At 35.3% G+C, this 144,179-nt stretch overlaps 3 protein-coding genes across 4 annotated transcripts in view; 1 reads left to right on the top strand and 2 right to left on the bottom strand.

The window, feature by feature from the left end:
- LOC145259763 (xaa-Pro dipeptidase-like) overlaps positions 1–10,260 on the top strand; it is a 64,777-nt gene extending 54,517 nt beyond the window's left edge. For both annotated transcript variants that reach the window (XM_080117501.1, XM_080117500.1), the window contains 3 exons: positions 1,998–2,105; positions 4,864–4,947; positions 9,401–10,260. In XM_080117501.1, the coding sequence (XP_079973627.1) occupies positions 1,998–2,105; positions 4,864–4,947; positions 9,401–9,556 (348 nt within the window). In that variant the 3' untranslated portion in view covers positions 9,557–10,260. The remainder of the gene's footprint in view (positions 1–1,997; positions 2,106–4,863; positions 4,948–9,400) is intronic.
- Positions 10,261–16,546: 6,286 nt separating this feature from the next.
- LOC145259762 (protein O-glucosyltransferase 2-like) lies at positions 16,547–91,667 on the bottom strand. The gene is made up of 9 exons (XM_080117499.1): positions 91,302–91,667; positions 49,479–49,684; positions 41,422–41,636; positions 37,345–37,595; positions 26,692–26,929; positions 24,520–24,729; positions 22,151–22,240; positions 20,643–20,750; positions 16,547–16,611 (listed from the first exon to the last, which is right to left on the bottom strand). Exons 1-9 carry the CDS (start codon positions 91,499–91,501, stop codon positions 16,585–16,587), a joined length of 1,545 nt encoding a protein of 514 aa, XP_079973625.1. The 5' UTR covers positions 91,502–91,667; the 3' UTR covers positions 16,547–16,584.
- A 16,399-nt stretch (positions 91,668–108,066) lies between these two features.
- LOC145259766 (isoamyl acetate-hydrolyzing esterase 1 homolog) overlaps positions 108,067–144,179 on the bottom strand; it is an 83,994-nt gene continuing 47,881 nt past the window's right edge. The window contains exons 3-7 of the mRNA XM_080117506.1: positions 134,958–135,013; positions 125,471–125,690; positions 118,646–118,733; positions 113,897–114,015; positions 108,067–110,240 (exon numbers count right to left, since the gene is read on the bottom strand). Coding sequence (XP_079973632.1) covers positions 110,073–110,240; positions 113,897–114,015; positions 118,646–118,733; positions 125,471–125,690; positions 134,958–135,013 — 651 coding nt within the window. The 3' untranslated portion in view covers positions 108,067–110,072. The remainder of the gene's footprint in view (positions 110,241–113,896; positions 114,016–118,645; positions 118,734–125,470; positions 125,691–134,957; positions 135,014–144,179) is intronic.

The following is a 144,179-nucleotide window of genomic DNA, read 5'->3' on the forward strand; positions in this document are numbered from 1 at the left end:
TTAAACCAGTCGAAAATGTTCCAAATAATAATTGCTTTAAAAAATGGTCAAAGGTTTTTTTTTTTAATCATAAGATAAATCATAAATTTTTTAATCATAAGATAAATCATAAATTTTTTAATCACAAGATCAAACATGAAGAGATTAAAAAATATAAAAATAACAAATAAAAAATAAATAAAAATACAAAAATATAAAAATTCAATGTGTTAAAATATTTTATTTTTGTATGGAAATTGCTCCGGACAAGGCATGAAACCACTTGATGTAAGGAGCTAAAGAATACCATTTCAAGGTCAATAACTAGTCAAACGACATTCACAAAACGTTTAACCCAAGAAGAACAATGGTCATCGTGAGTGAGAAATCAATGCTAAGCTGCTGTCGTGATAATGCAAAATCATTTACAATTGTTTTTGAAAGAAACAGAAAGTTCTGGAAATCTAGGGAGACTTGCTGTCACTCAGATTCCATTGGTTATTGTTATCGAACAATCACAGATAATTACTGGTGTGAGAAATTAAATGCCTTTTTTCTATAATATTTATAAACATAATTTATAAAATTCGAGGGAAGATCGACTTTTATAAAAAGAAAAAAATTAGGAAGACGTCCACAAATGTAATTATTGTGGGGACTCGCCCATGCACAAGAGACGAACTAAATAAACTTAGAGGTACAGATCTTAGAATAGTCCGTGTACTTTGTAGTACGCCATCTTGACGGTACGTGCTACGATTGTTGCTTTTTTATATATTCTGTTTCATTTCAATATAATTTAACTTTCTAACTCATATCCATATCCGTGCCACAACAGAAATCATGTTAGTATAAGCTAAAAACCTGTAAAAATTTTGCAATTATCAACTTTTTGACTTTTTGATGTTTACAAAATAAAAATTAAAAGATGCTTACAAAATGTAGAATTTAAAATTAATACAGTTAAAAGAAAAAATAATTCCCCATAATAATAATAATAATAATACTGATAATACTACTACTACTAATAATAATAATAAACTAATTCAAATATTTACATGAAAAATAAATATTTATTTATCTTATAAATATTTATTGTAAAATAATAAAAAGCACATGCCATAAATTTTGGTTTCTTAAATGTCAAATTTTAATAATAAATAGACTGTTAAAAAAATATAAGTATCTCTTACTTTACCATCAAAAAATTCTCTCTTTTAATTGTATGTGTTCAAATGGAAAATTATTCGCTGTCTTTAAGAAAAGAAAATAGTCACTTTAGGAAGACTTTTGTAATTTCCCTCTGCAATTCGAAACAATAAAAGGTGGTATCTTCAGACTTTATTATGTGACTTTAGTGCAAAGGCCATCTTTATATAGGTCATGGCCCAACCCTCTTAAAACATTAAATATGTTCCTAAATCTCTACATTATCCTCTGTGCCCAATATTTATGTGACCCTCACGTCTAAGTGATCTATAGTGACAGAAACCCTCCTCAAAACTTCAAATACATGTATTTCATTGTAATAAATTTCAAACCTTATCTATAAGACACTAATTCAAAAAGTTTTCCAACACTTCAACGTCTTCTGAATATGTTAGAGGGTGTGACAGGAGAACGGAGATAATAAAAACAAAGTGATATGGTGTTATGAGCATTGTTAAAAAATATGCAGTAAGGATCCTCATTCAATCTCGGGCAGCGTCGGGTAATCCTGATAGTAATATGTAAACAAATTTTGACCCAGCGTGGGTCACAGATGGTGTAGTAACCGAGTGTGTTTTTAGTAAGTCGACTAAACTAAACCGACTTTTATTGAAAATTCTTTCTCACATTGTCATTATTTTTTATATGCTAACTCGTGTCCATGGTGTTTCCCACAAACTGCATTGACATAGCCTTCAAACACAACTCTTTTTCATAATGATGCAAGCAAGCTACAATATTCTTCTCAGACTTGACTATTTAAAATATTTTGTACCTGTCACTGTTTATTAAAATATTTTGTCTTTCAGGGAGGTGTTCGATCAAGTGAAGCTGGTCTCCGTTCACTTCGTACAAATCGTACGCTAATGGCTGGAATGGTTCTCACCATTGAACCTGGAATCTATTTCAATGAAAAGGTAAAAACAAACATTTTTTAATTCTGTATGAACATTAATTGACGCTTTTGCATAATTCATCACTGGTCTGAGGGTGATAACTCCATTTTACTAAGAGATCATTTTTTTCATACGAGAATTTGGAATCCTAAAACCCAACACAAAAAAATTTAACATTACAAAAATATTAATAACAAAAAAGAAGCTGACATTTAGGCTTGATGAAAAATGTCATGGAAAAGTCATTTCTGATTAATTACGAAAATACCCTGGAAAAGTAAGTTCTTATTAATTAACTAATACAATTATTAATCAGAAGTAACTTTTCCAGGATATTTTTGTAACTAATCAAAAGTGACTTTTCCAGGAAATTTTTTAAATTAATCAGAAGTGAGTTTTTCTGGGGATTTTTGTAATTAATCAAAAGTGACTTTTTCAAAGCATTTATCGTCATACCCAAATATCAACTTCTTTTTTGTTATTAATGTTTTCGTAATGTTAAATGTTTTGTGTTGGTTTTAGCGCCGCAAATTCTTGTATGAGAAAAATGAATGGATCTCTTAGTAAAATGGAGTTTGAGGAATTATCCAAAAGCATCCATTTTTATTTCCTTCATGTGAAGAATCTCTTTTTTTTGTCAATTAATTTGCTGTTGTCTGAAGAATTTATTTTAGATTTTTCGGACGATTATTCTCAGATTGGTTTTGACCTTGGTACTTGTGCAGTTTAAGAGCTGCAATTTTTTATGAAGGATTTTAAAGTTCTATTTTTCATTGTATCTTTTGTTTATTAAACTGTAAGGTGAAAGTACAGAATAGTTAAAAAAAACAAAAAAACAGACCCTCCTCTTCGTGTTAAAAAGGGTTTCTAAATAATAACTTTACACAATCTATATTCTGCAGAAGTTCCAATGTTTCAGTCGGTGTAATCTCTGAGCTTGTTCAGGTGTATCTTCGCATGCCTCTTAGTTCACAATATATTGTAGTCTACATTGCACTGTAGAGAATCAACTGTTGATTTTATAAAATTATATTTTATATACAACTAGCGGGGGGGGGGGGGGTACCCAGCTTTGCCCGGGTGTTTGGCGGTGTGTGGTTTTGGGTAAATCAAAACACCCAGGTTTTTGTGTTGGAGTGTGGTGGGGGTTAAAATAAAAAAAAAAGTTTTGGTAGGTAAGTATGAGGATTGAACCCGAACCCTTGAGGCAAAGTTGGAAATTAAAGTGTGAAAAAAAAACGTGCGACATTAACCACTGGGCCATCATGAAATACTGACGGAAACATGTTTGAATTTATTTAATTATTTAGAATTGGCAGGTGCACATTTTAATGACTTAATGAGGTCAACTTTGACTGCGAGGTAGTATTTTATTTACTGCGGGAACGCTTTTTTATTTTTATTTTCCCAAGATGTTTGGGGGCGGGGACCAACTCTCCATAACGAGGGGATTGTCCAAATTGAATAGCAATTGTCTGGTATAAGGAAAATTTCCACATTGATCAAATCTGATTGCTTTCGGACATTTCCGTCGATCACGACTGGAAAAAAATACCACCAGAATTAGTGTCGCTTTTATTATACAAAAAAGCCTAATCCACATGCGGTAAGCGAAAAATATTGAATATTTATCTTTTCAAAGTCGAGCAAATTAAATAGACAGGCGACCTCCGTTAACTCGTAGATATTATGATTTATATGTGATATAAAAAGTTTTAAGTTGTGAGCCAACTAACCGCTTCTCGGAAAAAAGCCTTTCCTGGACATACACAAAAAGTGAACATACATACACACATTTTCGCTTTTATATATATAGATGGCTTGAATGACTTGAATAAAAGTTTAAAATGCAAAAGTCAAGTATCATGGTTCAATTGTGTTCTAAAACAAAAACATTCATTTCGAACGTGCCCCTGTCATATCAAAGAACCTACCATTGATTGTATATGTCGGGCCTTTTGGCTTGTGTGGTAATAAAACTTATGAAATGCACTTGTGAGGTTAGGCTGTGTAAGGTGTTAACTTTGGTCAAAATTGTCTGTCCCTTCTTTCATTATTTTGATTATCACTACAAAGACATTCTGATACAAAACCTATCTAAGAACACTGCCAGGAACATAAAATACGTTTGTATGAAACTTCATAAAAATCGACTCAGCTGTTTTCTAGTCCATAGGGAACGAACTCACGCTCACACACATAAAGTAGAGATAGAGGTTCTTAGTGCAATCGTTACTACAGGTGATAACAATTATCAACAATCAAAAGAATAACATAAACATTTATCTTTTCTTATAAAGAATATCTCTTGTTACGTACAGAAAACATTTTTTAATTAATTCACTCATTTAAAGAAAATATTTTGGTGCTTATTTATAATTGTGGTAATAATGGAACCGGGCATATGCTGGAATAAACAAGAATGAGAATTGAATAACAAAACTCTGGAATCACCAAAAAGAAAAAACGAAAAAGTGACCCAGATTCTGACCTCTGACGTAAACTCTAAATGTCAATGCTAGACAAAGGAACAATCGATTTGGAGTTATAGAATCCTTATAAAAACAAATGGTTTTAGCAAAAGGTCAGGCAGTCAGGAAGAGAAAGAGATGCAAGTAAGACGTACACTACAAATAAGTTTGTCGCCACCACTCCCCAATCTTTCCCTACTTTAGCCACACATCCAATTGTCAAATAATACTGTTTTATCAAATGTTATACTTTTTGTTTTTATATATATATATATATATATATATATATTTTTTTTTTTTTTTTCCAGCTCCTTGACGAAGCTCTAGCTGATCCAGAACGATCACACTTTTTCGTCCCTGAAGTTATCGACCAATATCGTGGTTCAGGCGGTGTAAGTAATTATTTCAGTACTTGTACAGTTTAATCAAGACATTAAAGAATGAAAATATCGAAAACACACGCAAAATGGCTGCGGATTCCCCTCTTGACGTGTTGAATTTTGGTTGGTTCAGCAGATCACCAGACCCCAACCCGTGACCTTAGTATAAGAGCACATACTCGGATCGGAAGAGACAGATTGAAGCTATATTAATTTATTTTTATTTCGGACTATTATTCTCATCTTTATTAGTTGTTGTTTTTCATCTTTTATTGGTATGTTTTCTTCACAACGTTTCGGCCAACTATTCCTCTGGCCTTCGTCAGGTGGTAACCGCGATGGATAGGAACTTCGAATCTCCTAACTGCATTCTCAGCCATCACTGCCATCTGTAGTTGTTGTCGTCTCACCACATTTTGGCCAACTATGGATGGCAGTGATGGCAGTTAGGAGATTCAAAGTTCCTATCCGCCGCGGTTACCACCTGACGAAGATGAGAATAATAGTCTGAAATAAAAATAAATTAATATATATAATGCTCATCTCAAAAATGAATTCCAATTAAGGAATAATATATATAGATTGAAGCCAATTCTCGAGAAAGACATCCGCTCACAGAACGCCCGAAACCCCCGTCCATTTATCCAGACCGCCATCCAGTGGACGAAGAATAAGATTTGTGAGACTTAAAATGTTTCACAAATCAAAAATAAGGCAGGCAAAGCCAGGGCTGTAGCCCTTGATACATTTTATTAATGAAGGCCTTTGACAAAATCTGGCACGAATGGCTGTTAAAGAAAATTAAATCATACGGTATAACTGGATGTATACTAAATATAATTAAATCCTTCTTAGACAATACATTTCACTTAGGTGTGTTCTTCTGTCCTATCCAAAAATGTTTGTCCTCAAATTTATTTTCTTTTTCAAAGCATTGGTAATATGAAGAGATGTCATAAAAAAACTACTTTTATTATTTTAAATAAAAGAAAACGTTTTAATTATTCATAAAAAATAAGACATGCACAAAGATACCTTTTTATTTTATTTTATTTTATTGAGCAATATTATGTCAAAGAAATTTCAAAGTTATTTCTAATATTTAAGAAAAATATTAATATTTCTGTACAATTTCTATTCCGTTATTAAACTGTTTGAGATTTAAATTTCAATATTTCGTGATGTTTCATAGATTTTATTGCATAACTGATTTTTTATTGGTAAATCTTTTACTTTATTCAAAAATCTTTTGTTTCAACCAATATAATTAAATAAATAATCAGCATGATTGCATGCAATATAGACAATGGTTTATCAGGACCAAAAGCTACTTAAGGATAGTTTGTCAGGTGGATGGTGAGACACCATCTTGAGGCTTAGTAATGATGAATTGAAGATTAGACTTGAAAATGACCATGTTGTAGTCAGCTATATTGCCAATCTGTCTGCTGTTAGCATAAGAAGCTTTACATTACTGCAGATATGATCAGCTCAGTGCTTTGGAGGCCTCCACAAGAAATATTTCTCTTCATTGAATTATCGTTCCAAAAATCTAAATATTTTCTGCCATGAGATTGATTAAAACAAAAAAATCAAGTACAAGTGGAGGGGTGAATGAAACAAAAATTAAGTGTGGTATTCTACGTGATTGGCACTGAATATAGTCCAAGTTCATAAGGATCATATGCATTCTTATTTGTTGCTCCGTTGATAATTCCACGTCCATGCTGTGTTTGAAGATCTGTGGGACTTTGGTGTGGATTTAGCTATATCAGGAATTTAGATAGGAGTTGAGTTCTGTTGGCAACCCAAAAACAAGAAAACCAACACTCTTCTTGATCTTCATCAATGACATTCTTAGAAAATCACATGACATCCTTAGAAAACTCACCGGTACGATAACAATTAAAAAAAGTAAAAGTTATTGTAGCATAACAGGGGATTCATAACGGAGATACACATAATGGAGAACGAGGCGTCATATATGGTACAATTACTTGAGGAATTCACATTTATAATAGGATGAAGTTATAATAGGAGGCTGAGAGAGATGTGAAGAGATGTGTAATGGGGGAGAGATACATTCAATCAATCACCTTCGTCCTAATGATAGAAACCATTAAGTCTTGTCCTTGAGTGACCTTTGAACCTTGATAAAGAGTGACCACTTAAAAAAAATTATATGTTGTGGTAATGTATTCTTTTTTCATTTAAGTTGATTTCAATTACGGTGATGCATATCTTGCTCCATATACTAATGTAATGTTTTTAGATGAGGAGAAAGCGTGACGTTATAGAATGACAGAAGGCACACATTACCTTGCGGTTGAAATGATGACGAATTCAAACGCTTACAAACAATATGATGACATTTATTTCCAGACTAGCCTGGGTGCCTGGCGTTGTCTGGATTTTTGGAGGTGTGTGTTGAAAAAAAAAAAAAAAGTGGTAGTAAGCAGGCAGGCTCAAACCCGTACCGCGAAGGAAGAAAATATCATGACGTCTTTGCTGTTGCGCCCATCGCCAAACCGGAAGTGACGTAGGTTTAAATTAAGCCTAGACAATTGAAAAGAAAGGATGACTTTCGAAAATATCGACCCCTCCCTCCCTGTAGAAAAGTGTCTAGTTGGGGGTGAAGTAATGAATTTTTTTAGCTAATTTTTCGATATTTGTCATCCAAAGGGTCGAGCTTTAAAAGGATACCAATCCTATGAAAATCCGTCGCCTCTGTTGAAAGTTTTTGCGAGACATACAAACATACATTTAAACAGACAGGTGAGATTTATATTATAGACTAGCAGGGGGTACCCAGCGATGCCCGGGTGTTTTTCGGGGGGGGGGGGGTAATGAAAACCTAAGAATAAGCGAAGTAAAAAAAAAACCAGAAAAACGAACGTTAAAAAACCCTGCTTATGTATTTTTTTAAACTTTTGATCACTAAGTTCGATTCCATCATTCTTCTTTAATAAATATTTTCGATCCTAATTACTTAATTTTTCTAAATACTGGGAGCTGTCCCCTTCAATATATAACATTTGTTTTTTTGTTTTTTTGTTGTTGTTGGGGAGAAAAGACACATTGAGGAATCTGATTGGTGGAAAGTTATGGTTTGAAACTTTTCTTGTCTCTGAGAAGAGGTTGAATTTGAAAAAAAATTCTTTAGTCTTTTTAACTTCTGTGTCTTTGATTTGTTGCTAACTCAGTCATTTTCTCAGTCTGTCCATCTGTTTAAGCCAATTAACAGTTCTCTGCCAAATTCTCCAAGTGTTAGCTCTTTTATTGGGAACTTTCACTTGTGTTAAGGTTTGTGATTCGCTTACGAATCACAATTTGCTTTGCATTTTTCTGCCTGTTTTTATTGGTCAGCCAATGAAAAACCTTGTTTTTACCAAAAGGGCGGGCCTTAAAGATAGGCCCCTAATATGGAGCTGGGTCTTAAGAGTTTGCATGCTTTAGCATCAGTTTACGGGTAATTACATTTATCAAATATTGAATGTATGTATATGTTTTTGCAATCGCCTGATAATGACCTTTCCAAATCTTCAACATAAAATTGTTGTCATAAAATTATTTTTTTGGAAAAAATCATCATGGAAATTTAATCGTTGACACTTGTCAAAATCAATTCTGATTTTCATCCATTTCTGATTTTCATCCAAGAAATACAAACAATTCAATTTTGAGTTCTTTATTTTCAGCTGTCATCGTTAACTCGAGAAGACATTTTAACGTGACCTTTTAATCAATCGAGTTGAAGCTGTAGCATTCACTGTCATCCCAGTGTAAAAGATGTTTTAAATTAAATTCATAATGAAAAGAATATTTTGAATGCCAATTTCTGAAATCATTTGAATTGGATTTATTTTCTAATCTAATTAAACTCAATCAATTAATTAGAAATCTTTAAATGTTCCAGACAATTCCTCATTGTGCCACATTAACCCTGATTAACTATTAAAAATGTTTCTTATTTAGAATTCAACCTAATTAAAAAAATATATAACTATGGAAAAATCTTTATGATGTAACAAAAATGTCATATTCCAAAAATCACGTAAATTGATCAGGTAGTTTATAGTTATAAAGAAAATCGTTTTTAAACAATTTATAATGAAAAGTATTACAAGGCTGATCTCGCAAGTTTGAATTATTGTGAACTTATCTGCCCTTGTTTTTTGTTTTTTTTAAGACAATGATGTGTGACAGTCCCTTTTTACTTACTGATAAAATATGATTTTCTTAGTTAAATATGAAAGTACATGATCAATTTACATGATTTTTAGAATATGACTCGTTCCTCGTTCTTTGATTGGTACATACATTAAAGATTTTTTTTAATTAGGTTGAATACTAAATAACAACCAAATATTTTTTTGTTGCATATTTAATGCAACATCAAAAAATAAAACTGCATTCAAAGAATTTAGGAACAAAAACATTTTCACTTTTTTTTTTTTTAATTCAGGTGAGAATAGAAGACGACATTATCGTAACTGCGACTGGAGCCGAACTGATGACAGACGTGCCTCGAACGGTGGAAGAAATTGAGTCTTTCTTCACACAACGACCGCAGCCACAAATGCCTCTCCCAGATAAAATCTCGGAGATGTTTGCAAAATAATTCAACTGAAAAATTTTTCTTTTTTTTTTTTTTCGTTGGAATAAATAATTTTGCTCAGTATCTATGTACTTATTTGCACACACGTTTTTTATCCAAAAAGAATGAATGTTATAAAAATATATATATATCCACATTCTGTCTGAAGCAATATCAGTTTTGCTGGATATCTCTTGTGTATTTCTAACTTTTAGCTGGACACACAGACAATTGCCCTTTATATAATAGATTAGATGTTACATTTGATGAAAAGAAAAAAATATATACCCCTAACTTTAACTGAATATGAATATAGAACGAAATTTCTCTATAAAATTATCAAATTCGATTTTCCAAGTCAGACCTAAACAGCATTTAAGTTGATTAATCAAACTTTGATTCTGATAAGCCAATTTTTATTGGTTATTGTTATACCATGTTATTGTCAATGTAATATTTTTGCGATTTATTTTTAGAATATTACTTTGTCTAGCCTAAACAATATATTAGAAAACATTTAAAGAGTTATCTCCCTTATAATTAAATTTTATTTCTTTGCCCAATTTTAAAATTTTTGCAGGGAAACAAAATTAAAAACTAAAATGATATCACTGCATCCCAGAGGCAAGGCTGGCTAGGTATAGCTGTGTAAGTTTTACATGTGAAAATAAAATACATAAAATATTAATTCGAAAAGAACAAATAAAGTTCATATTTTCTCAACTGTTTTTGTTTGTTTACCTTTTTATTTTAAAAACAATTTTTTAAATATTTTTTCTCCCTTTTATTCACCGGCAAACAAGACACAGGGATTATCGTTTTATACATTTTGACCCTTTATGACCTGAATTATGATGTAGACGATTAAAAGATATTTATTGTCAATTTTAGTTAGCCCTAATCATAATCCTTTAAACTATGACAACAGCATATTCTTTTCGTTGTCATGACTCTTAGAGTATATGTTAGACACAGTTAATCACCTGAGAACCACATCACTCTATATAAAAGCATATAAGATATCAACGGATACACACTCGAGAATCAAAACAATGAAAAAAATATGCTGTTGTCTTAGTCATAATTATGATTACTATGATTGTCCTTAAACTGGAAAAATTATGAAGTTCAATAGTTAAACTACCACTGAGAATTTTGGAATTTCATAAACTTACGTTGATTATAATCCATAGTGCTTGAAAAAAGTGTTTATGACAACAAACAAAATCCTCCACTCTCTGAGACAGATGGCAGCATACTGAATGTAAGCAACGGACAGTTGCAATCTGGAGGTATCTGGCATCTACCCAGATACTGAACTAATACGTACAAGGCGTGTTTGAATTAATTCTTACTTTACTTATGCCTTTATATTCATTTATTTATGATTGAACGAATAAGTTCAACCAAGTCATAAAGGGTTAAGGAGTATCCTAAGTACTCTATCTTGTTCAATGGTGTCGTTACATTTAAACACTCAGAACCAACACGTGTTTGAGACAGTCGCAAGGAAACAAATAAAAGGAAGAAATTCCTGTCGGCTTTTTTTTCAGTTGGTGAGAGTTTCTGCAGAGGTGTGTCTCTTGTCAACTAGATTATGGAGGTAGATAGATAATTTAAAACAATTTTTTAAAAATTATATTTATTCGCCATAAAAAAATAAATGAGATTATTAAAATTGTAAGTGGCCTTTGTTTTTTTATTTTGTTTTTTTTTTTTTTTGCCATTTACAATAAACAAGATGTTGCCAGGTTCATTTCCCCACAAGTTTAAAAAAAAAACAAAACAAAAAAACCCAACTTATCAACCAAAGTGAATTTCAAAAACTCCCAGACAAATACCATTATTGCCCTTCATACAGACGGTCCAACAGCCCTCAACATACAATAAAGATCATCATCATATTTGGTTTAATATCCATTTTACCTACTAGCATGTGTTGAACAACTTTTAAAATTGACTTCCAAACTTACCTATCTCTGGCCAGGTCTAATAAAGACCTTCTTTCTCTCAAATCCATTCTTATCATTTCCTCACGTTTTTCTTAGCCTTTCCCAACCAACTGACCCTGCTACCTCAACTGTTCTACATCTAACCCAAGCATTCTCATCTAATCATTTCAACATGAACATACAAAGTCTTCTGTTCTGCACACATCTTCCTGTATTGTAACGATTGAATCTTCCTCAGAACTCATCAGTCCCTGCACTACTGTTTATTTGTTATTTATAGTTTTTTCCTACAAAATCGATGCTATCTTAAATTAAAGATGTTTTGTTGAAAAATCTGGTATGTATAAAACAAACCAAAGGGAGGTAATTAAAATGTCTGCTAAGAGAGCGTATTTTCAAATATATTTAACTTAATTTACTTTAAAAATCTCTCAAATATCGAATATTTCCAATCACACTTCTCAATTATACCATTTAAATGACCAGTAGCATAGAACAGCATGATCAATACACAAAACTGGGTGCATTGGTGATCTTTTAAAAAACATTTCAGATGAAAAAATTATGTACTTACTTGTCATGTCAAAATCAGTCTAAATTCCATAAATTATGAAAAATGATCCATTAGAAAAATAATTACAAGTAAAAATAGAATTTATTAAATTATAACATTTTATTGGATATTTTAATGTGGAAGAATTGTGCGACCAATTCAGTATGACAAACTGACTTATCTCCCTTGAATTAAATTGACATGAATTAAGGGTCCACCATTTTAAAACACATAAATGTTAGGATTTAATTGAGGATGACGTGATCACTTTTTTTTTTTTTTCTTGAATTTTTGGAAGTTATACTAATTTCAACATGACACATAAGTACGTAATAATGTTTTCACCCGAAATGTGTTGGCTTGAAAAGATCACCAATCAACACAACCATCCAAAAATGCTTAGCACTTGATGGTCTGGATATCTATGTGCAGATTTATGTGCTCAATATGTGAAAACAAAGCATTTTCAAAACACCAATTTACACGCATGATCTAATGACACAGAATCATGGATTACGTATAAGTGAACAGAATGAAGGTATTAAGATTATTCGGATTATTTTTTTGGTACTTGTACAGTTTAGTGAAGACATTAAAAAATGAAAATATCGAAAAAAGTTTAAATTGTATGTATCCGTTATAGAACGAAGTTCTCCGGAAAAAAATTTCACTTAATTTCATCAAGTAGTCTTTTTTTACAGCGAAAAAACATGTTTTTATGATAGCGCGTTGAAGGCGGCCATCTTGGATTTAAAAAAAAAATTTTGCTTGAATTTTAGAAATACCAAAGGGAGATAACTCCAGTTAAAGCGCTGACACCCCTTCCCATCTTTAATACAAGCTTTTCTTCCTAAAAATCGAACATTTTGCTCGGTATCATACCAAATTGTTTTTTCGCTGTAAAAAAAAAAAAAAAATAAATAAATAAAAAAAAAAAAAAAAACTACTTGATGAAATTAAGTGATATTTTTTTTCGGAGAACTTCGCTCCATAACGAATACATACAATTTAAACTTTTTTTTCGATATTTTCATTTTTTAATGTCTTGACTAAACTGTACAAGTACCATTTTTTTTTTATTGTATTTTCACTTGTTGAATGCTGATGTAAGCCTAACCCTCTTCTTTAAGTACATCTTGCCAAACTGTGTAATCTGCATGGAATTTTGAGCGGTGTAGTGGTTAACCCTTTATGACCTGGTTGAACTTATTCTCTCAGTCGTAAATAAATGAATATAATGGCATAAATAAAGTAGGAATTGATTTAAACATGCCTTGTACATAGATGTCAGATACCTCCAGATTGCAACTACCAATTGCTTACATTCAGTATGCCGCCATCTATCTCAGTAAAGGATTTCGTTTGTTGTCATAAACCCACTTTTTCAAGCACTATAAATAATAATCAAGGTAAGTTTATTAAATGCAAAAATTTTCAGTGGTAGTTTAACTATTGAACTTCATAATGAAATATGGTTATTGTGAAAAAGTCTTAAAATCATAGCATCATTACCTTTTAAACTAACTAAAATTAACAATAAAATAGTTTGTAACCATCTACATAATTAAGGTCATAAAATTAACAATAAATATTTTTTAATCATCTACATCATAATTCAGGTCATAAAATTAACAATAAATATTTTTTTTAATTGTCTACATCATAAATCAGATTATAAAATTAACAATAAATATGTTTTTAATCATCTACATCATAATTCAGGTCATAAAGGGTTAAAGTACTTGTAAAGTTACACTCTTCTGAAGGTTTAAATCTTCAGTGTGTGGCAACATTAAAAATATAATTGCAAATTTCTTAGAACTTCTACACAGCCTTGCCTGACGGAACGAGAGCATGCTACCCTTGTAGATTAAATAAAGAGTTCTGTTCCAAGTTGTGTGGAGATTCTTGAGTTTGACAGAAAAAATCCAGAGTGCAACAAGATACATCTGAAGAAGGTTGGAAGTTACATCAACCAAAACATTGTGAAAATAATACTTTGGGTGAGAATAGAAGTCTGAAAAATGCAAATAATATGAATAATGAAACCGTATCTCAAAAATTCAAAAACAATTTTTTTTCAGTTTGAGCTGAAATAAGACATATTGCGGACAATATTTTCAAGAAATGGCATACAAAAACATTGGTATTCAATTCAATGCTTGTGAAATCAATGATGAAAGACTATATTCATGATTAAAAAACATTGGCTGTACCATATATAAAACACTTCCATACCATCCACAATCAAATGGAATAGCAGAATGATCCAAAATTAAAACTTTTCTACCAAAAACAATACTACCTTCAAATGGATTTGTAAACATTGGTATTCACTTCAAATGCTTGTGAAGTCTATGAGGAAAGACTGTTCATGATTAAAACTATTGGCCATACCATATATAAAACACCTCCATACCATCCACAAACAAATGGAATAGCAGAATAATCTAAAAATTGAAACTTTTCTACCAAGACTATTATTGAGTTACAGAACCCCTGTATCGGTTGTAGTGATTGTCTGCATTAATAGACAGATCAGATCCCCATTAAAGAATATGAACCTGAAAGTGTAAATTTTATAATACAAAAGGAATGCAGCATTAATACGTAAAAAAGTGTTTGGTAATTTGGTTGCCCATGTAGATCAATTAAGATCAAACTAAATATATGAAGAGGAAACCCAAAGTGAAGATTTTGATACCAAAAATGGGTGAATCAGAAGAACAGGTGACTTGAAGTCCGCAGCAAATAATGGCAGATAAATTTATTCTATTTTTCTAAAAAATAAAGAACTTATTAAATATTTCATAAAGTAATATATTTTTTTTAATTCTAAAAACGAATTAAAAACATTTCATGCAAAAAGTAATAAAGATAATGCAATTTTTTCATGTGACATAAGTATGTGGTTCTTCTTTTGCATGGAAGTCAGGCTTGTTGCATCATATGAAAACACATACGGGAGACAAAAATAAAGAACTCATTAAATATTTCATAAAGTAATATATTTTTTTTTAATTCTAAAAACGAATTAAAAACAATGAAACGATAACATTTTATGCAAAAAATAATTAAATATAATGCAATTTTTTTATGTGACATAAGTATGTGGTTCTTCTTTTGCATTGAAGTCATATTTGTTGCATCATATGAAAAGACATACGGGAGACAAACCACATTCTTGTGAAGTATGTGGTTCTTCTTTTGCACGGAAATCAACTTTGTTGAATCATTAAAAGACATACAGGATACAAACATTCTTGTAAAGTATGTGGTTCTTTTGCACAGAGGTCAAATTTGTTTGTTGTGGACTTTGAGTCACCTGTTCTTCTGCATTACCAAAAACAGGATTATGCAAATGAGTACAGAGCATGTCGGAGAAATTGTTAACCAAATAAAATTCTTCTGAACTGTTGAGTTACGAAGCACTGCATTATGAATATCAAAATGTCAGATCAAGATTCCACCTAGCAGAGAATAGTAAAGCACCAAAAGAAAGGGAATCGAAAAGAAGAAGCCATAGATTCACGCGTGAAACCCAAAAGATTCTGGGAAAATGAAATGGAATTGGTCAACCTCATAAGAAATTATTCATACGCAGACTTTAGGACTACAAGTAAAGCTAATCTGCTGCAATAGGATAACTTGCCGTAAAAATAATACAAAATATTCTTATATAAAAATTTTGAAACATTGAGATAATTGTTTGGCAATCATGCACTATAGTTAACAGCCGGGAAATCAAAAACCAACAAAATACACAAATAACTTTTACTAAATGCAAGAAAATTTCATTTTCTACTAACTTGTATAATTTTAAAGTGAAGAAACTGTTTATAAGATTTATTATGTCTAAATTTGTTATTGTCACTTTGACTTAGCCACACACAAGTAAATTGCAAATAATGGCAGTCAATTTTGTTTGGAAATGGTCGCTAATTTTAGGCTTAAAAGAAAATAAAAAATAAATAGGATTACATTACCATAACCCAAAGTTTGGAGAGAAGAAGTTCTAGCTGGACTTATGGTTAGTTTCTATTTTTTTAAAACAATTTTCAAGGAATGAAATACTAATGACTACATTAGATTTTTAGTGTCTTCATGTATCGTCAAAATTTTATATTGAAATAAAATTTTAGTTTCAAACAGTTTCAGAATTTAAAAACTATGCAGGTTGATAAACAATTGAATTTTCTTGCATTATTTATTGTATATTTTGTTTGTTTCCAATTTCTCTGATGTTAATTATACTGCATGATTGCAAATTGTTTCAACTTATTTGGAGAGGGAGGGCCCTATTTCACCTTTCATGTACGAGAATTTATTTCGTAACCTTTTTTTACTTTTACTCTTTTTTGTTTTTGTTGTTTTGTTTTTCAAACAACATGGCAAGTTTATCCAATTTGATTTTCACATTATGAGATCTTTTTTTTTGGGGGGGGGGGGATAAATTTTCAGCTTCCCTCGAATCTTTGTAAGTAAACCTTCTTTATTAAATTGATGCAGTTTGTTGTTGTTGTTTTGTTTTTTTTCTTTGATTCCCATCATAATTCCGTCCGAATGCTATTTGACTGAAAAAAAAAAAAAAAAAGAAAAAAACATTAATAACAATTGTATCTTTTTAACACACACACAATTAAAAATTAAGATCAGCAAAATAGATACACACAACATAATAGAAATTCAAATAGATTTCACATTAAATGTTGTCTCCATCATAGATTCAAAGCATCACTCATTTCCTTTCAGAAATTAAAAAAAATCACTGGTTTGCTAAAAATTAAAAAAAATAATCTAAATAATAAATCAACAAGTAGATAAAGAGAGAATAAAAAATAAACAAATAAATATATAAATGAAAATGTCTATATTAACAGCGATGATATTAAACAAACCCTTTCTGCTTTACAATTTATTAATGTGTTGCCATGACAATGCATGTATTACCATTGAGTAGCATATTACAATTATATATCATTTTTTTTAAAATAGGTATTGATAAACAAATATATATATCTATAAAAGTGAAAATGTCTGTCTGTCTGTCTGTGTACACTTCCCTACCAAATAACTCTGTCAATTTTTGGTCTACAGATTCGAGATTTGACATAAGGGTATGGAAATTTGGGAAAATCTTTTTACTCCAATTTCGGCCAGAAATTTGGCTGTTAAGAGGTCAAAGTTCAACGATTTGACCTTTGAAAACTCTACCAAACTCCTGCGCCAATCTTGGGTCTAAGCACTTGAAATTTTAGATATAGGTTACTTGGACCTGGATCTAACTTTATAATTTAATTTGAGCTCAAACAATAAATGTTTAAAGTTTTAAAAAAATTGACCTCTGTGGTCTCTACAAAATTACTTGGCCAATTTTGGGTTTAAACATTTGAAATTTTACATAAATGGTATTCAGACATGCAGAAAGCTTTTTAATCAGTTTTTGAGTGAAAATTTGGCTGGCAAGACGTGAAAGTTTACAGAGTTGACCTTTGCAGAATCTACCAAACTCCTCCGCCAACTTTTGGTCTAAACACTTGCAATTTTAGATGTAGGTTACTTGGACATGGGCCAAACATTGTAATTCAATTTAAGCCCAAAACAATAAATGTTGAGGGGGTCAAAATTGGGGTCAAAGTTAAAAAAAAATTTGACGTCTGCAGTCTCTACAAACTTTTCTCTATAGTAGTTAAGGAAGCATATTATATAGAAAGGCATTACCGTAAATAATCACACTTTTTAAAATATACACATGCACATAAAGTTATGAACAGTACATAGGGCCCGAGCAGTTGGGCGGAACTGCTAGTATATAATAAAAAAAAAATATTAAAAAATAAGATCAGCATATTTAATTGACACACACAGCCTAATACAAAATATTTAATAGGTTTAACATTATCAATTTACAGCATCACTTCCGGTAAGAATTGAAATAATAATCGATATCACCTTCGCAAAAAAAAAAAAAATTAAAAAAAAAATTAAAAAAAAAAAAAAGATTAAATTAAACAATAAATAAATAAAAAATGAAAATGCCTATAATAATATAAATATAGAAACCCATGCATAAAACCTTTCCTACTTTACAGTTCTGGCAAAAATTAACTTTGACCATGACTAATGTTTGTGCAAAATTTCAAAAAAATTCAAGAAGTGATTATTGAAAAAAAGTGTGAACAAATGAACGGACGAACGATTTGGGGGCAATTTTACCCCTATAATGGTCTCCTTTAATCAGAGTTGTCCCGGAAGTCCGATCTGGCGAAAATTTACTTTCACCATGACTAATGTTTGCGCAAAATTTCAAAAAAATCCAGGGTGTGGTTATTAAGAAAAGTGCGAACAGATACACGGACAAATGGGAGTCAATTACTAGGTCCAATTCCTCCTTTGTCGGGGGAACGATAAAACTAATCTTTTTTGGCGAAAGGAATTGTGTTTGGAAATTATGACAATGCAGTTTTATGTGGGAACACCGTCGACACAAGCCAATGAAGTAAAAGAACTAATAATGCAGAATTCCGCGATTCATGATAAAAGATAGAAAACAAAAGCTAAAAACCGCCATTCATCTACAGTCGAATACAGCCGAACAATCTAGCACAAAACAGAGCATCAAATATCTTTTCACATTCGTAAATAATTATGAGACATTTAAGAAACTGACAATTCTTTTATTACAATTTAATTTAACTACAAAAAAAACTTTCTGAACCACCAATTGCCACGACAAATGCAGATAAAACCCTACCTGACAGCATATCCTTCGAACTCTTCACCTCAACATTCACAACTAACATGAGATTTGGAATAAATACATTGTTCTTGGTGCTTATGCACTTATGTTACCGCACTATTTTTTTAAATAGCATTTTCAAGTTAAATTCAAGTTTTACAAGTACAAAATAATTACAAAACACCCTTCCCCTCCCCATGTTAAGAATGGCTTTCTAAATAATTTTCTAGCAAATTGATCCCCCATTTTGGAAGCAGCAACTTTTTTTAGGCCAAATTTCGCGAATTTAACCCTTTTTTTTTTAGCAGTTTGGCTTTTGCTTAAAAAAGGCTACATTCTTGAAATTTAGTTGAAAAAAAAAAAAAAAAAAAAATCGATACTTCCAAAATGGAAGATCGATTTATTAGAACGTTGTGTTGAAAACGGAGCATCCTTTAAAAATGCTAAATATTGAATTAAATTTCAGCACGGTAACATAAGTGCATAAGTTCCTTGTTTGTTTGGGGTTTATTTTCCAAGTATTTTTTTGGGTCTTTTTTTTTTTTTAAATTGGAAGAGAAGGTTTTAAAGATTTATTATTGGAACATTGAGGACATTGCCAAGGCTTCTGTAAAAAAGGTGGGCTTCCCATATCATGCTAGAAAATCGCTTGTGCCAGAGAGTATCCTATATCTTTACAAAGCCATAATTCACCCATGCATCGTTGCGACATTGGGGCTGGTGCATCTATCACTAGTCTCGCAATCTTAGACAGGGTGCAACAAAAAAAAAAAAAAAAAGAAAAAAAAAGAAAGTCTCAAATCTACTAACAAGTCCTGCACTATTGATGACGCTCCAACCTCTGCTTCATTGCCGCAATGTCACATTCCTAATTCTGTTTTACAAGTACTTTAATGAAATGTGCTCTGATGAACTCATAGCGCTTGTGCCCCCTCAACATATATACTCCCAACCAGTGAGAAAGGAGTTGTATTTGAAAGCAATGACAAAGCAGTTTTGTGAACATCATAGACACGAACCAATGAAGTAAAAAAAATTAAAAGGAATTTCAATAATTTTCAAAAGAGATTCGCCAACCTGATAGGTTCTGAACTGTCATCAAACCTTCAACCTTTATCCCATTGATGAAATTTTGCATCCCTCTGCCTGTTCTACAAGTATTTTAATGGTGAATGCTCCGACAACATACAAGCCCTTGTAACCCTTCGACGTAAATACCCCTGACAAACCTGACAAGTAGCAAAATCCCATCCCTTCACAGTAGAGATCCCCAGATGTAAGAAAGCCTCCTACTCTAATAGTTTCTTTCCCAGAACTGCTAGACTTTGGAACTCCCTTCCAGGTTCCTGCTTCTCCAATTGTACTGACATGCAGAAGTTCAAGTGTAATGTGAACGGACATCTCGCTGCTCAACTCCCTACATAGTATTACCTGTAACTTATGTTCCTGATAGTAGCCCCCTACATTAAAGTGGCAATGTGCCTTGTTTGGGGTGAAAATGGAATTAAAAAAAAATAATATGTTTATTTACCAACATAATGTATTGCACAAGATAGTAGGTGGTGTGAAGTTCCGAATTTTTTTTTTAGATAAATCTCTTCATCAAGGTAAAAAAAAAGGATTGTGCACAACTATTCAGATGAGGCATTCATATTTACATCGATAGCCGGAAGTAGGAGCTAGATATAAATTACGCAGCCAGGCTGGTTCCCATATTTGTTAAATTAATTTTTTTTTTTAAACAGTTTTTTTTTTTTTATTTATTTTGCGAACAAATGTTATTTGCATCCCGACATTGAATAAAAAAGAATGTACAAAAGCAATTCAAATAAATGAACAGTTTAAAATGTTTGAAGAATTTTGTACCTTTTTTTTTCTTTGACATGAACAAACGGAATCGTGGTCGGACGGTTGGTCAACATGTGCAAATGACGAATCGACGATTGGTTTGGAGAGAATAATTTTAGAGAATTTCTGAAAGTAGATTAAATAAAAACTTGAAAAACGATCATAAAAAAATTGCTTTTATAAAGAATTTGGTCTATTGTTGTAAATTGTTGCGGTACTCAAAAGTATAATGACACTGATATATAAAAATACAATAACATGGTGTAGAAATGTGAGGACACACAGGAATCAATAGAATGGTTTCCTCTGGCCCAATTGCCAGTCAATTACAGTGCAACAAATTTCAAGTTAAACAAAAAATACATTCCATATAAGATCATAAATTTCTTCAATCTAGAAGGATTTCTCTTCTTTCACTGACTGATAACAAAAAAGACGAAGTGTAGTATCAGAACAGATACTACACTTTGTAGTTGATGATGTTTATATAAAAGTCCCCCTCGTAGGCAGATCGTTAGAGTCATTTTCAATCAAGTTGATGGTCATGGGCGCAATGCAATCTCACCGCATTAAAGAGCGGTGATACTATAACGTGGCTATTATGCTTGAATTGTGTTCATTACGGTTCAAAACCTCTCTCAGACCTCCACACCATTTAACACCATCAAAAAAGAACAAACAACAAAAATAAATACAACTCAGCATTTCTTTCTTTTTTAACACAAGTCGTTTATTACAGTTTTTTTCTCCCCATCTTCACATCAGCTTATACAGTCTCTCACTGCCACTGCGGGGTTGCATGTCCATCTCACCTGGCTAACATTTTTCCTTCTGTTTCTGTACATACCAACTGTAGACAGCCATTTCTTGTCTTTGACTTTACATGCCCATCTTTTTAAACTGCACTTTTGTTTCTCTCTACCATGCGGTGTCCTTTTTTCTTTTTCTTGTCATGCTAGCTTGGGCACACTTCCTAATTTGCATATGTGCCTTTTTTGGCTTCTGCTGCTAATATCCTTGCAAGCCAGTTGTCTTACAGCTCCTGCTGATATTTTCCCACGCGCTCATATGTGCTCTGTCACAATGGAACAGAAGTCTTTCGATAAGTATATAAGGTTCATTTTCTTGGGTTGAGCACTGTAGCAAGTGATATCGCTGACTACTATGTGCAATAATGCAACCTCATTGTAAATAACCAAACAATTGACGAACAATCCATAAGGAATCCAGTTATGATGTGTTCAGTTTTTATGTACTGGTCTTCTCACGGAGGGGGGGGGGCAGTAGAGTTAGACACAAACTCCGTTTTTAATATGGAGAAAATAAAAAGAATGAATAATAAGCGACCGTGCATACATATGTACAAAGACTGTGTTGTTGATTATTTCTTGATCATACACTGGGGTGAAATGTTTGTTTATCCATTGTTTAATGTTTGGCTTTAAGTTAAAAATTTTACATTCACAGTTGTGTGTGCAATTGTGCGTTAGTTTGCTTGTAAGAACAAAAAAAAAACTGAAACTCACCTGAAATAAAACGGCATGATAGCAGAGTATATCTGTCGGCATCAAATTGTTTCGAACAAATTCTTGTCCATTTTCGGCAATTTGTCTAGACTGAAATGAATGGAAGCACATTGAAAAGATTTCTATTTTTTGATTAAAACTTAAAGAAAAGAAAAAAAAAAACTGACAAAAACATTTGTGTCAAATTTGCACTATGGCAGACAAACACATCATCAGCAGCAGCAGCTTTGCCGTTTAACAGTGTCGACAAACATGACTCTACAATGTGAGCGGCTATCCATAATCATTTTCTTTGTCATCATCATCATCATCATTATCACCACCACCACCACCATAATCATCATCATCACCATAATCATCATCATCATCATCAGCAGCAGCAGCAGCGGCGGTGGCCCTGTCATTTAACAGTGTTGGTGACCACAACTCTCCAAGGCGGGCGACTATCCATAGCCCAAAACAGGTCAACTTTTGACAATAATCCTGTTCAATCGATCAAGTTGGCCATCAAAGTGTGTCTTGGTCAACCTTTGCTTTTTCAATCCTGGTATTCTAGCAGTCAATAGCAGATGTTCTATGCCTCTTTGACGGTAAATATGTCATAAGAACATCATTTGTCTTTTCATGATAGTTTCCATCAGCAATCCTTTAGTGCATCCAGATCTACCATGTATTTTGGCATATAAGACGACCCTTAAAGTTAAAAAATCATCCTTAAAAAGCAATATTTCATAAGATACTGGTTGTTGCAATCTCTAGCTAATGATAAACAAACATGGTTTCATGATTAAGCAGCCATCTTATGCAACCGATATATAGATTTATTAAAATTTGCTCCAATTTTGTACCTCGTCTTATCTGACGGTCACCTTATACGGTAGTTCATATTTCCTCGTTAGAAATGTGATTTTTCCAAATGACCCTCAACATTTGTCTCACAAACCAAATTTTTGTGCTATTAATGCGTTTCTGAATTTTTTGGGCAGACAAACGCAATAAACTAAAATGCTGTTGGGAAAAGGGGTTATTTTACATGACAGTACTGTACTTAACCAAACATTAATAAGAAATGGCTGTGTTCTATATAAGAGGTTGTTGAAAACAATATACAAACAAACCCTAGAAGCCCCTTTCACCAACAAACTCATCAGGAGTTAATCATTGGTTATAAAAAGATGCAAAAACCGAATTGTCATGCAAGACTGAGACTGACTCCAAAACATAAAAGATATCTAATTGAAAATCCAGTTGGTGCCCATGCCTATAAAATGGATTGTTTCAGATTAATACACTGGGCTGACCCTCAAAATCATTTAAAGATTTTGGAATCAGTCTCAATTCTTTCACACAAGCCATCGCTTTGCCAACAGAAAGAATTTGTTCAATCATTAATGTAACATATTTTATGATATTCTATATATATTTAACACGAATTCCCATTCAACTTTTCTTCCTTTTCTCTTTTTTTTACTCGTATATCTCTAAGTATTTGCTCTTGCGTGACAATTTAATTTGTTTTATGCATCTTTTGAAATCCAACGATTAACTCCTGATGAGTTTGTTGGTGAAAGGGGCCCCTAGGGTTTGTTTGTATATTATTTTCAAAGCGCTGTATAGTTTTTGTACCGTTAAAAAATTATTTTTTAAAAGAAAGTTATAAGAGGTCTCAAAATCCAATTTACTGGCCTTGTTTGCATATGAAGAAAAGGTCTTTAGATGTATATCATCAAACTCAGAAATTTATTTTTTCGAACTCAGGGGAACTGCATGGATTTCTGAATTGAATCCCTTATTTAATCCACGAGGGTAGCTTGGTCTCATTCCATCAGATGTCTTAAATATTTTTAGTATCGCCTACTAATCAGTCTCAAGAGACAATGGATACCCCCTGCAAGGGTAGCTCCAAGTGTAATTGTGAGGCAAGAATTGTGCAATCCCAAACCACACCTCTCCTAAATTGGTACTGCTTGAGTCCATTGGCAAGGAGAAGTCTAAGACGATTGGAAACAATGCTGAGATAAGCGGAGAGTACATGTAGCACCTGAGAAACTCATTTTAGAACTGACCAGGCTCAACGTTGCTTAATTTCGGTGATCTAACGGAAACTGGTGTCTCGATGTGAATTATGCCATATTATATATATATATATATATTTTCTGATAATCTTATCTCTTATTTATAATTAGTTCCCTCAACACTAAAGATGAGAATAGTAGTCCGAATAATACAAATGATACAAATTATTAATCCTCATCTCAAAAATTCAGAAATATAGATGCTCTGTTGTTAAATATTAGCAATCATCGAGCTTTTACATTATAAAAGTTGATCTGTAAAAAAATAAACTATATGCAAAAATATATATTTACCTCAAAATCGTGTTCTCGCGCCCATTTGACCTGCTTCAAAAGGTCACTGAGGTCACGCTTGAATGGAATGTAATGCACATACGGACGAAGTTCTTTGTAGAAATGTTCGTAATAATGAGAATCTTGTTTCAGAACCAAACTTGAACCCGCAAGAAGATACGGAAAACGGTAAGCTGCCACAGTGCCATCGACGTTTAACTGATATTTATGCTGAAAGAGAAAACATTTGCATAAACATACAGGGTGTAACAATAAAATTGTTGCCGTAGAAAAGACAACTTGATTCCATTTCCATTTGATGAAAACCAGTTTTCATTTTTTTTTTTTTTCAGACCATCTACTAGTTGGCCAGTTGTGTACAAATCCCAAGAGCGATAGGAGCCTTCAATCATGTCTGAATATGACACAATGTTCAACGAGCGAGATTGGAGATGCGCCGCTGTATAACTCATGCTCTCTACTGATCCAAGTTATGACAACAGGACCATTGCCAGCACCTTCAAAATGCAAATCCGGATGGTTCAACGCTGGAAGACACAGCTCAATGCATTGTACGACCAACGGTTATGATCTTTAGTGTCATTTCAAGTGAGGGCCACATCATGCCACTTCACATCTTTGAAGTCCGCTTGAAAGTCAACACCAAGATGTGCTGAAGATGTGACCCACACTAAAGCTATGGCTTTGTACCCTTCTCTCACTGGACCCCCCCCCCCCTTCTCCCCCGACCTGAACCCGCTGGAGTACTTCGTTTGGTCATATGTTGAGAACATCGCCAACATAACCTCCTATAACACCAAAGCCACCCTGATCGCTGCCATCTGCCAAGTATTCGCCGAGCTCCCATTGGCGATTGTGGAAAAGGCATTTTCCCAGTTCCGGACCCATATCGAGGCGGTGATCGAGGCTGAAGGTGGTTACATTGAGTCAGCTCTACTACATAATCAAGTTACCTGAATTGATTTTTTCAATAAAAGTTTTAAAATAAAGCTGTAGTGTTTCTTTAGGGCAACAATTTTTATTGTTCCACCCAGTATATATATATATATATATATATATATATATATATATATATATATATATATATTACAGAGGATTAGGACAACATTGATACTGTAATCTCACAAAAAAGAACACTACATAATCATTCTTCTTTTCTATCCTTAAAAATACTTGGAGTTTCCCCAATTAATTTTTCCCCAATTATTTTTCCCCAATTAAATTTTGCCCAATTAATTTAATTTTAATGCATCTAAAACCAAGCTACTCTCTTTACATCATCAACATTCTAATCCACATTTGTCATCAATTGAAATGAATGGCTCTCGTCTTCAGGAGGCCTCAAGTTTTGACAAGCTTCTGGGCTTGACCATTACTCCTGATCTTAAATGGAACACATATATCAAATCTGTTGCCAAGGCCGCTGGAAAAATGGTGGGATATTTCTATCGATCCAGTAGATATCTCACTGCTGATGCTATTCTCTATCTATATAAGAGCCAGGTACGTCCAAGGATGGAATACTGTTGCCACATCTGGGCAGGAGCTGCCAGAAAGGACTTGTCCTGCCTTGATAGAGTTCAAAATAGACTTCGTAGCCTCGTAGGAGATGTCCTTTTCTCCTCCTTGCAACCTCTATCTCACAGAAGAGATGTTGCGAGTTTGTCTCTGATGTATCGTTATTTTCATGGAAAGTGTTCAACTGAGCTTCAATCTATGGTCCCCCCTCACCAAACTTTCACAAGAAACACTCGTCTAGCTGTAAACACTATCAATAATTTCCCCCACTCTTTATATGTGCCTAAACCTAAACGTAGATTCCATGAACAAAGCTTCTTTCTTAGAACTGCACGCCTGTGGAATTGTCTTCCGTTTTCCTGCTTTCCGGCTGACTACAATATTGTTGTGTTCAAGTCTAAAGTAAATAAGTTCTTGATGAGCCGTTCCATATAAGTTATTAAATTTACCATATTTTCATTACTAATGATTACTATATTGACCAATTTCTACTGTACACTCTTTAACCCTTATCCTTGAGTGGCCTCTGGGCCTTGATAATGTGGTGATACCTTTGTAAAAAAAAAAAAAAAAAAAATTAATTTTCCCCCAATTAATTTTCCCCAATTAATTTTTGCTAACCTTGACAAAATGACGTAAAAATGTAGAACATACCTTAAAGAAGTCAAAGAATGAAATGTGTTTAACAAGTTTGCCGTATTTCTTTTCATCTTTCGGAAAGAAGAACATGCTTGTTAATGCAGCGTCGATAATCTTGGGGTGTTTCTTCCCCATGACGACAAGATCGAGTCTTTCTTGGCGACTATCGCGTCCTCTCCAAAACGCCAGGTTTGTTTTATTTTCCCAAGCAGGTCCGTTGTTGCCTTGAATCGACAAGATATCCAAACTCACCCTGATATAACATGAATAAGAAAATTTAATTAAATGTTATTGTTTGATTTTTTTACGGAAATCACTCCAGGCAAGGCATGAAGCTACTTGATGTAAAAGAAAAGAAACACAACAAATATATTACTGTAACAGAGCGCGTATGAGCAACTGTGAAAATAGCAGCAGCAGCCAAAGGATAGCTGGCTAATGAAGATATCAGCAGCAGCAGCAGCCATTTGAGTATTATGCAAATTAGCAAGTGTGCGCAGGCTTGCATGACAATAAAAAATTTAAATAAGACAGCACGTAGTGGGATTGACGCAAAATGTATGCTGGGAAAGATGGATGCATAAAGTTAGAGGTGAGAAATAGCTACGGCTGGTGTATGGTCGAGGAAAGAGGTAAAGTGCACATCGGGAAAGATGGACAGGAGAAAGAAAAACAAAAAAAAAAAAGGACACCATATGGTCGGGGGAAGAAAAAGTGGGGTTTGTATTACTGTACACATAGATTCGAAAAAGTTGTCAAAAAACAAATATATAACAAATAAATGTTATCAAAGGCAAGATAAGTTACTTTTCTACCAAACTGGATATATTTTTCGTGTTTTTATTCAATGTAACATGTTTATTCAGCTCGAAAAGCATACAGTATTTACCGATGTATTGGAACATTCAGGATGGCGTCTGATTCTTTCTTTAACACGGTAAGTTCAGGAAAATGTGTTATAAATAAAAAACCGAATAAAATACTGTTAAAAACTCGCTCAATATATGTTACCGTGACATAGGTTGACATATATTCGGCGGGTTTTTAATAGTATTTTGTATAGTTTATTATTTATAACACCTTTTCCCAAACTTACAGTGTTAAAGAGGGTGTGAGACGCCATCTTGAATTTTCAAATACATTGGCAAACACTGTATGTTTTTCGAGCTGAATAAATATGTTACATTGAATAAAAACACAAAAAATATATCCAGTTTGGCAGAAAAGTAACTTATCTTGCCTTTGATAACATTTATTTGTTATATATTTGTTTTTTGACAACTTTTTCGAATCTATGTGTACAGTAATACAAACCCAAAAAGTGCAATTGAAAAAAATTGGATGTGTAAAGTTGAAGAGAAGAAATGGTCAGCATGTAATGGAGTAGAAAGAAAAATGCGTACCAGGAGAGATGGACATGTGGTCCTGCAGTGGCAGCGAAAGATTTTTTAAGCTGGCGTCGAGAGGGGGAGAAAGAAAAATGGCAATAAATGACTAAATGATTTAACAATTAATCATAATAATCATTCTGACCCTTGATATTGCCCGCTACAACATAAAACAACACAGATACTACACTGTGATCATAGCCAAATGTAATTTTGCAAGAACAAACAAAAAAAATAAATACGAAATCTGACTCGGTTTTTCTTTCTTTTTTTAACACAAAAAGAAAGAAAAACTGAGTCAGATTTTGTATTTGTGTTATAGAGCATAGTGTCATCAGCAAATATACCCATCTCCAATACAATTTTATCAGGCAGGTCATTTATGAATATTAGGAATAATAAAGGTCCAAGGATTGACCCCTGAGGTACTCCCGCATTTATATCATATTGTTTAGATGTACAACCATTGAGGACAACCTGGATTCTTCTCTTACATAAGGATTTAATTACGTTATGTATTCTCCCAGTAATACCATATGATCTGATTTTTCTGAGAAGACCATCGTGCCATACTCTGTCAAAAGCCTTAGATATATCTAGGGCTATCGCTCTACCCTCACTTGCTTTGTCTAGTGAATGGTACATACGCTCAGAGATTACAGTTAGGATATTTGCTGTGGAACGGGCTTGCCTAAATCCATATTGTTGGTTGGTTAGAAGTTTAGCAACTGTAAGGTGATGAATGAGTGGACTCAAATATTTTGGCGAAAAGCGATAATTTAATGGAACAGTTCTTTCACCAGAGTTCTTGAAAACTGGTAACACAGAAGCAGTTTTCCAGCAGTCAGGAAAGCAAAATTTTTTAAGGCATTTGTTGCAAAGTTTGGAAAAAACTAGAGCAACCTTGGCGGAATATTATTTTTAATAGTGCAGCCAGGATGAGATTGGGTCCACATGGCTTCGAGGTGTCTAGGTTTTTTATGATACCATGCAGCTCAGAAGGGGTGATTTTCAGATTATCTAGTGTGGTGTCTATCCGCAAAGGAAAGTCAGGGAGGGAGTGGTTTGCCAGGTTCAATGTGGAGTTTGAGGCAAACCGACTGTGAAGCATGTTTGCCTTCTCAGTTGCCGTGCAAACAACCTGCTCTCTGGTTAACTCGTCCTTCAATCCCTCTAAACATTGCATTCAAACTGCAAACAAAGCAAGGAATATCCTATTTCTCATTTGATATTCTTCCAAAAGCAGTAATAAATACACCAACAGTGCAAGAATTCAAGTTGAAATCGCACAGATGTAATAAAAAAGGAGAGGTGCTACTGTATTTTTTTTGTGTGCAAATTTCTACCACCAATAGCAATGGAATCAAGCTTGATTTATATTTTATTTTGCTAAATAATTTGTACTATATCAATTGAATAAGCAAATCACAAAGACGCAGGTATAGGAGTACAATCCTTGTTCCAATAATTGATCAATGAGGCATGCAAAAAAAAAAAAAAACCCACAACCAAAAATTAGATCTCACTTTCGATCACAGGTTAAAATTACCATATGTGCTCGAAATCACTTTTAATGCTCAAAGTAAAAATCACTCGTTTGGATACGATGACAAAGTATTTAAAGATCAGGGTTTTTAAAAAGTTAGGCAAAAACAACAGAAAAGTCCGATATTGCGTTCAGTTTTGTTTCCCTTAGAGGTTAGAGAGTGCAACTTTTCTTAACTCACAGTAAGTCACACGTATATGTGCACACACACACACACACACGTCATCTCTAATTCTTATATACTGCCACATGCAGCTGCACACTCTAGTCCAGGTTTTCCCAAACTTCAGGACACCTGAACAAGGCAAAGTTTTTTCACGGAGCACTAACAAGATAATTTCTAAAATAAATATTAAAAACATTAATTTCAATTTTTAACTATACTTGTTTGTTAGTTGTTTATATTCGTGATTTTATTTTCAATTTTCTTACCATTTTGTTTCTGCTGAGGATGGGGCATCCTTCCAGATGCTAGACATTAACCCACTATCTCAGACATTCCAGCCGAGAGATCTTTATAAGGTTCTAAGCATTCTTTTAAGCATAATTGTCTGTTTCCTTTTTGTATTTAGTCCACCTGGTATATTCGCTAGATAGTTGACAATCTCAACGACATGCCAGAAGTGATGGAAGTTGTTTGGTTCTCTTCCGCTGCAAGAAATTAGACACCAGGGTCAGAAAGTGTGATTGGGAAGTCAGCGCCCCAAAGTAGAGGCACTATGACCTATAAAAAGTGCCTGGGCAGCCTGTCGGCATTCCCTGGTGAGGGCACCTCAGAGGATTAACAATAAACTAACCCCTTCCCAAAGAGAGAGGGCAAAGCCTGGGAGGGTGGACCTCCTAGAATTGCACAGAACTAAACTCCCACCACAAAATCAACAGGGGCTGAATCATTACAGGAATGGTCTAATCTCTGTTCATTTTGGGGTCCACGATAAAAATGTGTAAACGTGCTCCTATTTGCAGATGTGAAATTAGTAACTCATAGAAGCAAAATTGACAATCTCAAGTTTAACCTTTAAAATGCCTGGAAATAGTTTATTAAATGAGAATGTCGATAAATGCAGTGGTACCTCCTTTCGACTGGGCTCTTACTTTTGGTGATCACACTACTCTGTTCAAGGAGGTGAACGAGACAAAAAATCTTGAATGGTTGACTTGTCATTCAAGCCATTTAAACATTGCATTGAGGTTGTTAAAAAAGCAATGAATATCATATTTCTCATTCAATATACTTTCTGCAAACTCACTCCTGAAATATTTCAACAGTTCAACAACTCAAGTTGAATTTGCACAGGGGTGCAAATAAAAAAAAGAAGGTGCAACTGTATCCTCTGTTGTGTGCATTTCTACCACCAATCCCTACATAACAACTGAAGCAAAGCTTGATTTATATTTTACTACTAGCTGGCAGCCCGGCATTGCCCGGTCGTACAATACGCTTAAACATGATATTTTAATTTATGCAGATTGCATATGTATTGTTATAGAATCAATCCTCTATTGAATATTACATATTAATACGATAGCGTGTATGTTCTTTTGTGTGTCATGTTTACATCCGGGTCATTTAATTGTTATGTTCTTCTATTTCTTGTCATAAATAATTTTACCAAGAATTCTTCATAAGTTTTGGTTTCGGTTTCGACTATAGCTGATGGCATTTAAATCATCTATTTTCAATCAAATTTTAAATGTTCAATCAAAAAAAAAAAGCAAAAATCACAAGAATAGATCTGCTGTCAAATATTTCAGCAAAACAAAGCAAAAATGACAAAAATAAAAAATGTTCAATCAAAAAAAAAAAGCAAAAATCACAAGAATAGATCTGCTGTCAAATATTTCAGCAAAACAAAGCAAAAATGACAAAAATAAAAAATGTTCAATCAAAAAAAAAAAGCAAAAATCACAAGAATAGATCCGCTGTCAAATATTTCAGCAAAACAAAGCAAAAATGACAAAAATAAAAAATTTTCAATCAAAAAAAAAAAAAGCAAAAATCACAAGAATAGATCTGCTGTCAAATATTTCAGCAAAACAAAGCAAAAATGACAAAAATAAAAAATGTTCAATCAAAAAAAAAAAGCAAAAATCACAAGAATAGATCTGCTGTCAAATATTTCAGCAAAACAAAGCAAAAATGACAAAAATAAAAAATGTTCAATCAAAAAAAAAAAGCAAAAATCACAAGAATAGATCCGCTGTCAAATATTTCAGCAAAACAAAGCAAAAATGACAAAAATAAAAAATGTTCAATCAAAAAAAAAAAGCAAAAATCACAAGAATAGATCTGCTGTCAAATATTTCAGCAAAACAAAGCAAAAATGACAAAAATAAAAAATGTTCAATCAAAAAAAAAAAGCAAAAATCACAAGAATAGATCTGCTGTCAAATATTTCAGCAAAACAAAGCAAAAATGACAAAAATAAAAAATGTTCAATCAAAAAAAAAAAGCAAAAATCACAAGAATAGATCCGCTGTCAAATATTTCAGCAAAACAAAGCAAAAATGACAAAAATAAAAAATGTTCAATCAAAAAAAAAAAGCAAAAATCACAAGAATAGATCTGCTGTCAAATATTTCAGCAAAACAAAGCAAAAATGACAAAAATAAAAAATGTTCAATCAAAAAAAAAAAAGCAAAAATCACAAGAATAGATCCGCTGTCAAATATTTCAGCAAAACAAAGCAAAAATGACAAAAATAAAAAATGTTCAATCAAAAAAAAAAAGCAAAAATCACAAGAATAGATCCGCTGTCAAATATTTCAGCAAAACAAAGCAAAAATGACAAAAATAAAAAATGTTCAATCAAAAAAAAAAAGCAAAAATCACAAGAATAGATCTGCTGTCAAATATTTCAGCAAAACAAAGCAAAAATGACAAAAATAAAAAATGTTCAATCAAAAAAAAAAAAAGCAAAAATCACAAGAATAGATCCGCTGTCAAATATTTCAGCAAAACAAAGCAAAAATGACAAAAATAAAAAATGTTCAATCAAAAAAAAAAGCAAAAATCACAAGAATAGATCCGCTGTCAAATATTTCAGCAAAACAAAGCAAAAATGACAAAAATAAAAAATGTTCAATCAAAAAAAAAAAGCAAAAATCACAAGAATAGATCTGCTGTCAAATATTTCAGCAAAACAAAGCAAAAATGACAAAAATAAAAAATGTTCAATCAAAAAAAAAAAGCAAAAATCACAAGAATAGATCCGCTGTCAAATATTTCAGCAAAACAAAGCCAAAATGACAAAAATAAAAAATGTTCAATCAAAAAAAAAAAGCAAAAATCACAAGAATAGATCTGCTGTCAAATATTTCAGCAAAACAAAGCAAAAATGACAAAAATAAAAAATGTTCAATCAAAAAAAAAAAAGCAAAAATCACAATAATAGATCTGCTGTCAAATATTTCAGCAAAACAAAGCAAAAATGACAAAAATAAAAAATGTTCAATCAAAAAAAAAAAAGCAAAAATCACAATAATAGATCTGCTGTCAAATATTTCAGCAAAACAAAGCAAAAATGACAAAAATAAAAAATGTTCAATCAAAAAAAAAAAAAGCAAAAATCACAAGAATAGATCTGCTGTCAAATATTTCAGCAAAACAAAGCAAAAATGACAAAAATAAAAAATGTTTAATCAAAAAAAAAAAGCAAAAATCACAAGAATAGATCTGCTGTCAAATATTTCAGCAAAACAAAGCAAAAATGACAAAAATAAAAAATGATCAATCAAAAAAAAAAAGCAAAAATCACAAGAATAGATCTGCTGTCAAATATTTCAGCAAAACAAAGCAAAAATGACAAAAATAAAAAATGTTCAATCAAAAAAAAAAAGCAAAAATCACAAGAATAGATCTGCTGTCAAATATTTCAGCAAAACAAAGCAAAAATGACAAAAATAAAAAATGTTCAATCAAAAAAAAAAAAGCAAAAATCACAATAATAGATCTGCTGTCAAATATTTCAGCAAAACAAAGCAAAAATGACAAAAATAAAAAATGTTCAATCAAAAAAAAAAAAGCAAAAATCACAATAATAGATCTGCTGTCAAATATTTCAGCAAAACAAAGCAAAAATGACAAAAATAAAAAATGTTCAATCAAAAAAAAAAAAAGCAAAAATCACAAGAATAGATCTGCTGTCAAATATTTCAGCAAAACAAAGCAAAAATGACAAAAATAAAAAATGTTCAATCAAAAAAAAAAAAGCAAAAATCACAAGAATAGATCTGCTGTCAAATATTTCAGCAAAACAAAGCAAAAATGACAAAAATAAAAAATGTTCAATCAAAAAAAAAAAGCAAAAATCACAAGAATAGATCTGCTGTCAAATATTTCAGCAAAACAAAGCAAAAATGACAAAAATAAAAAATGTTCAATCAAAAAAAAAAAAGCAAAAATCACAAGAATAGATCTGCTGCCAAATATTTCAGCAAAACAAAGCAAAAATGACAAAAATAAAAAATGTTCAATCAAAAAAAAAAAGCAAAAATCACAAGAATAGATCTGCTGTCAAATATTTCAGCAAAACAAAGCAAAAATGACAAAAATAAAAAATGTTCAATCAAAAAAAAAAAAGCAAAAATCACAAGAATAGATCTGCTGTCAAATATTTCAGCAAAACAAAGCAAAAATGACAAAAATCAAAAATGTTCAATAAAAAAAAAAAAGCAAAAATCACAAGAATAGATCTGCTGTCAAATATTTCAGCAAAACAAAGCAAAAATGACAAAAATAAAAAATGTTCAATAAAAAAAAAAAAGCAAAAATCACAAGAATAGATCTGCTGTCAAATATTTCAGCAAAACAAAGCAAAAATGACAAAAATAAAAAATGTTCAATCAAAAAAAAAAAGCAAAAATCACAAGAATAGATCTGCTGTCAAATATTTCAGCAAAACAAAGCAAAAATGACAAAAATAAAAAATGTTCAATCAAAAAAAAAAAGCAAAAATCACAAGAATAGATCTGCTGTCAAATATTTCAGCAAAACAAAGCAAAAATGACAAAAATAAAAAATGTTCAATCAAAAAAAAAAAAGCAAAAATCACAAGAATAGATCTGCTGTCAAATATTTCAGCAAAACAAAGCAAAAATGACAAAAATAAAAAATGTTCAATCAAAAAAAAAAAAGCAAAAATCACAAGAATAGATCTGCTGTCAAATATTTCAGCAAAACAAAGCAAAAATGACAAAAATAAAAAATGTTCAATCAAAAAAAAAAAAGCAAAAATCACAAGAATAGATCTGCTGTCAAATATTTCAGCAAAACAAAGCAAAAATGACAAAAATAAAAAATGTTTAATCAAAAAAAAAAAGCAAAAATCACAAGAATAGATCCGCTGTCAAATATTTCAGCAAAACAAAGCAAAAATGACAAAAATAAAAAATGTTCAATCAAAAAAAAAAAGCAAAAATCACAAGAATAGATCCGCTGTCAAATATTTCAGCAAAACAAAGCAAAAATGACAAAAATAAAAAATGTTCAATCAAAAAAAAAAAGCAAAAATCACAAGAATAGATCCGCTGTCAAATATTTCAGCAAAACAAAGCAAAAATGACAAAAATAAAAAATGTTCAATCAAAAAAAAAAAGCAAAAATCACAAGAATAGATCTGCTGTCAAATATTTCAGCAAAACAAAGCAAAAATGACAAAAATAAAAAATGTTCAATCAAAAAAAAAAAGCAAAAATCACAAGAATAGATCTGCTGTCAAATATTTCAGCAAAACAAAGCAAAAATGACAAAAATAAAAAATGTTCAATAAAAAAAAAAAAGCAAAAATCACAAGAATAGATCCGCTGTCAAATATTTCAGCAAAACAAAGCAAAAATGACAAAAATAAAAAATGTTCAGTCAAAAAAAAAAAAGCAAAAATCACAAGAATAGATCCGCTGTCAAATATTTCAGCAAAACAAAGCAAAAATGACAAAAATAAAAAATGTTCAATCAAAAAAAAAAAGCAAAAATCACAAGAATAGATCCGCTGTCAAATATTTCAGCAAAACAAAGCAAAAATGACAAAAATAAAAAATGTTCAATCAAAAAAAAAAAGCAAAAATCACAAGAATAGATCCGCTGTCAAATATTTCAGCAAAACAAAGCAAAAATGACAAAAATAAAAAATGTTCAATCAAAAAAAAAAAGCAAAAATCACAAGAATAGATCCGCTGTCAAATATTTCAGCAAAACAAAGCAAAAATGACAAAAATAAAAAATGTTCAATCAAAAAAAAAAAGCAAAAATCACAAGAATAGATCTGCTGTCAAATATTTCAGCAAAACAAAGCAAAAATGACAAAAATAAAAAATGTTCAATCAAAAAAAAAAAAGCAAAAATCACAAGAATAGATCCGCTGTCAAATATTTCAGCAAAACAAAGCAAAAATGACAAAAATAAAAAATGTTCAATCAAAAAAAAAAAAGCAAAAATCACAAGAATAGATCCGCTGTCAAATATTTCAGCAAAACAAAGCAAAAATGACAAAAATAAAAAATGTTCAATCAAAAAAAAAAAGCAAAAATCACAAGAATAGATCTGCTGTCAAATATTTCAGCAAAACAAAGCAAAAATGACAAAAATAAAAAATGTTCAATCAAAAAAAAAAAAGCAAAAATCACAAGAATAGATCCGCTGTCAAATATTTCAGCAAAACAAAGCAAAAATGACAAAAATAAAAAATGTTCAATCAAAAAAAAAAGCAAAAATCACAAGAATAGATTCGTTGTCAAATATTTCAGCAAAACAAAGCAAAAATGACAAAAATAAAAAATGTTCAATCAAAAAAAAAAAGCAAAAATCACAAGAATAGATCCATTGTCAAATATTTCAGCAAAACAAAGCAAAAATGACAAAAATAAAAAATGTTCAATCAAAAAAAAAAAAGCAAAAATCACAAGAATAGATCTGCTGTCAAATATTTCAGCAAAACAAAGCAAAAATGACAAAAATAAAAAATGTTCAATCAAAAAAAAAAAGCAAAAATCACAAGAATAGATCCGCTGTCAAATATTTCAGCAAAACAAAGCAAAAATGACAAAAATAAAAAAATGTTCAATCAAAAAAAAAAAGCAAAAATCACAAGAATAGATCCGCTGTCAAATATTTCAGCAAAACAAAGCAAAAATGACAAAAATAAAAAATGTTCAATCAAAAAAAAAAAAGCAAAAATCACAAGAATAGATCCATTGTCAAATATTTCAGCAAAACAAAGCAAAAATGACAAAAATAAAAAATGTTCAATCAAAAAAAAAAAGCAAAAATCACAAGAATAGATCCGCTGTCAAATATTTCAGCAAAACAAAGCAAAAATGACAAAAATAAAAAATGTTCAATCAAAAAAAAAAAGCAAAAATCACAAGAATAGATCCGCTGTCAAATATTTCAGCAAAACAAAGCAAAAATGACAAAAATAAAAAATGTTCAATCAAAAAAAAAAAAGCAAAAATCACAAGAATAGATCCGCTGTCAAATATTTCAGCAAAACAAAGCAAAAATGACAAAAATAAAAAATGTTCAATCAAAAAAAAAAAAGCAAAAATCACAAGAATAGATCCATTGTCAAATATCTAAGCAAAACTGACAAAAATGAAAAAATGCTAAATCAAACATGACAAAAATTAAAAATATTTAATCAAAACAAAGCAAAAATCACAAGAATAGATCCATTGTCAAATACGTCGGTAAAACAAATAAAAAATGACACGTATAAAAGAAAACACTTAAATTACCTTGCCATCATTTCAAATGTAGATTCTGTGATGTCATAGGTAGGCATTACAATATCACAAGTTTCGTCTGAGCCACACCAGGAAAACATTGGAAATGGATTTTGATTAACTGAGCGTTTCTCCAATGGCCAATCTCCGAGGTTAATGAAAAATTCCACATCTGGAAGGACGACTTTTCTCGCCAGAGACAACAGAGGTGCGTCAGAAAACATTTTGAATCCGATATGTTCGCCATAACATTTTCGAAAAACCTGCAATTGAAAAAAAAAAAATTTTTAAATTAAAATATTTGTGTAAATATATTTTTGAGTAAAAAGTTTTTCTTAATACTTAATTTTAATTGGTTACTGAAATGGAAAGCATATACGAGTACTCTTCTGTTGTGAGAGGGATGAGAAATGATGAGACATATATGTTCTCAAGTATATCTATTCTTGTGTATGTAGTTTTTTTATTTTTTTTTTTATTACACTTTCACCCCAAACAAGGCAAATTGCCACTTTGGTGTAGGGGGCTACTATCAGGGGCAACAACTACTGGGGTACTATGTAGGGATTGGAGCAGCAAGATGTCGGTTCACGTTACACTTGAACTTCTGTACGTCAGTACTGTTGGGGAAGCAGGGACCTGGAATGGAATTCCAGAGTCTAGCGGTTCTGGGGAAGAAACTATTGGAGTAAAAAGTTCTTTTACATCTAGGGATCTCTACAGTGTGGGGGTGGGATTTAGCAGCCTGTTGGGTTTGTCGAGGGTGCTCACGTCGTGGGGGCACAAGTGATTGCAGTTCGTCAGAGCATTCACCACTAAAATACTTGTAGAAAAGGCAGAGGGATGCAACATTTCGTCGATGGGACAGAGGCTGAAACTTAGATGCCAGTTCAAGGCCTATCAGGTTTGCGACTCTTTTTTTAACCTTGTCAAGGAGCGAGAGACTAGTAGCAGATGCACCAGCCCAGATGTGACAGCAATACTCCATACATGGGCGAATGGTGGCCTTATATAATTTGAACATGGCTGTGACCAGCTGTCTTCTGTGTGTGCACATGTATGTCTACAGTCGTGTGCGTGTGTGTGTGTGTGTATGTGACAGATAAGATCTCAAGACATGCAACTTTTTCCTTTATTGTTTGGAGAAGTCTTTATTTGGATTCCATCATTGACAGGGCCGCCTCACATCGCTGAATCGATTTTGATTTTTTCTTTTCTTTTTCTCATCTTGAATCAAGATTCTCTTGTTACTCTAGACTGTCAAATTCGAACTGTGGACTCTAAACTATGAATTGTCTCTAAAACATATGTACGTTCCCTATTAATTTAAAGGTATGTATGTGGGGCTAACCTCCGTTAAGTGTCTTGTACTCAAAATACACTCATTAATCTGTTTGTGACCCCTTGCTGTATGCAGGTGTATGCAATGTCAATAGAAGTCAATAGGTTTGATCTACATCACGGGAAACCTTTTTTTTTGTTTTTTTACTCCTTTTCACTCAACTTGACACAAACAAGTTGTGTTCAACTCAGTACCGCATTAACCGCGTTATTAACACACATCATAAAGACCAAGAGCCACTCGAGGATAAGGGTTAATGAGGTCGAAATAATTGTCCGTAGAGATGAGTAACACTATACAAGTACTGACATTGCCAAATGTATGAACTGAGTACCTTACAAAAGGTCAAAGATCTGTGAGTCCAGCTTTCTTAATGGTACCAAAAGACAGCATCAGGACTGAGTTTAAATCTGAGTTTTAAACCCATAGCTGGAGGATGAACAGACTGATTCACATCTTTCTCCAAAGAAATTATTGAAAGTGATGCAATAGCCCGAATAAAAGTCGAACGACTAGCTAAACTCTGTATCAGATTATTTTTTCTTGTTTTTTTGTTTTCTCATCTTGAACCAAGATTCTCTTGTTCCTCTAGACTGTAGGCTGTCGAATTCGAACCGTGGACTCTAAACCGTGGAGTGTCTCTTACATGTACGTCCCCTATTGATTTGAAGGCAATATATATATACTAAAATATATATATATACTAACAGGTTGCCCACTCATAAGATATGTTTAAATATGATATTTTAACTCATGTAGATTATGTATTTATTATTATAGAGCTAATTCTCAATTGATTATTATATTGTACCTAATATGTAGTAGTGATATCAAAAGTAAAAAAATATGAATTGGGTGCCATCAGCTAGAACTGAAACCAAAACATACAACTCTCTCACCTCATTCCGTAGCCTCTGAGCCATGCACATGTGTTGTGTAATGGTTAATGGTACCACTTTACAGCAGATATGTTGTAATTGTGTGCCAGCAAGGCATACAGTGATATGTACCCGTGACGAAGGGTTCATCATTATGTGTGGATACGTGTCACTAAATGTCTACGGTGGTTCTTCATTATCTGAACCATAAGTTGTGTTGATGCGGTCAATTTATGTTCCAATGCTATGATCGTCTAAATGTTAATATGCAGGTGTGTGTGTGTGTGTGTGTGTGTGTCATATATGCATTTTGGACATACCTTAACTTCATGCGTCGTTGATCTTATCCACCTGGAATTCATCTTGTTCTCGGAGGGGAGGCTGGAACCTGCTTGAACGAATATTCATTCACTTGCAAGAATGCTTGTTGGTTTTATATAGTTTTTATTCACTTTATATATATATATATATATATATATATATATATAAACTATATTTTATATAGATTTTATTTCCAGGTGTTGATCGCAAAAGAATGGAAAGTGAATATCTTTGCTTCAGTGATTAATTCTAGGTCTCTATTCTAAGTCACGTCAGCTTCCTCCCCGGTGAAGAGGGGGACGATCTGTTAAACCGTCCGCCCTGCTCAATGTCTAAATTCCAACTCCAATTATTCTTCTCAGCTAACTAGAACCACGTAACATACATGCAGTTCTGTCAGCTGACCAAATACTTCTGGTAAACTTGTCTATGATATAATTTTATTATATTTTGACAGTTTTTATCAACATTCTTCATATTCATCTCTTGTTTATCGTGCCAGATAGATAGATAGATAAATTGAGATGGATATTTTTTACTCCTTAGCAACAATTTTTGCTGGCTAAAAACCAAATCAGAAGTGTGCTACGTCCAAATAGCCGCTACATAAAATTTCAACTGTAAACCAAATATTCAGAGAGGAGTTTGGTAGAGACTTTTTGCACACACATTGAACAAAACACACACACACACACACACATGTATATATTAGTGATAGAACGATTCTAATATTTTTCCCGATTTCCATACAATTACCGATTCTGTACTAAATTCCCGATTCTTATACATTTACCGATTCCGATTCTTTATAAATCTCTAAATATTTTACTATAAAATTGTTATTTTGTCCCGATTACTGTCAAAACACATCTTAAATGTGCTTATATTTTCTCAAACATAAAAACACCCTTGTGAGGGGATGATCAAGAGATTTTAGTCTTATTGGAAGTTTAAATCAATAAATATTTATTTTTTTATTATTACTACAAGCAGTAGAAGATGTTTTTTCAACCAAAATCAAATAAAAAAGATAATTAATGGAATCGATTTTGGCATCGAAAAATAGGCTCAAAATTTTCCAATTCCGATACGGATTTCGATACCCCAAAAAGCTCCAATTTTTCCGTTTCCTGATTCCGATTAATCATCCCAACACTAATATATTTCCATGTGCTGGAACATTTTCATCTTAAATTCTATGCAATTACGCAGAATGTAGAAACTATACATAAATAGAATCCAGCGTAATAGTGAAATTAAACCAATCATCTAATAAGGGACTATAAAAAATGAACAAGTAATTAATTAAAATTTGTTTTTCAAAGGAATATGCAAATTAGTTAATCTTCATGTAATCGCTGGCATATCCATGACTGAGTATATTGAAAAAAGTTTGTTTTAATAATTTTTAAATAGAAAAAGTAGGCTTTTAATATCAATGTCAGAGCGAAAAAAAAAAGTTCCAACTTTATAGGTATATATATTTCGATTGTTGCTCATTCTGGAATGCCTCAAACATAATTGATGTCAAAATAAGACATAACTTACCTTGTTATTAACAATCTTGTAATGGCAAATGCTGTGTCTTCCATAATCACTGAACCTTTTTACAGCCTCTGAAGCATATTGACTCATGTTAAAGCCGTCCTTCCATGGCTTAAGATCAGCCTCAATTTGTTTATAAGAAGATGGACAACCCATGGTCTTCAACCATTTTGAAAAACTCAGAGCAGGACAATTGCACTTATCGTTGTAGACATAACCTACACAAAAAAAAAAAAAAAAAAAAAAGAAAATCTTATTTTTGCAACATTTTCGTTCAATTTGGCCATTTGTCTCAACAAAGTCTCATCCTTGTCAAGTTGGGATTTTCTTGTGGAGTATTGTTGCACCAACCCGTAGTCTCCCCCTCTTGGACAGGTTGCAAAAAATGAATTCTAATTAAATGTCAGAAAAACTTCAATCCTCATGAGAGTATTGCATTCTTGTGCTTGTTTGCAAGAATTTCTAACCTAGAAATAGGTTCTGCATTGTCTGCTAATCTTCATCCTCAGCTGCATCGCCATAGTGTTGCGTCCTTTTGATTTACATTTTTATAATTTAAATGGAATGAGCTCCAATGAACTTACTGCGTTGCACTTGTATCTTTTAAACGGAAATACCAGCGATCTCGCCCAACAAGCAGCAAAATCATACACCTTCACTTTGGAATTGCCTTCCTGCTCCCCCGATCATATAAACACGCAGGAATTTAAATGCGATGCGAACAAACATCTCGCTTCCCAACTCCCCAACTTGGTTCCATCCATAGCCTTGAGCCCCTCAGGGTCATAAGCCATCTACAACTTTGTAGATGCTTTTGTAGCGGAGAGTTCTTTTTTGGGGGCAAGGGTGCTGGCTCCACGCCCAACCTTCCCAGAAGTTACATACAGCGCCTAGCCTTCCCAAATGGTCACCCATCTGGTACTGGCCAGGCTCAATGTTGCTTAACTTCAGTGATCTGGTGAGAACCGGTGTGTCAACGTGATTATGCCGTACCCCCACTTTGGTTACTCCCTTATAAATCTAGTCCCTATCACAGTAGCTGTTCTATCTAGCACAGAATAGCTTCTCTAGCATTTATTTTGCTTTGCAGGTTGTTTTTTCTTAGAGTGGGGATCATTTAGATCCATCACAGGTTGAGGCTTCTGTGTGCATCCCCAGCCTCTTTTAGCTGTTTTCTTCATCTAACGAAATCTTTAAATATCTCAACATTTTTTCAGCATCATCGGTGCAATTATTGCCTTTCTTCTCTCTAAAAAAAGTGCAATTAAATAATGCTAGTATCGGTTTGACAAGAAAGTTCTTGTAGTTTTTAATTTTTAAATTCAGATGAACAGATTTCAATTCAAACAAAAATTTATTGATCGAAATAAGCATCATCAGAATCAACACACTTTTGCCAACACAAAACAAGTGTATTTATGCCAGTCACGTGAAAATCTTGTGTTCTGGTGGTGATGAAGTCGCTGAAGGCGTTTTTTATATTATTAGGTTTTTTAAGCATTTCTCATGTTGAAATGTTTGAAAAAGTGATAGTCAGTAGGTGAGAGGTTTGGAGAGTATGGCGGATGAGGCAGAGTTTTGTAGTCCAATTCATTCAACTTCTACAGGGTCGGTTTAGCAACATGCAGTCAGACATTGTCCTGGAGGGGAATTAGGCCTTTTCTATTGACTAATGCTGGGTGTTGTCAAATTTTATTTTACTGCATTTTCACCTCAAACAAGGCATGGTGCTGCTTTGGTGTAGAGGGCTACTATCTGGCAAATAATTGCAGGGATATTATAACGGAAGTTGAGCAGCAAGATGTCTGTTTACATTACACTTTAACTTCTGCATGTCAGTACAGTCAAAGAAGCAGGAACCCAGAAAGGAATTTCAAAGTCTATCAGTTCTGAGGAAGAAACTATAATAGTAGAAGGCTTTTTGGCACCTGGGGATCAGTACTGTGTAGGGGTGGGATTTTGCTGCTTGTTGGGTTTGTCGGGGTTATCTAAGTCAAGGGGGTACAAGGGCTTGTAGTTCGTTGGAGCATATACCATTAAATTACTTGTAAAACAGGCAGAGGGATGCAACATTATGTCGGTGGAAGAGGGGCTGAAGCTAAGCTGACAGCTCGGGACCTATTAGTTTAGTCACTCTCTTCTGAACCCTGTCCAGGAGTGCGAGACTAGTAGCTTGATGTATCTATTTCAGCTCATGTTCCCTGTGAACGTTAAGCCGAAGAGTTTAAACGAAGTATTTTCAGGTAATGTATCAGTAGCCATAGCTATTGGTGGTTGAGAAGGTTTCTTGCAATTATTAAAGGAAATGAGCTTAGTCTTAGTAGCATTGAATGCTACCATCCATTTTGGTCTCCATTCCACAACAGACTGGAGGTCTTCTAGGTTTTCCGCCATTGCCTTAGATATGTATTCGTTTGTTTTTCCCTTGTGCCTGCCATAGAGCGTGGTGTCCTCCACAGGTTTCTGATGCATGCCATCAATTTCTGGATAGTATTTTTTTCGGCGTAATGGTTTCGCCTGCATTCAAAAAGCTGTAATAGATGAGACCAGTCGCAGATCACAAAACAGTCAGCATGACCTTCTTTTGGTGCAACTTTGGCTTTTGGAGGTGTCGTGGAGTTTTGTCAGCATCTAACCACTGAGCTGAGTATCGCCGTTGTTGTAAAGGACACACTTTTCATCGCAAGTCACAACCTGGCCGTGAAATAGGTTGCGCTTGTTGTGTAAATAAAGGGAAGATGATGCCTCATAAAAGTGTTTCGTTTGGTTGTCATTCAATTTGTGGAGCGTCCATTTATCAAGTTTTTTTTATCTTTCTAATCTCCAATTTCTGGTCCCCCCTTGCCAATCTTTCACGAAAAACACCCGTCTAGCTGAATCCACTGTGAAAAATTTCCCCCACTCTATATCTGTGCCTAAATCAAAACGCGGATTCCATGAACAAAGCTTCTTTCTTAGAACTGCACGCCTGTGGAACTCTGTTCCGTCTGCCTGCTTTCCACCGGACTACAACTTGGATGTCTTCAAGTCCAATGTTAACAAATTCCTAATGAACGCCCCCTTAAGTAAACACTTCATCAAATCTCCACACTAACGTAATGTACTTGCAATAACCCTTATCCTTGAGTGGCTTCTGGGCCTTGATAAGTGATGATCACTGTGTAAAAAAAAAAAAAAAAATCTCATGTGGTTGGAAATCGTCATATACAATAAGTCTAATTCAGAAGCAAGTTCTCAAACAGTTGTGTGTTGATTGGCTTCGATTAAGGCTCTTACTCAATCATTGTCAGCATCCGATCTCCGACCACTACGCTCATCATCTTCAAGACTCTTGTCACCGCCATGAAATGTCTTAAACCGCCATTGTGCTGTGCGTTCAGTAGTGGTTTCTGGGCCATAAGCTTCGTTGATATCACAAGCTGTTTTAGCACCTTCTTGGCCTAACTTCAATTGAAATGAGAAAATTGTGTGAATTTGCTTTTTTCCATCTTGTATTCAATGTTCTGAAAAGAAGACATAATTGCTTTAAAACGATTGTAATTTAAACAATAGATGGAGTGAAAAACACTCTTTAAAATGATATATAAAGTAAAGGTGTTATAACGAAAACTTATTTGAAAATACATCATTTGAAATCAAAATTTAACATTCCACAAAAACCTTCTAGTCAACCTAACATATTCAAAGAATGACTAATTATTGTTTGATATAGCTTTTCGGCCTAACTTTAACTGAAATGAGAAAATTGTGTGAATTTGCTTTTTCCCCATCTTGTATTCAACGTTCTGAAAAGAAGACATAATTATTTTAAAACGATTGTAATTTAAACGATGAGATAGAGCGGAAAAACGCCCTTTAAAATGGTATATAAAGTAAAGGTATTATAATGAAAATTTATTGTAAAATACATCATTTGAAATCAAAATTAAAAATATCACAAGGACTTTCTTCTCAACCTAATATTATTTTTTATCATTTCTTTCATCTAAACAAACTTTGTTTACCTTTTCATCACACATGAAACTTCCATCTAATGTTGACTGGTACATAATTTGTATTTCTTTTCTAGCAATATTCTTATGCTCTGTAAGTTTATTAAGTTTACCAATCTCTCTAAGTTTTTAGAAAACTCCTCGTCTCTGCCTTGTCTTCATTTTGTATTTATGCATTTCTAAAACAATATTTTTATTCCTTTTCGGTCTTGCTTTTGTCGATGACTAATAAATCTGTGTCCAAAACTTATCATATTTCACAATCTGGGTTGTTGATAAGAGTTTATGTTAACTGTTGAAGGTTTGCATACATTTTGACGAAATACATACATCCTAGGACAGTATAGTAGCCTTTTACTCTTCTTTGGTGCAAAGAAAAGTTTAAAAAAAATTAATTAACCTTAATTGCTTTCATTTTTGAGAAAATGAAGGTTTCTTTTCTGTTTTTTTTTTTTTTTTAAATTTTTTTTACACAGTGATCACCACTTATCAAGGCCCGGAAGTCACTCAGGGATAAGGGTTATTGCAAGTACATTACGTTAGTGTGGAAATTTGATGAAGTGTTTACTTAAGGGGGCGGTTCATTAGGAATTTGTTAACATTGGACTTGAACACATCAGAGTTGTAGTCCGGTGGGAAGCAGGCAGACGGAACAGAGTTCCACAGGCGTGCAGTTCTAAGAAAGAAGCTTTGTTCATGGAATCCGTGTTTTGATTTAGGCACAGATATAGAGTGGGGGAAATTTTTCACAGTGGATTCAGCTAGACGGGTGTTTTTCGTGAAAGATTGGCGAGGGGGGACCAGAGATTGAAGTTCAGACGAGCACCTGCCATGGAAATAATGATAAAACAAGGATGGGATCGCAACGTCTCTTCTGTGGGAGAGAGGTTGCAGGGTAGAGAAAAGAAAACATTAATAAATAAACAGTCAAAAGAGAAAGACCTCTCTCCATCATATCAGCTTAGCGGATTCCTGTTACTGTGACATCATTGCCATTACGTGTAGCTGTTGTGACTTATATTTAGAAAATTCTATTACTCAATTTTAAATTTGTCAACATTATCCAATAAGCGCAATTGGAAAGATAATCCTGAAAAAAGTTCATCCTCATCTCAAAAATTCAGAAACATTTTTTTTATATATATTAGATATTGTGTATCTGTAGAGAAAATCATAACTTACTTGGTTAGCATGTGTGTGTGTTTCAAAGGGCTGGTTGTGTAAAAAAATAGAAAGGTTAAAATGGTGACACCCAGTTTTTATGGTTGACAGTCACATAAGTGACGCCGTTTCTTTGCAAATGAAACAGGTGAATAAAAATAGACGTGAAGTGAACAGGGAAATGTTTGGGAAGAAGGTGTGTGCTATGTATGTAGTCATGTGCAAGTCAACTTGAAAGAGTGTCGAGTTTTGGAGCTGGAAATTTTGACAGCAATGTGTCCAAGAAATAGTTAATTTAACCATAATATCAAATCAGCATGGACCCAAATTAATATGAAAATGGAAATGACTTGGTGCTTTTTTAATTTCATAAACGCATCACACATTTTTGAATTCTAATGACGCACTGGAACAAAATAATGACATTCTTTATAACATTCACCAATAAATTTTCAAGATACACTCAAAGAAGGTCAGAGATTATATCGGCTGAAATATTGCGATTATGAGAGTTTGGAGAAAACAACTGAAAAGACGGGTAATCTCTATCTTTACTATTATGTAAAAAGGAACTTTGTCTGTGAGATTGTTTCCTATGGACTCTTAAACGGCTGGGTCAATTTATATGAAATTTCACACAAAGGTACCTGTGTCTGGCAGTGTTCTTAGATAAGTTTTGTATTAGAATGTCTTCAATAAGTATCGATAATTGAAATAATGTGATGAAAAAAGGAACAGGCGATTTTGACCAAAGTTAGCACCTTAGACAGCCTAACATCATAAGTGGATTTGAGAAGCTTTATTACCACACAAGCCGAAAGGCCTGAAATATAAAATCAACAGTAGGTTTTTTTGATATGACAGGGGTGCGTCTGAAATAAATGTTTCTGTTTAAAGCACAATTGCACTATGATACTTGACTTTTTTGTTTTAAACTTAAATTCACGCCATTATCACTGCACAAGCAGTAACGCCAGGCATATAATATCAACAGTAGGTTCTTTGATATGACAGAGGCGTGCTCGAAATGAATGTTTCTTTTTAGAGCCTAATTGAAGCATGATACTTTTGCATTTTAAACTTTAATGCAAGTCATTATATATAAAAAATAATTTTATAAAATCAACAGTAGGTTCTCTACAGTGCAATCTAGACTACAATGTATTGCGAACTTAATCACTACGAGAAGCATGTGAACCTTTCCCCAGGTGCATCGTGATGGGTGCTTAATTAGAGCAATCAATCGATTTGACTGAAAAATGGGCTATTTTATCGATTTCAATAACACTAAAAATATGGGAGTGTGAAACATTCATTGATTATCATTCAACGTTGGGTCACCCTACACAAGCAGTAATGTCAGATATATAAAATCAACAGTAGGTTCTTTGATATGACAAGGGTGCATTCGAAATGTTTCTGTTTAAAGTCCAAATGATACTTTTGCATTTTAAACTTTAATGCAAGCCATTATATATAAAAAATATTTTTATAAAATCAACAGTAGGTTCTCTACAGTGCAATGTAGACTACAATGTAAACTTAGTTACTGCGAGAGGCATGTAAACCTTCTTCCAGGTGCATCGTGATGAGTGCCCAATTAGAGCAAGCAATCAATCGATTTGATAACACTAAAAATATGGGCGTGTGAAACATTTGTTGATCATCATTCTAGTGTGATAATAATTAAGCCATGCCCTTAAAAGTAATATATTTACCTTTTTTTGACCTTACAACTTACTGGACGATCATGGTGAATAAATCTCCTAAGATCTTGTTGAATTGTTTAATCAAATAACTAATGTAGGAATCGTGTCAGATCAATTATTGAAATTGCTCGGCAGGATAGCAATACACCTGCATGACACCGATTTGAAGACAAGATATGATTTGGACTTGACTCGAGTATTAATCGTTAAATTATTTTTGGTAGTATGAGGTGCCCTCAATAAGTTTCCAGACTTTTTCATACGGGCACTTTTATTGATAGTACACACATGAAACTCTAGTCCCTTTTGAAGTAATCTCCTCCAGCTGCAATGCACTTGCTGTACCGTTCCAACAACTTCTGGAAGGTTCCATGGAAGTCCTCTTGTGTCAGTGTATGTCAACCTCTTTCATCTCCTTAATTGTCTCATAACAACAGCCTCTAAGGTTTTCCTTGTGCTGAGGGAATAACCAAAAGTCACAGGGAGCAAGGTGTGGACTAAAGGGAGGGTGAGGAACTATCTTGATGCCCATCTTGGTCAAATAATCTGTGACAAGGATGGGAGTTGTGGACTGCATCCTTGGGACAAACTTTGTACAAATCTTCCGCATCTTCAGTTCCTCACAAATAATTGTGTACAGTTCCCACACTGACATCAAACTGTGCACTTACTGTTTCTACAGATATACAACGGTCCTTATCCATGGAATTCTTTATTTGGCCAATCAACTCTGGTGTTCTGACATCCTTACTTCTCCCACACCTCACATCATCCCTCACAGACTCCCTACCTTCCTTAAATCTCTTATGCCACTCAAAAACTGATGCTAAATTCATGCAAGATGGTCCAAAAGCAATTTGAAGCATTCCATACGTTTCTGTGGCAATTTTTCATATTTAAAACAAAATTCTATTGCATATCGTTCTTCTAAAGTGTCCTCACATCCAGATTGCATTTTTGAAATTCACCAGCTGTGACAATTTGGCTTTAGTAGTGTGTATTTCAGTTCCTGCTGTAGCTGTTCATTTGAAACCGAAATCATAAAAATTGGTCAGTCATCTCATAAGATGTATAGCAATAACGTACTGAAGTTTCAAGAGTCTACGACTATTTTAAATGACTGTATGAAAAAGTCTGGAAACTTATTGAAGGCACCTCATATTTCGATTAATGCTACGTCTTCATACGATGAGCTTACCTTGGAGAGTATATGGAGAGGATCCAACGTTTTTGTTCTTGTAGGTCACAGTGATTATCAGATCTTTGTATGATCGATGTAAGCGGTACCTAACTATGTACGAACCGTCCTGTCGATCCAAAATATCGATGCTGTAAAGAACATGATCTCCTTTCACTGTTGACAGGATGACTCGGAACGGCTTTGCTCCAGCTGACGTGGTAAAACTTGAAAAAAAAAAAAAGAAAAACTTTTATCATCTCAAAAAAAAAAAAAAAAAAAAAAAAACATGGAGAAGTTAATGAAGCATATATACGCAGTGTGATAATGCATGGAACTGAAACTTAGCCGATGAGGGTTGAGGATATGTGTTGCATGAAGATTATATGAGAATAAATAAAACAATGGATGTGTTAATGTGACTCTTAAAGATGGGACGGTGCTTATTTAGAATTACACCTGTTTAAAAACAAAAAAATACAGGAAAATCTTTATGATGTACGAATTCGTCACAGAATGAAGATGTCATATTCCAAAAATCATGTAAATTGATTAAGTAGTTTTATTTTTAACTAAGATAAAAGTTTATTATTTTTAGTCCATTAAATACTAAATATATTCATAGTGAAGCTGATTTTGATCTCAATAGTACGAAGTGAGTTATCTTTGCCTTATTTATACATCATGACCGATCAAAAAACCCTACATCCTTTTTCTTAATAAATATTTATTTTCTTAGTTAAAAAAAAAGCAACTTGATTAATTTATGTGATTTTTGGAATATGACATCTTCTGTAACAGTATTTTCATGCACTCGGACAGCATCAAATTACCTTACTTACAGGCTAAGGGTTAGGTGTGGTTGGGAGTGTTGACACTTGGCCAAAGTTGGGGTAAAGAAGAAATTCCCCTTCTATGTAGTTGACGAGCTGTGTAATGAGATGATACTGGGGGGAGACTGGCTACAGGCAAATGGAGTGGAGTTGAGCTTTGACTCAGCTACACTGACGGTAGGGGGAGTAGAAATTCCCTGTGATAGCCGAAAAGGATGTGAAACTTCACCCAAGAATGGCCATGTTCGGTGGGGGGGGGGCAAAATTGATAGCATGAACGAACCGGGGGAGCGGGAGATTTTTCCAGATTGACCCTGTGGAGAAATACACTAATAATGAAGAGGGAGTGACTCTAAGTAAATCGGTGGTCGGAGTCGATCTCTGATGGTGATGGTCAACACATCGGGTAAGATGATACTAATAAAGAAATGGGAAGAGTAAGCCCCTGGCAGACAGTTAAGACTGGTTGATCAGGTCCGAATAAAGGAGAACCGAGTTGGGCAGGACCCAACCGCGAAGTCGGAATGAATGAATGGGGAGAAGATGAAATTCCCCTTCAGAGCAATTAAGAGATGAACAGACAGCTTGAGAGGAAAAAGAATTTCCCCCAGGGCTATGGTTGAGAATAGTGACACATCTGGCATCAATTGTGATGGATGGCTCTCGTCTGGGTGAGGCCCCGTGTTTTGACAAGCTTCTGGGTTTGACCTTTACTCCTGATCTGAAATGGAACACGTACATCAAGTCTGTTGCCAAGGTCGCTGGAAAGATGGTGGGATCCTTCTACCGCTCCAGAAGATATCTCACTACTGATGCAATTCTCTATCTGTATAAAAGCCAAGTACATCCAAGAATGGAATACTGTTGCCACATAGGAGCTGCTAAAAACAGCCTATCCTGCCTTGACAGAGTACAAAATAGACTTCGTGGCTTAGTGGGGGATGCCCTTTTCTCTACCCTGCAACCTCTCTCCCACAGAAGAGACGTTGCAAGCCTATCCTTGTTTTATCGTTATTTCCATTGCAGGTGCTCGTCTGAACTCCAATCTCTGACCCCCCCTCGCCAATCTTTCACGAAAAACACCCGTCTAGTTGAATCCACTGTGAAAAATTTACCCCACTCTTTATCTGTGCCGAAATCAAAACGCGGATTCCATGAACAAAGCTTCTTTCTTAGAACTGCACGCCTGTGGAACTATGTTCCGTCTGCCTGCTTCCCACCGGACTACAACTTGGATGTGTTCAAGTCCAACGTTAACAAATTCCTAATGAACCGCCCCCTGAAGTAAACACTTCATCAAATCTCCACACTAACGTAATGCACTTGCAATAACCTTTATCCCTGAGTGGCTTCCGGGCCTTGATAAATGGTGATCACTGTGTAAAAAAAAAAAAAAATCCCTCAATCGAAGACTAGTAAAGACAAGTAAAATAGAGATTAGTGTTCAAGTGATGTCCCCGAAGTGGACTGTGGTGCACTTGCTGGCTCCTTTGCGTACACGAATGGACCCCATGTGTGTATGCTGCTGGAGGATTGTAACACGGACTGTCCTCTTGGATGTTGCTAGAAAATCTTTACTATTATATAAAAGTCACTTTGTGTGTGTGTGTACGTGTGTGTGTTTGTGTGAGAGAGAGAGAAGGAGTTCTTCATATGCAAATTTATATGTCTGGCAGTGTTCTTAGATATGTTTTGTACAGAAATTCATTGATAAGTATTGAAAATCGAAAAATCCGATCTTAAAAATAGCTTTTCTCTCTTATAGATAAAAAAAGAAGAATTTTTTTACAGGGGAATATTCTATGTTACACCGGCCAAGGGAAATAATAATTAAATCTCAACAAATCATTTCTCCTTTAAACAACAGATTTATTATAATCTGGAGATACAGCTTAATGATAGAGCAATTGACTACAGATCGAATGATACCTTGTTCAAGTCCAGGTGTACCTCACCATTTTATTTTAATTTTTTCATATTAATGAGTTCAATTTATGATAAAAGATGTTTCATTAAAAATCGCAGCAAATCATGTCTTCGTTTGCATATTTTAAAAGTAAACATTAATCAGCAGTGACTTTCCAGGGCATTCATCATCAAGGCTAAATATCAGCTGACGTGATATTGTAAAGAAACACAGACGGAATTTGATGAACGACATTATCATTATTTTTTTTTTCCTGTAATATTTAAAAAACATTTTTTTATGTTTTTATTTTTTTTTTGCAAATTATCCCACCAAACAAATTACTCCTCATAATATATAATAATCAATAGATAATTTATTAGATAAAAAAAAAAAATTTAATTTAACTTTACCAATCTTTTCTGATTATCTCCCTTTGCTTCTTCCAATCTCCCTTTTATCGATCATGTCTATGTCACTTAGTACAAAACGATTTAAATTATTAACCCATTACTGAAGGATCTTTTTTTCAATTTGGAATTTTACCTTTTTTTTTTTTTTTTTTGGCAAATACTTTGCATTGATAGCCATGGCTAATGATACACTATCTGAAAGCTCTTCGTTCGAACTACTCGACCTAACGTTCACAAACAATATGAACTGGAACAAATATATGGAAAACATTGCCAAGACTGCTGCAAAAGAGATGGGTTCATTCTACTGTACTAGAAAATTACTTAAACTGAGTGCATCCTGTACCTCTACAAAGCCGTCATTCACCCATGCAGGGAGTACTGTTGCCACGTCTGGGCTGGTGCATCTGGCACTCATCTCTCACTCCTACACAAAATTAAAAGAGTCGCCAACCCCATAGACTCCGAACTATCAACCGAACTCCAACCTCTGTCACATCGTCGCATCCGTGTGCCTGTTTTACAAGTATTTTAATGCAGCATTTGTGCACCCTCAACATACTCTTGAATAACCTGACAAACAGCAAAATCTCGCTCCTTCACTGTTGAGATCCATAGATGCTGAAACGCCTTCTACTCTAATAGTTTCTTCCTTCAGACAGCTAGACTTTGGAATTCCCTGCCGGGGCCCTGCTTCCCTAACTGTGCTGACATGCAGAGGTTCAGATGTAATGCAAACAGACATTTCGCTGCTCAACTCCCTATATAGTTTCCCTGCAAATTCGATCCCAAAAAGTAGCTCCCTACATCAAAGTAACTATGTTTCGATTGAGAAATTAAAAAAAAAAAATTTGAAAGAATTCTTAAAAAAGAAAAAAAAGACAAAAAAAAATGTGGCATAATGGATAAAAAGTGCAAAATAATTATCACTTCGACATGACAGTCTTTTGGAGGTTGAAGGTTCAGTCCTAGCCTCAGTTTAACGTTCACAGGAAACATGAGCTGGAACAGATACATCGAGGGCATTGCTGTAGTTGCTGCAAGGAAGGTGGGCTCTCTCTAATGTGCTAGAAATTTACTTATGTCTGAAAGTATCCTGTACCTTTACAAAATCCCACCCCTACAGATTAGAGATCCCCAGATGCCAGAAAGCCTTCTACTCTAATAGTTTCTTCCTCAGAACTGCTGGACTTTGGAATTCCCTTTTGGGTTCTTGCTTCCCCAACTGCACTGACATGCAGAAGTCCAAGCATAATGTAAACAGACATCTTGCTGCTCAACTCCCTACATAGTATCCATGCAATTCTGTACCAGATAATAGCCCCTACATCAAAATGGCACCGTGCCTTGTTTGCGGTGAAAATGTTAAAAAAAAAAGAAAGAAATTACTTAAGACTTCTACCTGGGCATGGCTGAGGGAATGAGAGCAAGTACTCCATGGATTAAATAAAGTGTTCCGTTTAAAATTCTGTGCAGCTGAAGAAGATTGGATGTTACACCAGCCGAAACATTGTCAGAATAATATTCAAGAGGAGTACAGTAGCTTGAATAATCGAAATTATCAATCTTCATCTAAAAAATTCAGAAACAAAGCTTAGATCTGATGACCTCAGAGGATTTTTTTCTCGGCATTCGACTCATCTTCTTCAAATAAATAAACTACCAAAGAACTTTGCATTCCTTTTATGAAATAGTGCCTCCTTTGAGGAATACTGTTTTTTTCTTAGCTTTTTTTTTTATTACAAGAGTAACTGCTTATCAAGGCCTGAAGATCACTCGAGGATAAGGATTAATGAGTATAAGGTGGTCACTGAGGTAAGAGCTTAGTGATTGTTGATGGCGGAAGTTGGGTAGAATTTGATATTTAAGGGGGCAAGACATCAAAATCTTGTTCACATTTGTCTCGAAGATGACCATGTTGTAGTCAGCCGAAAAGCATGCCAGCAGAATCAAGTTCCATGGGTAGGCAGTTCTAAGAAAGAAACTTTGTTCATGGAATTTACTTGTTTCACCACGTTTCGACCAACTCATCCTCTGGCCTTCTTCACCTGAAAAAGCATGAAATGCACAGATTTGATGCAAGTCTTCCATTTCAGGTCAGGGGTGAAGGCAAGTCCCAGAAGCTTATCAAAGCAGGATGCTTCTAGGAGACAGGAGCCATTCATATCAATTGGGGGCAAGCAGGGAGCAGAGCATTGGTGGTGAAAAGATCGAAGCTTGGTTATGGTTGCATTAAAATCAACCACTTTTTGTCCTATATATGTTCGATGTCAGAAGAGAGAGACTAAGAGAGATCTTGGTCATTGGTGGTCTTTGAGATGTTACCATAGTGTCGTCTGCATATATGTCGATGAATGAACTCGGAATGTGATTTGGTAGATCATTTCGTTTTAATCAGAAATAACTTTTTAGCCGCAAATGAAATTTTTTAGTTGGCGGACCTGAATGATAACCCCCCCTCACACACACACACATAATTTTAACCGGTATTCTCTAGTTGGTATTTTTGTACAACCTAACCCAGCATCATATAAACACCGCCAACCTCCCCATGTTAAGAACGGCTTTCAGAATAAACACCCGAGCTTGAAAACTATACTACATACTAAAACATACTGTAAAAATTATGGGGTATAGGGTGATTCTTTTTTAGGTCCACCTTTTAGTTTCTTACATCAAGTGGTTTCATGCCATGTCTGAAGCAATTTCCATTTTTTTTAAAAATTCAAAATTTGAATATAAGACCGAGGAGTTTGAATCTTGGATTCTCAAGTAGGGTGCTATCAACAATGGTAGTTGGTAAGTTTTCTGATAATCGTTAAAGGATAGAAACTTTGTCTTAGTAGCCTTGAATGTTATTTCCCCAATCCACTGTTATGTAAGGATCGAAAATAATGAATGGAATGAACTAAGTTTGACGACTCATGGAAACAGTTTATGACAAGTATTTATTTTATACTAGCGGGGGGGGGCTGTAAAATACGCTTAAATATGATATTTTAATTTGTCCAAATTTCGTATATATTATTATAGAGTCGTGATTTCAAAAGTAAAAAAAAAAAAAAAATATTTGGGTGCCATCAGCTAGAATTGAAACCGAAAGCAAAATTGTAGCATTCAAAGCTGGTGATGTTACCACTCTGCCAACGTGACGTGCATATGAGCTGATTAAAAATAAACTAAGATGCATGTACAAAATGTATAACGATTTTTTTTTTCAATTTTGACCCCTTAAAAACTATTTTAACTAGTTAAAGACTCCTAAAAGAACAGTCCATAAAAAATCCAATCAGCTAATGAACCACCAGCTAATGCTGCATGTAAGAGAAATGTCATTATTAGACCATGGTGCGTGAGTATGTATATATATATATATATATATATATATATATATATATATATATATATATATATATATGCATGCAACAGTGGGCGGTGCTTGGTCGTAAAATACACTTAAATATGGTATTTTATTTGTTCAAATTTCATATATATTATTATAGTCGTGATTTCAAAAGTAAAAAAAAGTATTTGTGTAATCAGCTGGAATTGAAACCGAAAGCAAAACTTTAGCATTCAAAGCTGGTGACGTTACCACTGTACCAATGTGACATGCAAATGAACTAATTAAAAATAAACTAAGCTAAATGTACAAAATGTATACAGTAGAACCCCTAGGATACGTTTTTTTCAGGTTACGATGTGGAATATGATGTTTTTCCAACCCCTAGTTACGTTATGTACCCTGCCTTATAGTGTTATTTGATTATATACAGGACTATATTTTGTTATTATTTTTTAATATTTACTGTATAATGGCCCCGCCATATGGCGATTTCACCTTACGATCCCAACCCTGGAACGGATTAGTGTTGTATCCTGGAGTGCTGCTGTAACGATTTTTTTCAATTTTGACCCATTTTTGATCCCTTAAAAACTATTTTAATCAGCTAAAGATCCATAAAAGAACGGTCGATAAAAATTCCAATCATTTGAGGTCTGCAACTTTTAGTTTCGGTGAAGATAGAGTTTGAAAATATGGAGACAGACAGACAGACATAGTGAGTTTTATAAATTAGATTAATTTTGAAGACAACTATCTTGTAGCAATGTGTGTCACAGACGAGAAGCCCTTGCGAGAAAACTTTGTTCATGGACCCTGGGAACATTAAGAAAAGGAACTTTTTTTTATTATTTGCTGTAGTAAGAAGGGGAGTTCTTGCTGTGAATGCCTTAGAAGAGGTCATTTTCTAAGGATTCAGCCATAGCCTTTTGTATGCGTGCATTCATTTTGCCCACATTAATATTTTTCAGTGTTAAATTGAATACTGGCTTTAACATCATTAACATGGGGGTTTATTTCAGTATTTTGTTATTTCTTTTTTTATTTCATCATCCATATTTTCTGACTTTGTTGTTTTGCAACTTCTAGCGTGGAAAATAATTTAAACGCAACATTAAAAAATATTCACTGAAAATCTAATTAAGAGTTAATGGCTATGGAATGCATGGAAAACTCATTTCTTTTCACACAAAAAAATAAGCCAACCCTCACATATGCTGGACGTCACTCAAACCCATGAGTGTCACCAACAAAAAAAACAAAAAAAAACAAACAAAAACAGCAAAAAAACAAAAAAAAACCCACATAGACAGCATAGGATTTGCTTTGTTTTTATTTTTGATATTTTATGGCATATCAACCCTTTTTATGTTATTTAGTGTTAAATCTTTCTATTATTCTCTTTATTATTAAATGCTATTATTAATGTTCAAATGTTTTTGTGGGTTTCATTTGTTGTTATCCTTATGAAACGTCTTTGTAGTTGTTTCTCTTCCCATCTTATCCATTTTTTATTCTCCATCTTCTTCATTTTTACAGTGTTTATTGCTGCGGTAATTAACCTTTCTGCATTTTGTATTATGTATTTTTCTTATTTTCTTTTTGTATTTTTTTTTTTTTTTTTTTTTTGCATTTTTCTAATTTTTTTTGTATTTTTCCTTTTTTTTTGTATTTTTCTAATATTTTTGTATTTTTCCTTTTTTTTTGTATTTTTCTAATATTTTTGTATTGTTTTTTGCATTTTTCTAATTTTTTTGTATTTTTCTAATTTTTTTGTATTTTTCTAATTTTTTTGTATTTTTCTAATTTTCTTTTTGTATTTTTTTCTTTCGTATTTTTCTTATTTTCTTTTTATATTTTTTAATTTTTGTATTTTTATAATTTTTTGTATTTTTCTTTTTTTTGTATCATTCACAGTCTTAAATACTGAATGGAAAAAAAAAAGAAATTAAATGAAGAAAAATATTTGGTCAACATCCTGCTTTCCCACGACTAACTTCAACTGTAATTTCAACCATCTGCTCTCTGAAAACCATCTCGTGCTTCCAACTCGTCCTTTTCATAACAGTTTCTGTCCTATGCAAATTAATGTCATATATCTATTACTGAGCCTTCTACAAATGAAGATCTTTTCTTTCTCTTTCCTTCCCTCATTCCATCACCCGACAGGAAAGAGAGAGGAGCACTTATTTGTGTAAGTCACTTTCTTTATTAGTTTCACCACGTAATTAATTTCCATAATGTTGTTATTCAATTCTGTTACATATACAAACTAATCTTTTTCTTCCATCTTTTTTTTTCATGTAGAGTCGATCAGTATCATCCTTTGGTTATAATGTATTGTGCATGGTTATAAGTGTTGTGGTTGCAAGGTTGAACAATAATTAGTAAGGAAATACAATGAAGACGCAAACAACAAGATAACGCAATAATAAGTGTATTAAAGAAAAGGTATATTTACAATATGTACAAATGACAGTGTCGGGTCAGAGAGTCTTGGTGGGAGGACATGTACGCTCTTCGGCGTCACTTCTGGTGGCATTTGAGTAAGACACACCAAGGCCAACCTAGGCTTGCCATTTATAGTGTTATGTTATTCGCATATGCAAATAAGTGGTTGCCACCACAACACCCCCCCCTCCCAAGATTTGAAGTCACACAGATTTCAATATCTTTTTCTTTTTGGGTTTACCATTAATGGTTCATTCACTTTTCTTTTCCTACCTGATCTTCGGGGTTCAGGTGCATTTTGAGGCGGGTCCAAATTAAAAGATTCGTATATGATATCTATGGTGTCCTCCTCTTCGACTGTTGTCGTATCATCATCATCTTGGATATGACGTTTTTTTATCTGATTTAGGTGCCTTTTATGTATATTCTGTGGACCTTTAATCATGTATGTACAATCACCAATGCGTTTATCCACTACTCCACATTCCCAGTAAGATGTGTTATTTCTGTAGCACTTAAAATATACTCGATCTCCCGAGTTATATTTCTTTCTTCTCGTGTGTGTAGTGTTTCGGATAATTGCCTGTCTTGGCAATAGTTTGTCAAACGCTGATTTTACCTTTCTGGCAAACATTAGATCAGCTGGTGATATGTTTGATGGTGTACTAGGATGTGGTGTAATCCTATATACTTGCAAGAATTGTTGCAAAGCTTTTTCTGTTGGTGTTCCAATGGATTTCTTTAACGCTCGTTTTAGCGTGTCCACGAACCTTTCCGCGAGGCCGTTCGACCTTGGATGATACGGCGGAGTCGTGATGTGCTTCACTCGGAACGTGTCGCAAAATTCCTTAAACTCTGCGGATGTGAACTGCGTTCCGTTGTCAGTGACCAGTGTGTCTGGTACACCGAATCTTGCAAACAACTCGTGTAGGAACCCTATTGAGTTGTTCGTTGTTGGATTCCTGCAACGCATTACCTCCGGCCATTTTGTGAAACTATCCACTACAATTAAATAATAGTTTTCACCTACTGGACCAGCGAAGTCCATGTGGATTCTCGACCATGGTTGGTCGGTTTTCGGCCAAGGTTTGTGTACTATAGGTGGAGATTTTGCCGCTAACTGGCATCCTTTACATTTATCAATTGTTGTCGCTATGTCAGTGTCCATGTTATGCCAGTACACGTAGCTTCTCATTAACGACTTCATTCGATTTATCCCCGGATGTCCTGTGTGGAAATCTCTTAACATCCTATTCTGCAATGTTTTGGGTATTACCACTCTCTCGCTGTACAGTAACACATCGTCACATATGGAGAAAACTTCCTGCACCTTTGTGTCCGTTATAATTTTCTCTTTTATGTCCTTTATATATTCGTCTTTCTCGGCTTCCCTTTTAATGTCCAACAAAGTTACGGGTAGTTCCTTAATGATGTTTGCTACCATATTTTTTACTTCAACATTTGTCCGAATTGCTGCAATGACTGATTCTTCCAGATTGTGTTTCTGTGGTATCAGTCTTGACAGTCCATCCGCATGGCAAATCTTTTTTGATGCTAGATGTTGTAGCTGGAAATCGTAATTAAGTAGTATTGTACCCCAGCACAGCAATCTATTTGCGGTGTATACCGGCAATCCTTTTTTTGATCCATAGATCGTGACTAATGGTTTATGGTCGGTTTCAAGTATGAATTGTCTACCATATAAATATCGGTGAAATTTAGTCACGGCAAAGATTATGCTCAACGCTTCTTTTTCGATTTGTGAATATGCCCTTTCGGCTGGTATCAGCGTTCTCGAAGCGTGTGCTATTGGTTTTCTAGACCCATCCGGCATAATATGTTAAATGCATGTTCCTAAGCCGTAGGATCTAGCGTCACTAGCGACGACTATTTTTAAATTTGTGTCAAAGTGCGTTAAGAATAATTCGGATGTTAGTGCGCTCTTTATTTTGTCAAAAGCGGTTTGACATTCTTGCGTCCAGTTCCACGGTGTATCCTTTTTAAGCAGATTATTTAAGGGGGCTCGCAAGTTATGCATTCCTTCAATAAAAGATTGGTAATAATTTGCGAGTCCTAAGAAACTCTGCAAGGTTGTTACATTATCGGGTGCTGGCATATTTTTTATTGCCGCAGATCTGTCCGGGTCTGGACGTCGTCCATGTTTGTTTATTATGTGTCCAAGATACTTAATCTCGCTCATACAAAAGTCACATTTACTTTCTTTTACTTTAAAGCTGAATTCTTGTATTCGAGTAAATACTTGTTTCAAATGTTCCTTATGTTCTTCTAGGGATTTGCTCCTGACAACAATGTCGTCCAGGTATGCACATGCGCACTCAATACCACTTAGCATGGTGTCCATCGCCTGCTGAAAGATGGCAGGCGCTACTTTGATGCCAAAAGGCAATCGGTTGTATTTGTATAATCCCTTATGCGTATTGATGCATAGTATTTTTGAGCAATTCTCCTCGACCAGTATTTGCAAATACGCGTCGCTCAAGTCTATTTTGGAGAAGATATTACCCCCATTCAACTTCGTGAATATTTCCTCTGGGCTTGGTAGGGGGTAATGGTGATCTTTTAATAGGGAGTTGACCCCGGTCGAAAAGTCTGCGCACACTCTAACTTCGTCATTCTTTTTCTTTACGTATACGGTGGGGGCTGCCCACTCGCTGTGTTCTATTTTTGATAGAATTCCCGTCTGTTCCAATCTATTTAATTCTTTATCAATCTTTTCCAACTCAGCGAACGGAACATTTCGCTTTTTTCTAAAAATTGGGCTGGCGTTTTCTTTAAGTTCAAACGAGGCCTTGAATTTATTGCAGCGACCTAAGTTAGTCGTGAATGCCTCAGGAAATAATTCTTTTAAATCGTCTTTTATATTTACTGTTGTTGGAGAAGAACATTCTAATTTTTTACAGAATGTATTGATTGGCTTATCCCATAGTCCGAATTTCTCAATTAAATCTATTCCAAACAGATTTTCACTATTTTTTAGTACGAATATTTTTAATTTCTTCGAAATCCCTTTCCATTTTATCGGGAGGACAACTTCTCCTTCAAATTTTATACCCCCACCAGTTACCGTCCGGGCTGCTTTACTAGTTTTCATCATGGCCGGTTTTCCCAACTTTTTCCACGTATTCAGGTTTATTATAGAAACATCGGAGCCGGAGTCGAGTTGTAACTTTATTGATGTTTTAAATATTTCCACTTTTACGTATTTTCGCCGATCTTTGTCTAATTTTGTATTTGATTTTGTTTGCTGTACTCTCTTTCTGGTGTAATATTTATATCTGCAGCAATTGCTTTTGTGTCCCACCTTCTTACAAATGTAGCATTTTTTCTTCTTATAAGGACAATCTGATTCCCAATGCTTTTCTGCACATCTCTTACAGTTATATCTAAGAAGAGGCTTGTTATATTCTGTACTATATTTATGGTTATTATCTTTGGAATATCCCGTTCCATTGCTTTTCTTTGTAAAGTTCTTGGTTGGTGCGTATGGTTTTCTAACTTTTCTTACATATGCCACTCCGGATTCTTCTATATTTTTTTAATCCTTTTTTAGTGTAATGGCCCTTTCACAGTCCTCTGCTAGTTTCTGGAGGGTTAAATCTTGCTCAGATTCCAGCTTAGACAACACTCGTCTGCGTATTTCTGCATTTTTCGTGGAAACTAACCCTTGAGCGAAGATTAGACATTTAAAATCTTCTACCGTAAGTTCTGCAAGCTTAAAATTATCGCAGTTTTTATTGACAACTGATGCGTATGTCAAATAATCTTGGTTGTCCATCTTTCTTAGATTCATGCACAGCCATCTTTTATGAAAAAGAGATATATTTGGATTAAATAATTCTTTTAGTAATTTTACAGCTTCCATGAACTCTAATTCCGCAGTTTTTTTAGGTAATATGTAATCTACGAATTTGCTGTGTTCTGATGTACCCAATTTTCTGAGTAAGAGACTCACTTTCTGACTATTTGGGCAATTTTTACAGTCCAGTTGAAAAACATCCTCGTATCTTGTGTAGTATGCTTCAAAATTCTTCTCTTTCTCAGGCACATAATGAAATGTGTCCATGCTATTAAAAATAGTTGTATGGGAGAAATTAACACTATCCGATTACTCTTTAGTAGTTCCAGTGTTTTAGCAAAACGTTCCTCTTGTCTTTCTTCATATTCCCATTGTAGTTTCTTATGCCTTTCTTCCTGTTCCAATTGCAGTTTTTTCTGCTTTAATTGCGCCATTTTCTGCTTTTCTTCTTGTTCCTGCTGCCATTTCAATAATCTGTCCTCTCTCTTTTCCTCGCGGTCAGCCTGTGCCTGTATTTGTGTTTGCAAAAGCTCATTTTGTGTAGCTTGTCTGCGTTCATCCCGCTCAGCCTGTTCTTGTAAAAATTGCATAAACATTTTTGATAAGTCTTCCATGTTTTTTTTTTTTTAGTGTGTAGTTAAAAAAAAAAAATTGTACCATGTACACTATACACCGGTTTGGGTTACAACAAAAAAGCAAATTGCTGTAAGCTCCTGTTTTCAATAATAATATCGCTGCTTGCAATAATATATTCTTTTTGCGAGTCACGCTGCAAAAAAAAAAATGAAACAGGTTTATCTGGAATCACGAAATGGAATTGACTTTCCGTTTTTAGGCACTTACTAATAAGTAACTCTTTCCACAAAATAAAAGTTTGGGTTTTTTTTTTGTTTTTTTTTTAATCGAGTCACAATTGAATAAATGTATGCAGTACATTTAGTTCTTTGAGTTTTTTTTTCTCTAGTATTTTAGTAATTAAAATACCTCTTAAATTGAGATTACCTTTTTTTTCCGTGACGTTTTACTGTATTATCCGTTATTCAGTGACAACTTCAAGAAAAAAAAATCCTTTCCTTGAATTTTAGTTTTAGCTGTGGTATTTCCTTTTAGTACCGACGTCAACCAAAACATTAATTAAAAAGTCCTTTAGTTGTTGTTTTGTTTACGGAGAACAGTAATTAGAATCCACTGGTGAACTTTTTTCGTAGGTTACTTCCTTGCTTTTCGTAATACGGGTCTGACCTGTCGTTTTTGCGACAGAACAAAGTTCGCTTTTCGTTTGCAAGTTGGTCCTTTAGTAAGATTTGTCGTGTAGCGACAAAACAAAAATTCACTTTTACATTCGTTTGCAAGTCGGATTCCCAGAAAACGGCGTAAATTGTCGCTTTTGCCACGTTAGAGTTTTTTTTTTTTTTTCTTTCACTTGAGTTGAAACTTCTCTTTAGCGTAAAATCCGTTTGCTCGTCAACACTTTGCATTCCTTAAAAAAAATGGTCAACCTTTGCGTTGTACTTTTTTTTTTTTTTTTTTAAATAGTTCTTCTTCAAACTGTTATATTTGACGCTTCATATCTCGTCGCCAACTGTTGTGGTTGCAAGGTTGAACAATAATTAGTAAGGAAATACAATGAAGACGCAAACAACAAGATAACGCAATAATAAGTGTATTAAAGAAAAGGTATATTTACAATATGTACAAATGACGGTGTCGGGTCAGAGAGTCTTGGTGGGAGGACATGTACGCTCTTCGGCGTCACTTCTGGTGGCATTTGAGTAAGACACACCAAGGCCAACCTAGGCTTGCCATTTATAGTGTTATGTTATTCGCATATGCAAATAAGTGGTTGCCACCACAACAATAAGTTTCCTATCTTTTGGTCAAGATTAAAGGTTGTCATGCTTCAAATGCTTTATATCTATAAGCTGTTACAAAAATGACCAGGTTTGGCATTAAAAAAAAAAAAAGAGGGTAGATATGTCATCAAATAAAACAAACCAAAAAACACAAAGAAATATCTGAACATATAAAAACACTTGAAACAAAAAATAAAAAGAAGCTTTTACGTAAATGATTGAATTCAGTATAAGTTTGAGTACATTTTTTCACCGAATCTATTATAAAAGAAAACTTGTCTGTTTTTTATTTTTTCTCCTTTTTTTTTTTTCCAATTTTTTTTCTTTGTTTTTGCAGGGGATGGGCCATACTATCGGATGCTAAACATTCACTGATTCAAGATTCTAATTCTTTAAGTAAAATTGTATCCTTTGTACTTGGTTCACTATGTATAGGGTGGCCCATAAGTCACTTTACAGTTTGAAAATCAAATAACTTTTTCTTAAATGAATGTATTTAATTAACTCTTTTTTTACTACACAGTTTATATCGTGGAAATTTGTTCTGACTTAATTATGAAAGATAATGTCTCTTAAGTAGCCTCCATTCTCGGCTTTGCAAAGTCGAGCTCTTTCTAAGCTATTCTTTATGACATCTTAACATCGGAAGTTGTAGGGAAAGAATTTCCCGCATATGTTTGCCTTAAGTTCTTGGATGCTTCGAGGCTTATTTGCATACACTTTGTCTTTAAGATATCCCCAAAGCCAAAAGTCTTGTTCTGTCAAATTAGATGAACGTGGAGGCGATTCAAAATCGAAATTTCAAGAGATTTTTTTGATCCTGAAACATCACAGTTAACAACTGCATTGTTGCTCTAGCTGTATGTGCAGTTGCTCCATTTTGTTTGCCACCAATACCCTGGCATGTTTACTAACTGAGGTTGAACAAATTCAATAGCATATCTTTTAAGAGGATATTGAACATTGAAATGGCGCATATAAGATCTTTGCATTGCAACAATTGACCATCCATTTTCAAAGTGAAATTCAATTATCCTCACTCGTTGTTCTGTTGTAAACTTATCTATAACAAAATTTCCAAAGATTCTATTTTATAATTCTGAAAAGATAAATTAAAATATATTAATAGAAAAAAAGTTATTGAATTTTTAAAATGTAAAGTGACTTATGGGCCACCCCGTATATTCGCCAGGTATTTTTTTGGGGTCAATATCAAGTTTCTTTCTAACTCCCCCAAAAACTTTAAAATGACAACTTTTAGAGGTTTTCGATAGTGCTGAAAACAAATATCACATTTAAATTTGGGGCAGATAAGTAATTTTCATAATATGAATAAATTACTTTTTCGAAAAGTGGGGGGGGGGATCACTTTCCTATATAAATTTAACGTTTTCAACACCACGGAAAACCTATAAAAGTCGCCATTTTAAACTTTTTTGAGGAGTTAGAAAGAAACTTGACATTGACCTTTTTTTTTTTTAATTAATTTTTCAGTGACTTCTGTTTTTTTTTGTCTGTGTGTGTCCAGCTAAAATTCAAAAACTATGCAAGGCACACCCATAAAGTGGTATATTCTTTTTAAAAAAAGGGATTGGCACATTTTTTTAATATATTCATTCTTTAAACGGGGTTGGGGTCAACAGGAACAAATTTAGTATGGCATTTGACATTTGGGGCATTTTTTTAATGTTATTATTTAGTAATTTGTCAAAGCATTTTTTCAATTGCAAAAGAAAGCGATGAAGGGAGTGATATAGAGAAGGACAGAGAAAAAAGAGAGAAATAGAGAAAGGAGGGAGAAAAGAGAAGGGGAGATAAAGAAGAGGAAAGGGAGAGAGAAGAGAAAAGAGAGACAGAGGGAATTAGATTTTGCATACAACCAAGGACAGTTGGTCGCTTGGAGGTTCCTGAGGAAGATGGGGAGACGAACTAACAGCAAGTTGGTTGGTTGTTTTTGTTTTACGGCATATAAACCTTTTTCAGGTTATTTAATGCCGCATCCAGTGGTTTTAAAGAAAAAGTTTTTAATAGAATATATTTGTTTTTTTTTTTCAAGTCGGTTTCTATTCAACCCATAGTTGGGACCCTAGCAGGTACTACCACTCCACCTGGGAGCAATGGCAATTAAGGGATGGCTCCACACTCCCCAAAGCCCGCAAGCTGGGGCCTCACCATCGGATATAGTTTAAGGTCATATCCAGGACCAGCAACAGCAAGTGACTGACATGGCCTCAACAGAACGCACGTGTGGACTAGCGTGTAGAGGGTTGATGAGAACATACACACCTATAGCCCAACCGTAAATGTAACGCATCAGAGTTTGCATTTTCTTTTTGTTCCTTTTATTTTCATTTTATTTGATACTCTCAGCCATTGCACTCCCTATCGACGGTTACAACATGGCCAGAACAAGGAAGATGAAAAATGGAGAACAAAGCCACGGCACACACAACGCTTGGGGTCGGTAAGGCTATGTGGGGTCACAAAAGCATTTCAATAAATAGTGGTGATGGAGATGCATTTATACATAGATTATCTCCCTTTGCTTATTATATCAATGAATTACTTCCCTTTGACTGCTAAAACGGCATCATCTGATTGAACAAGACAATTTTCTTTGACCAATCGCCAGGCACTTCATTTTTGGGTGGCTGGGTGGTGGGGGCGAAAAGCCATCTTTTGTCCTCCTCTGAATGTGTTTATTTTTGTTATGATTTATGGTTTCCATTAAACGGTGTTGAAAATTACATGCACTAAAAAGTGAACAACAAGAAAAATGAAGCAAATAATAATAATCTTAACCATTATATCTATAAAAATGAGAATGTATGTGTGTGAGTGTGTGAGGACACTTCTCAACCTATATACTCAATGAATTTTTGATCTTCTCCCAGATGAAAACCGATTGAAAATGTTCCTATTTACAATGCCACTCCACGGAACAGAGTTAGAAACCAGGGTCGTTTTTTTTTTTCAAAGTGTCTGAATACCCTATATACCAAGTTTCAAATCAATAGACCAAAAATTTGTTGACTATATAGGTTAAGAAGTGTCCTCACACACACACACACACACACACTCTCACTTTTATATATATATAATAGCAGATGCCTGGTATTAAATGTAACATTAAATTCCTTTAAAATAATGAAGTAAAAAAAAAAAAAAAAAAAAAAAAACTTAAAGAAACTAAGATATGTGCATGCGAATATTATGTTTGTTCTAAACAGTTCACTTTTTGTAAGTAAAAAAAAAAAAAAAAAAAAGAAGAAAATACTCAAGCTATGATTGAAACTAAAACTCAAAAGATAGTGAGTCAAATATGATAACCATTAGGCCGGCTTGACACGATCTTTAAAAAGTGTTTTCAAACCTATTTATTTTTAGCATAATGAATCTGTAATGTGAACCATTGACGCATGCGCATTCGTGGAACAGTTCGCAAACAGATAAAAATCCGACACCATTCACGGGCCAATTTTTCAATTTTGACTTCCTTTAAAAGCATGTTTTACCGGATGAAAACCACTTTAAAAGTGTTCCATGCATCTGAATATTCAATAAACCAAATTTCAAGCCTGTAGATCAAAAATCCGATGAGTATATAACTTGAGAAATGTCCTCTCTCTCTCTCTCACACACACACACACACAAACGTTTATAGATTTATAAATAGATTTAAATATTATATAATATATGATAAATTACTATTAGTATTACATGAACTACACACCCACGTTTTATAAATTTGGGCGAGCCTATTATAACAAAAGCCACATTATAAATAACCATTATATGGATTGAATTACTTCAATAGGTTTGACGTTATTTAAAATAAATGCCATTTTCTTCCCTCTTAAAAAATATTAATTAGTTTTGTCAATAGTTACGTTAGTCATGATAAAAAGTTTCAAGTAGAAGTTTTATTAGTCTTTCATGATTAAGTTTGATATTTTAAACAGCAATTCTCAAGTCTATCATGCTTAAGTTTGAAACAGTGTTTTTTTTACCAGACCATCAGGTTAAAGTATTCACATAAAAAATAAATTTTAAGGGATCTCTATTATTTAATAGAAATCATTGTGTGTGTGTATGTGTGTGTGTTTGTGTGAGAGAGTTCCTTCCTTATAGGTTCCGAAACAGCTGAACCTATCTTTTGCAAATTTCACACAAAGCTAATTTTTATGTCCGGCAGTGTTCTTAGATATATTTTGTACAGAAATTCATCAGATAATTTCTTCTTCAAACAACAGATTTATTATAATCTGGAGATACAGCTTAGTGGTAGAGCATTCAACTTTTTTTCTTTTTTTTTTTTACATGGGGGTCACCACTTATCAAGGCCCGAAGGGCACTCAGGGATAAGGGTTATTGCGTGTACAGTAATCAATGAGATAGTATTGTAGTAATCATTAGTATTGGGGGTTTTGATAGAGTGTCTTACTTAAGGGGGCGGTTTGTAAGGAGTTTGTTTATGTTGGACTTGAAGACGTCCAAGTTGTAGTCAGGTGGGAAACAGGCAAGCGACAGAGAGTTCCACTGGCGAGCAGTTCTAAGAAAGAAGCTTTGCTCATGGAATCTACGTTTGGATTTAGGCATAGATAAAGAGTGGGGAAAATTATTGACAGTAGTTTCAGCCAGACGGGTGTTTCTCGTGAAAGATTGGCGAGTGGGGACAAGGGATTGGAGCTCAGATGAGCACCTGCCATGGAAATAACGATAAAACAAGGATAGGCTCGCAACGTCTCTTCTGTGGTAGAGAGGTTGCAGGGAAGAGAAAAGGGCATCCCCCACTAAACCACGAAGTCTATTTTGTACTCTGTCAAGGCAGGATAGGCTGTTTTTAGCAGCTCCTGCCCAGATGTGGCAGCAGTACTCCATCCTTGGACGTACTTGGCTTTTATACAGATAGAGAATTGCATCAGTAGTGAGATATCTTCTGGAGCAGTAGAAGGATCCCACCATTTTCCCAGCGTTCCTGGCAACAGATTTGATGTATGTGTTCCATTTCAGATCAGGAGTAAAGGTCAAACCCAGACGCTTGTCAAAACATGGAGCCTCCCCAAGACGAGAGCCATCCATTTCAATTGATGCCAGATGGGGATCAGAGCGTTGATGATGTAAAGATAGAAGCTTGGTTTTGGACGAATTAAAACTACAGATCGAATGATTCCCTGTTCAAGCCCGGGTGTACCTCACCATTTTATTTTATTTTTTATGATAAAAGAAGACGTACTATTTAAAATCGCTGCAAATCATTACTTCATTTGCATATTTTTAAAATAAACATTAATCGGAAGTGACTTTTCCAGGGCATTCATCGTCAAGCTCAAATATCAACTGATATGATATTGTAAACAAATCCAGATGGAATTGATGAACGACATTATCATTATTACTATTATCATTATTATTAATAATAATATTATTATTATTATCATTATCATTATTGATCATTATTATTATTATTATTATCATTATTATTTATCATTATTATTTTCCTGTAATATATAATAATCAATAGAGGATTGATTCTATATTAATATATATGCAATCTGCAGAAATTAAAATATCATGTTTAAGCATATTGTACGACTGGGCAATGCCAGGTGTCAGCTAGTCTGGAGTTGTAAGCCGTGTTTAGTTTCAGAAGAGTTTTCGATGGGTAAGTATTCATTACAAGTCCAGGAGATGATGCAAAGAGCAAAAGATCCTTCTCATGTTGGCATAAAAAAATATGTGCAAGGTTTAATTTTTTGGAGCAATTCTGGTTTCTGATTGGTTGATAGCAGAACATGAATTAATTTGATTCGTCAATTGGATCCTAAGTAATTTGCAGTTGTACAGAGTGAAACGATAAAGGTGTCACCTTAAAGAAAACAACACTACAACTTTATTTTAAAATTCTTATTGAAAAAAATCAATTCAAGCAACTTGATTATGTATTAGAGCTGACATCTATTCAATATAGCCGCCTTCAGCCCCAATCACCGCCTCGATATGGGTCTGGAACTGGGAGCATGCCTTTTCCACAAGCACCAGTGGATGCTCGGTGAATACTCGGTGGATGACGGCGATCAAGCTGGCTTTGGTGTTGTGGGAGGTCATGTTGGTGATGTTTTCAACATATGACCTAATGAAGTACTCCAGTGGGTTGAGGTCGGGGGAGCCAGTGAGAGAAGAGTAGAAAGCCAAATTACTCCTTCTGAAACCAAGCCTGGGTCTCTTTAGACTTGTGGGCCGGCACTGAGTCCTGCTGCCACACCTAGGATCTGCCAATGATCACCTGATTGCACCAAGAGATCACTACACTCTTCAGCACATCCAGGTACACTTTGGTGTTACTTTGAAGCCAACTTCGAAGATGTGTTGGCATGATGTGGCCCTCACTTTAAACCATACCAAAGACCATAACTGCGGGCGGAAACTTTATTTTCATCACCATGGGTACGTCCCTGTTATTTGTGGCAATCCAGTGATGCATTTTGAGGCTGCTGGCAATATTCCTGTTGTCATAATGTGGATTGGTAGAGAGCATGAGTTGTACAGTGGCGCATCTCTGATCTCGCTTGTTGAACATTGTGTCACTTTCAGACATGATAGAAGGCTTCTATTGCTCTTGGGATTTGTACACAACTGGAAAACCATAGATGGCCTGCAACAAAAAAGAAAACCGGTTTTCATCAAACAGAAATGGAACCATGCTGTCTTTTCTAGGGCGACAATTTTATCGTTCCACCTTGTAGTTGTAGTAAGTGTCATGCACACAGAGAATTGAATGTTCAATCTCCAGAAGAGTGTAACTTTACAACTTAATTTTACCAAGTACTCTATCCATTATGCCACGAGTTCTTACGGACAGTTCTAATATGGATTGTAAGAACCTTAAACATGTATAGGAGTTTTAATTCTTTGAAAATTTGCCTTAGTATGTCAGGGTTTGATGAATAAGATAATGGAAATTTAACGAATAAAATATTTTTTTTAAAAAAGAAAGACAAAATGTTTTCTTTTATTTAACCAAACAGCAACTGCTTTTAAATAATTTCCAGAATTAGAAATATAGGGGAGGAAGGGATGGATATCTTTTCGAATTGACGTCAAGATGGTGAAAACAACAACAAAAAAAAACAGCTTGTGTAGTTGAAGCAAAATAACATTATCATGCAGACAAAAAAACTTGTTTGGTAAATCTATCGCTAGTATTATTACCTTGCGAGGTAGGCAAAAGTAAATGGTGGGGGCAGCTGTTTGTCGGGTTGAATAAGCAGATGTATGACGCCATCATTTGATATTGACAGCTTTGTAGTCTGGTTTAGGGTGGAGAACTGAATGTAATCGTAAAAGAAACCCATTTATTACAAAACGTTTAGATCGATTACAAGTCATTCAAGATGCCCCAGGAAGTGTGCAATTAAGCTTATCGATATTGTGCAATCAGTAAATATGGACTTAGTGTGTAAAATAATCGGGATTGTAAGAAATATCTTTGATAATTTCGAGAATATACTTCTCTTTATCAAAAAGACAAACAAATCAAAAGAATGCTTTATGAAAACAGAATCAGGTCAGCTGCCAAGCAGAAAATTAGAGGAATTTTTGTGAATTTAAATATTAATTCACTATTAACCTCATCATTCCTATCATTATTATTATCATTTATTTTTTAGATAGGCGTCACCACTTATCAAGGCCGATAGGCCACTCAGTGATAAGGGTTAAAGAGTGTAGAGTACTCAAAAGGACAATATAGTAATCGATAGTAATGGAAGTTCGGTAAATTTGTTAACTTAAGTGGAACGGCTCATCAGAAACTTGTTCACGTTGGACTTGAAGACAACCATATTATAGACAGCTGGAAAGCAGGAAAACGGAAGGCAATTCCACAGACGTACAGTTCTAAGAAAGAAGCTTTGATCGTGGAATCTATGTTTAGGTTTAGGCACAGATAAAGAGTGTGGAAAATTATTGATAATGTTTTCAGCTAGTCTAGTGTTTCTTGTGAAAGTTTGGCAAGGGGGGACCATAGATTGAAGCTCAGTGGAACACTTTCCATGAAAATAACGATAAAGCAGAGACAAACTCGCAACATCTCTTCTGTGAGATAGAGGTTGCAGCGAAGAGAAAAGGACATCTCCCACCAGGCCACGAAGTCTATTTTGAACCCTATCAAGGCAAGACAAGTCTTTTCTAGCAGCTCCTGCCCATATGTGGCAACAGTATTCCATCCTTGGACGTACTTATATGCATACTGTTATTACTTAAACGTATTGTTACTATTTAAACATGTTGTTATTACTTAAACGTATTGTTATTTAAATATTGTTATTACTTAAACATACTTTATTACTTAAACATTAAATATGTATTTAAACATGTTATTATTTAAACATGTTATTATTTAAACATGTTATTATTTAAACATGTTATTATTTAAACATACTGTTATTACTTAAACATAGTTATTACATAAACATATTGTTATTATTTAAGCGTAGTTATTATATACACATATAGTTATTACTTAAACGTATTGTTATTATTTGAACGTATTGTTATTATTTGAACATATTATTATTATTTGAACATATTATTATTTGAACATTTTGTTATTATTTGAACATATTGTTATTATTTGAACATATTGTTATTATTTGAACATATTATTATTATTTGAACATATTATTATTATTTGAACATATTGTTATTATTTGAACATATTGTTATTATTTGAACATATTGTTATTATTTGAACATATTGTTATTATTTGAACATATTATTATTATTTGAACATATTGTTATTATTTGAACATATTGTTATTATTTGAACATATTGTTATTATTTGAACATATTGTTATTATTTGAACATATTGTTATTATTTGAACATATTGTTATTATTTGAACATACAGTACCAGATGGATGAATACTAGGCATTGCATGTTTTTTGTTCTTTTTTATTACATTTTCACCCTATACAAGGCACATTGCCACTTTGGTGTAGGGGGCTACTATCAGGGGCAACAACTACTGGGGTACTATGTAGGGATTTGGGCAGCAAGATGTTGGTTCACGTTACACTTGAACTTCTGCACGTCAGTACAGTTGGGGAAGCAGGGACCTGGAATGGAATTCCAAAGTCTAGCGGTTCTGGGGAAGAAACTACTGGAGTAAAAAGATCTTTTACATCTAGGGATCTCTACAGTGTGGGGGTGGGATTTTGCAGCCTGTCAGGTCTGTCAAGGGTGTTCACGTCGTGGGGGCACAAGTGCTTGCAGTTCGTCAGAGCATTCACCATTAAAATACTTGTAGAACAGGCAAAGGGATGCAACGTTTCGTCGATGGGACAGAGACGGAAGCTTAGATGCCAGTTCAGGGCCTATCAGATTTGCGACTCTTTTGAACCTTGTCAAGGAGCGAGAGACTAGTAGCCGATGCACCAGCCCAAATATGACAGCAATACTCCATACATGGGTGAATGGTTGCCTTATAGAGGTACAGGATACTTTCGGGTGTTAGTAGTTTTCTAGCACGGTAGAGAGAGCCTACCTTCCTTGCAGCGGCCCTGGCAATGCCCTCGATGTAATTGTTCCAACTCATGTTTCCTGTGAACGTTAGGCCAAGGAGCTTGAAAGACGTGCTCTCAGATAAAAGTCGTTGGCCATTGCTATAGGTGGTAGAGAAGGTTTCTTGTAATTATTGAATGAAACTAGTTTAGTCTTGGCGGCATTGAACGTGACCATCCATTTTTGTCCCCATTCCACTACAGATTGGAGGTCATCTTCTAGTGTTTCTGCCATTTCTTTAGATATGTGTTCATTTGTTTTCCTGTTGTGTCTGTTAGAGTGTGGTGTCATCAGCATATATACCCATCTCAGAGGCAATTTTGTCGGGAGGTCATTTATGAATATCAGGAACAGTAGAGGTCCAAGGATAGACCCCTGGGGCACTCCCACATTTATATCATATTGTTTAGATGTACGATCGTCGAGGACAACCTGGATTTTTCTCTTATCTAAGAAGGATTTAATTATGTTAAGTATTCTACCAGTGATACCGTATGATCTAATTTTCCTGAGGAGACCCTCATGCCATACCCTGTCAAAAGCCTTAGATATATCTAGAGCTACCGCTCTGCCCTCCCCCGCTTTGTCCAGTGAATGGTATATACGTTCAGACATTACAGTTAGGATGTCTGCTGTGGAACGGGCTTGTCTAAATCCATATTGTTTGTCAGTCAGTAGTTTAGCATCTGTAAGGTGATGGACTAGAGCATGGTTAATTAAGATCTCAAATATTTTGGCAAAAAGTGGGAGGAGGCTAATGGGGCGATAATTTAATGGGTCAGTTCTTTCGCCAGCATGTATGTAGGAGGATGTTGACAAAAAAACTGCAAAATAATTACGTCGCCATCTCCCCTGACTGGGATATACATGCAATTAGGGACTGCTTGTGAATTTGATATTCCCTAAACACTTCCCTCCAGGAGGGAGGGGCACCAGTTCAACCTGCCAATGCTAACAGGGTGTGATAAAAATAGGTTTGAGAGAAAGGGGAATAAACAAAGACCTGGCCAGAGATAGGTTAGTTTGGATGCCAATTTCAAAAAGCCGTCTAACACATTTCATCATGTAAAACAGATGTTAAACCGGAGGGGAAGAAAGAGGAAAAAAAAATCCTATATGCATAAATATCAGGTTGATGCAAAATTTTAAACAACTAAAATTTAAATAAAATGCATATTCTCCTGGCCTTGCTCCCTCGGATCATCACTTATTTCAAGGATTAAAAAACCATTTAGATTACAGGCCGGGATCAAAGTGTAGCATCTGTTCTGATGCTGCACTTAAGGTAATTTGTCTCGGTCAATGGAAGGGAAACCCTCTATACTGAGACAATTATTATTTTTGGTCCCTACCAGAGTGCCCCTTTTGCCTTTTTTCGGGGAGCTGGTGTAACCCCACTTTAAAAACGACCTTGTGTCACATTTTGCTTTCGTGAGGAAGCAAATAAATACTTTTCAGATGACCTTAGTAATTGAACACAAGTTAGATTCATATTTCACATGAAAATCGAAAAGAATTTTACAAGCAAGGCATTGATAAGTTCGTTAACATTATAGAAAGCAAAGGTCATTATTGTTACGAATAAAGATTTTTACAATCTTTTTTATTTTCAAAATGAAATTTTAAATCGGCAAAAACTTTGGCACCGACCTAATATATAAGCATATGATAATATTTAACTTTATAAACATACTAGCATTTCAGCCCAGCGTTGCCCGGGTATTTGGAGGTGTATGTTGAGCAAAAAAACAAAACAAAAAAAAAAAGGTCAATTTTTTTTTTAACTTTGGCCCCTATTATGACACCTTAAAATTTATTGTTTTGGGCTCAAATCAAGTTATTAAGTTAGATCCCATGTCCAAGGAACCTATATCCAATATTTCAAGTGTTTAGACCAAAAATTGTCGGAGGAGTTTGGTAGAGTTCTCAAAGGTCAAATCGTTGAACTTTGACCCCTTAACAGCCAAATTTCTGACCGAAAACCGATCACATAGATTTTCCCAAATCTCAGTACCCTGTATATCAAATTTCGAGTCTGTAGACTTAAAATTGACAGAGTTATTGCGTAGGGAAATGTACACAGACACACACACAGACAGACACGTCCACTTTTATAGATATATCGATAAAGATGAAGCGACGTGCAATTCGTTCTGAATCAATGTTGGTATCTTGTGCTTCTAATAAGTTTGCTTAATTAACTAACATGATCTTTTTCCTTTTTAAAGTCTTTTTCTTTACCTGTGACGTCATTTTGCTTGCATTTGTTACATATGTAGAAAAAAAAAATTCTGGAGCACAAAAGGTTGCTTGTTTTAATGGTGCCACTCCCGTCTTTGTAGGTCTTCAACATTTTAGTTTTTTAGTTAAAAAAACAGGAGGCCTTACTTTTGGAATGACCCTCATATTTTATAGACGATGAACAAAATTATATGAAGATTCGTGATTAAACACCCACAAAAAACAATTTAATGTTCAACAAAGAAAATGGTGGCACAACAAACAACGCAACGATTGTTGTTGTTGTTGTTGTTGTTGTTGTTGAGCTATTATGAAAAAATAATAATAAAGAAAAAAATGGGGTCAACACACCAATAAAACAAAAATTCCAACAAACAAGAAAATTTTTAAGATGTGGTCAAACAAGTGCCACATTTCACAATCACCACCACCACTATTGGTTTAACATCTACTCTGCATGCTGGCATGTTTTGGACGGTTTTAACCCTTTATGACCTGGTTGAACTAATTCGTTCAGTCGTAAATACATTAGTATAATGGTATAAATAAAGTAGGAATTGATTCAAACACACCTTGTACATATTAGTTCAGTATCTGGGTAGATGCCAGGTACCTCTAGATTGCAACCGTCTATTGCTTACATTCAGTATACCATCATCTGTCTCAGAGTGGAGGATTTTGTTTGTTGTCATAAGCACTTTTTTCAAGCATTATGCATAATCAACGTAAGTTTATGAAATGCAAAATTTCTCAGTGGTAGTTATACTATTGAACTTCATAACTTTTTTTCAATTTGAAGACAATCATAGTATTATTACCCTTTAAACTAACTAAGATTAACAATAAATATTTTTTAATCATCTACATCATAATTCAGGTCATAGGGAGAAACAGACCAAATATCAAGGTCTCATGCATGATATGAAAAGAAACTGGAATCTTAGGGAGATATCAATCATACCAGTTATTATAGGTGCCACATGGCTTATGAAAAGAACCTGAAGTTCTATCTAACTAACATTTCTGGTGAACCAAGTGCAATAGAGATCCAGACAATTGCACTTAAGGGAACAACGAGGATACTAAAAAGAGCTCTCGGTTGGTTTCAATAAAAAGCAGGGCAATGTTGGCAGAAAATTAAGAAAGAAGAAAATGTTAAAAAATTGAACTTTATCATGAAAGATCATTATAGTGAACAACTCTTAAAATCATTAATATTTAAACTAAATAAAATTAACAATAACATTTTTTTTAATCATCTACATTTTTTCATTCAGGTCATAAAGCGTTAAAGGTGCAAATAGCGCAGAGGGGTCTGAAATTCGAGCCTCATTTTCAGTTTGGGAAAAGTTAGTCACAGCAGAAAATTAAACTCCACACTGGACCCTTCCAACCACCTCCTGCCTGACTTTCCTTTGCGGACAGACGCCACGCTAGACGATCTAAAAATCGCCCCTGATCAGATGCATGCTATCATAAAAAACCTTGACACTTCAAAAGCATGTGGACCCGATTTCATCCCAGCTGTGCTATTAAAAAAGTGCTCAGCCAAATTAGCTCCAGTTCTCTTCAAACTCTACAACAAATGCCTTAATGAATCTTGCTTTCCAGGCTGTTGGAAAACTGCTTCTGTGGTACCAGTATTCAAGAATTCTGGCAAAAGAACTGATCCATTAAATTATCGCCTCATTAGCCTCCTCCCACTTTTCGCCAAAATATTAGAGACCATAATTAACCATGCTCTAGTCCGTCACCTTACAGATGCTGAACTTCTGACTAACAAACAATATGGATTTAGACAAGCCCGTTCCACAGCAGACATCCTCACTGTAATCTCTGAACGTATATACCATTCACTGGACAAAGCGGGGGAGGGCAGAGCGGTAGCTCTAGATATATCCAAGGCTTTTGCATGAGGGTCTCCTCAGGAAAATTAGATCATACGGTATCACTGGTAGAATACTTAGCATAATTAAATCCTTCTTAGATAAGAGAAAAATCCAGGTTGTCCTTGACAATCGTACATCTAAACAATATGATATAAATGAGGGAGCGCCTCAAGGGTCTATTCTATTGTTCCTAATATTCATTAATGACCTCCCCAACAAAATTGCCTCTGAGATGGGTATATATGCTGATGACACCACATTCTATAACAGGCATGACAGGAAAACAAATGAACACATATCTAAAGAAATGGCAAAAACACTAGAGGATGAACTCCAATTTGTAGTGGAATGGAAACAAAAATAGATGATCACATTCAATGCTGCCAAGACTAAACTAGTTTCCTTCAATAATTACAAGAAACCTTCTCTACCACCTATAGCAATCTGAGAGTACATCTTTCAAATTGCTTCACCTAACGTTCATAGGAAACATGAATTGGAACAATTACATTGAAAGTATTGCCAGGGCCGCTGCGAAGAAGGTAGGCTCTCTCTACCATGCTAGAAAACTACTAACACCCGAAAGTATCCTGTACCTCTATAAGGCCACCATTCGCCCATGTATGGAGTATTGCTGTCACATTTGGGCTGGCGCATCTGCTAATAGTCTCTCGCTGCTAGACAAGGTTCAAAAGAGTTGCCAATCTGATAGGCCCTGGACTGGCGTCTAAGCTTCAGCCTCCGTCCCATCAACGAAACGTTGCATCCCTCTGCTTGTTCTACAAGTATTTTAATGGTGAATGCTCTGGTGAACTGCAGACACTTGTGCCCCCACGACGTAGACACCCTCGACAAACCCGACAGGCAGCTAAATCCCACCTCCACACAGTAGAGATCCCTAGATGTAAAAGATCTTTCTACTCCAGTAGTTTCTTCCCCAGAACCGCTAGACTCTGGAATTCCATTCCAGGTCCTTGCTTCCCCAACTGTACTGACAATGCAGAAGTTCAAGTGTAACGTGAACCGACATCTTGCTGCCCAAATCCCTACATAGTGCCCCAGTAGTTGTTGCCCCTGATAGTAGTCCCCTACACCAAAGTGGCAATGTGCCTTGTTTGGGGTGAAAAAAAAAAAAAATGGCCCAATTTTTTAAGGCATTTATTAGTATAGTCGCCATAAGTTACTCTTGTTTACTTATTTTTAAGTGTTTATTTAAGTCGAAACTCGGTGCGCTCGAAACTCCAAAGAATTTCCGCCATATTGTTCTAAGTTAACAACTCAGCACTACTTGTTTCAAACTTTTAAAATAAGTAAAAGCACTAAAAACGGTACTTGTGTTAACATGCTGAAATGATAAAGTTATGAAATTATAATACAGTTATGAAATGTTAACATGGTGAAATAATAAAGTTATTATTTACAAACCTATTCTTAACATGGGGAGGGTGTTTTATAACTATTCTCTACTTGCCGCTAATAATTTAATAAGCAAATATATATATAAATATATATAAGCAAATATATATATAAAAAAAATTTAATTTAAAAAATAGCGCAGTAACACCCTAAAATCTTATCCAGGTAGGGAGAAGAGTAACTTATCTTGCCATTTATTTGTTATATTTTTTGTGTATGTGTGGTGGAGAGAGTACAAAGATAGCGCCATGCTGTTCTCTCGTTTGAAGTCCCCGAGATCGCTCAAAAAGTCGTAAATATAAAAATGGGGGTTATTATAAAAACTGTTATGGGGGGGGGGGTGAAAGCCGCACGGATCTAAACAGTGAAGGGTATGTTATTTGCTGTGACACCGTCGACCGAGTACCACATGACCTAACTTCTCCCAAAGTGAAAACAAGGCTCCTCTATGCTATTTACACCTCTTTAAAAATTGACTTACAAACTTAAACTATCTTTGAGCAAGTCTCGTCTAAAATTTTTCAGATTCAGATTAATCATCCTAGCACTCCTTTATATTCACTCCTGGGGTGGTGTCGGTGGTGGGTGGAGTATAGCTTTCAATCTATATTTTGTCACTTTTTTTAATTATCTATCCACACCTTTTTTTAACCGTAATATAGGGTGGAACGATAAAAGTGTCAACCTAAAGAAAACAACACTTGTCAATGTAGTCGCCTTCAGCCTCAATCACTGCCTCAATACGGGGCCAGAACTAGGAACATGCCTTTTCCACAAGTGCCAGAGAGAGCTCAGGGAATACTCAGCAGATGACGTTAGTGTTGTGGGAGGTTATGTTGATGATATTCTTGACGTATGACCAAGCGAGAGAAGCAGGGGCGGGGCAGTGAGAAAAGGGTACAAAGTCATAGCATTCCTTCTGAAGCCAAGCCTGGGTCTCTTTGAACATGCGGGCCAGTGCTGAGTCCTACTACCACACCCAGAGTCTGTTAGCGGCCACTTGATTGCACCAGGGGATCACCACACTCTTCAGCACATCCAGGTACACTTTGGTGTTGACTTTCAAGCCGACTTCGGAGATGTAAGGTGGCATCATGTGGCCCTCACTTGAAACCATGCCAAAGACCATAACAATGGCCATAAACTTTGTTTTTATCACCTTAGGCACGTCCCTGTTATTCGTGGCAATCCAGCAATGCATTTTGAGGGTGCTGGCAATGGTCCTGTTGTCATAACTTGGATTGGTAGAGAGCATGAGTTGTACACTGGGGCATTTCCGATCTTGCTCGTTGAACATTGTGTCACTTTCAGACATGATAGAAGGCTTCTATGACTCTTGGGATTTGTACAAAACTGGCCAACTAGTAATTGTCTGCAACAAAAAAGAAAACTGGTTTTCATCAAATGGAAATGGAATCATGTTGTCTTTTGTATTGTTGCAAGTTTATCGTTCCACCCTGTATTTCACCAGGCTATTTTTACCTAAATTCTTTATTATGATCAAGAAATTGTAGATTTACTGTATTTATTTGCTTCCCCACCAAAGCAAATTAGGCACAAGGCCGTTTTTAATGTGGGGTAAAAACCAGCTCCCCTAAAAGTAGGCAAAAAGGGGGGACTCTGGTTACCAAAAATAATAATTGTGCTAGTACAGAGGGTTTCCCCTCCATTGAATTGTACAAATTATCTTAAGTGCAGCATCTGCAGAACAGATACCACACTTTGATCCCGGCCCGAAGGCCAAGAACAACAGAGTGTTAATTTGCTTCCTCACCAAGCAAATTAGGCACAAGGCCGATTTTTAATGTGAGGAGTGAAGGAGAAATGGGGACCAACTCCCCAGGGAGTAGGGGAGCTGAATAGTGACAACTGGTATGAAGGGCCGTCTCTACATTGACCAAGGTCTTATATATGGGGTTGCCCCCACATATGGTCTTTGCTTGCAGTATCTGCCGGAACAGATGGTATTTATTTGCTTCCCCACTGAGGAAATTAGGCACAAGGCCGTTTTTTAATGTGGAGAGAGAGGGAGGGGGGAGGAAAAAGGGGACCAGCTCCTGAGAGGTGGGAAATGGGAGCTGGATAGTAACTGTTGGTTTGTAGGGTGATCCCTACATTGACCAAGTTCTGATTCCCGGCCCGAAGGCCAAGAACAACAGAAAAAGGCAAGCCTCTTTTAAATTGTAGATTTACTGTCAGTCTAAAATCAATAAATAGTTATTGTCGCAATATTTTTGCTATTATGTCTAGGGTATGATTCCCCAAAATTGGAAGGTTCTATTTATAGACACTGCCGATAGGAGTTGACCAATCAAATGAAACCACGATCTGCTCACAACCAATCAGAAACTAGAATCACTCAATAAACATGCTGAATATTTTATTTTTGTGAGACCGAAACTTACCTGCATCATGGACTCTTCCAATATCATATTATGATGTGAGATACCACTTTCAGGGAGCAGTATTGTAACACTGAAGAATCAGCAGGAGTACCAGTAGTACGCAGCACATACAACGACCCATAATGGACACCACCGTATAGTAAGCTCTGCTTACTCTTTATCCTATCCTTGTAACATTTTTCGTTAATATATCTTTCTTACACCTAATCTGTGTTTTACATCCATAGTCCCAACCTTGGGTCCACACCATTTATAATTTCCGCGCACATAATTTTTCCTGTCCAACACGAAAAGTAATTTGCTCTCCGTCTGTAGATTTTTACAATCCAACACTTACACAGATCGACTACGCAACGGAAAACCTTATTCTTCGTCTTGGCTTTTTTTTTTTTTTTTTTTTACACAGGCATCACCACATTATCAAGGCCAAGAAATTGGACAATATAGTAATCATTAGTAATGAAAATTCGGTAAATTTGATAACTTATATGGAACGGCTCATCAAGAACTTATTTACGTTAGACTTGAAGACAACCATATTGTAGTCAGCCGGAAAGCAGGAAAACGGAAGACAATTCCACAGGCGTGCAGTTCTAAGAAAGAAGCTTTGATCATGGAATCTACATTAAGGTTTAGGCACAGATAAAGAGTGGGGGGAATTATTGATAGTGTTTTTAGCTAGACAAGTATTTCTTGTGAAAGTTTGGTGAGGGGAGACCATAGATTGAAGCTCAGTTGAACACTTTCCTTGAAAATAACGATACATCAGAGACAAACTCGCAACATCTCTTCTGTGAGATAGAGGTTGCAGAGAAGAGAAAAGTACATCCCCTAATTTAAAGCTTCTCGGATTGACGACTGCCATTTTGTTAGGAACAAGATTTTTTTTCTAAACTAATAAGAACAATAAAAAATAAGTTTAAACAAAAAAAAAAGATAATAATTGAAAAAAATCGTTTTTGAATCAAAATTTAAGACTAAAATTTTTCCATTTCCGATCTTGATTCCAATATCCGCAACACATTCTAATTTTTCCAATTCCTGATTCCAATTAATTGTCCCAGCATAATATTTCCCTTTACAACTTTTTATTAATATCAGAATAAATTATTATTATCAAATCAGAATTTCACATGTAAAATTACAACCAGGAGGTAATCTTTCACGATAAACACCTGTCTGGCTGAAACCACTATCAATAATTTTCCCCACTCTTTATCTGTGCCTAAATCAAAACGTAGATTCCATGAACAAAGCTTCTTTCTTAGAAGTGCACGCCTGTGGAACTCTCTTCCGTTTACCTGTTTCCCACCTGACTACAACTTGGATATCTTCAAGTTCAACATAAACAAATTCCTGATGAACCGCTCCCTTAATAAGACACTATCAAATCTCCAATACTAACGATTACTACAATACTATCCCATTGATCACTGTACACTCAATAACCCTTATCCCCGAGTAGTTTCCAGGCCTTGATAAGTGGTGACTACCATGTAAAAGAAAAAAAAAATGGTGGTCAAGTGGTTAATGACACGGACTGACGACGTGGGTGTTCTAAGTTTGAATCCAGTTCGTTCCACAAAAATCACTTTCACTTTGAATGTTGGCAACCTTCACATGGTCCCTCCCGTAATTCCCGCTGTTTTTCTAGAAAGAATTCTGACTAGAAAAATATTGAGGAAACCAATGCCAACAATAGAGACATGTTGTCAAAACTACTATCCAGCCTTGTTTCACATGCAGCGCACACACGGACACAATGCACAACACTCAGTTTGAGACATATACGATTATCGCCCCTTATTTCCAGCAGTTGCATTTTTCAGCCCATAGGTGGTGATATCGATTTCCTTTTCCTTTTTTCTCTCTCTCGTTCTCTTACACTTGAGATGTCATCCTGAACGGACATGTTAAGACGACACTCTTCATGATTTTCTCTTGTCTGTGTTGCTTGTAATAAATTCACACGGTTTGTAAGTTACTCAAGTTTCTGGTATTTTTGTATTTGTTGTTCATCTAAAAATCTTACTTTTTTTTTGACGTGATAGACAACATTCAAGAGCTCCACCACAGGAGAAACCAATGCCAACAATAGAATCTTCAGATTCACACGATGATGATGATGATGATGAATATAAAATGTATTATTCTTTGAATTTTCATGTTTAACAAATTAAAATATGGAGAAGAAAATGAATGTATATTAACATTTCCAAAACTATGAATTTTTAGTTTGTGAATATTCTTATTTATTATATTTAAAAGCAATATTTTCTATCAAAAAATTGTGGGGAAAAATGAAATAAAACAAAAAAAATTGTGGAGCGTAATTGGATGAAATAAACATTAAAAAAAAAAAAATTATTTTATGAATATTCTTATCCCATCGACGAAATGTTGCATCCCTCAGTCTGTTTTACAATTATTTTAATGGTGGATGCTCTGATGAACTCAAGCCTTGTACCCTTTTGAATAAATGTTACCATAACATTTATTGGGGGAGTTTCTATCACCATTTTGTTTTATTGCTTATTTTGAAGTCATTGTCGAGACTTCAAAGATGCAAAGAGATATCGCAGTCATTTTTTCTTGTTCTCATGTAGCGCTCAACACCACTTGTTTTTCTAAATGAATAAACATTTTACATTAAATAAAAACACTAAAAATCTTATCCAGCTTTTTTTAATATTTTTATTCAATTTTCACCCCAAACAAGACACAGTGCCACTTTGATGTAGGGGGCTACTATCAGGGCCATAAGTTGCAGGTATACTATGTAAGGAGTTGAGCAGCAAGATGTCTGTTCACATTACACTTGAACTTCTGCATCTCAGTACAGTTTGGAAAACATGAACTCAGAAGGGAGTTCCAAAGTGTAGCAGTTTTAGGGAAGAACTTATTAGAGTAGAAAGCCCTCTTACATTTACTGATCTCGACTGTGTAGAGGTGGGATTTTGCTGCTTGTCGGGTTTGTCAGGGGTATTTACGTCGAGGGGGTACAAGAGCTTGTAGTTCGTCAGAGCATCCACCATTGAAATACTTGTAAATAATTCTGTAGAGACTTCAATGTTCACAATACGGAATGATTAATCCACTCAAACAAGTCCGATAACGAGGGGAGGTTCTGTCACAATTTCTCTGTTGCTTATGACCTTGCTCAAAGTGTTCATGAACCCACCTGTATCCCTGACACTGATAGCCAGTATGCAAGTCTCCTAGACTTTTTCTCACAACTTGCCCTGAGCTATGTTAATATTCTGTTCTATCTGCACTGGGATCTTCTGACCACTCTGTTAAGATAAAAACGAAATGTAATAGGTCCTCAAACATACCTCTCCATCGTACAGTATATCGATACTCTATGGCTAACTGGGATAGCTTCCACACATTTATATCAGACCTACCTCTGCGTTCCATGTTTAAAAGGGATGTGTCCTCTATAGTATCAGACCTGACATAATGGTTAATTGTAGGTATAGACCGTTTCATACCCTCGAAAAAGTTCCAGCAAAAACCTAATAGCCATCCATGGTTCTCTCCAGAATGTGCTGCTGCCATTGCACACAGAAATTACTTTTTCCATTGCTTCCAACATGATAGATGTACTGAGACTAAAGCCGCCTTCAGGTTCACCAGCAACTTCTGTAAAAAATTAATAAAGGATGCGAGAAAGTTTTATGCTCAGTCCGTCAAGTCCAAAGTAGCTGACCAGTGGCTAGGGTCCCATCAGTTTTGGCAACTAGCAAACAGAATCCTGAGCAGAAGCGTGTGCTCCATCCCTCTATCATCAATGGACATGAGGTAATCTCGTCAGCATCAGACAAAACCAAACTCTTTGTCAAGAACTTTGCAGTCAATTCTACCCTTTATGACCAAGGCCGCATACCTCCAGTATTTCCTCATGTATCAGAAAACATGCTATGCAACATACAAATATTTGTATGTGATGTTGCCAAGCTAATCAAAAAACCTTGATTCCAGTAAAGCAACTGGCCGTGACGGCATTCCAATTATAGTGCTCAAAAAGCTTCAACCAGAACTACCACCCATACTTACAAAGTTATTTAAGGGTTGTCTTAAAGGGAAATGCTTCCCAACACCTTGGAAAATCTCATCAGTTTGCCCTGTATTTAAGAATTCACATGATCGATCATCTCCCTCTCAGTACAGACCAATAAGTCTCCTGTGCATCATAAGTAAGCTGCTGGAATCTGTATTAAATAGAGAAGTAGTCAACCATCTCAGCAAAAACAACCTTAGTGACACGCAATATGGTTTCTGTTCTGCTAGATCTACAGCAGACATGCTTACAGTTATATCTCATAGGATTAGCTAATCTCTCGACGGAGGCTTCCTCTCTAGGGCAATTGCTCTTAACATATCAAAGGCCTTTGATAAGGTATGGCATAAAGGTCTACTTCACAAGATCTCCAGCTACAGTATAGCTGAAAATGTCTTTTCAATTATTAAATTATTTCTGATAGGTTCATAAGAGTAGTGGTTGATGGGCAGAAATCAGAAGCTCTCAGTATTAATGCTGGAGTCGCTCAGGGGTCCATTCTGGGCCCAACTCTCTTCCTGGTCTACATTAATGATCTTCCAAATCACATCCTTACATCATTCGTAGACATTTATGCTGATGACACTACCATCTATGGTAACACATCAAAGACCATAAATGACCAAGTTCTCTCTCTTATCTATCTTGAGCATGTGGTACAATGGGGAAAGAGGTGGCTGGTTAATTTTAATGCATCTAAAACCAAGCTTCTATCTCTACACCATCTATGCTCTGATGCCAATCTGGCATTGGTTGAAATGAATGGCTCTTGTCTTGGGGAGGCTTTATGCTCTGACAAGCTTCTACGCTTCACCTTTACCCCTAACCTGAAATTAACACGTATATCAAATCCATTGCTAAAGTCACTGGAAAAATGGTGGGATCCTTCTGCCGCTCCAGGAAATATCTCACTCCTGATGAAATTCTCTTCCTATATAAAAGCCAGGTACGGCCAACGATGGAGTACTGTTGCCACATCAGGGCAGGAGTTGCTGGAAGCAGCTTAAAATAGACTTCATAGCTTAGTGGGAGATGCCCTTTTCTCTTCCCTGCAATCTCTTTCTCACAGAAGAGACGTTGCTTTCTGCTTTATTGGTATTTTCATGACAAGTGCTCAGCTGAGCTTTAATCTATGGTTCCCCCATCTCCAAACTTTCACGAAAAACACTTGTCTACCCAAAACCACTATCAATAATTTCCCACACTCTTTATCTGTGCCTAAACTTAAATGTAGATTCCATGAACAAAGCTTCTTTCTTAGAACTGCACGCTTGTGGAACTCTCTTCCGATTGCCTACTTTCCAGCTGACTACAATCCGATTGTCTTCAAGTCCAACGTAAACAAGTTCTTGATGAACCATTCCCCTAATTAATCCAATTTACAAAATTCCCACTACTTATATTTACTATGCTATAATCACATTGACTAATGTATACCGATTAACCCTTATCCTCGAGTGGCCTCCGGGCCTTGATAAGTGGTGATTCCTGTGTAAAAAAGATGAGAGATGCAGCTAGGTGGAAAAGTTACTTCTCTTGCCTTTGGTAACATGTGTCATATATTTGTTTTTTTTTTTACCGCTTTTTCATACCTCTGTGGATTGTAAAACAAACCTGCATACTCGGTCAGCAATAATTAGAGATGACTAAATTCTCTTTCCACTCTTCTCTTACTGTCCTGTCACTAAGAAAAGTGCTGGAAGTAAACGTTTTCCTGGGCTCGTGTTATCCGCTAAATCAGGGATCTAACCCTTAGATAAACAAGGCAGAGCGCCACGTTGACGCAAGGGGTTACTATTTAGGGTTAAATCTACAGAGACATTATGTAGGGGGTTGAGCAGCGAGATGTCTGTTCATAGTAGACTTCAAGTGTACAACATAAACAGTGTTGAACATGTGTTTGCCACAGCAATTTCTTCATATAGTGCGAAATGTGAAAATGGGAGTGGTGTGGAGGCTTTCGAACGATCAAACTGCTCTGGTGACCCCTCGGCAGATATATGCTCGACAATACGATCCATTCACTCTGAAGATTCCCAGAGGTTTCCGGGGAGGGAGAGAGCTTTCTATTCTAATAGTTTCTTTCCTCAAACTGCTAGCCTTTGGAATTTCCTCCCTGCTCCCCTGACTATACAGACATGCAGAAATTTCAATGTAATGTTAACAAACACTACATTGTACAACTCCTCATTTGTGACGATGCATATAAATCTGACCCATAATCCATACAGTATCAGGTCTCAGTGGCAATGTGCCTCATTTGCGGTAAATTAAAGTAAAATGTTTTTATTATTACTTTTATTCACACCAAACTAGGCACAATACCACTTAGACGTAAGGGCCGTGTCTATGTCGGGAGTTGAGCAGCAATATGGCTGTTCACATTACATTTGAACTTTTGCATGTCAGTACAGTCAGGGAAATGGGGAACCAGGAGGGAATTCCAAAGTCTTGTAGTTTGAAGGAAGAAACTATTAGAGTAGAAGGCTTTCCGGTACCTAGAGATCTTTACAATGTAGGGGGTGGGATTTTGCTGCTTGTCAGGGATATTTATGTCAAGGGGGCACAAGTGCCTTGATTCGTTAGAGCACATTCCATTAAAATACTTGTAAAACAGGCATAGAGATACATTTTGGTGATGAGACAGGGATTAGAGTTTGGTTGATAGTGCGGGACCTATTGGGTTGGAGACTCTTTTATGGACGTCTAAAAGAGAGAGACAAGTAGTGGATGCACCAACTCAGGTGTGGCAACAATATTCAATGCAATGGCGAACGGTGGCTTTGTATCAATATAGAATACTCTCAAGTGTGAGTAGTTTTCTAGCACAGTAGAGAGAGCCTACTTTCTTTGCAGCGGCCTTGGCAAGGTTTTTAATGCATTTGTTCCAATTCATGTTGCCTGTGAATCTTAAACCAAGAAGTTTGAATGAAGAGCTTTCAGGTAATGTATCATTAGCCATGGCGATCAGTGGTTGAGAAGGTTTCTTTTGATTATTAAAGGAAGAAAGCTTAGTCTTGGCAGCATTAAATGTTATCCATGTTTGTCCCCATTTATCCAAAGACTGGAGGTCTTTCTCTAAGATTCCAACCATTTCCTTAGATATGTGTTCATTCGTTTTTCCCTTTGTGTCTGTTATAGAGCGTGGTGTCATTTTCAAATATACACATCTAGGAGACAATTTTATGAAGGACGTTATTTATGAATGTGAGGAATAATAAAGGGCCAAGGATCAACCCTTGTGGCACACCCGCATTTATATCATGTAGTTTGAAAGTACGGCCATCAAGGACAACCTGGATTTTTCTCTCGTCTAAGAAGGATTTAATTATGTTAAGTATTCGTACAGTGATACCATTTGATTGAAGTTTCATGAGAAGACCATTGTGCAAAACCCTATCAACGGCATTAGCTATATCTAGGGCTACTGCTCTAGCCTTCCTACCTTATCCAATGCATCTGTCCAGTTATCTTTTTCAACTATTAACAAAAGATTAAAATGATTGTACAGAGCAACCGAAATGCATGCTGGTAGATTTAATTCCTTTTAGTTATTTTTTTTTTTTTCGGCACTTGTGCATTTTAACATGTTTTGCTTTCATTTTAGAAGAGTTCCGTCTGCATTAAGGGAAGAGTCAACAAAGCTGCCCACATCCTTTCCATGTTAAGAATGGCTTTCTAATTTTGAACAGGATGTTAAAATGCACTGGTACCGCTCGGGGTAGCCTGGGTGAGGAGGGTGTGGGGACACCCAGCAGGACCAAAAACAAGACCTATCAAAGGTCGGATAAGCTTCTTATGAGCCAATGGCCATCTCCTGCAGCCAGAGTTGGTACCAACGTATCGATCTTGTCTTTCCTTGCGTTCTACCAGCTCTGGTCAAGTTCCACTCGTGCCGCTTGGGCAACGCACGAGTTTCTTCGTCCAGGCTCTTGCAACGGTGGAAGATAGTTACGAGTTAAAAGTCTGGTCAAATTGACGTCGCGATCAGGCGCTTCGGATCCTCCGCAACAGTGGGAGGGGCTATTTAGCCTCAGTGGGTGGCTACGGCCCGCCTTAAACTAGGCAGCCCCTGGTCAGTAAGGTGCTACCCCGTCATGTTAAAATACACAAGTGTCGATTTTTTTAAAAAATTATTTAAAAACAAGAATAAACAAACTAAAATAAGTTTTTTTTCTAAATTTATTTCAAAACATAAACAATATAAAAATAAAATTAAGACTAAGCTGCTCTCCTTTAACAATTACAAGAAGCGTCTCCAACCACCGATATCCATGACAAAATTCTTCCTTCAAACTCCTCAGCTTAACATTCACGGGCAATATGAACTGGAACAAAGTCAGTGAGGACATTGCAAAGGCTGCTGCAAAGAAGGTGGGTTTCCTCTATCAAGCTAAAAGACTACTCACACCTGAGAGTATCCTGTACCTCTACAAGGTCACCATTCGCCCATGCATGGAGTATTGCTGCCACATCTGGGCTGGTGCATCTACCACTAGCCTCTCTCTTTGGACTAGATAGGGTCCCCCAAAAATGTTTTCAATCTAATAGGTCCCACTTTGTCAACTAAGTTTTAACCTCTGTCTCATCGCCACAATGTTGCATCTGTGTGCCTGTTTTACAAATATTTTAATGGAATGTGCTCTGATGAACTTGTTGCACTTGTGCTCCCTCAATGTACATATCTCTGACAAACCCGCATAACAACAAAATCTCACCCCTTCACTGTTCCCTAAATGCTAGAAAGCTTTCTACTTTAACAGTTTCTTCCCTTGAACAGCTAGACTTTGGAATTCCCTTCCTGCTACTTGCTTCCCTGACTGTACTGAGATGCAGAAGTTTAAATGTAATGTAAACCAACATCTTGTTAATCTTTCCTAGGCATGGTCCTAAATAGTAGCCCATTACGTCCAAGTGGTGAGATGCTTTGTTAGGGGCGAATGCGAGTAAAAAATAAAAATAAATAAATAAAAATAGGTACTCATGCATTTTAATATCCCGTGAAAATTTAGAAAGCCATTCTTAACAGGAGGGGGGGGGGCTTTGTTAACTGTTGCCTTACCGCGAACGAAAATCTCCTAAAACGAAGAAAATGTTACGGACTTTTGTACTTTTGGTGGGTACTTATTTAGAATTCTACCTAATTAAAAAAACAAGACAAAAATAAACTGCATCAAAAATCTGATGTACAGAACATCACAGAACGAAAATATCATATTCCAAAAATTACGTAAATTGACCAAGTATTTTTTTTATTCTTAAAAAAAAAAAAACTATATTTAAACGATTTGAAGCGATTAATGTGAAACTGTTAGCATTACAAGGTTAATCTTGCAAGTTGGAACTTTTTACTTACTCCAAAAATTTGATTATCTTAGTTAAAAATAAAACTACTTGATCAATTTATGTGATTTTTGGAATATGGCATCTTCATTTCGTGATGGGTAGATACTTTAATATTTTTATGCATTATATAAATTAAGTTGAATCGTAAATAAATCACTTAATTTGTTTGCTTTTGAGAGGGAGGGGGTCAACAAAGTTAACAGGCATTTGTTTAAAGTGTGTTTTCGTATTGTTTTCATTTTTTTCCGTGAAGCGAGTTTTTTCCTTCTTTAAATATAAAAAAGAAAATATTATGACTTACTTGTTTCCGGCATCATCAACAGCTTGGATGAAGAAATATCTCACTGGCAAAACAATGTTCGTTCGCAGACCAGGACCCCAAATCAAAGAGTTTTCGCCACTCAAACCTGACTTGGAATTCTTGCATTCGAAAAACTCGACTCGAAGAAAAAGATTCACGAATAATATTGCAAAACTGCTCGAAATTATTTTCGTCAACATCTTTTTTTTTTTTTTTTTATATATACATATAAAAAATGTTCTTATATTTAAGAAGAAATATTAAAAGGCATAAAAACCAAACTTTAAGTTCGTTGGAATCGTGTCGTAGAGAAACGACATTGGAATAAAAGTTCGCGAAATTTGAAAAGACAAATAAATAAAGAAAGAAAGAAAGAAAGTCGGCTTGTCGCCCCCACTTTTATATATATATATATATATATATATATATATATATATATATATATATATATATAAATATATAGATTGTTTCTTTAGTTTGCTATTATTTTTAGGGTCTTTCTTGTTTTCATATTTGACTCGACAATTTCAGTTTCGTTTAACGGGTGAAACAACATCCCTGCCCCACACTCCGAGACGGGTACTAACAACCGAGATAACAAGTAGTCTCAAAGCTAACAGTTACTTCTCGACAATGGCTGACCTAAAACAGTTGCTTTTAACAAATAAATAAAAAATATTCCTTTATTCACGCCCAAAAATCGTGTAAAATAAAATAATAATAATAAAAAAAAACACATATACACGCCCCCTCCTCCCTATTTTTTTTTTTTTACCGCCGTGAACAAATATTATTTTAAAGCCAATAAAACTGTATTTTTACCGTTAACAAATTGCTTTGTTAAATATTCTGGACAATCGTCAAATTTTATTTTATTTTTTTTTTAAGCGAGACATAAACCTTCCTTTGGAATTTAGTATTCAAGTGCCAGGAAGGCCATACTTCCAGGCATTACCTTCTCCGGAAGTAAAAGGGATTGGCTTATTGCCAGTTGTCTAAAGTGCCCCCAGTGGGGAAATACCGACGAAGCATCACAGAAAATTTTGCAACATTGAGGAGGGGAGAGGGCTACTTTAAATATTGACGTGTTCTTGCAGTAGACGGGAAGGCGGGGGAAGCAGTTAAATAAACACTTCTCCCAGCTGTTTTTTTATTTTTATTTTTATTAACTTCAGGTGCTTCTGCAGTTTATGGGCTGTGTTATCTTTTATTTATTTATTTATTTTAGATAAGATTTTCAAGTTAAATTCAATTTTCAAGGCAGGTTTGGTTTATTAAATTGTTAGGTGAAAGTTAGTTTAAAAAAAAAATACCCCCCCCCCCTGTTAAGAATTGGTTTCTAAATAATAACATTATTTCAACACGGTTTGTATTCTGCATAAGTAGCTTGATAATTTCTATTATTTGGATTCGGTGTTATTCTCACGTTTCGGCCGATGTAACCTCCAAACTTTTTCAGACGTCCAACTCGGAAACTTATAACTGAATTCTTACCAGAATTGTCCACAAGCAGCAGCAATAACAATCACAACGAATATAAGTGCTTGCTTGACTCACAATCAGTTTGGCTAGGAACAAAGTGTAGTATCTGTTCTGATATTACACTTCACCTTTTCTGTCCTCGATCAGTGGAGGAGAAATCCTTCATGACTAAGACAATTTTGTTCCTATCCAGAGTGCTTCTTTTGGGGAGCTGGATTTTCCCCACATAAAAAAAAAAAAAAAAAAAAAATCAACCTTGTGTCTAACTCTGCCCTCGTGGGGAGGCAAGTAAATAGGAATAATCAGTTCTGAATGACAGTCTTTTGGTGATTGATGGTTCAATCCTCAACACGGGCAGTACTAAGAACACAATTACGCAAGAATTTGGAAGCGTTTAAACGGCCAAATAGAAAAGTCATTCAAATTGGCTTTAAAATGCTTAGCAAATTCTCATTTGATTAAAAGATTGAAAGCTTTTTTTTTTTTTTTTTTTTTATTTTACATTAAATAATTTTAGAAACAGATTAAAATAAAATTAACTTAACAATAACAAGTGAAGCATATGTGGTCCCTCGTGAGTGCACAGTGAACGAGGCATAAAAGAATGACTAAGTTCAGTATTTGCCCCCACCCCACCGTGCCATTTAGCCCCAAAAGTCCCCAGGGGACGTCAAATCCTGGTGAAAATGAACAAATGGTGCAGTTTTAGGCCTTAACATATGTAAATTTGAGTTCTGCACCATGCAAAAATAGAAATCATCATTCCCCCCCCACACACACACATTTAGCCCCAAAAGTCCCCAAGGTCTTAACATATTTAAATTTGAGTCCAGCACCATGCAAAACTGATAAATAGACATACACAGAAAATTTTGGACAAATATGGTAAAATAGTTAAAAAAATTGAGTGTTTTTATTAGTCCTAAAAGAGCCCCTGGGGCACACCCAAGAGTTATCGCAAAGGATAGACAAACAAAATTATATAGAAATCAGTTAGTTACAACTTTTCAGAAAGTTTTATAAAAATCCAAGGCATCAATTTTTTTTTAATAAGCATAAAAGTGTCATTTTTAGCCATTTTAACCTGAAAGGCGCCCCTAGGGGAGTAACCGGAGTTTTCCCGGAAAATCCGTTCTGTTACTTTTTTTTTTACTCATATCATTTTTAATGTTTGTGCAAAATTTCAAAAAATTCTGCGGACAGACGAACGGACAAGGGTGAATTTACAGGTCCACCCTCCTTTTGTCAGGGACCAATTGATTATAGTTTTATAAAAGTTTAGTTTACAATTAATAATTGCTTTGTTATTTTTGTAACTACGAAGTGCTTAAATAAGTTTCCAAGCTTTTTTTCTTTGTACAAACATTGAAAGTTATCGCAGACTCTTGAAAATTCAGCATTGCTATATATCGTATGAGATGACTGATCCAGTTTTATGATTTCAGATTCAAATGAACAGCTACAGCAAGAATTGGAATACATCTTATTAAAGCCTGACTGTCACAGGTGGTGAATTTCAAAAATGCAATCTAGACGTTAAGACACTTTAGAAAAACGATATGCAATAAAATTCTGTTTTAAACTTGGAAAAAAGTGCCACCAAAACGTATGGAATGCTTCAGACTGATTTTGGACCATCTGCATAAATTGAGCATGTTTTTGAATGGCATAAGAGATTCAAGGAAGGCAAGGAGTCTGTGAGGGATGATGAAAGATATTGGAGGAGTAAGTCAGAACATCAGAGTTGATTGGCCAAATAAAGAATTTCATGGATAAGGACGGTCGTATGTGTATAGAGACAATAAGTACATAGTTTTATGTCAGTGTAGGAATTGTACAAACAATTATTCTAAGGAACTGAAGATGCGGAAGATTTTTTTTTTTTTTTTTTTACACGCTGATCACCACTTATCAAGGCCCGGAAGCCACTCAGGGATAAGGGTTATTGCAAATACAGTACGTCAGTGTGGAGATTTAATGAAGTGTTTACTTAAGGGGGCGGTTCATTAGGAATTTGTTTACGTTGGACTTGAAGACATCCAGGTTGTAGTCAGGTGGGAAGCAGGCAGACGGAGCAGAGTTCCACAGGTGTTCACTTCTAAGAAAGAAGCTTTGTTTATGGAATCTACATTTTGATTTATGCACAGATAAAGAGTGAGAAAAATTTTTGACAGTGGATTCAGCTAGACGGGTGTTTTTCGTGAAAGATTGGCGAGGGGGGACCAGAGATTGGAGTTCAGACGAGCACCTGCCATGGAAATAACGATAAAACAAGGATAGGCTCGCAACGTCTCTTCTGTGGGAGAGAGATTGCAGGGTAGAGAAAAGGGCATCCCCCACTAAACCACGAAGTCTATTTTGTACTCTGTCAAGGCAGGATAGGCTGTTTTTAGCAGCTCCTGCCCAGATGTGGCAGCAGTATTCCATCCTTGGATGTACTTGGCTTTTATATAGATAGAGAATTGCATCAGTAGTGAGATATCTTCTGGAACGGTAGAAGGATCCCACCATCTTTCCAGCGACCTTGGTAACAAACTTGATGTACGTGTTCCATTTCAGATCAGGAGTAAAGGACAAACCCAGAAGCTTGTCAAAACATGGGTCTTCCCCTAGACGAGAGCCATCCATTTCAATTGATGCCAGATGGGGATCAGAGCGTTGATGACGTAAAGATAGGAGTTTGGTTTTAGATGCATTAAAAGTTTGATTTTAGATGCATTTAGATGCATTAGATACATTTGCGTGAAGTTTGTCCCAAGTGTGCTCAGAGAAGATCAGAAAGACGTAGTCATGGGCATCAAGACATTTCCTTAGCCTCCCCATAGTCCAGACCTTGCTCCCTGTAACTTTTGGTTATTTTCTAAGCTCAAGGAAAACCTTAAAAGTTGTCGTTATGAGACAATTAAGGAGATAAAAGAGGTGGTGACAAGGATCATTTGCTCTTGCAAAGTGGATTTTCATGGGGCCTTCCAAAAGTTGTTGGAACGGTACAACAAGTGCATTGCAGCTGGAGGAGATTACTTTGAAGAGGACTAGAGTTTCATGTGTTTACTATCAATAAAACTGGCTGTACGCAACAAATATGGAAGCTTATTAAAGGCACATCATGCGTCCTAGGAAGCGAGATGGACGATCGACTTAATATAATCAATGGTAGTGTATCCAGGGCGGAACGATAAAATTGTCACATTTAAAGAAAACAACATTACAGATTTATTTTATTGAAAGAAAATCAATTCAGATAAATTGATTATGTAGTAGAGCTGACATCTATTCAATGTAGCCGCCTTCAGCCTCAATCACTGACTCAGTGCGGGTCTAAAGCTGCGAGCATTCCTTTTCCATGCCGACAGGAGTGCTAGAAGGAGCTTGGCGAATATTTGGCAGATGGCAGTGATCAGACTGGCTTTGGTGGTGTAAGAGGTCAGGTTGGTGATGTTCTCAACGTATGACTAAATGAAGTAGTCCAGCAGGTTCAGGAGGAGGGGGGGTAAGAGAAGGGTACAAAGTCGTAGCACTCCTTCTGAAGTCAATCCGGGGGTCTTTTTGGACTTGTGGGCAAGCGTAGAGTCCTGCTGCCACACCCAGGGTCTGCCAGCAGCCACCTAACTGCACCAGGGGATCACCGTACTCTTCAGCACATCCAGGTACACTTTGGTGTTGACTTTCAAGCTAACTTTGAAGATATGAGGTGGCATGATGTGGCCCTCACTTTAAACCATACAAAAGACCATAACCGTGGCTGAAAGCTTTGTTTTCATCACTCTAGACCCGTCTCTGTTAATCATGGCAATGCAGCGATGTATTTTGAGGGTGCTGGCAATGGTCTTGTTGTCATAACTTAGATCAGTAGAGAGCATGAGTTGTACAGTGGCGCATCTCCCATCTTATTTGTTGAACATTGTGTCACTTTCAGACAGGATAGAAAATTGTTATTGCTCTTAGGATTTGTACACAACTAACTAACTAGTAGATGGTCTGCAACAAAAAAAGAAAATGTGTTTTCATCAAACAGAAATGGAATCATGCCGTCTGAATGAATGGAAATAAAACTACAGAAAATATAAAGAAGTATTTTGGTGTTGCTACTTCACAGAGGTATTTCTTTTGCAACAAGTTTATTATAAAAATGGCGATTATATTTTTATGGTCACTTCCATTTTGGCATTCACCATGTACAATGAGATTTGTAACAATTTAGTGTTTTTAATGATTTTTTTTTTTCAAAATTTTATTTAAATTTTATTTTTATTTTATTTTTACAAAAACATGATTTAGGTGATAAATTGTTTAGGAGTAATAACGAAATACATTTCACTCTAGTTCAATTTTTAATTCCTTCTTATAAGACATTCACAGCAAGAACTCGTCTTCCTAGTACAATGGAAAAAGACTTTCCTTCCTCCTTTCATGTGCTTAGTATCACATAGAATTTCCATGAATAATGCTTATTTACAACGGCTTCTCGTCTCTGGAACACTGCTTCCTTGTTGAATAAATTCAACCCCTTAATTAATTAATTAATCACAGTGCACATCATTGACCAATGTTGGTACTCCTGTAACAGAGTGCGTATGAGAGGAAATCAGCTAGCAGGAGCTGCAAGATAGCTGGATTGCGAGGATATTTGGAGCAGTAGCTGAAAAAAAAGCACATATGCAGATTAGGACGTGTGCATGAGCTTGCATTACAAAAAGAAAGAAAAAAAAAAAAGGAAACCATGTGCAGAAAAAAGTGCAGTTGAAAAAGATGGACGTGTAAAGTCAAAGACGAAAAATGACCGTCTATGGCCGGCGTGTATGATGAAGTAGAAAGAAAAATGCGACCAGGTAAGATGGGCATGAAGCTGGTTTTGAGATGGTGAGGCTTGATTAATCTTGTGGCAGACGAAATGAACAGTTAAAAAAAAAAAACAAGAAGCAGGCATTGCTTGGAAAGTATTGGTAATAAATGCATTTTGCTAAAACAGAAAAAGAAAATCCGAGTCGGATTTATTTATCTTTGTTTGTCTGTTCCTGTTTGATGGTGTGGGGGTCCGAGAGAACTGTGACGAACACTGTTCAAGCATAACGGACATGTTACACTTTTACAGTCATTCAAGTCAAGTACCAAACTACCGGCGATTGAAGGGAACCATGAAACTGTAAAAAATTTTTCTTACTCCCATTCACCCATAACAAAGCATATCACGACCTGGACGTGTTACTATTTGGGACCAAGAAAGATTAACATGTTGGTTTATGTTACATGTAAACTTTTGCATATCAGTACAGTCAGGGAAGCAGGTAACAGGAAGGAAATGCCATCAGATGTGCCCCCACCCCAAGGATGGTAAGGACAGAACAGAGACCGCCCTCAAAACGGATAGGGGGATGCCATCGGATGTGGCAACCCCCGCAACGGACACTGAGGTGTCACTGTACAACTCTGAAGCCCTTTTCATTGTGGTGCTCCAACCTCCGGCAAGAACCCGCTGATTTGGAGCGAACAGACAGTCACCAAATTACCAGCTGCTTAAGTTCTACTGGGGGAGGAGTGGCTCAAAAAAGAATAGAAAACGAAAACAATTAGCGAGTTCCTTTAGAGACTCGAGTCCCAAAGGATAAGATCAGTCTAAAAAAAGGAGTAGAGGCTTGACTTTGACAGGGTCAAAGAAACTGGACTATTGTTTTGACAAAAGTACACTACCTGCAGAACAGATACTACACTGTGATTTCGGCTTGAAGGCCAAGGATTGTAATTTTGTTGATGAAAATGACTAAACACTTTTTTCCCCTCTGTCACTCCCGCTGGGGTCTTTCTCTTTTTTCTATACAATGGCTATAAACTTTTTGTCTGTAAATCGTCACGCTTGATATCTTTTGCTCAGGGGAGGATCATCTAATTAACTTTTTTCAAGCAAAACTGTGGGAATATGATTCACTACAATCGAGTGAAAAATAAAAAAAGTGTAGAATAGCGGCTTGTCTAAACGTGTATCAGCACTTTTACAAATAAAAACGTGTATGCTACACATTGGGTGTATCTACACACACCATGCGTGTCTCTTGTGTGTACAAGTTATTTCATTGTTTATTGCTTTTTTTTTTTTTTTTTTTTTTGTCTCCCTTTGAGTACTGGGCAGCCAAACCAGCTGCCAACATTGCCCTGCTTTTTATTGAAACCAACCGAGAGCTCTTTTTAGTATCCTCGCTGTTCCCTTAAGTGCAATTGTCTGGATCCCTTTTGCACTTGGTTCACCAGGAATATTAGTTAGGTAGGACTTCAGGTTCTTCTTCATAAGCCCTGTGGCACCTATGATAACTGGTATGATTGATATCTCCTTAAGATTCCAGTTTCTTTTCATATCATACATGAGACCTTGGTATTTGGTCCGTTTGTCCCTTTCAGCTCTGTTCAGACCTCCATAATTAGGGACACTCACTTGCATGTTGGTGCATGTGTGAGTATTGGTTGGTATGTGTGCGTGTTGGTGTGTTTTAAACATTTCACAAAACAGGATGACTAAAATATCCCTGTCTGCACACCACACATACAAAGGGGACATCAGATGTACATAAATCTAAGAAAATGGCAGAATCGTTAGAAGGTGGGCTCTCTCTACCATGCTAGAAAACTACTTATGCCTGATAGTATCCTGTACCTCTACAAGCCCACCATTCGCCCATGTATAGAATACTGCGGTCACATTTGGGCTGGGGCACCTGCTACTTGTCTCTCACTTCTTGACAGGATTCAAAATAGAGTTGCCAACCTGATAGGTCCTGAACTGTCATCTAGATTTCAGCCTCTGTCCCATCGATGAAATGTTGCATCCCCTGCCTGTTCTACAAGTACTTTAATGGTGAATGCTCTAACGAACTACAAACACTTGTACCCCCTCGACGGGAACACCCCCAACAAACCCGATAAGCAGCTAAATCCCACCCCTTCACAGTAGAGATCCCTAGGTGTAAGAAAGCCTTCTACTCCAATAGTTTCTTCCCCAGAACTGCTAAACTTTGGAACTCTCTTCCGGGATTCTGCTTTCCCAACTGTACTGACATGCAGAAGTTCAAGTGTAATGTGAACAGACATCTTTCTACTCATCTCCCTTCATAATGTCCCTGTAACTTATGTCCCCGATATTAGCCCCCTACTTCAAAGTGGCACTGTGCCTTGTTTGCGGTGAAAATTTGAATTAATTATTGAATTAAATGACCACTAGTAAGATTAATCTGCTCTCCTTTAACAATTACAAGAAGCCTCTCCACCCACCGATATCCATGACAAATAACATCTTAGCTGAGAATTCTTCTTTCAAACTCCTCGGCTTAACATTCACAGGCAATATGAACTGGAACAAATATATTGAGGACATTGCCAAGGCTGCTGCAAATAAGGTGAGTTCCCTCTATTGAGGTAGAAGACTACTCACACCTGAGTGTGTCCTGGACCTCTACAAGGCCACCATTCGCCCATGCAGAATATTGTTGCCACATCTAGGCTGGTGCATCTACCACTTGTCTCTCCCTCCTTTTCAATCTAATATATCCCACTTTGTCAACTAAGTGCCAACCCCTATCCCCTCGCCACAATGTTGCATCTCTGTCTGTCCGACAAATATTTTGATGGAATGTGTTCTGATGAACTCGTTGCACTTGTGCCCCCTTCACGTATATATCCCTAGCACGTAGCAACAAAATCTTATCTCTTCACTGTTAAGGTCCCTAAATGCCAAAAAGCTTTCTATTCTAAGAGTTTCTTCCCTCGAACAGTTAGACTTTGGAATTCCCTTCCTGCTACCTGCTTCCCTGTCTGTACTGATATACAACGATTTAAATGTAACGTAAACCAACATCTTGTTAATCTTTTCTAGGCATGGTCCCAAATTGTAACCCTTATGTCCAAATGGTAATATGCTTTGTAAGGGATAAATGTGAGTAAAAAAAAAAAAAGTGAAAGCCAATCCAGGAGTGAAACTAATTGAGGAAGATCTTCCGACGTTGAAAAATTTTGCCATGAAATGTGAAGTTTAAATGTAACGTAAACCAACATCTTGTTAATCTTTTCGAGGCATGGTCCCAAATTGTAGCCCTTATGTCCAAATGGCAATATGCTTTGTAAGGGATAAATGTGAGTAAAAAAAAAGTGATTGAGGTGGCAAAGAAAGCCAATCCAGGAGTGAAACTAATTGAGGAAGATCATCCGACGCTGAAAAATTTTGCCATGAAATGTGAAGGGAGGGTCCTGGTTTACATTCATCCCTTCTTTTATAGAGCATTTAAGTTAACTTTTCCCCTGGGTGTGGGAGGCCTGTCGAGAGGCGGAGGAGTTAGCTTAAACTGCTCACCGGTAGTCTCAGACAGACCTTCGACATCAAATTCCCGAGGACTTCAGTCCCGTATGCAACACTGAGTAGATAAGAAATAATGAATGCAAGGAGCATGAGATATCGAAGCAAGGCTGCTCGTGTACTGAGGGATCTCATGGCCCTTGAGGTAGATATTGCTGCGTTACAGGAAATCCACTTTGTTTCATGCGGGGATTGCGATGTGCTAATGGATGACTTTGACGTCTTTTCAGCATATGGCAATATTCGTAGTTGTGGGGTATCTGTGCTAGTAAGTTGCGCCCTATCTGCGACGATGAATATGTTCACATGGATGCTCGAGAGAGGCTGATCGGGGTCGATGTTGCCATTAAAAGTAGTAAGTTTGGATCATCGCAGTTTACGTATCTAACATTGCTAGTAAGAGGGTTTCATTTATTCGACATGTGGAGGTGTTTCTCTCGGGTCTAGAGCAGGTAGTTTTAGTGAGCAACTGGAATGCTATCTTAGACCCCCCAAATAGATAAGGTCGGGGGGGATAGAGTATCAGATAGGTGTGAAAGCAGTCTGTCATACTAGTGCAGCCTTCTGTCCGAGTACTTATCTGGACAGAATGTTAGTTAGAAGGGGCGACGTAGATTTTCTATCTTGTTCCATGTTCCACTGGTTAGGCTATTCAGACCATAAATTAGTACTGACCTGTTTGAAAAGTGATAGACCTAGGTTGGCTGGGTACTGGAAGTTGAACGCCTCCTTGCTGGAGATGGTTGACTTCTGGGAACAACTAACGTTACTAATTCAGCGGAAGTTAATGAGGGTGGTCACTGGGAGTAGCTGGTGGATGCTTTTGCGTCCAATATAGCCGATGCCTCAACATAATTAGGGCTCAGAAGAAATAGCAAGTAGAAGTAGGCTGACCTGGGCGGTGGCTGGAGGGGATCCCCTAGAGATAGCGTTAGTTAAGGAGGACCTCTATCGCTTGGTTAGCAAGCGATATGAAGGTCAAACAGTCAGAGCTAGGTTAAAAAAAAATCTGTAACAAAGCTGTGAACGTTGACACTTTATGGTTCGGATGGGTACATTAGGAAAGTGAAAAACCTGGAAGGACATACTCTGGTATCAACTTGCGAGATTTGTGAAGGGTTTCATGAGCATTTAGAGGATCGCTTCACCCACCTACCCAGACCATGGCTTGGCAGCTATTTAGCTGGTTTGCTCTGCCTTACAGCGGCCCGAGTGGCTAGCTGTGATGGTATGGTTACAAAGTATGAGATCATTACTGCATCAAAGTAGGTCGGCTATAACAGATCTGCCATATAAATTATATTTGAGGCTCTGGCCTATATTTGTTCCTCTTCTGAAGGATGTGTTTAACGACTGGTTTGTTCAGGGTTCCATCGCTGGGCAGGTTACCAAAAGAGTGGTCACATTACTGAAGAAAAGACATTGGCATGGAGGGAAGACTTAGATGATTATAAGCCCATCGCTCACAGAGTTGAAGATTTTGGCACACCTTGCAAACCAACTGCAGGTTGTTATCAGCGACTTGATCGAACCAGATCAGAATTATGCTGTGAAAGGGAGATTGATTTAAAACAACTTGCACTTGGTGCGCACAATCATAGAGGGATTAAAAGACAACACAGAGGCCACACTGATCAATTTAGATTAGACCAAAGCTTTCGATAGAGTCGACCATAGTTTCTTGAGATCTGTTATAGAGGCCGCCGATTTTGGTCTTGACTTCCGCAAATGGGTCTCTGTTCTGTATCGCCTGCCGATAGTAGCGATGTAAGTAAATGGTAGACTTTCAAAGCCGTTCAGGGTCTCTCAGTCAGTGCGTTAGGGTTGTCCGCTGTCACCTCTGCTTTATGTCCTGGTATTGGAGCCCTTCCTTCACAATTTAATGGATGAGGCAGCGAGACCAGTCCTGCGCGCCATAACCCTTCCTGGTGGGGTACGTTCCAGGGTGTCTGCATATTGCCAATGCTTTGACCGTGTGTGTGTTAAGCCGAAATGACATTGAAGTGGTGACTGTATAGGGAATGTTAAGACTCCACTCATGGAACGGATGCACATGCCGACAGAGGAGGTCTGCTTGCAGTGGAGTTTGGTGTCGAGTCAGAGCTACTTAAAACATTCTTAATTCTCTCCAACCTGATGACTTGTCTGGGATGCACTGCCACTCTACAAGACTTAGCAGGGACGACATGTGGGATGAACTTTCTGTTTGCTTGCGCTGCAATGAAAATAAAGATAAAACCACCGATCATGCATTCTTCTTGTGTAATCGACTTTGGCGTTGATGATATAATGGCTCGCATTGATCCCGAACACTCGGTAGCCCAAAATTTCAAAGACTTATCATTAACAAGGAATATTTCTTATTCTTATATAAGAAATATCCCTTATACATCCATAAATCTACTTACAGATTCTAAAAAAACAAAAAAAAACACTCAGATCACTTTTCTATAGAGGTTCATCCGCCATACTCACTCCAATATGCTTGTTTTTGTGCTGATGAGGAGACAATATCCAAAAATATTTGGTTTGTCAATATTAAATAAATAGAGGAATATCATTTCCGAAACGATCGTACACTTACGTTTTGTTTCTCCTTTTGAAGATGATTTATAATTTCACAATTATTAATCTTTTATACTCTCTCTCTCTCTCTATATATATATATATATATGAATGAAAATTTGGAATTAAATTCTGTAAATCAAAAAATTTATGACAAATTTATTATTCAACAAGGAATACAAAAATTTTAAGTTTTTTTTCTTAATTACTTCATGGGTTTTCAATAAATGGCTCATCTCATCAGAGGAAATGTTTTTAGCAAAATAATGTTTATTGGTAATCATAAATTTTGCTATTTAGCACATAGATTAAAAATAACTTAAAAACTTGCATGAAAAGCCTTAGAGCCAAGATTAAAAAAGGATATTCCATGGTGCAGTTAGGTTCAATGAAGAAAAATAGAGGCACAGAAGGCAATGAAGAAAGTCCATGGATTAAGTCATAATTTTTTCATAACTTTTGAAATCATTAGAGAGTTGGCTATATAATAATCAATACGAAATCTTTAATTGCAATATAATATTTATGCATATTTAACGACCGGGCAGCCTGCCAGTTTTATTTAAAAACAAAAAAACAAAACAAAGAAATGTTTTAAATATTCGGATTATTACTCTCATCCAAGTTGTTATTTGCACAACGTTGCAACTGATGACGTGATCTCTGATCTCCGTCAGATTCATTTTTGAACTCTGAAATCCTTATGTCGAAATTGAACCCTTTATTTAATCCACATGGCAGAGAGTTGTTCTTTTATCAACAATAATACTTACTATAAATCCCCACCGCACCTCATTAAATAAATTAGTCAAATTGAAATTTCATATCGATCCTGGTTTTCGAAATAGTTTTTGCTCCGAAGGGAAGTAACTGTATGGACAAATACAGAGTTATTTTCCCTGATGGTGGCTATTTGAAAATAATTTTGACCTGCAATTCTGAATTTTTGAGATGAGATTTGAATGCTTGTATTATGTTGATTAATCAGACTATTATTCTCGTCTTAGTTGTCATATTCACAACGTTTCGGTCGCTGCAACTTGCGACCTTCTTCGAGTGTTGAAAATGCTTCTTAGAGAAAAAAAAAAGGGATTTTCAACACCTGAAGAAGGTCGCAGCGACCGAAATGTTGTGAATATGACAACCAAGATGAGACTAGCACTCCAAAGAATACAAATCATAAATTCCCATCTCAAAAATTCTGAAACATGGTGGGACACAACAAATGTTCATTTTCAACTTCTTACAATGTTGCCGTTCTGATACAATAACTTCAACCATGAAAGATCAATTTTATCAGATTAATATGAAAATACTTTGAACCCAAATGAGGATAATATCGTTATTATCATGGCAAGAACTCGTTGGAGCTCCAAACTTTTACAAAGACATACACCTCGTCTAGCTACAACTACTATCAACAATTTTCCCCATTCTCTATTTAGGTCTAAATCCAAACACAAATTCCATGTGTTCTGAAATGGTTTTTGCGTCCTATTTTTTTACTTATTTATTTGTTTACTTTTTAAACGTTCCTGTTGCAATTCTCTTACATTTTCTTGTACTTAAAGTCTGTGTGTTCTTACTTATATGTTCTTACTTATATGTTCTTACATATATGTTCTTACTTATATGTTCTTACATATATGTTCTTACTTATATGTTCTTACTTATATGTTCTTACATATATATTCTTACTTACGTATATGCAAATAACGTCATGCGTACATACCTGCTTGCCTTGTCCAGCAGGTGATATCTTCTTGTCGCTGGTCTCCATCTCGTGGGAAGTGGTACTTACTGCTGCAGACAGATGCATCGATAACACAAGAAGATGGATTTAAAGCTTTGATTCTTTTATTAAAGGCAAGCCTATCATGGACCTTGGTTGTCGCAGAGAGACCCTAATCTCCTGTCTGTTCCATCTGCAGGCCAAAACCAACTCTCAGATGTTGTCGTCAACCGGAAGCCTCGACCACAATTCAGTATCACCCCTAATTTCCTGTGCACGTCACCCCTAATTTGCGGTGCATCTAACCTAGGTCATTAAAGGTGATTGAGTTTGACGCCTGTCAAACCCAACCTTCTGTGACCCCACTAAACTCGCTGATGGGAATCGAAAATATACTTACATAACTTACAATTTCTACAAACTACCTTGATAGCATTTAAGCTGGGATTCCCAATACTATACATAAACAAAGTTTCTTTCCTAGAACTGCATGCCTATGGAACTCTGTTCCATTAGTCTGCTTTCCAGTTCACTTCAACATGATCGTCTTCAAGTCCAATGTAAGCAAATTCTTAAGTAATAAAATTCTACCCAATTTCCATCATTGTACATACATTAACCCTTATCGTCGAATCACCCTCAGGCCTTGATAAAGAGCGTCATAAATAGTAGATACATATTTAGAGTTAGTTTACGAGCAGTTTTAGGTGTGGCATTGAATTTGGCAACAGTTGGAGACAATTTGTGTACAGTCTTGGGTTTGCGACAGTTCACGACTGTTTTCAGTTGGACACAGTTGGGAGGCAGATCATGGCTTGGACCAGGTTGAGAAAGTTTTAGGAGACTGAGATGAGTATAGTCCTAATGATGAGACACTTCCCAAGGTGGTATTACAAATTATGCGACAGTTGATGACAGTTTTGAGTTGGACATAGTCACAGGTATGTCACGGCCAGAACAAGAGAGCTTTAAATCAAGATAAGCTGACATCAACTGACGAACGTAGATGTGGGCGTTAACATGTAGAGAGTCGATGGTGTCACACACACACACACACACACACACACACACACACAAAGTGCAAGTGATATTTGCTGAATGTGTTGAAGTTTGTGTTTTATTGTTTTTTTTTATATGCGTGAGCACGGGCAGAAGAGAAGATGAAAGAAAAGAAATTCACAGCACACAACATTGCTGTCGGGTTGAGGTATGATCCTTTTCAGTTTCAAGAAATCCACCATAACAGGCTTTACCTTCTGATGTGCCACGACTACGGAATATCAAAGTTGTTCGATCATTTTTTGTGAGCTAAAGTGCACTAATCCAAGTGTGCTGACTTTTCAACTTAACATCTGATCTTGTGCCTAACGTCCTGAAGAGATAAAAAAAATCAGTTTCCCGAATTCTTGCTCGAATCAGGTACTCACAGAACAGATTACATGAAGGTTGCCAACATCCATAAGTGAAAATGATGCTATGGAACAGTCAGGATTCGAACTTGGTTCTCCAGGTGGTTAGTTCATTTTGATATAGATTTCAGCAATTTTAGCTTCCATAATTATATTTTTCGACCAGGTGTCAAAACTAAGTTATCCCTACAAGTATCAAACCTGCCGTTGGCTTTTGAAAAAAAAAAAAAAATGCAACATGCAAAATGTAAAAAGGCATAAGATATACGTACACTCTGAAGGTTTGTCCGAGGTAACTCTAAAAATTAATATCGTAGATACTGTCACAACTATCAGTGCATATTTAGAATTACACTTAAAAAAAAAAAAAAAAAAAAAAACGTTGGTGTATATGCTTGTCACATAAAGATGTTATATTTCAAAAATCACAAAAATTGATCAAATTTATGATTTTTAGTGATTAAGTATTTTTGGCAGCAATTGATTTGATGATGTCTTACGGAGAAATAGTTAATCTCGTTAGTCAAATCGAATTGTCTGCCCTTTAACTTTAATATATCCTAAAAAAATGGTTTGTGCCATCTGCCTCATTATAAAATTTGATTTTTTTAAATAAAAAAACTTGTTCAATTTTACATAATTTTTGGAATATGACATCTTCGTTTTATGAAGGATATATACATCTTTAAGATTTTAATAAGTGTTTAATTCTAAATAAAAACCCAACCTGCTTTGGTAATTTGTTTCATGAAAAGAAAAAAAAAAAAAAAAAAAGAGCAAACTAAGTTATGTGTTCAACATATCATCTTTATTGCAAAACTTCCTCTGAACAAATGAAATTAAGAAAACAAAATACCAATACAAATATTTGAAAATATATTCTTGATGTAATTTTTAAATATTTGTACTGGTGTTTTGTTTTCTTGATGTCATTCATCCAGATGAAGTTTTGCAATAAAGACGAAACTATGATGAAACACATAACTGTTTGTTCCTTTTTTTATCTTTCTATTTCGTTAGAACACTATTTCCATTATTCTCATCATATATAAATAATATACAGAAAAAAAAAATCAAAGAAAAACAACATAATACCATACACTACATCAAACTGAAATTAAATCAAACATTCACAATATCAGAAATTTGACACAATTATTTAATTTTCAAATTTATTTTGTGCATTAATTTGTAAAAACTATACAAATATAACAATGTAGTAAAAACCTTTTTTTTTTAGTGAAAAAATAGTAAAGTTTTAATAAGTTTTTTTTTTTTTTTGGTTCTGTTTATATAGCTGCCATTTTTTCTGCATGTTTTCTGGAAGAATTGAAAATGTTCTCCAAATAAAAGTAGTCACATCGTAAGAAATCACTCAAAGTTGAGATTTTTTTTTTCAAGACACAGATGTGCGTGAGTAATTAGAATTTCAGAATGGAATCAAATGAAATGGTGCAGTTTTATTAATTTAACCCTGACATTTTTTTCTAATGAAAAGCATCCAATATCAAAATGAAAAAAAAAAAAAAAAAAATTATAAAAAACAAAACAAAATTAAAAAAATTAACCTCTTCCCTTGTACTTTAAAAAAAAAAAAAAAAATCTGTCCAAAACTAGTTTATTTTTTTTAATTTATATATTGTTTTACAAAGGAGTCACCACTTAAGACCCAGAAGCCACTTGAGGATAAGGGTTAATGAGTGTATGGTAGTTAATGGGACAATATCGTATGTTAGTAGTGGAAATTTGTAAATTGGATTACTTAAGGGGACGGCTCATTAAGAACTTGTTTACATTGGACTTGAAGACAGCTATACCAACTCTAAGAAGCTTGTCAACCAGGGCTAGGGAGGCTGCCCTCCCCTAGTGGTTTGGTGCCATGACGTATGAGGTCAGTAGCACAGTTTTATATCAGAGTTTCCCTTCTTCTAGATGGATGACCTGAGGAGATCTACGGGTCCATCAACTCAGAGATGTGGTAAACCCGCGACTGAATAGTTAAGTTAGTACTTAATAAAGTTTCACAATTATTTGTTTTATGCTTGACTAGCAGGGTTATCCAGTATTGCTCGGTGACATTAACAACAAAATAGAAGAGTTAAAAAAAAAAAAAAAAAAAAAAAAAAAATGTAACATCTTTCGTTTAAAACTTGTCTCGGGGAAGTGACGGTAGTTCAATGGTTAATGACATGGACTGACAACCTATTTAAAATTTTATCTTAGTCATAAACATTTTTTTTTTTAACTTAATTATGCCTTTTATATTTGATTTAGTGAATTTGAAAATAGTTTTAATAGAACTATTTTGAAAAAAATAAATAAAACGCAACTGCTAAAAAAATTGTATTTAGAAATAAGCATCACTACACAAAGAATCAGAAAATTCTTGCGACTTGTCATCAAAAACAGAAAATTTTTGGTGCACAACGCATCTTAGGTAAGTTATTTTCAGTGCAAGAATGCAGATACTCAGAATTGTTAAGAATGCCTATTCCATAAATAATTGGGGAAGAGGTTAAATTGTTTGTTTCTTGTGCAGAATTCCACCTGTATTAAAAAAATAATAAAAGAAAAATCTGCACGATGTATATACCTGTGACAGAAAGAAAACATATTCCAAAAATCACATAAATTGGTCAAGTAGTTTTATTCTTAAGTAAGAAGCCCAAATTTTATGAATATTCAATAAATGACTGTCTTGCTTGCCGTTTCTAAAAATATTTCAAGAAACAAAAAGAGGATAACTCAACAACAATTCAAACTTATTAGATTTATGTTATGCCTACAAATTTTCACCCACTCGCTTAAAAATGATTTTCTTTATAAAAATGAAAAAAAAAAAAAAAAACTAACTAAAATCAATTTACTTGATTTTTGGTTTCATCATGGGTATATACATAATACATATTTAAAAATACATTTTTAACATAAATTTTAAATATAAAAAGAATTCTGAACACAAACCAAATGTTCTGAGATAAAAATTAAATTCAAATAAATTTGGTAATTAATTGGAAAAAAAAAAAAAAATGTTTTGAGATAAAATTAAATTTGGATAAATTTGGTAATTAAAAAAAAAAAAATGGTTAAAAAAAAAGTTAAGATTTTTTTAAAAATAAAATAAAATTAAGAAATGTGCGAACACTGTGCACACAAAATTGTTGCATCTTACCAAAAACCAAATATTATGAGTAGGTATCGGCAATATTCTTATGTCCATCGGTAATTAAGTTTACTTAGTCTACAGTTTAATTAATGAGTGTATCAAGATTGTCTGGATCAACGTCACCCCAGTAGGCAAGCTTGAATGGCAAATGGTTGGTATGCTTTTCCACGATCGGTCGTAACATGGAAAATAGGAGATGGGAACCCTTGTTGGAAAGATGAAGGCCGTCATTCAACATGTTTTTCCAATCCTAAAGTGAAAAAAAAAAAAGATTAAAATACAAATTAAATTTATTTGGTAAGAAATAAATATCATCATCATCATAACGATGACCAAGATGGATGAAGATGATGGTGATGATGATCATCATATCGTATGAACCTCAAGATTCTATTGTTGGCATTGTTTCGCCCATATATTCAATAAGTTTTCAGACTTTTTTCGTATAGGCACTTTTATTGATAGTACACACATGAAACTCAAGTCCCCTTCAAAGTAATCTCTCCCGGCTGCAATGCATTTATTGTACTGTTCAAACAACTTCTGGAAGGTTCCACAGAAGTCCTCTTGTGCAAGTATGTCAATGATCCTTAGGGAAGGTGGTCAAATAGTCTGTGATCTTCTCTAAACACCCGTAGAACAACTTCGCACAAATCTTTCACATCTTCAGTTCCTTGCAAATAATTGTGTGTACAATTCCCACACTGACATCAAACTGTACTTATTGTCTCTATAGATACATGGTCGTTATCCATGAAATTCTTTATTTGGCCAATCAACTCTGGTGTTCTGACTTTCTTACTCCTCTCACACCTCTCATCATCATTGGCTTCCTTGAATCTCTTATGTCACTCAAAAACTGATGCTTGATTCATGCAAGATGGTTCAAAAATAGTTTTAAGCATTGCATACATTTCTGTTGCATTTTTTCCAAGTTTAAAACAGAATTTTATTACATATTGTTCTTCTAAAGTGTCCTTTGACCAGATTGAATTTTTAAATTCACCAGCTGTGACAATTAAGCTTTAGTAGGGTGTATTCCAATTCCTGCTGTAGCTGTTCACTTGAACTTGAAATCATAAAAATTGGTCAGTCATCTCATAAGATGTATAACAATAAAATACTAGATTTTCAAGAGTCTACAACAACTTTAAATGTTTGTACAAAAAAGTCTGGAAACTTATTTAAGACATCTCATATTTCTGGTTAGAATTCTTTCTAGAAAGACATCAGGGATTACGGGAGGGACCATGTGAAGGTTGCCAACATCTTAAATGAAAGTGATTTTTGTGGAACGAACTTGATTGGAATTTGGAACACTCAGGTTGTCAGTCCGTGTTGTTAATCACTAGACTACTCTCATCTCCCGATGATGAGGATGATAAAATGATTGTGCTGATAAAATGATGCTGAAGTCAAAATTTGTGTGAATATCAATTTATCAAATTGTTTTGTTTTATGGCATATCAACCTGTTTTGGGTTATTTAATGTGGAATCCAGTCATTTTCAGTAAAAGTAGGCTTCAAGTTCTTAATATTTTCAAATATTTATTCATCGTGTAAATAAATTTGGGGTGCGAATAGCCAATGGCGAAAACAGATGATATCGAGGAGTCTCCAAAACTGCATGTATGTGAAGAGGCAATGTGGATGACGTGCTAGTGATAAATTGTAAAAACATATATAAAATTAGACTAGGATGTAGTTTGCTTGAAGCATTGTGTATAGTGTGTAAAGAGTTGTGTTTGAAGGCTACGACAGCAGTTTGGAAGAAAAATATTGTTGAGTATGAAACAAAGTTAAAGAAATAAGATTGATTACTTCCCAAAGGAAATAACTACGGCGACATTTTATCAGAAAATTACTTCCCTTGGATCTTGCAAAAAAAAAAAAAAAAAAAAAAAATTAAAATAATAATGAATTATGTGTACGGAATAACCACGTGTCCCACACTTGACAACATCGCCGACCCCAACATTGTTTCTATGGTCTTCTCCTGTTTTCTATTCTGGAAGTGTCGTTGTCTCTCACATTGGTGGCTGCTGAGAAGTGGTTTATAAATATAAGAAAAAAAAAAAAAAGAAAACCTGTCACATTCTGCAAATATCAGTTGCACTCTGGGTGTGCGCGTGACACCAACCCTCTATACAGTAAAGTGTATTGCCAAGGTAGTTTTTGTTAGTCGGTATATCAATTCATTTCCCCATCTCAACCTCCTTTCAAGCTTTCTCGATCTCATCTAAACCACAACCTGCATTGTACCTGTGTCAAACTCGCAACTATTCACAAACTGTTCCCAACCATCTAAACGATAGCAAAACTCGTTGCCACTCATAAAAGTAACTGTAAACTAACTCAAACATTTTAATTTGTATCGTAATTGCATTGTACCATAAAAGTGTTTTTCTTAAAAAATTGCATTGTCATAATCTTTAAACTTTAAAAATTACATTGTCATAATCTTTAAACCATTCCTTAACAATTTAAATTGAAAAAGGTTTGATTTGTGAAATGTCAATCTTGGTTAAAATAATTTGAACAAGTGAAGCATGTATGAGTGCACAGTGAATGAGACATACAAAAAAAATGACTAAGCTCAGCATTTGCCCCCTCCCCTCTAAGTTAGCCCCAAAAGTCCCCAGGGGACGTTAAATCCTGGTGAAAATGAACAAATGCTGCAGATTTAGGCCTTAACATATGTAAATTTCAGTTCTTCACCATGCAAAAGAAAAAAGAAATGACTAAGTCCATCATTTGAATCCCCCCTTCATTTAGCCCCAAAAGTCCCCAAAGTCTTAACATGTTTAAATTTGAGTTTAGCACCATGCAAAACTGCTAAATAGACGTACACAGAAAATTTTGGACAAATATGGTGAAATAGTCCCAAAAATGGAGTGCTTTTATTAGACCTAAAAGAGCCCCTGGGACACACCTAAGAGTTATCGCGAAGTATAGACAAACAAAATTATATCGAAATACAACTTTTCAGAAAGTTTTATAAAAATCTAAGGAGTCAATTTTTTTAATAAGCACAAAAGTGTCAATTTTAGCCATTTTAACCTGAAAGGCACCCCTAGGTGGGCAATCGGAGTTTTCACAAAAATCCGTTGTTACTTTCTTACTCTTATCATGTTTAATGTTTGTAAAATTTCAAAAAATTTCAAGGTGTAGTTATTGATAAAAGTGCGGACAGGCGAACGAACGGACAAACAAGTGTGAATTTACAGGTCCACCCTCCTTTTGACGGGGGACCAAAAATGTTTGATTTGTGAAATATCAATGTTCCTATTTACAATGCCTCCCCACGGGACAGAGTTAGACACCAGGGTCGTTTTTTAACATGGAGAAAAAGAACAAAAATAAAAATTGTCTCAGTCGTGAAGGATTTTTCCTCCACTGACAGAGAACAAGAAATTGAAGTGCAGCATCTGAAGAACAGATACTACACTTTGATCTTGTCCCGAAAGCCAAGAAAGTGGTTCTTTTGAAATATCAATGTTGGTTAAAAAAAAAAAAAAAAAAAATTTTCAAATCAGTTAATCATCAGATTGATTAAACGAACTGATAAATTAGTTACCAGCAAGAAAATCAAAATTAAGAGAAAGATAAAAGAGAGGGGAAAGTGACAGGAAGTTATTCTTTAATGAAACAAAAATCATCTAAACTCCCTTACGCCATTCATGAATTGTGTGAAATGTCAGTTGATCTACAAATATATATTGTTTTTATTTTCCCTTGACAATCAGCTTTTCTGTAACAAATTGTTATTCTTGTTTGGGACGAGTAGATGGTTGGCTGGTGAAGAGATGGGTACCATGTGCTACACATCAACCAGTCGAGATTTTATCCTTATCAAATCTAAGCCTGCATAAAATATTTCAGAAAATGCTTAAAGGAAAAACTTACATCATGTTTCAACATTTCTGTGTAGAGATCAACATTATGCGTCCCAGTCTGCTGTGCAGCTTCTACACAAGCTGCGGAATATGATGATGCATTTTTGTTGAAATTTGATAACTGTCTTCCTACAAAACAAAAAAAGAATTTGACATTTTAATTTTGAACATCTTGCATCAAGTTTTTAAACATCCATGCGATATCATTTTTTAAAAACCTTCTATGCTATCTCATACTTCTTTTAAAAGCTTCCATACGATATCATAATTTTTTAAAAACTTTCTATGCAATATCAACTTTTTAAAATGATCCATGCGATATCATCATTTTTTAAAAACTTCCATGTGATTTTTTTTTTTTTTTACTTCTATGTGATATCCATATACCTTTTCAATATCAAAGAAAATTCTAACCTTGTGTTTTTTTTTTTTTTTAAATGTCTCAAAAACAAAGGTTTCCAGGTCAATTGATATCTAATAGCTAAGTTTTTTTTGGGTTTTTTTTTTCATAAAACTTGGAATCATTTTTTAAAAATTTTATAAAACTTGGACTTTTTCTAATTTTCGTGAAGGACTTCTATTATCTATGTGCTCATTTTGACACTAAAACTAAATTAAACTAAATATAGCCCACATTACAACTTCTATAGCTAGCATCTGTGTTCCAAAAGTTATAATAATCAGTGAATTAGTTCAGGAGTGAATCCTGTCCGTTCAAATATATATGAGCAGATGCTTTTTTTGAACTGATGTGTTATTAGATGTGTCGCAAACACACGCACACAAACGTATCTCAATTCCGCACCGGTTATCTACCCTTGTTATGATTTCCGATTTGTCCGACAGGTGGCATTCTCTATTTCCTGTTTCGCTTTCTTTACCCACTTTCATTATATACCTCTCTCTCCTTTATTCAAATTGTCCCTGCGAGCATGTTCTCTTCCGTTCGCCTCGGCAGACAAATACTTACGTTTAAGATAAAACGAAGGTACATTCTTTTTCAAGGTAAGAACAAATACACGTGTTTATATTAACAAACTCGCATATACGCCTACGCACACATACATCATGAACATTCCAACTTCATACATGCATACACAATCAATTTATGAACGCAACGAACACTTTCAACTTCACGCATGCTCATCCACATACGTTTACACGCATGTACACAAACAAACACTCTCTTATTGTTCTTACATATTTCAAGTTAAATAAAACATCTCATTTGTATATATTGTAACTTCTTTTTAATGTTCTTCTTCAAATGTACTCAGTAAACTTGGTCTTTATCGTTGCCTAGTGGGGATGCTCAGCGTTTCCCGGGTGTTTTGGAGGTTTAAAAGAAAAAAAAGTTTTGGTAGGAAGGTAGGCTTGAACCTGAAGCCTTGAGACGAAGGTGGAAAAGAAAGGGAAAACAACCTGACATCTTACCCGCTTGGCCACGACGGGAGAGGAAGTGAAAACTGTTTTAATTTAACGATTTAAAAAATTAAATGGCAGGCGCGTGAATTTAATGCGGTCAAACATCATGCGACTTAACTTTGGTGCTGCAAGCCAGTTTTTGCGTATTTGTTTCCCCCCCCAAGATATTGGGGAAAACAGTTCCCCTAAAAAGGGGAGTATCCAAATGTATAGCAATTGTCTAATATGACACGTTTTTTTTCCCAGCATTGATTAAACCTTATTGCTTTCTGGACGTCTCAGCACGAAAGGCCGAGAACACAAATTCGCTTTCATAGTTTTGCTTTTTTATATGGAAAAACCAAAAAAACACGCGTAGACCATAAAATATTGCCAAAATAGTGTGTAAAAGTCGCCCAAATTAAAGATACTCACAACTTTGTTTTATAAACTGGAGATATTATAATCTATGTAGCATATAAAAAGTTCTAAGAAATAGTGCCTCCATCCAAGCCCCCCCCCCTTCAAGCCTTTGCTGGACATACACAAAAAATGCGCACACACACTAACGCACATTTTGCCTTTATATATATACACTAGCGAGGGATACCCGGCGTTGCCCGGGTGTTTGGAGGCATGTGGGAGGGTTAAAAAAAAAAAGTAAGTATGAGGATCGAACCCGAACCGTTGAGGCAAATTAAAGTGTGAAAAAAAAAAAAAAAAAAAAAAACGTGCGACGTTAACCATTGTCCCACCACGAGATGCTAACGGAAACACGTTTGAATTTATTTAATTACTTAGATTTAGCAGATGCCCGTTTTAATGAGCCAAGTTTGACTGCGGGATAGTATTCATTTACTGCTGAACGCTTCCCCCCTCCTAAGATGTTATAGGAAAAAGACTAACTCACATGCGGCGAGTGACAAATATTGAATATTTATCTTCCCGAAATCGAGCAAATTAAATAGACAGGCGAGATTCGTTGTTAACTGTGAGATATTACGATTTATATGTGATATAAAAAGTTTTTAAAAAGTTGTGAAGCGAGCGACCGCTTCTGAAAAAAGCCTTTTGTTGACATACAGAAAAAGCGAACATACATACATACATACATACATACATTTTCGCTTTTATATTTATAGATGTTTTTTAAAACACGCAAAAGGCATATCTCAACATTCAACGTAACATCCGCTATGAAATACTGAACACGCTCTCTACAGATCGGTAACCCCAAACCCCACATATATGAAGTGCGTGAGAGAGGACAGTTCTCAACCTATATACTCAACTGATTTTTGATCTACAGACTTGAAATTTGGTATATAGGATATTCAAACATGTGGGAAACTTTTTAATCAGTTTTCATCCGGATAAAAAGGGCTGCTAAGGGGTCAAAATTGAAAAGTTGGTACGTGGGAGGTCGTCGGATTTTTGTGTTCGCTAATTGTTCCATGAATGTGCATACATGAATGATTCACATGACAGATTCATTATTTTAAAAATAAGTAGGTTTGAAAACACTTTTTAAAGATCGTGTCAAACCAGCATAATGGTTATTGTATTTGACTCACTGTCTTTAGGTTTTGGTTTCGATCTCAGGCCAAGTATCTTCTTTTTTTTTTACTTACAAGAAGTGAACTGCTTAGAAAAAACAATACTTGTGTGCACACATCTCAGTTTCTGTATGAAGCAAAGTATAATACAAAGGGAACGGTAAAAGTGTCGCCCTAAAGAAAACAAACTACAGCTTTATTTTAAAACTTTTATTGAAAAAAAATCAATTCTGGTAACTTGATTATGTAGTAGAGCTGGCATCTATTCAATGTAACCGCCTTCAGCTTCAATCACCGTCTGGATATGGATCCAGAAATAGGAGCATACCTTTTCCACAAGTGCCAGCGAGAGCTCAGCAAATACTCAGCAGATGGCAGCAATTAGGCTCCTTTGGTGTTGTAGGAGGTCATGTTTGTGATGTTCTTGATGTATGACCAAACGAAGTAGTTCAGTGGGTTCAGGTCGGGGAAGGATTGGGGCTAGTAAGAGAAGGTTACAAAGTTGTAGTAGTCCTTCTGAAGCCAAGCCTGGGTCTCTTTGGACATGGGCCAGGACCGAGTCCTGCTGCCACCCCAAGGTCTGTCAGCAGACTTTCAAGCCAACTTTAAAAATGTGAGGTGGCATGATGTGGCCCTCAATTAGTACCACAGCAAAGACCATAACTGTGGGCCAGAAACTTTGCTTTCATCACCCTGGGCACATCCCTGTTATTTGTGGCAATCCAGCAATCCATTTTGAGGGTGCTGGCAATGGTCCTGTTGTCATAACTTGGATTGGTAGAGAGCATGAGTTGTACAGTGGTGCATCTCCGAGCTTGCTTGTTGAACTTTGTGTCACTTTCAGACATGATAGAAGAAGACTCCTATCGCTCTTGAGATTTGTACACAACTGGCCAACTAGTAGATGATCTGCAACAAAACCGGTTTTCATCAAATGGAAATGGAATCATGTTGTGTTTTCTAGGGCGACAATGTTATCGTTTCACCCTGCATTTATGCATATTTTATGACCGGGCAATGCTGGACAGCCTGCTAGTTTTATATAAATAGGAAAGTTATATTTTTCAGAACATAAAAAGCAAAACATGAAATGTAACAAATTTCTTATTTGATTCTTCGGATTATTTTTTTGGATGCTATTCCCACAATGTTTCAGCCAATGTAACATCCAATCTTCTCCAAGTGCATCTTGTAGAACTGAGGAAGCTTTCTATTGAACTTGGTTGGTTTGTTTTACAGCATATCAACCGTTTCTGGGTTATTTAATGCTGAATCCAGTTTTTTTGGAAACAGTTTTTATGCTTCAAGTTCTTTTTATCTTTAAATATTTTTTTGTAGAGCTTGGTTTGTTTGTCTTACGGCATATCAACCCTTTTTGGTTCATTCAATGCCCAGTCCAGTTATTTTGGAAATAGTATTCACGTTACATCCAGTTATTTTGTAGAAGGCTTTTATTTTTCAAGCTCTATGTATCTTCAATCACTAGTTTGTACCCTTCATTTCTGGTAATGGAGTTAGTCGGGGGAGGGGGGTTGTCTTACTTGCTATTTTCTATTGAATTTGGGAAGTTGCACAAAAGAGTTCTGTTCAAAATTCTGTGCAGATTCCTTGAGTTACAGAAGGATGGGCAGTTGTAGGAAAGAAGCTTTGTTCATGGAATCCACGTTTAGATTTAGGCAGATACAGAGTGTGTGTTTGTGTGTATATGGGGGGGGGGGTTAATAGTGGTTGTAACTGGACGAGGGCTCTTTTGGGAAAGTTTAAATTTAAATATGAAAATAATACATCGTTTTTCTTACCTTTCATTTCACATTCCTTCGCCCAGGTGTCCTCGTCAACAGCAGGAGGTCCAATCAAAATTATCTTTTCAGCAGGGATTCCCAATTTCTAAAAGGAGAACAAAATAAATGAAAAATAAATCTAATATATAAAGTAAAGGCAGTCTCTCTATCGTTTCTTTGTCAGCAATAGTTTTCGTCCTACAAAAATCAATATTTGATTCTAGTTTGCCAGTTTTTCTTGTACAACGTCGTAAAAATAACACCCTACCTGACAATTCTTCCTTCAAACTCCTCGGCCTAACATTCATGGGCAATATGAACTGAAAGAAATACATTGAGAACATTGCAAAGGCTGCTGCAAATAAGGTGGGTTCCTTTTATCGAGCTAGAAGATTAGTATCCTGTACTTCTTCAAGGCCACCATTTGTCATGCATGGCGGTGAATCTACCACTAGTCTCTGTCTTGGATAGGGTCCAAAAAAGAGTCTTCAATCTAATAGTTCCCACTTTGTCAACTAAGCTCCAACCCCTGTCCCATCACTGTAATGTTACATCTCTGTGCCTATTTTACAAATATTTTAATGGAATGTGCTCTGATGAAATTGTTGCACTTGTGCCCCCCTCAACGTACATATCTCCGACAAACCTACTTAGCAACAAAATCTCACCTCTTCACTGTTGAGGTCCTTAAATACCAGAAAGCTTTCTACTCTAATAGTTTCTTTCCTAGAACAGTTGGACTTTGGAATTCTCTTCCTGCTACCTGCTTCCCAAACTGTACTGATATGCAGAAGTTTGAATGTAACGTAAACCAACATCTTGTTAATCTTTCCTAGGCATGGTCTCAAATAGTAGCTCCCCTTGCATTCAAGTGGTGATACTCCTTGTTGGGGATGAACACGAGTAAGAAAAGAAAAAAAGTATACGGTGGTCACCGTTAGTGGTGGAAATCGGGTACAATTTGACCATGGGGCGGCTCAGAAAGAATTTGTTTACATTGGACTTGAAAACGATCATATCATAGTCAGCTGGAAAGAAGGCCAGCGGAACAGAGTTCCCCAAAGGAAAGTTCTAAAAAAGAAGCTTTTTTCATGAAATTTGCATTTAGATTTAGGCACAGACAAAGAGCAGAATAAATTGTTGATAGTGGTTGTAGCTAGTCGAGTGTTTTTGTGGAAGTTTGGCAAGGAGGGGGGACCATATATTGAGCGCTGACGAGCACTTGCCATGAAAATAGAGATAAAGGTAAAATGAAATAAATAAAAAAATGTAGCAAAAAAAAAAAAAAAATCTAAAATAATTTGATTTTTTTTGTTTCGTTTTTACTATTCTTTCACCCCAAACAATCATTAGAATATATTAGAATTATTGTTAGAATATAAGTAATAGAAAAATATAAAGAGTTTTATTTTAACAGTTTCATTGAAAAAATCAGTTCAGATAACTTGATTATGTAGTAGAGCTGACAACTATTCAATGTAGCCGCTTTTCAGCCTTAATCACCACCTCAGTACGGGTCTGTAACTAGAAGAATGGTTTTCCACAAGTGCCAGCGGGAGTTCAGCAAATATTTGGTGAATGGCGGCAATCAGGCTCACTTAATATTGTGGGAGGTCATGTTGGTGATGTTCTCAACGTATGATCAACCGAAGTAGTCTAGCAGGTTCTGGTTGGGGGAGGAGGGAGGGGGGCAGTAAGAGAAGGTTACAAAGTTGTAGCAGTCCTTCTGCTGCCACACCCAGTGGCCACCTGATTGCATCAGGGGATCACCACACCCTTCAGCACATCCAGGTACATTTTGGTGTTGACTTTCAAGCTGACTTCGAAGATGTGAAGTGGCATGATGTGGCCCTTACATGAAACCACATCAAAGACCATCACTGTGGGTCGTTAGATGAGTGTAGTTGTGTCCTCAAGATTTGCATTTTGAGGGTGCTGGCAATGGTCCTGTTGTCATAACTTGGATTAGTAGAGAGCATGAGTTGTACAGTAGTGCATCTCCGAGCTTGCTTGTTGAACTTTGTGTCACTTTCAGACATGATAGAAGAAGACTCCTATCGCTCTTGAGATTTGTACGCACCTGGTCAACTAGTAGATGATCTGCAACAAAACCGGTTTTCATCAAATGGAAATGGAATCATGTTGTGTTTTCTAGGGCGACAATGTTATCGTTTCACCCTGCATTTATGCATATTTTATGACCGGGCAACGCTGGACAGCCTGCTAGTTTTATATAAATAGGAATGTTATAACCGGTTTTTCATCAAACGGAAATGGAATCGTGTTGTCTTTTCTAGAGCAACAATTTTATCGTTCAACCTTGTATTTGCAATCATGTCTAACAGCAAACTGTCAGAAATTTAGAAGGTGCTTGTCGAGTATCTCTCTTGCTTTCTTCCTGTAGATACTTGCAGAAAAGCTGTAAAAAAAAAAAAAAAAAAAAAAAAAATTTTCACTCATGGTCGAAGTAATTATTTTTATATTAATAATAGTATGTGACCATTTCGTTCTCATATGTGTGTGTGTGTGTGTGTGTGTATGGCTATAAGGCTCCTTCAATAAATTTCCAAACTTTCTTTTCATATGGGCACTTCTATTGTTAGTACACACATGAAATTAGTCCCTTTAAAAGTAATCTCCTCCAGCTGCAATGCGCTTATACCATTCCAACAACTTCTGGAAGGTCCCCATGGAAGTCCTCTTGTGTGAGCGTGTCAATGACCCTCGTCACAACCCCTTTCATCTCAATTGTCTCATGACGACAGCCTCCAAGGTTTTCCTTGAGCTTAGGAAAAATCACAAGGAGCAAGGGTTGGACTATAGGGAGGGTGAGGAAACTATCTTGATACGTATCTTGGTCAAATTGTCTATAACAAAGATGGAGTTTTGAACTGATACATTTGCGCAAATCTTCCGCATCTTCAGTTTCTTGCAAATAATTGTGTGTACAGTTCCCACACTGACATCAAACTGTGCACTTATTGTCTCTATAGACACACGACAAACCTTATCCATTAAATTCTTTATTTCACCAATTAACTCTTGTGTTCTGACTTCCTTACTCCTCCTTCACCTCTCATCATCCCTCACAGACTTCCTGCTTTCCTTGAATCTCTTATGCCACTCATAAACTGACACTTGATTCATGCAAGATAGTTCAAAAATATTCTGAAGCATTCCATACGTTTCTGTGGCATTTTTTTTTTCAAGTTTAAAACAGAATTTTATTGCCTATCTTTCTTCTAAACCGTCCTCGTGTTCAGATTGCATTTTTGAAATTCGCCACCTGTGATAATTCGGCTTTAGTAGGGTGTATTCCAATTCCTGCTGTAACTGTTCATTTGAACCTGAAGTCATGAAAATTTATAAAATTCATAGCAATAACATACTGAATCTTTAAGTCTACAATTTTAAATGCCTGTACAAAAAGTCTGGAAACTTATTGAAGGCACCTGGTATGCTTTTATTTATTTATTAGCTTGGGTGCTTGTTGTTGGAGGTGTGTGTTGAGCAATAAAAAAAAAAGAAAAAAAAAAGAAAGAAAAGTGGTAATAGGCAGGCAGGCTTGAACCCGTACCGCAAAGGAGCAAAAGAATGTGATAAAAAAAACAAACAAAACGTGACGTCTTTGCTGTTGCGCCCATCATCAAACCGGAAGTGACGAATGTTTAAATTAAAGCTAGTCAATCGAAAAGAGGGGATGACTTTTGAAAATATCGGCGAAAAAAGCGACCCCTCCCTGTAGAAAAGTGCTGAGTTAAAAGTGGAGGAATTAATGTTTTTAGCTAATTTTTCGACATTTGTTGTCCGAAGGGTCGAGCTTCAAAATGATACCGATCTCATGAAAATCCGTCGCCTCTGTCAAAGTTTTAGGCAATATACATACATTTAAACAGACAGGTGATATTTATATTATAGATTAGGTTGGTGCAAAAATGATGTTTTTGGATGTTCAACATTATTTTTGCATCAACCTAATATTTTAGCCTTTTTCATGCCAAACAAGACATATTACTATTTGGGACTGTGTCTAACACAAGACTGGGAGGGGAGGGGGAGGGGAGTAGCAAGATGTCTGTTCACATTACATTTAAACTTATGCAGGTTAATACAGTGAGGGAGACAGGAAAACATTTCTGTTAGTCTGTCCTATTTATGTTTATTGTTGGTCTGTCATGCTTACGCTTGAAATTGTATTTTCATCGCTAAACACGCATCTTTATTTGCTTTGATGTGATTCTCCTGATGGAGCAAGATCAAAGAAAGGTTAACGATTTAAAAGTCCTTGACAGGTGAAATCAATTTCAGACCGATGCAATCGCCAACAATAATGACATCCAAAAATAAATACTTATCGTTATTACCTACCAAGCAAGACATAAATACGGAAATAGCTGGAGATCAATAAAACGATTCATTCGATCAAGTGGAACGACTTCTTTCCAAAAATTCAAGGATTAAAGAGAAAAAGCCAAATGTAATTTGAGCTCAATTTTTTTTGTCTGTTGCCAGTTGGCAGTTTTTCCAAATGAACAGCATGAATTGCAAAAGTTTTTACATGGAATCAGAAAATCAGTCATTGGAAATTTTCCATTTGTAAAAAAAAAGAAAAAGAAAATAGAAAAGAAATTAAAAAAAATTACAAAGTGAAATGATAAAATTGTCGCCCTAGAAAAGATGACATGATTCCATTTCCGTTAGATGAAAACTGGTTTACTTTTTTTTGTTGCAGACCATCTACTAGCTCGTCAGTTGTGAACAAATCCCAAGAGTGATAGGAGCCTTCTATCATGTCTGAAAGTGACACAATTTTCAACGAGTCAGATTGGAAATGTGTCGCTGTACATGTCATGCTCTCTACCGATCCAAATTATGACAACAGGACCATTGCCAACACCCTGAAAATGTAAATCTGGATGTGCTGAAGAATGTGGTGATCCCCTCGTGCAATCAGGTGACCGCTGGCAGACCCTGGGTGTGGCAGCAGGACTCGGCGCTAGCCCAGAAGTCCAAAAGACCCAGGCTTGGCTTCAGAAGGAGTGCTACGACTTTGTAACCTTCTCTCACTGGCCCCACTCCTCTCCCACACTGAACCCACTGGACTACTTTGGTTATACGTCGAGAAATTACCAACATGACCTCTTACAACACCAAAGCCAACGTGATCGCAGCCATCCACTGAGTATTCACCAAGCTTCCGCTGGCGCTTGTGGAAAAGGCATGTATTGAAGCGTTGATTGAGTTTGAAGGCGGCTACATTGAATAGATGTTAGCTCTACTACATAATGAAGTTACCTAAATTGATTTTTTCAATAAAAGTTTTAAAATAAAGTTGCAGTGTTGTTTTCTTTAGGGCGACAATTTTTTGTTCCACCATGTAGGTTAGGGATAGGGTTAGTATACTCAATTGGTGGCTTGATCTTAGATAAATGATCCCCAATGTATTTTAAAAGGATTATATTTACAAAAAATACATTGTGAGAAGTGGCACAACATTTACAGACATTCGAAAACAAAACAAAACAAAAAAACAAGTAGATTGGTTTCTAAAGAGAGTGGGGGCTAAGTGGGATGCAAAAAAAAAAAAAAAACAGCTGCGCATGAATAAATAATTTGCTTTTTTACTATGACTAATGTTTGTGCAAAATTTCCCAAAAATTCTATGGAGTGGTTGAGAAAATTACGAACAAACGAACAATTTTGAAAAAATTTTACCCCTATAATGGTCCCTAGGAGGGCAATCAGAGTTATCCCGGAAAATCCATTCTGACAAAAATTTGCTTTCACCATGACTAATGTTTGTACAAAATTTTAAAAATATCCAAGGCGTGGCTATTGAGAAAAGAAAGTGCGAATGAACGAACAAGAGTTCATTACTAGGTCTAACCCCTTTTTTTGTCGGGGGGGGGGGGAGGGGAGGCAAAATAAAACAGTTTGGGAGGGAATATGAAAATGGAAGATGTCCTCCAAGATATGATGAAGAGCAAAACAAATGTTGGAAGGGGGGGCATAGAAATTTCAGCAAGATCAGTCCAGGGGTTTCTGAGAAAAAAATCTAGCGTAAATGTAGTATTGCAGTGAGTAATCTCTAGTTAACTATGCATTGAACATGCATAATACTTACTTTTCTGCTCCTTTTCAGAACAAATGTCCACACAAAATTTCGACTAGATCAGTCTAGTAGTTTAGAGATATATATATATATATATATATATATAACTACTTCATTTACTCACATAAAATTAATATACGAAAGTATAGATTTATGCGTAAACTTTAAGTATTTACTTCAAAAGTGCTCAATATGTAGGTAGAGCTAGTTAGTAATTTATAAAATATATATGGCGATTAAGCTACACTGAATATTCGGCGTTTCATCCACTATAGGATTCGTCAGGCTTATGCATAAGCCTGACGAATCCTATAGTGGATGAAACGCAGAATATTCAGTGTAGCTTAATCGCCATATATATTTTATAAATTACTATATTATATATATATATATATATATATATATATATTTTATATAGTCATTCACATACAGTACTGTTTCGCTGTTTATTAGTGTTGGGAGGATTAAGCGGAATCGGAGTCAGGAATCGGAAAAATTGTAAGATTTGAGGGAATCGGGAAAACTGGTGCCTATTTTCCAATGCAAAATGATTCTTTTAATTTTCTTTTTTATTTGATTTTGTTTTCTATTAAAATCTTCCATTTCTGGTAATAATGATGAAATAATAAATATTTATTGATTTTAAAATACCAGTAAAGCTAAAATCGATAGATCTAGTGATAGTGCTTATGACCCAATGGGTCACTAGTAGAACGATAATTCTTTCTTACCTCGAATTCATGTACCATATCGCATAGATTGGATTTGTATTCATCTAATGGAATATGCTGTAGGGGATTAATATCTTTATCACCACAGTCGTTGGCACCAAGAAAGATGGTCACCAATACGGTATCTTTCATGTCTTCGCGAGGCATAACATGAGGTAAAATTTTTTTACACCATCGACTGTTGTAGCCAGAGAATCCACGATTGACAACATCACATTTTCTGATAAGAAACGAAAAAGAAAACAGTCATGATTATACATATATCAAATCTTTTAACATTTTCAAGAGATTTAATAACATGGACTTACGTGAATTTAATATTATTTTTTTTTGCGTTTTAGTATTATAATTTAGACCAAATAATTGCAAGTCAGGTTAACATATTCATTGGTTTAATAATTTGAATCAAAATGATTGCAAATCAAGTTAACATATTCATTGGTTTAATAATATGGACCAAATAATTTTAAATTACATTAATATTTTTTTGGTTTAATAATTCAGATAAAGTGGCACTTGTACAGTTTAATCAAGACATTAAAAAAATGAAAATATCAGAAAAAGTTTAAATTGTACATATCCATTATGGAATGAAGTTCTCCGGAAAAAAATTTCACTTAATTTCATCAAGTAGTTTTTGTTTTACAGCGAAAAAACAATTTATCATGATACCGAGCAAAAGGTTCGATTTTTAGGAAGAAAAGCTAGAATCAAAGATGGAGAGGGAGTGTCGGAGCTTTAACTGGAGTTATCTCCCCGTGGCATGTTCTAAACTCCAAACAAAAATTAAAAAAAATTCCAAGATGTCTGCCTTCAATGCGCTCTCATAAAAACGTGTTTTTCCGCTGCAAAAAAAACAAAAAAAACTACTCGATCAAATTAAGTGAAAAATTCTTTCAGAGATCTTCAGTTCAAAACGGATACGTACAATATAACCTCTTTTTCGATATTTTCATTTTTTTAATGTCTTCATTGAACTGTACAAGTACTGATAAGGTAATTTAAAGTAAGATTAATAAATTGGTTCAATAGTTTGGACCAATTAAAGCTAAATTAGTATATTTTGGGGTTTAATAATTTGGACCAAATAATTCATAGTCAGGTTAATATATTCTTTGGTTTAATTATTTTACAAAGTATGAATTTTAATTAAGGTTAATATTTTAGGAGGGCTTAATAACTTGAATCAAGAAGTTTAAATCCAGGTTAACACATTATTTGATGTAATAATTTAAACCAAGCAATTTAAAGTCAGATTAATATAAAACAAGGCCGATAGCCATTAGTCGCGTGCTCTCGTGTAATGAATGAATGTGTGAATGTAGGATTGACATGAAATTAAATGACCGAAAAATGGGCTGAAATGACTTAAATAAATAAAAAGTAAATGAATTAGAATGACTTTAATGAACTTAAGGATGAACTGAATGACCGTAAGAATGACTTGAATGCTTAAAAAATAACTGAAATCCTTCAAAAACAACTTGAATGATCTGGAGAATGACTTGAATGGCTTTGAGACTGACTGGTTGTAAAGTGGGTGATCATTTTATATTAAATTAATACAGAAAAGTGATCCCCCACTTTATATCACAAAGTTACAAACATAAGTACAGCATGCAGTAAGAACAGATATTACACTTTGATCTTGGCCAAAAGTCCAAGAAAAGCTTAAAAAGCTAAGAACAGCATCTATTAACAACAGTCCTTTGACCTTAACCAAAAAGGCCAAGCACAAAAGTGTTACAGACCAACCGACGGAGTGACTTATAGAGTCGCTTGCACACGACTAAAAAAAAAAAACACTTTCAGAGTCAGATCATCAATATGGTTATGTAAAGGTTTAATAATTTGGACCAAACAACTTTAAAGCAGGTTAATATTTTAGGGGTTTAATAACTCAGATCAAGAGCTTTAAAGCAAGGTTAATATATTCTTTGGTTTAATTTAAAGTCAACATAATTATGATTTAATACAAGATTAAATTTTTGGGGTTTTATAATTTACATAAAGTAATTTAAAGTCATAGTCATTAGGAATGGTGACATTAATATTCTTTGGTTTTAAAATCTGGACCAAATGATTTCAAGCCAAATTAATACAGGGTGCTCACAAAATCTGGCTACAATATGTATCCAGACTTTGTGGACATCATGTACATTCTTTGGTTTACTAGTTTGGGCCAAATTTAAGTCAAATTTATATATTTTTTGTTTTTGGACCAAATAATTCATAGTCAAGTTAATATATATTTTGGTTTAATTATTTGATCAAGTGAATTTACAGTCAGGTTAATATTCAATAATTTCATTATTTGAACCAAGTAATTTTAAGTCAGGTTAATATTGTGAAAGGGGGTAATAATTTGGTTCAAGAAGTTTAAATCTAGCTTAATATATTCTTTGGTTTAATAATTTAGACCAAGCAATTTCAAGTCAGGTTAATATGATTAATAATCTAATATGAGATTGAATCTTTTCACACCATTGGCAGTTGTAGGCAGAGAATCCATATCTGACAGCATATTTTCTGATAAAAAAGAAAAAGAAAATTTTTCAAAGTTAAATCAAGAGTATGGGAAGGAGGGTGGGGATTTTGTTGAATAATTCGGGGTCAGTGATGTTGTTGAGCGAGAGAGTACATGTGGTATCACAACCGTAATAGGAGCAGATATGAAAAATTAATTGTTCACGGTTATAGTCAGTTAACATACTTCCTAATTTCTGGCATAACACTACCGGAAGGGATGACAAGGCAAATCAGTTCCTTCACTTTTTTCTATCATGTATGGACTCTTGACTTTTCTTTTTTACTATTTCCAATCTTTTTTTTTTCATAATCATTGAAAAGCGTTTCTGTCTATAGAGAATAAATATGCATGTCCTCAACTCCAACATCAAAATAAAGACAACATAAGATCAAATTTCATATATACAAACAGAACATTTATTATGAACAATGGAAAAAAACATAAGAGTGTGTGTGTGTACATGTGTGTGTGTAAACGTGTGATTAGGCATAGTTCTGAAATGGTCTTTAATCCAATTTACCAAATTTCCACTACTAACGATTACTACATGTTCCCTTTGACCACTGTACACTCATTAACCCTTATCCTCGAGTGGCCTCCGAGCCTTGATAAGTGGTGACTACTTTGAAAAAAAAAAATTTTATTGCAAGATAATACAAGTGTTCATTGCAGTCCATTAATTTTTTTGGTGATATTAAGTTACGTTTACCTAAAATATTTTTTCTTCACATGTGCGTATTTTTTTGGAGCGATGCGTAATGCATGTGTTCATCGTCATGTCCAAATGGAGAAAGAAGAAACGGAAGCAAAGGTCTGAAGGATTGGTTGGTTGGTTGTTTTTGTTTTACGACATATCAACCTTTTTCAGGTTATTTAATGCCGAATCTAGTTATTTTGAGGAACGATTTTTAATGGAGTATATTTTTTTTTTTTTTTTAAAGTCAGATTCTATTTAACCCATAGTTGGGACCCTAACAGGTACTACCACTCCGGGTCAGAGTGGACCTGGGAGCAATGACAATTAAAGGGTGGCTCCACACTCCCTAAGGCCCGCAAGGTGGGGCCTCACCATCGGATGTAGTTTAAGGTCATATCCAGGACCAGGTCTGAAGGAAGTGACCTTGATGCTTTATTGTGTCAGAATGTCAAATCAACAGGACAAAATGTTTGTGTGCTGCACACACATGGCTTGTTTTGTGTTTGCGCCACACGTGATGTAACAATTGTAATAGTTGCTATATATATATATATATATATATATATAATTCAAAATTTAAAAAAAAATTATTTTTAAAATTAAAAAAAAAACAAACAAATTATCTTCATAAATGTATATTTCTTATAAAACTTCAAATAAAATAAAATACTTATTTTTTAATTTTATTAAAAGCGCAAATAAAGACTAATTGTGTTATTTTCATCTGTATAATTTTGTTAATTTTTATTGTATACCTTTCCAATAATGTCCTTTCCTTCTATTTTATTTCGATAAATCACTTCAAAATAGAAATACTGAAGAACAAAAAAAGTGAAGGAACTGATTTGCCTTGTCACCGCTTCTGGTAGTGCTATGCTGGAAGTTAGGAAGTACATTAGCTGACTATAACCTAGTTTACTATCCTTGGTAATAATGGCCACACATGCAAATTAAAGTGCCACAAACTTGTATGCCGTTAGTGATGCAAAAGAGAGAGTTGCTATCCTAAACAACCTGTCGTACATAGACGTTCGGGTCACCAAAAAGTGTACATTTATGCCAATTGTTTTGCTAAGAAATTAATGACATTTTGGGCGCAATATAAATAGGTTCCTCCTTTCTGAATTTTTCAGTCATTCATATTATGTGGATTCTTCAGACCACTGTTCTCATCTTGAGTGTCATTTTCACAACATTTTGGTCGATGTAACCTTTGACCTTCTTCAGGTGCATCTTGTCCAACTCAAGAATGTTTCTGTTAAACTCTGGAATTGGGACGGAATTTCAAACCGAACACTTTATATACTTCATGGGGTAGCATGCTCTTGTTCTGGCAACCGTGACCAGAGAGAGGTTTTAAGTCATAATTGCATTTGTCCACACTGAGGAGACTATCACTTTTACAATTGATCTTTTTCAAAGTACTCTAATCACTGCACTATGGGTCCTTACGGACAATTCTAGTACGAATTTTGGGAGCTTTAAACCTAGTTTTATTTCTAGTTGTGAATATCACTATTACTAATTATTATTACTGTATATAATGTTGATACACACACACATATATATATTGATATATATATATGTGTGTGTGTATATATATATATATGTATATATATACGAGCAAACAGTTAATAAAACATGTTAAAAAAACACTTTGAAATGAGTTAAAAACATATTTAATCTGAAAAGGAAACACTAGATAAGTGGATAGTCCTTAATCCGTGGAGTTTCGAAGAAATACTTTCCTTCTCATCAAAGGGTAGGAATCAGCAAAATGCGGGATCAGATTTTGCATGCAAAAGTATTTGATCAAACAACAAGTAAGTCAAAGATCTTACTTGAAAACAAAAAAAGTGAAGCAGAGGGAATATGGTGAAGAAAAAGGTGATTACACATGAATAGATAGTCTGGTGGAAGATAAATAATCCGGTGACAGTAAAATCCAAATATATAATTTCAAGAAAGTTAATCGAATTTTCATTTACACAAGTAAAATCCAAAAATCCCTTAATTGGAAGAAGATGGTCCATAATAATCCAAAGGTAGAAATCCATGGAAAAATTCACAAAAATGTGTACAAGGAAAAAAGGAAAAAATTCCAATAATATTAATAAAAGAAAAATAAGATATGCTTTTCATTCTACTGCCGAGATATATCGGGCAGACAAAGGAAGAAAAGGAAGTTGCGGTAACAAGATGAGTTCATGATGTGGATGTCTTACATGGAGAAAGCTTGTGTTATTTGGAATCTTCAGACTACTGGTCTCCTTGAGTGTCCATTAGAGAGAGAGAGAGAGAGACAGAGATAATGGACACTCAAGGAGACCAGTAGTCTGAAGATTCCAAATAACACAAGCTTTCTTCATGTAAGACATTCACATCAAGAACTCATCTTGTTACCGCAACTTCCTTTTCTTCCTCTGTCTGCCTGATATCAAACAGAATTTCCACGAACAAAGTTTCTTTTCAAGAGCATCTCACCTGTGGGACATATTACCATGGGACTACTTTCCTGCAGTCTACAACATGGTTGTCTTCAAATTCAATATCACCAAATGCTGGATATAAACTATCACCATAAGTATACAAATTTTGTTAATTCCATTCATTATTTCAGTCCTCTCATAATATTAATCTTTATCCTTAAGTGGCTTTTGGCCTTGATAAATGGAGAGTCGTCTATGTAATAAAAGTGAACATGTGAGTGTGTTCAGCTCTCTTCAAATCGTTAAATTTTTATGAGCAAAAATGAGAGGCTTAATCTCAATAATCTCTGATAATAATACAGAGAAAAATTTTGTCTTAACAATATTCTTTTCCATATTGCCTTAGACAAAATATAATTTTTTTTTTTATTTAAGTATTAATTTAACTAATTTGGGCATGATTTAGAGCAGTGGTCCTAAACCGGGGTCCATGAAATATTTCTGGGGGTCCATAGGCAAAACATAAAACTTATCATAATTATTATAGTTGTTGTAGAATACTTTATTTGCATTAAATTAGTTTTCATTTAAAAATAAAGCTTAATTATATAATATTTCTTTGATTATTAAAACCTCAAAATTTATATGAGTGAAAAATAGAAGATTGTTATGAAAGGGCCCACCAAGATAAAAAGAAGAGAAAAGGGGTCCATGAGTAAAAAAGGTTGAGAACAACTGATTTAGAGGAATTCAAAAAAATTTCTTTTTTTCATATTATGTAGTAATTTGCCAACAATTTCTTCCAATTGTCAGAGAGAGAGAGAGAGAGAGAGAGAGAGAGGGAGGAGGTAAAAGTGATAGACAGAAGGAGGGGGAAAAGGTGAGAGAGAGAGTGAGGGAGGGAGAAAAGGTGATAGAGAGAGCGAGGGAGGGAGAAAAGGTGACAGAGAGAGCGAGGGAGGGAGAAAAGGTGACAGAGAGAGCGAGGGAGGGAGAAAAGGTGACAGAGAGAGCGAGGGAGGGAGAAAAGGTGACAGAGAGAGCGAGGAAGGGAGAAAAGGTGATAGAAAGAGAGAAAAAAAGGTGATAGAAAGAGAAAAAAAGGTGATAGAAAGAGAGAAAAAAGGTGATAGAAAGAGAGAAAAAAGGTGATAGAGAGAAAAAAAGGTGATAGAGAGAAAAAAAGGTGATAGAGAGAAAAAAAGGCGATAGAAAGAGAGAAAAAAAGGCGATAGAAAGAGAGAAAAAAAGGTGATAGAAAGAGAGAAAAAAAGGTGATAGAAAGAGAGAAAAAAAGGTGATAGAAAGAGAGAAAAAAAGGTGATAGAAAGAGAGAAAAAAAGGTGATAGAAAGAGAGAAAAAAAGGTGATAGAAAGAGAGGGAGAGAGGGGAAAAAGATGATAAAGGAGGAGGAGGGGGAAAAGGTTATAAAGAGAGAGAGGGAGCGGGAAAAGGTGAGAGAGAGAGTGGGGAGGAGAAAAGGTGGTAGAGAAAGAGACGGAAGGGGGAAGGTGATAGCGAGAGAGAGGGGAGAAAGGTGATAGCGAGAGAGAGGGGAGGGGGGAAAGGTGATAGAGAGAGAGGGAGGGTGAAAATGTGATAGAGAGAGAGAGAGGGAGGGTGAAAAGGTGATAGAGAGAGAGGGAGGGTGAAAAGGTGATAGAGAGACAGAGGGAGGGTGAAAAGGTGATAGAGAGAGAGAGAGGGAGGGTGAAAAGGTGATAGAGAGAGAGAGAGGGAGGGTGAAAAGGTGATAGAGAGAGAGAGAGGGAGGGTGAAAAGGTGATAGAGAGAGAGAGAGGGAGGGTGAAAAGGTGATAGAGAGAGAGAGGGTGAAAAGGTGATAGAGAGAGGGAGGGTGAAAAGGTGATAGAGAGAGGGAGGGTGAAAAGGTGATAGAGAGAGGGAGGGTGAAAAGGTGATAGAGAGAGGGAGGGTGAAAAGGTGATAGAGAGAGAGAAGGAGGGTGAAAAGGTGATAGAGAGAGAGAAGGAGGGTGAAAAGGTGATAGAGAGAGAGAAGGAGGGTAAAAAGGTGATAGAGAGAGAGAAGGAGGGTGAAAAGGTGATAGAGAGAGAGAAGGAGGGTGAAAAGGTGATAGAGAGAAGGAGGGTGAAAAGGTGATAGAGAGAGAGAGAGGGGGGGTGAAAAGGTGATAGAGAGAGAGAGGGGGGGTGAAAAGGTGATAGAGAGAGAGAGGGAGGGTGAAAAGGTGATAGAGAGAGAGAGGGAGGGTGAAAAGGTGAGAGAGAGAGAGAGAGAGAGAGAGGGTGAAAAGGTGAGAGAGAGAGAGAGAGAGAGGGTGAAAAGGTGATAGAGAGAGAGAGAGAGAGAGAGGGTGAAAAGGTGATAGAGAGAGAGAGAGGGAGAGGGTGAAAGGGTGATAGAGAGAGAGAGGGAGGGTGAAAAGGTGATAGAGAGAGAGAGGGAGGGTGAAAAGGTGATAGAGAGAGGGAGGGTGAAAAGGTGATAGAGAGAGAGAAGGAGGGTGAAAAGGTGATAGAGAGAGAGAAGGAGGGTGAAAAGGTGATAGAGAGAGAGAAGGAGGGTGAAAAGGTGATAGAGAGAGAGAGGGGGGGGTGAAAAGGTGATAGAGAGAGAGAGGGGGGTGAAAAGGTGATAGAGAGAGAGAGGGAGGGTGAAAAGGTGATAGAGAGAGAGAGAGGGTGAAAAGGTGATAGAGAGAGAGAGAGAGGGTGAAAAGGTGATAGAGAGAGAGAGGGAGGGTGAAAAGGTGATAGAGAGAGAGAGAGAGAGGGAGGGTGAAAAGGTGATAGAGAGAGAGAGAGGGAGGGTGAAAAGGTGATAGAGAGAGAGAGGGAGGGTGAAAAGGTGATAGAGAGAGAGAGGGTGGGTGAAAAGGTGATAGAGAGAGAGAGGGAGGGTGAAAAGGTGATAGAGAGAGAGAGGGAGGGTGAAAAGGTAATAGAGAGAGGGAGGGTGAAAAGGTGATAGAGAGAGAGGGAGGGTGAAAAGGTGATAGAGAGAGAGGGAGGGTGAAAAGGTGATAGAGAGACAGAGGGAGGGTGAAAAGGTGATAGAGAGACAGAGGGAGGGTGAAAAGGTGATAGAGAGACAGAGGGAGGGTGAAAAGGTGATATAGAGAGAGAGGGAGGGTGAAAAGGTGATAGAGAGAGAGAGAGGGAGGGTGAAAAGGTGATAGAGAGAGAGAGAGAGGGAGGGTGAAAAGGTGATAGAGAGAGAGAGAGAGGGAGGGTGAAAAGGTGATAGAGAGAGAGAGAGAGAGGGAGGGTGAAAAGGTGATAGAGAGAGAGAGGGAGGGTGAAAAGGTGATAGAGAGAGAGAGAGAGGGAGGGTGAAAAGGTGATAGAGAGAGAGGGTGAAAAGGTGATAGAGAGAGAGGGAGGGTGAAAAGGTGATAGAGAGAGAGAGGGAGGGTGAAAAGGTGATAGAGAGAGAGAGGGAGGGTGAAAAGGTGATAGAGAGAGGGAGAGGGGGGAAGGTGATAGAGAGAGGGAGAGGGGGGAAGGTGATAGAGAGAGAGAGGGGGGGGAAGGTGATAGAGGAAAAGGTGATAGAGAGAGGGAGGAGGAAAAGGTGATAGAGAGAGGGAGGAGGAAAAGGTGATAGAGAGAGGCAGGAGGAAAAGGTGATAGAGAGAGGCAGGAGGAAAAGGTGATAGAGAGAGGCAGGAGGAAAAGGTGATAGAGAGAGGCAGGAGGAAAAGGTGATAGAGAGAGAAAGATGTGATCGAAATAGAGAAGGTTCAATAATAGAATATTTGTTAAAAAGATAAAAAATAAAAACAAAACTTTCAACATTTTTTTTAATATAAAATACAAATTTACTGAAAAACAAAAAAAACTTACCTTTGCAGTAAATCAGCCATGAGAGCCACCCAACATCCATCATGACTAAAGCCATACTAGAAAACAAACAGGATTCAACTGTTTAGTAGTTACCCCAAGCCAAAATCTTATTTTTATTGCGGCCATAGATATTTGCAAAACGTAAGCAATGATAAAAAAAATTTATTTTGGTAGCGCAATTAACTACCGAATTCAAAGTTTGTTAGGTACTTTTATGCAGAAATAAGGATTGTGCTATTAGCGGAATCATCTGAATCATTTATGGAAAACGGCAGAAGGTGCTGAATTAAAGTTTACTGATTTTTTGCTTGCACTAATGCTGGCCAATTTTTGGAATATGAAAATAATTCTATGAAAAATTTATAGAGATGATTTTTTTCATGAAAAAAATATTTCTAATTCATGAAAATTTTTTTTGAAAAAATGAAAACTTTTTTTTTTTGGTTCAAAGAAAATACAATTATCTGACAATTTTTCCAAAACTTAAAAAAAAAAAAAAAAAAATCATTGTAAGGTAAGTTTCATGAATAAATATTTTTTGAAGAACAAACACTGGATAGCAAACAAAAATTTTTTTTTATATATTTTGAATATAATTTCTTCTCTTTTTAAAGATTTTTTAATTAGCTTAACGTGTCGACACCTTCCGTCATTCTCTGTAAACCTATCAATTCAGAAGCCAATGTTTCACAGTGTAAGACTAAAAATGCAGCATTCAAACGAGTGAAAAATCTTCACAAATGCAACGTTATCTTCTGATAAACTAAAATTACAAAAAAAAAAAAAAAAAGGAATAATTATTAAATTAAGCCAGGATAAACATTAGCCAAAAGACAATTACCTTTAAAAAAATAAATAAATAAAAAAAGCACAAAAAAATGACACGGAAATGTAACTTTGATCATTCATGCAGGATTAATTTTATCAGCTAACACATTGAATCTTCGTAATATGTTTCACAGCAAATGCTGTAAAATATTCTGCAGTTTCCCAACAATTTATATTAACTATTTTTCTCCTTAAAAATTCTCAGTATCAAAATTCAATACTCAGCCAATTCTCCTCCTCCTCACAATTCCCGGTCTCAAAATTCAATAGACATCCGACAAAACTCACTTCTGCCAAAAGGAATGCTCTTCTCTGATCAACAGTTTTTTTTTTTTATTTAAACCGTCTGCCTTTCATGTGCATATTAGATGCTCTGAAGTCTCGTTACCTCATGAGATTGTCAGTCTATCGGTAAACACAGTTGCCATTTTTTTTCCTTTATTCTTCTTGCTTTACGCGAACACTGCATGCTATCAAAATCAGGTTTGTACTAATTTTTTTAATCACAGAGATCAAAATAGATGTTTAGTTAAATTATAAATTAAATAAAAAAGAAAAAAACCCTCAGATTTTGAAAATGTAAAAACAAGCAGAAACAATGTGATAATAGAGCAAAAATTTAAAATCACTCAAGTTTTCAACTTGGATTTTTTTTGTGTGTGAAAGACGACTATAATGAAGTCCACCATATTGATTGTGGCTCTTTTTCTTTAAGAAGGGACTGTTTTTATGTACATAAAAATGCACAACTATCGAGCATACCAAGTTAAGAAAAAAAAACAAAAAAAAACACCAAGATTAAAAAAAAAAAAACCAACATCAAAACAACATCAAAAAAACACCAAGATTAAAAAAACACCAAGATTAAAAAAACAATCGTTTGTCACTGAAAATAGTAACCTAACTGAAAGTAACCAAAAGTAAAAAAAAAAAAGAAAGTTTAATGACACAAGAGAAAGAAGTTTATATTTATAAAGAGAACAGATTGTGTTCATATTCAAATTTTATCAAATAGTAAAAATAAATGAGTTTTCATGTGTTAAAATTGAAGTGAATTTTACTCTTTTTTTTTTTTTTTTTTTTACAAAAGGGGTCACCATATATCAAGACTCTAAGGCTACTCGAGGATAAGGGTTAATGTGTCATCATTGGGACAAATGTGTAGTAATCATTTATTATGGGAATCTGGTATAATTTGATTATTTATGAGGACAATTCAATAAGAACTTATTTACGTTGGACATTAAGACAACAATATTGTAATCAGCTGGGAAGCAGACCAGCGGGACAGAGTTCTAAAGGGGAGGCACTTCCAGGAAGGAAGCTTTGTCCCTGGAATCCACATTTATGTTTAGGCATCGATAAAGAGTAGGGGAAAATAGTGATTTTGACTAGGTGAGTGTTTTTGTGAAAGATTGGCAAGAGGGGACCATAAATTGGAGCTCAGTTGCATAAACAAACTAATCATCAATTAGGCTCAATATGAGGGGAGGGAGGAGGGGAGCACACACGCTTAAGTGCTTTTTATGATTTTGAATGATTTTAACTGACTTTTCAATAAATTCACCAAACGCAATTTTTAATTTCATCACTCGCCTGAAGACGACTCATGGAAGTCGAAAACATTCGGGACAACGGCAAATTTCTTTTTACACTTGAACAGAATGTTCGCATATTGACCCGCAAAATGGAAAACAATTGATTGCAAGAAAAACAGACAGGAATTATCTTTGCTGTTCAACAAAACATGTATAAGAGAAAAAATGCTGTCCAAATATATTAATATATATATATATTAATATATATATATATATATATATATATATTTATATATATCTTTTTAATGGTACAAAACCTATACAATGCTTTAAAAATAATATACAGAAAATCTCTAAGGGCTCCTTTTGTCAACAAACTCACCAGGAATTAATCGTTGGCATATTACAGAAATACATATATTGTCATCTGCATATTGGAGGTCTTTGATGTGTTGGAATTTCACAAGGCTTTGAGATTTTAGTCTAGCAGGCTTGAAAAGTCCCCCATCACACCGGTACCTAATGTCCACTCCCGGGTTATTTGGGGGAAGTTCGTGCAGCATTGCAGCAAGATATAAGGAAAAAAGGGTAGGTGCAAGAACACAACCTTGTTTTAGTCCACAGGTAACTGGAAACTTTTTTGTTTCCTTGCCTTGGTGCGATACATATCCTAACATGCCTTCATGCAGTGCCTGGATGCGTTCTACAAAGTGGATTGGGCAACCAAATTGCTTGAGAACTTTCCCAATTGCATCTCTTGGAACGCTATCGAATGCTTTTTGCAGGTCATAAAATACAAGATAGAGGGGTTTCTGTTGTACCCTGCAGCTTTCTCGCACAGAAAATCATATCTATTGTTCCTTGAGAGGCACGGAAGCCGCACTGAGATTCTGGGAGGACGGATTCCGTGACTTGCAGCAAGCGATTCAGTAGTATGTGGGCAAAGATTTTTCCCATTATGGACAAAAGGGCAACGCCACGATAATTGCCACATGATTTTCGGTCACCCTTTTTGAAGATGGTTACTATTACTGTGTCTTTCAGATCCTTTGGTACTTGACGTTCTTCCCACATCTTAAGAATGAGAGTGTATAGTCTTGTTTTCAGATGTTGTCCACCATGGTGGATAAGTTCGAAGGGGATATTATCATATATATATATAATTATAGGTATATGCTAAACATCAAGTAAAAATATTTATATGGGGTCGGAGATGGGAGCATAACTTTATTAAATTCTTCAATTTTCCAACATGTGCCCTGCTTATAATCTATACAACAAATCCTGACCCAACGGGTTAGGATTGGTTTGGTTTACATAATAAAAAAGAATCATTAGAAAATGATGCTCTACTTTATTTTTGGTCTAAATGATCAATGGTGTACAAATGATGAAACGTTACTGGAAGAAGCTGTATTCACAATGATATAAATAACAGAATTGTTGAAGACCACTAGACCAATGAATCAAACGAGCTGAAACAAAGGAAGCAGGATATAGATCTGACAATTCTGAAGAATACACGCCATAATAGTGTTTGTAGAAAAGATCGAGACTAGCAACATCACGTCTATGAAAGAGAAGTTGCAGTGAAAAAGAAATGGTGAACCAAATCAAATTCCAAATACATTTCTGCACCTTATCAGGAACGTTCAAATGGGAGAGAGAGATTGACAAGCTCAAATATGACAACAGTGCTCCATAGCCGATCTGATAGGAGATTTGTAGAGATAGATAATAGCTTCAGGTGTGAAAAACCGATAGAATAATATGATTTTCCGAGAAGCAGAAGGAGAAATGAAATCTAATGTACGAACTCCAGGAAAGACTGTCAACAATAATCATGGAATCCATTGGAAATGAATGAATGATACTCAAGTACGTCCGAGGCAAGAAGAGCTGCACAAAGCACCCTATCTTACCTTGGCAGAGTTCCAAACCGATTTCATAACCTAATAGATGATGCCCTTCTCTCTTCCCTGCAACCTCTTTCCCACAGAAGAGACATTGCTCGCCTGTCTCTGCTCTATTGTTATTTTCATGGCAAGTGCTTGTCTGAGCTCCAATCTATAGTCCTCCCCCCTTGCCAAACTTTCATAAAAAAAACACTTGTCTAGCTATAACGACTATCAACCCCCCCCCCATCCATCAGTACCTAAACCTAAACACGGATTTCACGAAAAAAAGCTTCTTTCCTAGAACTGCCCGCCTGTGGAATTCTGTTCTGCTGGCCTGCTTTCCAGCTGACTACAATATGGTCGTCTTTAAGTCCAACGTAAACAAGTTCTTGTTGGTCCGTCTCCTCAAGTAATCAAATTATACCAAATTTTCACTACTAACGATTACTACAATATTGTCTCAACGACTACCGTACACTCATGTACGCTCATCCTCGAGTGGCTTCCGAGCCTTGATAAGAGGCGACTCCTTTGTAAAACACACACACACACACACACACACGCACACGCATGGACTCTTTTCACTATTCTTCTCAACTCACGCTTACATATTTAATAGCATAATGAGTTTTGTTCTTTCAAGGATGACCTGACACGCGTTCTCGTCATAGCATTTTAAATAAGATTGATTTTTAACGCACGCAATACTGTCATTCGACAACATTAGTCATAATTATTACTCAGCATATAGTCATCAACATCAGACTTAATCGGGATGTACTTTGTACAGTTCAGCTGTAGAACTTCTTCACAGAAAGCACTCATCTAGTTACAACCACTATCACCAATTCTCCCCACTATCTGTGCCTAAATCTAAAATGAAAATTCCACGAACAAAGCTGCTTTCCTAGAACTGCCCATCTCTGGAACTCTGTTATGCTGGCCTGCTTTCCAGCTGACTACAACATGGTTGTCTTCAAATCCAATGTAAACAAGTCCTTTTTGAACCATACCCTTAAATGATCAAATTAATTTCGACCACTAACGATTACTACACTGTTGTCCGGTGACCATCTTACACTCTTATCCTCGAGTGGCCTTTGGGCCTTGTAAGTGGAGACTTGCTTGTAAAAATAAAATAAAATAAAAAAGAAAGTGCATAATATGCAGGGAGGTTGGAATGAGCTTACAATTATTTTAAATGGAAATTACTTCAGATAAAGCAAGAAGCCACTTGATGTAAGGAACTACACAAAAAAAAAAAAAAAAAAAAATACATTTCAAAGTCAAAAGAACTTGGCTTGGTTACCCTTTTCGGGTTATTTAATGCCGAATCCAATTATTTTGAAAAAAGTTTTTATGCTTCAAGTTCTTTATATTTTCAAATATTTATTTGTAGAGTTTGGTTTAGTGGTTTTGTTTTATGGCATATCAACCCTTTTTGGGGTTATTTAATGCCGACGCCAGTATAGTACATCCACCCTTTTGTATTATTTATATTGCATTCAGTTATTTTGTAGAAGGTTTTTATTTTTCAAGCATTTTGCATCTTCAATCACTAATTTGTAGTGTTTGGTTTAGTTGTTTTCTGTAGATTTTATCGTTTTTGTTCCCTGCACTGCTGCAGAACATGAATGAGTTTTGCAATGAGAGAGGTAAAAGGGTTATAGTATTATTATTATTATGTTTGGTACATTTTAAATTAGGAAGCCAGTCGGAAAGTGGAGGTAGGAGAGAGAGAAAAAAGGAAAAGGGGGGGGGGTTGTTTTTGGTTTTGCAGAACATAATTAAGTTTTGCAAAAGAGAGTAGAAAAACAAAAAAAAGCATCAATGTTCGGTCCCTTTATCTCAGGAAGCCAATATCTTCAGACAGCCTGATCGAGTAGCACCAAGATTTTGTTTGGCCGTTTTAATAATGAAGAAAAGAACGAATACTGAAGTCTATTATTTATATATGCCTCCCCACGAGGACAAAGTTAGACAAAAGGTCATTATCAATGAAACGGGGGAAAATAGCAAATGAGGCACTCAGGACTACAAGAATAAGTAGTTTCGTCGAGTTGGAATTATTCTCATGAATAAGGCGCCTCAGGACACAGTCAATAAACCTATCTCCAATTCGCGCATCCTCTGCAAGGGCTTGATATGACACAAGACCAGTTTAATGATGGGGATATTTAGCACTCCAAAAAGGAGCACTCCATGTTATGGACAAAAATAAAAATTGCTTTCATCAAGAAAAATATCTTGTCCTATGACTGAAGATAGAATAAATACTACACTTTGAATTATTTACTTGAAAATAAAAATATAATTCATTAAAAATTGGGCACAAGGCCATCAAAAGTGTGAGGACGGGGGGGGATCTGTGATCATTCTTTACCTATACTAATCTTAACTAGACCCATTTTGATCCATTTATTGAAGCACTGCTTTTCTCATTATTTCATCATTTGTCAATCACTTTCATTTCAGCAACCACCAAAATACCACATCCACACTAAGAATTACTCAGTTTTGAAATGCCTAATGATTTTCACTGAATTTGGCTTTATAAATATCTGGACTTTTGCTTTCGGATAAAATATCCTCCTTTGAATACTGAAAATGTTTTATAAATGTAAATGCATTACGTCTTTGTTAATAACTAGCAGGGAGACCCTACGTTGCCCAAGATTGAATGATGATCAACAAATGCCCCACCCCATCCCCTACTTTTTATTCTCATCGAAATTGATGAAATCACCAATTTTTATATCAAAATGATTAATTGCCTACTCTAGTTGGTTGTTTTTGTTTTACGGCATATCAACCTTTCTCAGGTTATTTAATGCCGAATCTAGTTATTTTGAGGAACGATTTTTAATGGAGTATTTTTTTTTTTTACGTCAGATTCTATTTAACCCATAGTTGGGACCCTAACAGGTACTACCACTCCGGGTCAGAGTGGACCTGGGAGCAATGCCAATTTAAGGGTGGCTCCACACTTCCCAAAGCCCGCAAGGTGGGGCCTCACCATCGGATATAGTTTTAGGTCATATCCAGGACCCCTACTCTAGTTGGGAACCCATCAAAGTGCACCGAGAGGAATCTTCAGTGACTTAGTCCAAAATATATTGTAGTCTACATTGCACTGTAGAAAACCTACTGTTGATTCTATAAAATTATTTTTATATATAACAGCTTGAATTAAAGTTTAAAATGTAAAAGTAAAGTACCATGGTTCAATTGTGTTTTAAACAGAAACATTCATTTCATATCAAAGAACCTACTGTTGATTTTATATGCCTGGTCTTTCTGCTTGTGTGGTGATAATGATTTGAATTTAAGTTTAAAATACATAAGTCAAATATGGTTCAATTGTACTTTAAACAAAAACATTCATTCCGAATGCGCTCCTGTCATATCAAAGAACCTACTGTTGATTTCATATGTTAGGCCTTTCAGCTTGTGTGGTAATAAAACTTCTCAAATGTACTTGTGAAGTTAAGCTGGGTAAGGTGTTAACTTTGGTCAAAATCGCCTGTTCCTTCTTTGACCAAATTTTTTTAATTAGCAATACTTATCTATATATCTATAAAAGTGTGTGTGTGTGTGTGTACATTTCCCTACGTAATAACTGTCAATTTTCAGTCTACAGACTCGAAATTTGATATACAGGGTACTGATATTTGGGAAAATCTTTGTAATCCATTTTCGGCCAGAAATTTGGCTGTTAAGGTCAAAGTTCAACGATTTGACCTTTGAGAACTCTACCAAACTCCCACAGTTATTTTAGATATAAACAATTGAAATTATAGATATAGGTTCCTTGGACATGGATCTAACTTAATAACTTGATTTAAGCCCAAAACAATAAATGTTAAGGTGAGTCATAATAGAGGTCAAAGTAAAAAAAAAAAAAAATTGACCGCTTTTTTTTTTTTTTTTTGCTCAACATACACCTCCAAACACCCGGGCAACGCCGGGCTGAAATGCTAGTTAAAGATATTCTGATACAAAACCTATCTAAGAACACTGCCAGATAAATAAAGTACATTTGTGTGAAATTTCATCAAAATCAGTCCAGCCATTGTGGAGTCTATAGGGAACGAACTTACATACAAAGTTCCTTTTATATAATAGTAGAGATCATTAAGATTCTGATCTTCTTTTATAAACTCCGTTGAGTATATAGGTTGAGAAGACTACACAGACTTTTATAGATATATAGATTATTGATAATAAATATCACATCAGGAATAATTCTGGGCTAAAATTAGAATTTCATTTTTAGATAAACATGACATCAGGTCAAATTCGGTGGGCATTTTGTTGATTCAGCTGACATGAGGTTCAAATTTCAAACATATTTTTCTCAATTTTACATGCATAATACTAAATGGATTTTAAATGGAAAACATTCCTCATTTAATAATATTTAACGAAAACAACACAGAACCATTTTTAATGCCTATACAGAATTTTTAGTTGTGCCGAAGTCACATGTCACTTAAAATAAGTTACGTGACTGAAATAGAAATTAACAGAAAGTCTGCCATAAATGTTAACTCGTTTTAAAACGAGGACATTTATGTAAAATGATAGCTTTCTCATGAAAACGCACAATGAATCTTTTACAAACAATAACAAAAGTTTAAAAAATGGTACTCGTTAAGACAGATTCAACAAATCGTTTTTTTTTTTATATGTGGTTTTAAGCAAAAATATTACCAAGTTAATTGTCATGTCGAAAATAGTAACGTATCCTAAAATTATGAAAATTCGAGTAGAACAACAGCTATTGTGTTTTTAGTAAAAAAAAAGAAAAAAACAAGTCTATCGCTATAGACAATAAATATTGCATGCCATGAACAAGTCATCTAAAATATTCGTTTCAAACATTAAGCCGAAGCATTTGAACGAAGTACTTTCAGGTAATGTATTTTTAGCCATAGCTATTGGTGGTTGAGAAGGTT

The sequence above is a fragment of the Euprymna scolopes genome, chromosome 35 (genome assembly GCF_053919585.1).
Source record: "Euprymna scolopes isolate OS-2025 chromosome 35, ASM5391958v1, whole genome shotgun sequence".
NCBI lineage: Eukaryota > Metazoa > Mollusca > Cephalopoda > Sepiida > Sepiolidae > Euprymna > Euprymna scolopes.

What these genes read in the sequence shown, in the direction of transcription:
- LOC145259762 (XM_080117499.1), bottom strand. Translation starts at nt 91,501, where the DNA reads ATGTTGACGAAAATAATTTCGAGCAGTTTTGCAATATTATTCGTGAAT. An exon ending in CTCTCCATATACTCTCCAAG is followed by an intron (nt 41,637 to 49,478) that starts GTAAGCTCATCG and finishes TTTTTTGTGTAG; the next exon opens with GTTATGTCTACAACGATAAG. An exon ending in ATCATGCCGTTTTATTTCAG is followed by an intron (nt 20,751 to 22,150) that starts GTGAGTTTCAGT and finishes ATCTACTTTCAG; the next exon opens with AAATTCTCTAAAATTATTCT.